Genomic DNA, 144179 nt, shown 5'->3' on the forward strand with positions numbered 1-144179 from the left:
TATAGTTGGGCATTAAATGTTCTTATATCCTATTGTAATTCTTAAATCATTTGACTCTTCAATATACTATGAAGACAAGTTGACCTATTAAATTATTCGAGTCTTTAATATAAGACAAGTTGACCTCTATACATCGGTACTGTCATATATTCTCCGATAGTTATCTTGGCCCAGCTGGCGCGGAAGCGCGCTAGTTTACAAAACAAGCCCTTGCGATCCTACCAAGGATAGCTAAATTCTTCTGCGCGGATAAAAGAGCGACAAATCGAAACAGAAAGTTGAGTCGCTAAAACAGGCGGGGTCATCCTGATTCCGGGTCTCGACAAAGTGGTTTACCCTGCACCGGTTTCAGGTTGGCTTTAAAGGGGCTGGCGCTCGCTAAAGACGAATCAATCTAAACAGTTGGTTGTGTAAACAGCGGTTAGTCTCGGACAAGTCTTCTTTCGCCCCGACCTGGAAACTCTCGTCTCCCCATGAGGGCTGCGTCCCGGCAACGGGGTTAAAGGAGAGTTTCTAACCCAGACCTGTGCAAATTAAGGCCCGCGGGCCTTTGTGCGTCCCTGTCCGGCCCGCATGAGGCCAATCGTAAATGATATTTGATTACTACTTAATTAAAAAAAAAAAAAGTGTCATGCGTGCAATACAACTGTTTTGCTTTTATTTTGAAAGGCGTCGCACTTCCGTGTAGCGTACGTGTATGTGAGCTGTGCGTGAAGGTGAACACTGCGAAGTAATGCTGCCCGAGAAATGTGTGCTGACCCTCAGAAAAGAAAAGTTGACAAGGAGCGCCGTGTTTTCAACAAGACATGGACTGCCAAGTATTTCTTTACAGAAATGAAAGGTAAAGCCTTGTGCTAATTTGTGGTACACAGGTCGCTGTGTTTAAAGAATATAATTTGAGTCGCCACTACACAACCAAACATGAAAAAATACATCTGTCTGATAAACAGCGCGCAACAGAGGCTGATGCATTGCTAGCAAAACTGCAAGCCCAACAAGGACTTTTTATCAAACTTCACACCCAGAGACGCAGCTTTGTCATTTGAGGAAAAGTTAAAGAAGTTAAGAATAAATTATACTGATTAATGATTGTGTTTTTATTTGACCTATACACCACAATTTCACACAGCTTAATATAAATATAAACAGAATATTGTATTCTTCTAATTACCAGTACCAGCTATTTAAAATAAATAATTTAGTGCATTTTACAATGGAAGAAAATTGAGCAGGTTTAAGTTATCGTAGGTGTGGCCCTCTGACACAACTGAGGTTTTTTCATGTGGCCCCTTGTAAAAATTAATTGCCCACCCTTGATCTAAAGAAACATGACGTTACAGTCAGATGACAAAAAACACAAGATATTATATACACCAGCTTAACTACGGAAATTAAGAGAGCAGTTCAGTCTGACTGCATACCCTATCAACATAGGCAGCCGTGTGATTACGCAATCCTCAGACGAGGCTAGACAGGACTTTGGCTCCTCCAAGCGACTCGTCTTCGGTTTTAAAATAACTTTAAACATTCAGCGATTTTGGTTCAAAATGATACAAAATTATTGAAATTAAAAGGAAAATGACTTTATAATAAAAACAATTGAATTTGTTTTTCCCCTTTTCATGATGCAGGGGAGGGATAGCGTCCCTGGTGTGCGTGCGCCCTGTTAACGCACTGCGGTTAAAGAATAAACCAGTTAACCTTCACGCCGTTGTCCGACCTATTCTTGTTATATAAGAACCTGGAAAATAGTAAGGATATAACAGTTGGTCTCACTTTTTTTGCTAGTGCATCATAGTCTGGAGTAAAATTTGTTGTGGCAATTCTTAGGATAGAGCCGAGGTGTTGGTCCGTTAACCTAGATCTGTGACATGTTGATGTTCATGTCGCTGAACGTCAAGTAGCATAGGTCGAGCAAAATTGTCCACTCTTTTTTTAAACACTCGGCACTCAGTGTCCGCCTTTCTTTTCCATGGGCCACTCATTTTAATGGAAGGATTCCAGGGGAAGGTTTGTAGGTGGCTTTAGCGTAAAACGGTATCTGAAAGCTCAGCGCGTGAATTACGACAATGCTGACGTCACAGCCTACACTCTAAATTCTGCACTAATACAAATAGAGCACGGAGTGCGGCGTATCCGTACTACTGAGTACGTACACGCACTTGTGAGTGTGCACCGAGCTTTCTGACACGGGTTCCGGTAATAAATGCGCGGGCGGTTCCCCATCTACTGGGGAAACGCAGTCATTGCAGGGAAAATGACCGACAAAAAAAAAAGTTTAACAATATAATCTATTCAGGGTTGGTGGGCCGGATGAAACAGCCCAGTGGGCCGGATGTGGCCCGCAGGCCGTAGTTTGTCCATACCTAAAGTTTAGGCCAATACATAGTTCCTGTATTTGAATGCAATCACAACATTCTTTTAGTTGCCAATGATTATAATACCAAACCTAAAAATGATAAACTACTCGATTCTTTAGTTAAGAGGATCACTTTTTGGCTTTCTAAATATCCCAATTTAATTCTCTTAATTCGGGGTGACTTTAATGTTAGGATGCGGTCAACGTGGGACTGCACTACATCCTGCACCACCTGGACACCCCAGGAACGTACGCCAGGATCCTGTTTGTGGACTTCAGCTCGGCGTTCAACACCATGGCTCCTGACATCCTCCAACAGAAGCTCATCCAGCTTGCGATGCCTGCCTCCACCTGTCAGTGGATCACCAGGTTCCTGACCAACAGGAGACAGCGTGTGAGGCTGGGGTCCATCACATCCAACACCTGGACCACCAATACTGGCGCCTTCCAGGGGTGCGTCCTCTCCCCACTGCTCTTCTCTCACTACACTAACGATTGCTCCTCAGGCGACTCTTCTGTGAAGCTCCTGAAGTATGCAGATGACACCACTCTCATTGGACTGATCCGGGACGAAGACGACACTGCCTACAGACAGGAGGTGGAGCGGCTGGTCCACTGGTGCAGCCAAAACCACCTGGAGCTGAACCTGCTCAAGACCATGGAGATGACAGTGGACTTCAGGCGAGACCCTTCACCACTTTCACCCCTCACTATCCGCAGGAATACTATTCTCTCAACAGACACCTTCAAGTTCCTGGGATCCACAATCTCTCGGGACCTGAACTGGACCAGCCACATAGACTCTGTCCGGAAGAAGGCCAAGCAGAGGCTGTACTTTCTGAGACAGCTCAGGAAGTTCAACCTGCCACTGGAGCTGCTAAAGACCTTCTATACTGCCATCATCCAGTCTATCCTCTGCACCTCCATCACTGTCTGGTTTGGATCGGCCTCTAAACAAGACAAGCACAGACTGCAACGGACAATCAGGACTGCAGAAAAGATAATTGGAATCAACCTCCCATCTATCCAGGACTTGTACCTGTCCAGGACCAGGAAAAGCAGCCTGTTTGAACTACTCCCCTCCGGACGGCGTTACAGAGCTCTCTACGCAAAACCAGCAGACACAGAGACAGCTTCTTCCCCCAGGCTGTCACTCTGATGAACCCACACCCCTCTTAGAGTCTCAGAGACATTGCTGTGCAATAACATCCTGCTCTCGATGCTTTATTTTGAATTGTCTATATTATGTGTACCGTAATTTTCGGACTATAAGTCGCGTTTTTTTTCATAGTTTGGGTGGGGGGGCCGACTTATATATGTTTTTTTTCACACATTTTTACTTGATCATTAACACATCACTTACTTACAAGTATAGTTGACCACTTCACATGTTATTTTTAGTATAGTTGATCACTTCACATGCTTTTATATCTTGAACATATTCAAAACATAAAAAATAGAGAAAAAATCAAATAAAGCAATTAACACTTTAAAGCGCTATATCCAAGTCCACTGTCTGCTGTATGCACACTTGCTCCATTTTTGCCCCTCTTATATTTATTATGTTATTTGTTTATTTATTATTTATTCATCACTCTTATTTATTCATTGTTTGTGCCTTCTTGTTTTTTTTTTGTGTTGTTTACTTGTATGCATATTGTGTACTATGTCTTGTCACCGTGGGATAGTGGGAACATGTGTCTTGTCATATGAAGAAATCGACAATAAGCAGACTTTGACATTGATGAAACAACCAAATAAACAAAACAAAAAAACTACATCTGAAAAAGAAAAATATTTTCAGACGAAACTAGATGAGGGCGCTCTAAATGGGAAGGGCTTAAGAAAAATGGCACCAAAAAGAAACTCATATTTTGCAGGTAACAAACTTCAAGTTGTAAAATATGCAGCTGAAAACAGTAATCGAGCAGCAGAAAGAAAGTTTGGAGAACCGTGATGTACAAAGCATTACTGTAATTTGAATTTCAAGTGACGTCAAGCGGCTGTTGTTTACATAAAGGACAAACGTACCCACGTACGTACTACCGGCATCATTAGCGGCTTTGTTTCTAAGTGACACGGAGGACGCAGAGATTGAAGAAATTAAGGATTTGGAGTGACATAGAAGGTTTGAAAAACTATTATGGCTTTTACGGACGCCCGGTCCTACTCTACTGAGCTCTCGTTCACCTCCGTGGATCGAAGTCGGGGGCCGGCGCTCGGCCGGGTGGCTGTCTGCAGACGGTGCATGGGGCTCGGACATGGCTTTTACGCCCGCCCGGTCCTATTGTATGGAGCTCTCTTCCACATCGGTGGCTGGAAGTCCACGCCGCCACATGCTTGGAAGTTTGCTTTGTTAAATAAAGAGCCGTTTACCAAACCCACGTCTTTCCTTGTACTTTGTTAACGCTACAATATAGTTATTGTCATGCTGTCATGTGTCGTCCGGATCATTTCCTGTTTTATTGTGATTTTCCTCTCGTTCCAGTCCGTGTGTCCTTCCCCTGTGCGTCCGGTCACGTGAACCCCTGATTCCAAGTGTGTGCACCTGCGTCAATGACCAACTGTCTTCACCTGTGTTCCCCTCCTGTGTCCATATAACCCGCGTCTTTCCTAGTATCCAGTGCCAGTGCGTCTTGCCTTGTCAGAACACTAGCGATCACGAAACCCTCGAGTTCCACGTAGAAGCCTTGTTTGAGCGACTTTGATCACCGATGTTAACTTGGTTACATCGCTACCTTGTTTTTGTATTTCCCTCGGTTTGAGGCGCTTTGATTTCCCCTTTTTCTCCCTCGGTTCGAGGCGCCTTTGTTTTCCCTTTTTTCCCTCCTAGTGAGGCGTTTTTTGTTCGACTGTCAGTGGAGACAATAAAAGCCTTTTTGGACATTGAACTCTCTGCATTCGAGTCCTCTCCCTGCTCTGCGCCTGACAGTTATATAGTAGATCTGTGGAATAACGACGAGGCTGACAAAGGACGAGGAATTTGATCGATGGATTTAATGATTTAAAGTGCACAGATGATTTGATAATATTGCTTATATAATAGTTATTTGAAATATATTTTATATATCGTTATAAGGGCCTGTGGAATATTTTGAAGTGCAAGCGCCATCAGCCGCGCGCACTCATTGTTGACAAAGAACGATCGAAGGATTTAATGAATTGGAGTGACACCGATGGTTTTATAAACGTGTTATTTATATAATAGTTCTCTTTAATAACTCTATATGTTACGTCAGGCACATTCTCAGCTCTTTGTTTGTGTTTGTCACGTTAGCATACGTTTAGCCTGTTGTTGCTATCGTTTAGCCTGTTGTTGCTCGTTCATGACTGTTCTTGGTGTGGGATTTTGTCGAATAAATTGCCCTCCAAAATGCGACTTATACTCCGGAGCGACTTATATGTTTTTATATTTTTGTATTTTTGTTTTTGTATGTTATATGTTTTTTTTCACTTTTTGGGGCATTTCATGGCTGTTGCGACTTATACTCCAGAGCGAGCGACTTAAAGTCCGATAATTACGGTACTATGTGTCCACTCTGCATCCACTCTGCATCCATTGCAGCCTGGTCATCCTAGAAGAGGGATCCTCCCATCTGTGGTCTCTTCTCAAGGTTTCTCATTTCCCCTAGTAGGAGTTTTGAGTTTTTCCTTGCCCTCCTGGGAGTTTAAGATCAGGGGATGTTTGAGGATATTTGTCAATTTTCGCACATGTCCTGAGTGTTGTTCGTCACCTAAATGTTGAACCGAGGCTGAGATGTACCGAAGTCAAATTCCTTGTTTGGCATGCTCAAACATGGCCAATACAAATTCTTGGATCTTCTTGAATCTTGAATCTTAAATGAGACTATGGACAGGTGAACCCCAACATAACATTTTCGAATAAATTTGAGAATGGAGGCAATTTGAATGACTTAGCAAACAAAATTTCCAGAGAAGGTTTCATTTACATTGAGGAACCGCTCTGGTTTTTAAAAAATTGCGTATTGATTAGTGGCTAATTTCAAATACAGTCATCCTTGCTAGATCATGGTTTATCTTTTACTGCCTCGCTGCTTCACGGATTTTTTTTCACAGTGCATTGTGTTATGGCTTCAGATGAAAAAGACACTACATAGCGGAGTCAGGCCACAGAGGTACGTACTGATGATTAAAATTATCATTTTACTGTAGTTTTCTGCAAGAAAGTGTTTTTTTGTTAAACAAATGCTTGGGCCTGAAAACAAGTTGTGTCCTTTGGTTTCAATGTTATACCTGTATAATAATCAAAGTCAAAGTCAAAGTCTCCTTTATTGTCAATTCCTCCGCATGTCAAGACACACAAAGAGATCGAAATTACGTTTCTCACTATCCCAGGGTGACAAGACAGAGTTCACAACGCACATACAAGTAAACAACACAGGAAAAATAACACAAGAAGTCAACATCAATGAACAATAAGCGTGATAGCACGCTAGCCGCTCCCGATGCACAGCAGAGTCCGGTAAGATGACAGTCAACCAGGCCACTGTGAACACGAGCACACAGCAGGCACGCACTGTCCGGTTCGTGGATCCTATCAGACGAACGCAACCCATCTTGTCGCCAACGAACGTACGCCAGGAGAATGGAACGCTGGGCGAGCTGGGTTGGCCGCAAGCCTGGCCCGACGTCTCCGTGCTGGCCCCTCTTCTGCTGCTTCGCAGACCCACTGCCGACGCATCCCAACAATGCTCCAGGACAGAGCAGTCCGAGCTCACGACACAGTCCAACCGGGGGAGGAAGAGCAGGCCAGTCCGGCGTCGCTCCATGACGAAGCAGTCCGAGCGCCCTTAATCTCTCCGCACCAAAGTCCAGAACGCCATAAAATCCACTTCCGCCGATGTTGAGCAGAACATGCCCGCCGCACTAGTAGCACGACGTATCACACGAGACGAACACACACAAAACTGCCGGACAAACACTCAGTAAACACTCACACAACACCGAACGGGACAGAGAGTGGCCGCTGCGTGTGCACGCGCCGCCATCTTGAACCAATGGTAAAAGAAATAAAGGTTTCTACTTCACGGATTTCACCTTGGAATCAACCTCCCATCTATCCAGGATTTGTACCTGTCGGAACGTAACCCCAGCGAAAAACGAGGGATTACTGTAGTCTGCCCAAAGATAGCATTACAGTCGATATTCTCATGCCTCTTACAGATCATAGAGCAATATATATTAACTTGTAACTTTTTACAACCATCCATCCATCCATTTTCTGAACCGCTTAGTCCCCACGGGGGTCGCGGGCGTGCTGGAGCCTATCCCAGCCGTCATCGGGCAGTAGGCGGGGGACACCCTGAACCGGTTGCCAGCCAATCGCAGGGCACACAGAGACAAACAATATTTTACCAAAATATCATCTTATTGGAAACTAAATTATTCACTCTTGTGCCATGCACTCATGAAACGTGAAATTATACGTCTAATAAAGTTTTTTAAGGACAAGGCAAATAAAGAAGGGTCCTATAGTACAAACTGGGAACAGGTAAATTCTTGATACAGTATGGGGCTAGAATGGCGAAGTTAAAGTCAGCAGAAAAAGAAAAGTTAATCTTGAATTGCCACCTGACAAAGTCTCGGAGAAGGACACACTGCAAATTAGAACCCTTCAGTTCAAACCTGACGAGCTTTAGCGCCAAAACGCTGTGGAAAAGATGAATAGAGGAAGGCGAGTAGAATTCCGTGTATTTTATCAGTTTAGAGAAACACACATCGAAATTTAATACCATTCACCAACTGAATATAAATAGCAGTAATTGATGATCCCAAAATTATTCCACTCTCTTCCTTAAAGTTGATGAAAGCGAAAAATGCAGTAGCTTTACTCGATACATACACTGAGTTAGATGTTTTTGGTGACCTCTAATTGGGCGATTTTAGGTTATTTTGTATTTATTTATTTTGTTTGAGTCTCTAGTTTGCTATTTTGTCCTTTTAATTATTATTTTACTTTGTGGATTTATGTATTTTTGTTTTGTTTACCTATTGGTGATACTTTGTCTATTTATTTTTGTTTTGTTTACCTATTGGTGATGTGTGACGTTTGTTGGGTACTGTGTGCCTTGTGCCTTACATTTCGTGTTCTCATTGTTCATGATATGCCATGTTGTTTGTATATTTCTGATTTAGATAAAGAAAAAAAAATGGTACCTGCACCGGCCTTAGAAGGGAGCAGCCTGTTAATTTGGACACAGCACTCGTGTAGTTACGGTAGCAAGCGAGCCAAGATGGCCGATTGGCATTCTGCGCATGCGCGCAATGGATCACCCAGCAGTCGCGAATCGTGTCTTGATAAGTGTCCGTACTTGCGTGTGTGTGATCGTATGAGCATAACCTTTACGATGATTTGGTTCAGTGGATCCATACCTGATGCCATTGATTTGGCTAAACAGAGGAAGTTTGTCTTTGTCATCGTCATTACAGGTGTGTGCTTCTATTTTTGCCAATATGATTGTCCTAGCAATATTTTCAGTGAAATGAGTAGGAGTACATGGCGAGTTAGCGTCCTCCTAATTGAAAATGTGTGCAACAAAAAAAGAAAACCCATTAGATTTCAACTCCAAAGACTATAGTTTGTATTAACGATATTGGTGTCAGCGGACTGTGGTCGAGACAGCCTGCGCCCCCAAAATTGAGGTTAGGATCTTACTTAAACGCTCAGTATCTGTGTAAATTCGGCGTCTAGGCAAAGGACTGCGAACCGTGTATGAACAAAATTGCCTTTGATCCCAAAATGTTTTGTAAAGCAATCCTCCATTTACCATTCAAGGATTTTTGGACAGAAACTTTTAGAGTCAGTTACAAACTTCAAAGTGGGAGAGTTCACAATTGGCTTTAAATGAGCTTGCGTTACAAACACTGTACTGACGACATCGAACCACGGAACGCAACGGCCTTGGCACTCGACATATTAGGAGTTCGACCTAAATTGTCGGAAAATCTTTGCTCAGATCTCGAACAAAGCTCCGGAATCCGTCCCACGCGACTTTTGTAAAAAAACAACAACAACAAAAAAAAAAAAACGTACGGTACAGTTCACCTTGATCTGTGAAAATTGGGGCACATGTGTAACAGTTACGAGAACCAAAGCCATACGTTAAAACTAACAGGAAATCTGCCATTTTTAGTTGATTTTGGAATTGGGCACCATATGGTCTTATAGAGGTTACATTTTATTGAACATCTCCAAGAGATTTTATCTGATTGTTTTCAAACTTTGGGTGTTTTTTCTAACAATGTTTAGGATGAAAAACTACTAAAAGCTTTTATTTTGCCAGACACGGTTGTTGTGGCAATGTGCTGTCCCCCCCCCAAAAAATAAATACAAAAAAATTAAAATTGTTTTTGAAGGTCCGAACCTGGGAAAAAACTCATGAAACTTTATACAAACATCAGACCTGGTATAAAAAGCAATATTTTAGAATTTTTATGTAAAAAATGTCAAAATCAGGCTCCTCCAGAACGTAAGGATGAACTGGTTATTTGAATAAGGTGTGTTTAATGAGGGAAACTTGGAAAACAAGTAGGAATGCGGCCCCCGAGGAAAGGGGTTTGGCACCCCTGAGGCCAAACTATCCTCTAATGCAGGGGTCGGGAACCTTTTTGGCGGACAGAGCCATAAATGCCCATTTCTAAAAAATAATTTACTTTGAGAGTCATACCATTTAAAAAAAAACAAAAGAAACAAAAAAAAAAAAAAACGATAGGCTAAATACAATGCATGCATTTTAATTAAGACCGACCATTTTTTCAGTGTACTAATGTATTCTTTTTAATAACATTTTAATATTGAAGCCTAGAAAAAAACCTCACCATTAATGAAACTTGTGGGGCTACATCGTTTTGCTGATGGCTTTGTAGTCCGGTTGATATGGGGTGAGGTTGAGCTTCATGCAGGCGTCATAATGGCCCAATCGTGAACGGTTCTTGCTGACAGAGGCATGTCTTTTATCCGTTTGAGTATCTTTTCTGTGTCCATGTAGTCGTCAAAAAGTTCATTAGCCACATCAAGCATAAATGTTTTGAAATACTCGCCATCCGTGAAATTGAAAGGTTTTCCGATCCTCACAATTGCTAATGCGCCAGCTGAACTAGCTGAATTAAAGTCACCTTGTCTGATCCATACACGGAGTTGCTGTTGATTACCTTGGACCTTCCTCTGGAGCTCTTCACACGCTTTCTTTCTGCTGTCCTCAGCTGGGTATTTGGTCGTAAATGTAGCATGTCATGTCTCAAAGTGGCGCTTGATATTGGAGCGTTTCTTTGAAGCAATTTTGTCATTGCATATGAGGCACGTAGCAGAGCCTCCTCTCTCTACAAATGCGAATTCTACGGTCCACTCACTCAGAAATGTTCGGTAATCGTCATCTTTTTTTCTCTTTGCCATCTTTCTTGCTTGCCTGGCACACACCAGCTAGCTAGCTGTAATTTTAAATAGAGCGGATGGAATTTTACCTCTCACGAAGGCACCGTATTGTCCAGTAAAAATCACGCTTTTTCTGTCCGACCTGGCGTCACCCTTCTGTACACCGAAGGGCAGCTGGGATTGGCTGATAAGACGCAATCGTGTATTTCAGCGGTAGAAAACAGATGGGACGGATTGCAAACTTGATCATATTTTATATTTTGAAAGCTAATTTAACATTTTGATTTCAGTGGGTCTATTTTTTACTTTGATAATACAGCGAAATTATTCATGACTTCAGTTGTGTAAACAAATGTCAGATTTGTCCGCGAGCCATACACAGTCACCAAAAGAGCCATATCTGGCTTGCGATCCATATCTGGCTCGCGAGCCATTGGTTCCCGACCCCTGCTCTAAAGAATAGTTTGGCCTCTTTGATGCCTCTCTTTAGGTTGGCCCTGGCTTTACTGTATTGGATTTTGTTATTAGACCTGAAGGCGATGTGGAGAAATTGTGGACATTGTTGTTCATCCAGGGTTTCTGGTTTTGGTGGGCCCCAATGTGTTTCTTTACTGTTACTGTGTCGGGGTGGGGGAGTGGGATAGTTTTGTACGCTTGTTTGAGATTGGCATTAACACAGTACAATGTTTTGTTCCCTACTGGTGGCACAGTTTATATATTGGACAAATTTAGGGAGCACAGACTTTAGACACACCTGGCAATCGCTGGCAACTATAAAGACACCATCAGGATGGGTGAGTTGCTGTTTGTTTAGCGTAGTCAGCAGGATGCTAAGCGCTATGCTAACGTTAGCATCTGGTGGTATGTAAACAGAGGTCTAACTACCATCAACTCTCTTGGTAGATCAAAGGGTCTGCAATGAACGGCTTACACTTCTAAGTCAGGAGAGCTGTACGTGCTTATTTATAATCTTGCTGTTATTATTAGGGCTGTCCTGAATTGACTTAGAAATCTCATCAGTTCTCTAGGTTGCGCCTTTACTATATCATTGTAACTATGCGCAAGTCCACCATCATGCAGGTACACTTATGTGGCAGTGAGTACTTTTCTGCCTGGAAGCGATCATTTACACACACGGAGAAGGAGGCGAACATGCCAGGCACTAAAGTCCTTTGTTCTATACCGACAAGCTGCTTTACACGTATACTTGCCTTTAAGACAGAGCTGGTGAGCTGTCCTTGTTTTTTCAAATTTACCAGTTCTAAAAATAAATGTTATCGAGCTGTTTTTGATGCCAAACTATCAAGGTATGTTACTGGTGCCGGTATCCTGTGCAACACTAGAACTTGGCGACTTTAAAATATTTTTTTTGTGGTGCCTGATGTTTGTGAAAAAATGGGTGAGTTTTGGTTCAGGTTTAGTTCGTCACTGTGAGTCTTTACGGAGAATAATAATTTTAAATAAGAAACTTGCGTTCGCTCATCGGGCCCTAAAGTGAAAGCATATTAAAGTCATACCATGATTGCTTTATGCATTTCAAAAAGTTAAAACTGACAGTTTAATTTGTGCAGAGGCTGTTTCAGAAATTAAACTTTGTGCCTAATATATTTGTTATGACTTCCAATAACAATTTCAATATTTTTGTATATATTTATCATAATCCTTAACCGAAGTGAAATGCAAATATCAACGCACTTCATGTACCTGTTTGCCAGTGACTAACGTAAGCAATGAAACTTGATGACCTAACAAATGACTGAATTTTAAAATAAAATAAAGAAAAGCAAAACATGTGATCATTAAACAAAATTCAGATGTAATCCTCAGTGGATCAATAAATATCTTTCAAGTGGGTAAATTGCGCATATTTTGACAACTAACACTGGATGAGGAACATATAACAGATTATGTTTTACAGTAAATTACTCTGCATTACCTGCTCATAGGTAATGATGAGCAGTCAGCAAACCTGATAGCCAGCTGGGAGGATGACAGCGTTGCTGAGACGGCGCAAAAATGCTGTGTGGCCATTAAAATCGACGCCGAGAGGTATTGTATCATGTTCAGCACTTATAAAAATAATTAGTGAATAGTTTCCAATGCATTTTTATTCCCTCCTGATTAGGGATGGGTACCGACGACAGTTCTTTTTGTTGGTATGGATCGATTTGGTTCAGTACTATTAAGCACCGATTCATGTGAAATCAAACAATGTACCGTATTTTTCGGACTAATACGAGTCGCATCAGCCATAAAATGCACCATAAAGGGGAAAAAAGCATACCGTATTGGCCCGAATATGACGACCCCGATTATAAGACGATCCCCTCTTTCAAGACTCAAGTTTGGAAAAATACTTTTTGAACACCAAATTTAATTTGTATACAGAAAATTACATCTGAAAAATGATTATAACAGTATATTGGAGAGAAAAAGCATGTTATTTTGACTCATTCAAATCATGCAAAAACTGTCTAATACATCTTAATAGCCGAACATTTAAAGATGTAAACTAAAATGCAATCACATTTGTAAATGAATGGCTTCTGGTTTTTGAAATGTAAATAAACCAATCTACTGTGATAAAACAACAAAATTGCAATAATGGCATTAACCATCAAAGTGAAGTCTAACTGTAGTCTTGAAACAAATCTGAATAAGGAAAAACATTGCAATAAAATAATGCAAACTGCTACCGCTATTGTTGGGGAGCCTGAGGACTGTTTCGGGGGTTGGCTCGGATGGTTATGTTCTTTTCACCCCTGGGTGTCAGTCAGAACACAGGAAGGAAGACGTGGTTCAGTTTTGATTGCTGTACTGAATTATTGGCAAATAATAATAATAAATAACCATAAATGAAATACTCTCGGCAACACACCAAACATAAGTCATCGATCGAGACAACAAAATACATTTGCTGGCGACCGTTAGTCGCCGTGCCGCTGCGTAATGGCTACTCGTACGATGCGAGGCAAACTTAAGGGAGCGCCCCGGAGGTGTCAATCAAACGGCGCGCACACGAAGCAAACCACGATAGGACAAACTGAACAACAGTGGACAGTAGTAACAATGAAATGTATATACTCACTTTGTGTCAGACGTTCACGATCACAGCAACATACTCGGTCAATACCAGCAACCTTTAACTTACCGCTGCGCACAAGTGAAAATGGGTATAATGTCTAGACCCCGAATATAAGACGACCCCCCAATTTTTCAGTCTTATTTCAATGCAAAACACATCGTCTTATATTCGGACCAGTACGGTATATAAGTCGCACCGGAGTTTAAGTCGCATTTTGAGGGAAATTTATTTGACAAAATCCAACACTAAATACAAACATGAACCAGCAACAACAGGCTAAACGATACGGTATGCTAACGTGACATAACCACAAATGAGGAGCTGAGAACGGGCCTGACGTAACATTAACAGTGATTCAAATAACTATAACATAAAGAACACGTTTATCAAACCATCTGTGTCACTCCAAATCAGTAAATCCAATGATCGAATTTGTCGTCCTTTGTGTAAACAACGCTGTGTGCAGCGCGCTGCTGACGTCGGACTCGTCGTCAGTTGCAGTTCAAATTATTCCACAGGCCCATATAACTAGATATTAACTATATATCAGATAACAATAATATAAACAACAATTTTATCGAACCATCCGTGTTATTCCAAATCATTAAATCCATCGAAATATTCGTCCTTTGTGTCACTTAAAAAAACAAAACAAAACAAAAAAAAAACAGCTGTTGTCTCTAGAACTCCATGCACCGCTGACGTCAGCCTCGTCGTCAGTTGCGGCTCCAATTATTCCACAGATCTACGCATATATTATAGTCACTTCCCGTATGCCGCCGATTGAGGCATGCTGCCGAATGCGGCGCAGACTCCCCGAATGCCGCCGATTGCGGTGCGGACTCCCCGTATACCGGCGATTGCGGCTGGGACTCCCGGGGAGTACAATATAGTCATATACTATATAACTAGACGTGGGTTTGGTAACCGGCTCTTTACTTCACAAAACAAGAGCTCAACATATGAGCCAACACAGCAAGCGATTATGCCCCCCCCATAAGTAGACGTTGCTACTCTAAATAAACTATTTATCAAATAACCATAGCATAAATAACAAGTTTATCGAACCATCTGTATCACTCCAAATTCATAAAATCTCCTGACTTAGGTAGTCGTGAATGGAATTCTTTGTCAATGAGGCTCCAATTATTCCACAGCCATAGTGCGCCCTCATGCGTTTTAAAGTGAAAATAACATGTGAAGTGACCCTAGTGATACTAGTAAGTAATGTGTTAATGATCAAGTAAAAATTTGTGAATAATTACACATATAAGTCGCTCCTGAGTACAAGTCGCCCCCCCCCCCACCCAAGCTATGAAAAAACACGCGACTTATAGTCAGAAAAATATGGTATGTTCCGGTCTGAACCACGTCCGACTGTGTGGCAATAGAAGAGTTTCCATGACACCGTTGAACATAGCAGTGTACCCATGCCAGCATAATGATGTCACCCACTCACACAGGCCTTCACAAACACTAAAATTACCTAGTTTGGAAGCAAGCAAGATTTGCCCGCCACCAAGCCATACAAATACACTTAATGAAGTAGATTGTCGGCATGGTGAAGCCTCACACTTAGCAAGCTTCAGCTGAGCGTCAAGCGGTGGACCCCGCAGTGCCACTAATACGTGCGTAACCACAATCATGTTTTGCATTATGGTAGAAGAAAGAAGGCATCATTCATCAGATTTCAGTTTGAAGCTACCATGAGCCAACACGTCATCAATCAACAATCCGATTTCAGAAATTTTACAAAATGACTTAAGATAAAATAAAGTACACCTTTTTTACCAACTAACATGGACACAACAAACAACTTTTTTTCATTTTGGAACACGAATGTACATCATGAGTAGTCATCTTCAGCCAGTCGTCAGGGAGAGTCACTCATGCAGTCAAGTCATGTATTTTTTTGTGTGGTGTGTGTGTGTGTGTGTGGGGGGGGAGGGGCGTCACAAGTCACGTTTTCAGGACATTGACACCGAAAGAGACATTCGTATTTTCAAGATGGAGCTACACCAGACATGGGCAAACTACGGCCCGCGGGCCACATCCGGCCTACGGGGCCGTTTAATCCGGCCCGCCAAACGTGAATAAATTGTATTATTGAACTTTTTTTGGGGTCATTTTTCCTGCAAGCGCCCACCCGCGCATTTACTCCTGGAAGCCGTGTTGGAAAGCTCGGTGCACACTCACAAGTACGTGTACGTACTAAGTAGTACGGACCCGGCGCACTCCGCGTTCTATTTCCATCCGTGCCGAATTTCAAGTGTGGGCTATGACGTCAGCATTCTCGTAACTCGAGCGCTGAGCTTTCAGATACAATTTTACGTTAATGCCACCCACAAACCTTCCCCTGGAATCCTTCCACTAAAATGAGTGGCCCGAGGAAAAGAAAGGTGGACACTGAGTGCCGAGTGTTTAAAAAAAAAAGAGAGAGGACAATTTGGCTCAACCTACGTGTGTGAGCAGACGTTCCGCCACATGAACGTCAACAACATGTTGTTTGTCTGTTGTGAGCCATGTCTTGTCACCGTGGGATAGGGGGGAACGATATTTCGGTTTCTTTGTGTGTCTTTGGCATGTGGAGAAATTGACAATAAAGCTGACTTTGACTTTGAAAAAAAAAAAAAAAAAAGCCCGTCACAGCTCTCGGTTAACGGACCGACACCTCGGCTCTATCCTAAGAATTACCACAACAAATTTTACTCCAGACCATGATGCACGAGCAAAAAAGGGAGAACAACAATACTATTGCAGAGGGCGTGACTCACCTGTCAAATCTGACAGGTGAGCCACGCCTTCATCCATCAGCTGATAAAGACGCGTCACTATCACATCTGTGACACTCTGATGAAGGCGGAAGAAACCGCCGAAACATGTCAGGTAATGAACTTAAAACAATTTGTTTGATATAAAAGAAACCAGTGAAGTGATTAAAAAAAGGAAAAACAAGATGAACTTAGTACAATTACTACGAAGAAGTTATGGAGAGAACTGCGTCAAGGAATTTCGGCTCGAAAAACTGACGAAAAAACGAGCCCGCTACTGGAACCACCTGAGGTTCAATCTACGCTGCCGAGACGAAGAGGTAACGCCGGCCAGCCTGACCCAATCACGACCAGGAATGCGGATAGGATTATCAGAAGAGTGCGGATGACTCTGGTCAAAGAACGGATACGCTGCACAACCAACAAACTCAACATCAACGATGAACTACAGCGGCTGACGGAACAATTCAAACACCAGTATGCCCTAGACAATAACACAGAAACAACACTACACGGACATTTAGATAATATACACGAACAGGAATTCGCTGCCACAAAAAATCGACACATCGGGAAATTGGACAGACTCACCGCACAAAAGAAAGCACAACCGGACCACACACATATCAACGATAAATGGATTCACAATATGTCACGCCACAAACTCACCCAGGCAGAACGCAGCATACTAGCAAAAGGACTCAACTACGCAATCACACCCAAAAACATATCCGTCTGATTTCATTTTAGCCACGGAGTTAGCGTGTGAAAAAATACATAACCCAGGACAAAAAGCAGCACTACGCAATGAAGTTGCAGGTATTTTAAAAACGGCAAAATCACCACCAGGAAGTAAACGCAATGATCACACAAGCAAAAAATAAAGACATTACAATCCTCCCAGCGGACAAAGGTAGAACAACAGTAATTATGGACACAGACACTTACGAAGAATCAATGCAACAGTTACTACAGGATGACACTTACGAAGTAGTACAAAAAGACCCAACAGAAGACAAGAAAAACAAACTCAAAGCATTACCCAAACCACTACTCATTGAAAATAAAATAAACAGGCATACAATCACTTAATACCCACAGCAAACATCATCCCCCCAATGTCGATGACATTCTAGAAAAAACAAAAACAGGACATACACAACACCTCACAGACCATCTCAACACCATAGACACCACCGGTAACATCAAATTCACCCATGAAGAAGAAACAGACCGATCCATAGCCTTTCTAGACATCAACATACACCACACAGACAACGTAGACATAAAAATAAAAGTACACAGAAAACCCACACACACCGACCAATACCTCCTCTGGACATCAGAACATCCCACTATACATAAACTGTCAGTTGTCAGAACACTATACGAATGCACAACCATAATCACGGATCCGGAGGACATAGCACAGGAAGAACAATACATACAACATGCACTCAAAAAATGTCAGTATCCACAATGGGCAATAACTAAAGGTGCAGAACAGGTAAAAAACAAGATACAAATCACAGGGGAAAAGAAAGAAACAAACACGGAAACAAGTACCCAGCGGAATGGTGATTTTCCCGTTTGTGAGAGGAATTACGGAACGGATCAAAAGAGCCATAAATAAATACAACATAACCACACCTATCAAACCACATACAACACTCCGTCAAATACTGGTCCACCCAAAAGACAGTCAACCCGGAAAACAAATGCAATTCCATATACAAAATTCCATGCAAATCATGCAATAAATCATACATCGGGGAGACGGGGAGGAACTTCATCACAAGAAAAATAGAACATAAGAAGGAGTGTGAGAAGGAGACTGCAACAAGACAAACAAGAGCAATAAAACTACAAGCAGAACAGGAACACTACAAGTCAGCCATAACGGATCACTGTAAAAGAGAAAACCACATCATGGACTGGAAAAAGGCCAGAGTCATCCGCACTGAAGAAAATAAACATCAGCGTTGGATCAGGGAGGCCATTGAGATCCGCAAGCGGGGCCCGAGGACCATCAACAGGGATGAGGGAGCCTGTATGCTCTCTACAACCTGGAACAGCATTCTGGAGAGGTGAATGGACAGCAGAGGGTGTGACTCACCTGTCAAATCTGACAGGTGAGCCACGCCTTCATCCATCAGCTGATAAAGATGCGCCACTATCACATCGGTGACACTCTGATGAAGGCGGAAGAAACTGCCGAAACATGTCAGGTAATGAACCTAAAACAATCTGTTTGATATAAAAGAAACCAGTGAAGTGATTTTAAAAAAAGGCAAAACAAGATGAACTTAGTACAATTAACAATACTATTGATTTCTTTATTACTTTATTTAGAAGTATCCTTTCACTGATTCTTCAAGATGATGTATTTGGTCAGAATGTTTGCCGTTTGATGTGATTTCGCCTCATTAGATAAGCATATCTCATAAATCTGACCTGCAGGTGCTGAAGTGATGGAAACTATTATTCATAACAGTGTCATATTTAATGAGAATCACTGATAGTTTTTTGGTGAAATATTTGTTTAATGCTGTTAATAAATGCATTTGTTTTCAAAAAGCTTTTTTGAATGTCCATGCTTTACTACCGACTAAAAGCACAAAGCTTTTATGCAGTGACCTTTACATGTCATTTCTATTACGTCACACAAACACTATATCCATCTGCTCCTGGTTCGGCCCCCCGATCAAAATTTAGAACCAAATTTGGCCCGCCAGTTATAAAGTTTGCCCACCCCTGAGTTACACTATTAGCATTAAGCTGTAGTAGCATTAAGATTGATTGTACAGTACATAGTAGAAAAAAGTGTTTTCTCCTGGAAAAAGAAAATATCCAATCCAAAGAAACATTTGGAGTGGCAACAGGCTGTGTGAAGTAGAAGTGCAACTAATGCAGGAGATAAATAAGGCATTTATTTTGTTTGGACAAGTGAAATTTTTTTAGATGTTTCCTGCTGACAGTTTCAACTGTCTCCAGTCTTCCTCAGATGCACCAACCCGACACATCAGCAGCATGTCGGATGACGCATCCGAGGAAGACTGGAGACACAGTTGAAACTGTCAGCAGATAACATCTAAAACGTTTTCATTTGTCTAAACAGAAGAACTGCCTTATATAAAATACGAAGACATGAGGAATCTTATCGAAATAATGCAGGAGAACCCAGAACTATAAATTGCTTTGAATCATCTTAATGTTTTTTAAATGGTTTTTGTATTTTATTTTTGAATAATGCACATGACCAAATTAGTTTGCTGATGTGCTTGAACTGTTTTTTCTTTTTTCATCAAGCACACTTTACGAATAAAAATGTGGATTTCAAATCTTCTCATCTTAGTGCAGGGGTGGGCAAACCTTTTGACTCGCGGGCCACATTGGTTTTAAAATTTGACTGAGGGGCCGGGCCAGGTGCATTTGGAGGGAGTGTTTGGGCCGGATATACTAAAGCATTAAATGTAGTGTGTGCAAACCTCATAGCACAGTAAGAACACTACAACCCAATTTATTAACTGTCTTTCAAATGTGAAAAATAGCCCTTATCAATTAATAAATTTGTCTCAAGGAATATGCAAGATATGGCATTTACATACTATTTCGCAGATACTGTGAGGAGGAAATGTAAATAGATCAAAATAACATACGCACTGTGATTTATCAAGATTGCGTCTGTTTTTAATAAGTTTCAATCGAAGGTGCAAAGTAAAAGAAATCAACATTTATTGAAAAATGGAATCACTTTCAACATTCAAAACATATTACACAACGAAATACTACTTGTGTTAAACTCCGCAAAATCATGGATGGATTGTCCTGACCGCGCGCTCTACAAACTCTCCACGGACGCCCTCGCCTTCACGTGCAAACAGTACATGTGTATCGTTGCCAAGCACACAGACATAGGCTGTATTAAATATCCTACCTGCAGCTGAAAATTTAAATTTAAATTAAGAGCGATGTGCGGCGTTAATTAAGCTACTGTACCACTGCTGTGCGTAAACGCGCATTGCTCTTAATTAAAAGACGCACTTCCAAACTTTCCATATGCATTTTTTCATAACACAGCAGAAAAACTCACTATTTCAGTGGGAACAGTGTTGTTGGTTTCCCTTTTTTGCCAGTACATCAAAGTCTGGAGATAGTTTTGTTGTGGCAATTCTCAGGACAGATCTGAGGTGTTGGTCAGTTAACTTGGATCTGTGATGGGCTTTGTTGATTTTCATGACGCTAAACGTCTGCTCACACACGTAGGTCGAGCCAAACAACACCAGCATCTTCTGCGCCGACCTCCGGAGGTTTGGAAACGCGGTCTCTTTAAGTGAAGCGTAAAAGTCATTCAGTTTAAGAGACTTGAACTTCTCCTTTAAGACGGAGTCAGACTGAAGATCGATCAGTTCCAATTGCAGCTCCTGCGGTGCTGATTCGGGGTCTTGTGACAGGGGACAGGACACCAGTTGAAGTGACTTGTCAATTTTTTCAAAATCACAGAACCGACGGCAAAATTCTCTGTGCAGATCGTCCAGTGATTTGCAGTATTTCTTCGCATTTAGAGCGGCCTCTTTCTGCACGCCTAGTGTGGGGAAATGTGCGAAAGATTTGGTTGACATTTGCCTGGAGAATAAAACCAGCTTGGATTTGAAGGCTCTCACATTTGTGTACATGTCGTGCGCAAACTGATCTGTTCCCTGTAGCTTTTCGTTCAGCTCATTCATGTGTGAAAATATGTCCACAGCAAACACAAAGTCACAAAGCCAGTTTGTGTCGCTCAGCTCGGGAAATTCTTCGGAATTCCCCATTAAATTTAAAAATGAGCAAATCTCGTCTTTGAGCTCCCAGACTCGTTGAAACACTTTCCCCAAACTTAACCAGCGGACGCGAGAGTGGTAAAGTAGGTCCTGGTGATCTGCATTAGTTTCTTCCAGGAACGTAATGAACTGACGATGATTAAGTCCCCTTACTCGTATGAAGTTAACAAGTTTTACAACTGGATCCACGACGTGATTAAGATGCAATACAGACTTACACAGAGATTCCTGATGAATGATGCAGTGAAGTAAAATAACATCCTGGTCAGGGTTTTCTTCTTTCACTTTATCCTGGATTCTTTTCAGCAGCCCGATGTTTTTTCCAGTTTAATTTGGCGATCCATCCGTGGTGACATTGGTAAGTTTACTCCAAGGTAGCTTCATTCTCTCGATGACAGCAGACACCTGTTTATATAAGTCCTCTCCTCGCGTTTTCCCTTTCAGTGATTCCATGCTCAAAAGCTCCTCCGTTATCTCAAAACTGTCGTTAATCCCTCGGATAAAAATTAGGAGCTGAGCAGTGTCTTTCATCCAGTGCTAGTGAATATAACTTAAAGGACTCCGCCTTTTTGTTTAACTCGCTGACTATATCTTCGTCAATCAGTTCCACGCGGCGAGTCACTGTCCTGCGTGCTAAACTTATTTTTTCAAACTTGGCTTTGCTCTCCGGACACAAGAGACCTGCTGTCTCTAACATGCACTCTTTCAAAAACTCGGCTTCGGAGAAAGGCTTACTAGCCTTTGCTAATTTGAATGCCAACAAATAACTTGCCTTGGTACTTCACTCTTGAATTGCAGTTTGTCGGTGAAAAAACTTTGACTCTGTAAATTAGCTGCCAACCTCTGAGCAGTAGCCGCCCGTTCTTGTGTTGACTGCTTGCTAGCATAGTTTGCATGCTTTGTGGCAAAGTGACGGCTGATATTGTACTCTTTGAAAACCGCAACAGCTTCTTGGCATATCAGACATACGGCCGTTGATCGGACTTCAGTGAAGAAGTATTTTGATGTCCACTCGTTATTAAACACTCGGCATTCGCTGTCCACTTTCCTTCTCTTTGGTTTGCTCATTTTTACAGAAGGACTTAATGGTGACGTGAAATGAAGTGAAAATTAAAGTGAAATAAAGAGAAATACGCGCCACTCCAACAACGGTCAATGTGTTTTGAGTGCGTCATTATTGGGGAAACGTGGGCATTGCAGGCAAAGGGGAAAAAAAAAGGAGGTTTTTACTATAATTTGGAAGAGTTCGGCGGGCCGGATTAAAAAGCCTAACGGGCCGTATGTGGCTCGCGGGCCGTAGTTTGCCCATACCTGTCTTAATGTATTCAACCGATTGCAACAGATGCACGACAGTTTTGTCACGTCGTAGAATTCAAATCCTACATTTTGGGACCTTTTATAAAATATTAGATAATGCGATTAATTAGTTTAATTATGTACAAATCTTGTAATTAATCAGATACATTTTTAATCACCTGACAGCACTAACAAAAACACTTCAATAAAGTATAAAGCTGACTCGTCTTTGATTTATTAAATTAATCAATTACAAATCATGTACCGTATTTGCCGGTGTATTGGTCGACCTTTTTCGATCCAAAATCGACCGAAAAAAATCGACCTCGACTTATACACCGAGTCATAAAATTTAACTTCGTATTCATCGCTTCAAATGTGATGGTAACCAAGGCCGTTTCTCATGCATCTCATTGTGCGTTGCACTTAGAAAATTTGAACCGTGCGGCGTGCGCGAGTGCGCGGCCCGCTGGAAGTCCAATGAGGCGCCGCGATCTCCTGCGCGGTGCTTATAAAGTGCCGATCCGCTCGGCTTGGAGCTATTTCCGACCTCCCGTTGGTGCCGGGCGGCGTGCGCGAGCTCGCCGGCCGCGATCTCCTGCGCGGTGCTTATAAAGTGCCGATCCGCTCGGCTTGGAGCTATTTCCGACCTCCCGTTGGTGCCGGGCGGCGTGCGCGAGCTCGCCGGCCGCGATCTCCTGCGCGGCGCTTATAAAGTGCCGATCCGCTCGGCTTGGAGCTATTTCCGACCTCCCGTTGGTGCCGGGCGGCGTGCGCGAGCTCGCCGGCCGCGATCTCCTGCGCGGTGCTTATAAAGTGCCGATCCGCTCGGCTTGGAGCTATTTCCGACCTCCCGTTGGTGCCGGGCGGCGTGCGCGAGCGCGCCGGCCGCAATCTCCTGCGCGGTGCTTATAAAGTGCCGATCCGCTCGGCTTGGAGCTATTTCCGGCCTCCCGTTGGTGCCGGGCGGCGTGCGCGAGCTCGCCGGCCGCGATCTCCTCCGCGGTGCTTATAAACAGCCGCATGCGCACGGCCTCCCGGAATTTGAACACATTTCGTCAATAAATTTCGCATAGTGAATTTTGAAGTTTAATATAATGCAACAATTGAGCTCGACTTATACAAAGGATATATCATAAAATCGTAAATTTCCGTCGAATTTTAGGGGGTCGACTTATACACCGAGTCGACATGTACACCGGCAAATACGGTAATAAATTTGGTTAAGTTTTTATTCGCTTCACAGCACTCCTTAAAATGTAAAATTTAATGTGTTATTATTCCACTTATCTACTTTTCTGCCTTTTCCCACAGTGAAACCTGTGTGCAGTTCTCACAGATCTGTATCTTTTTTTCATTGCTCTTCTCCAACCTAGAATCTACATGAACATATAGTATGGTACAATGTTAAGGTAATAAGAAATATAATTTTTGTGCAGTTTGTATGCATAAAACCAGAACATTTAATGTGCTCTGAGCGTATTCTTTAACAATATCCGAATGCAGATCCAGTGGTATGTGTTCCTTCAAGTTTTTTTATTGGGGAGAATGGTGTTCCTTTGGAGGTCATTGCCGGCAGTGTGTCTGCCGAAGAACTACGAATTAGAATTGACCAAGTACAACAGGTAGGAGCCCTGATTTTGGATTGTACATTTTCCTGTCTCACACCTTGTTCCTACAAATGAGTCTGGTCTCAGGCCACTCCTATCATGTCCTTGCCGTCTTCATCTCTTCACATCCGATGATGGAAACGCTATGAAAATAAAATGACAAAATGACAGGCTGATGATTACAGTATGGTTTGGAAAAAATGACAGATTGACAATGATAAATGGGTCCCCAGGTCGCTGATGAATGACTAATAGAAATTTTGTAGATTGCCCACCTCTTCCGATCACGTGATCGGGTCAGGACATCGGTATTATTTTTAATTTATATAGCATCACAGTCATCATACATTTTTTTTGTCTTGCATTTTGATGCAGAAACACTATTACTCAATGTTCACATGAAACTTAAAATTTGTTGTTGCGGCTGAACTGTAATTTTTGTCCATCAACAACAGTCCTTCTTTTCACCTAGGACTATTATTGAGCGAAAAATTAAAAAAATTCAATAAAATGGCGATTTGCTATGAATTCATTAATACACTTGTCGAAATAACAGTTGATAAATCAATGTCTTTTTTCAGATGCATGCGCAAAAAATTGGCACTCGAATGGTGTCGCAAGAGACAGCCACTACTTTGATGACCAGTCCAACACAACCTACCATGGCTGCACTCTCAGCTCCTTTGGTGCCTGTTATACCACCAGAAGAATTGATCAGGCCCTCTGCATTGGACGACATAGACCCTAGAGAGGCAGCAAAAGGTAAGAAAGTCGAGTGTTCGACTTTACTCAAGTTCTGTTTTCACTCTTGCATTCTGTAATACTCATGGGACGGTAACCGGTTTCACGGTATTAGAAAATACCATGATATTAAAAAGCCATGGTCTGATAACTGAGTATTTGCTCTTGACAGAGCTACTTTCTCATCTAAAAGTGCAGCGCTCCCTACCCCGCCTTCCCTGGCTCACTTTGCGACACACTGCCATAAATCAGTTGCACTTAAAAACTGAAAGCTGCTTCAAATGGTGAAGAAACACTATAACCTCCTGCCAAAAGAACATAGTCTGAGGCCAAAGTTTTGTCCTTCAAATAAACTGGAAAGTGTGCTGTGTCCAGTTAACACGCCAACAGGCCGTGAATGAGCCTATGCCAGTGGTTCTTAACCTGGGTTTGATCGAACCCTAGGGGTTCGGTGAGTCGGCTTCAGGGGTTCGGCAAAGCTGGTATGCTATTCCCCCCCCCCCCCCCCCCCCCCCCCGGAATATAGGTCGCATTAGCCATAAAATGTACAATAACGTGAAAAAAAACAGTTGAAAGTTGGAACGGGTTGAATCGGTTGAAAAATGTAGAAATTAGAAGTGAAAAATAAAATTTTGTGAAATTAATTAGGCAATGTTGGGATTGTACCCAATGTGATTTGAATGTGCTAAATGATGCGAATTTCAAACTGGAACGACGTAAATGTGAAATGTTAAATCTGCTCTTAAGAATGAATAGAGAAAAATATGCCGGAATTTTGTGAAAAGGGAAAATTTCGGAATGAAAAAAATGTAAGCAATGGTGTCATGAATATTTGGAAAAAGTTAAAACTGGAACGGAGTGAATCGGTTGAAGTATGTGGAACTACTTAAGAGTCAAAAAAGTGGGGGGAATAAAATTGTCGAATAACAATAGTGTGAAGGCCTTCGCCTTCACACAATAATAATAATAATAAAGTGAATGGTGTAGAATAACATATGTGTGAAGGCCATCGCCTTCACACAATAATGTATTGCGCTTTGCAATGCATTATGGCACAGGTGTCAAACTCAAGCCCCGGGGGCCAGATAGTATGGCTCGCCACATCATTTTATGTGGCCCGCGAAGACAAATTGTGCATCAAATTCGTGTGTCATTACTAGAATTGAAAATTGTCTTCACTTTTAATATCTTTTTTTTTTTAAATATTTGACTAGTTTTTACTCATCTGATTTGAAAACGAGTTATTTGTCAGTTGGTTTTGTAGCTTTTACTGTATTTAATATGAGGTACCCATACATTTATTTGGGTTGACAGTCATAATGGCCCTCCGAAAGAAGCTATGACTACAATGCGGCCCGTGGAAAAAATGAGTTTGACACCCCTGCATTATGGGAACTAATTGGTGAGAGCATATGACAGGCAGTGTTGCTTTGGTCATCGGCATGACATTAACAAAACAAAACAAATCAAGAATGTATGCATGTATCATGCATTAGGATGCATGATTTGATAGCACAAGCATTGGCATTGACAAAAAGTCATCATCATAAAAATCACAGCCACCATTAAATAAATGACTAAATAAATACCGTAATTTCCGGACTATAAGTCGCGGTTTTTTTCATAGTTTGGGTGGGGGGGCGACTTATACTCAGGAGCGACTTGTATATGTTTTTTTTCACAAATTTTTACTTGATCATTAAGACATCACTTACAAGTATAGTTGACCACTTCCCATGTTATTTTTAGTATAGTTGATCACTTCACATGCTTTTATTTCTTTATCTTGAACATATTCAAAACATAAAAAATAGAGAAATCAAATAAAGCAATTAACACTTTAAAGCACCATATCCAAGTCCACTGTCTGCTGTATGTACACTTGCTCCATTTTTGCTCCTCTTATATTTATTATTATTATTTAGTATTATTTGTTTATTTATCATTTATTTAATACTCTTATTTATTCATTGTTAGTGCCTTCTTGGTTTTTTTTGTGTTGCTTGTATGCATATGTGTACTATCTCACCGAGGGATAGTGGAAATGTAATTTCAATCTCTTTGTGTGTCTTAGTATATAAAAAAATATATCGACGATAAAGCAGACTTTGACTTTGATAAAACAACCAAAAAAAATTATATTTTCAGAAGAAACTGGATGAGGGCGCTCTAAATTTTACCGTTGGCCGTGACTCATCAACTGGGTGGGCTTAAGAAAAATGGCACCAAACAGAAACTCATATTTTGCAGGTTACAAACTTCAAGTTGTAAAATATGCAGCTGAAAACAGTAATCGAGCAGCAGAAAGAAAGTTTGGAGAACCGTGATGTACCAATGGATTACTATTTCAAGTGACGTCAGTAGCGCGGCGCGCCGGTTGTTTACATACAAACGTGCCCACACAAGGACTACCGGCATCATTAGCGGTGATCATTTCTAAGTGACACGGAGGACAAAGAGTTTGAAGGAATTAAGGATTTGGAGTGACATAGAAGGTTTGAAAAACTATTATGGCTTTTACGCACGCCCGGTCTCTACCGAGTCGGCCGAGTGGCTGTCCGCGAACGGTGCGCGGGGCTCGGACATGGCCATTACGCACGCCCGGTCTGTCTGGAAGTCCACGCCGCCACACGCTTGGAAGTTTGTTTTGTTTAATAAAGAGCCGTTTACCAAACCTACGTCTATCCTTGTACTTTAACGCTACAATATAGTTATATAGTAGATCTGTGGAATAAAGACGAGGCTGACGTCAGGGCGCACGCGCGGCGATGTTGACAAAGGACGAGGAATTTGATCGATGGATTTAATGGAATTAAAGTGCACGGATGGTTTGATAATATTATTGGCTTGTATTATAGTTATTTAAAATATAGTTTATCTATCGTTATATGAGCCTGTGGAATATTTTGAAGCGCAAGCGCCCTCAGCCGTGCGCACCCATTGTTGACAAAGAACGATCGATGGATTTAATGAATTGGAGTGACACCGATGGTTTTATAAACATGTTATTCATGTAATAGTTGTCCTTAATCACTCTATATGTTACGTCAGGCCCGTTCTCAGCTCTTTGTTTGTGTTTGTCACGTTAGCATACCTATCGTTTAGCCTGTTGTTGCTATTTAATGAATTGGAGTGACACCGATGGTTTTATAAACATGTTATTCATGTAATAGTTGTCCTTAATCACTCTATATGTTACGTCAGGCCCGTTCTCAGCTCTTTGTTTGAGTTTGTCACGTTAGCATACCTATCGTTTAGCCTGTTGTTGCTATTTAATGAATTGGAGTGACACTGATGGTTATATAAACATGTTATTCATGTAATAGTTGTCCTTAATCACTCTATATGTTACGCCAGGCCCGTTCTCAGCTCTTTGTTTGTGTTTGTCACGTTAGCATACCTATCGTTTAGCCTGTTGTTGCTATCGTTTAGCCTGTTGTTGCTCGTTCATGACTGTTTTTGGTGTGGGATTTTGTCGAATAAATTGCCCCCAAAATGCGACTTATACTCCGGAGCGACTTACATGTTTTTTTTTTCACTTTTTGGGGCATTTTATGGCTGGTGCGTCTTATACTCCGGAGCGACTTATAGTCCAGAAAATACGGTAATAGTGTCGGTGCAGCTGAACGTAGCAGTTCGACGCCTAATTATTTTCGTTCTATAACTTTGTATTATACTTGATGAATTTATTTCCAACAGGAGGAACAGGAATACAGTAATCCCTCATTTATCACGGATAATTGGTTCCAAGACCACCCGATAGGTGAAAATCCGCAAAGTAGTGTCACCCTCTCATTTTTAACCAGGGACGTGCGGTCAGAGGAGGCAAGGGTTACGCCTCCACTGCCATCATGAAAAGGGGAAAAACAAATTATATTTTTATTATAAAGTCATCTTCCTTTTAATTTCAATAATTTTGTATCATTTTGAACCAAAATCGCAGAATTTTTATAGTTATTCGCTCGGAGGAGCCAACGTCCTGTCTAGCCTCCACTGAGGATTGCGTAATCACACGGCTGCCTATGTTGACAGGCTATGCAGTTAAACTGAAGATTTGTTAGATTTGTGGAATAATTGGAGCCGCAACTGACGAGTCTGACGTCAGCGGTGCATGTTTCGGAGTCAGCAGCGGTGGTTTTTTTAATTTTGTTTAAAGTGACACAGAGGATGACGATTTTGATGGATTTAATGATTTGGAGTGACGTGGATGGTTTGACCAACTTATTTATGTTATAGTTATTTGATACCGTATTTGCCGGTGTATTAGTCGACCTTTTTCGATCCTAAATCGACCGAAAAAAATCGACCTGGACTTATACACCGAGTCATAAAATTTAACTTCGTATTCATCGCTTCACATGTGATGGTAACCAAGGCCGTGTCTCATGCATCTCATTGTGCGTGGGTGTGCGTCCGTCGGGCTCATCAAACAGCGAGAAACTGAATCATTATAAAGCGTTCGTCGCATTAACACGCATCCTCAGCAACAATTTCAAATATTCTCACCTCAATAACGGACATCGAAAGCCAGGCAGCGACGATGACTGCTAAGGGGAAGTACTGGGTATTGAGCGAATGTGCGAGTCATCGCGCGTCAAGCAACGACAATAACTACCGGTAGGTAAACATTCAATCACCATGTCTAAATGAATGTCGTTGGCACTTAGAAAATATTCGCCAAACTTGGCCAGACTTCCAGGGGAAGAGGCCGAATTTTCACTTGTTCTGGCCGACCGGAGGAACCAGCCGAGGCGGACACTTTACGGTGGGCGGTTGAGTCGTTGGCACTTAGAAAATATTCGCCAAACTTGGCCGGACTTCCAGGGGAAGAGGCCAAATTTTCACTTGTGGTGGCCGACACGGGGAACCAGCCGAGGCGGACACTTTACGGCGGTTGAGTCGTTGGCACTTAAAAAATATTCGCCAAACTTGGCCGGACTTCCAGGGGAAGAGGCCGAATTTTCACTTGTGGTGGCCGACACGGGGAACCAGCCGAGGCGGACACTTTACGGCGGTTGAGTCGTTGGCACTTAGAAAATATTCGCCAAACTTGGCCGGACTTCCAGGGGAAGAGGCCAAATTTTCACTTGTGGTGGCCGACACGGGGAACCAGCCGAGGCGGACACTTTACGGCGGTTGAGTCGTTGGCACTTTGAAAATATTTGCCAAACTTGGCCAGACTTCCAGGGGAAGAGGCCGAATTTTCACTTGTGGTGGCCGACATGGGGAACCAGCCGAGGCGGACACTTTACGGCGGTTGAGTCGTTGGCACTTGGAAAATATTCGCCAAACTTGGCCAGACTTCCAGGGGAAGAGGCCGAATTTTCACTTGTTCTGGCCGACATGGGGAACCAGCTGGGGCGGACTCTTTATGGCGCAAGAGCCGTTGGCACTTAATAAATATTCGCCAAACACTCTCAGGATAGAGAAGACCAAGAAGATGCCCTTTATGACGACAAACTAAACGAAAACGAATGGAACGAGCTTTTCGGAAATAGCGACGATGAAGACGAATTTTGAACTCTATGTACCGGCAATCACTTTATAATTATAATTTGTAGTTTCTTAACTAAAAATAAACCAGTTTCTAAGAGTGTTCATTGTTGTTAGTCTCTCTCGGCGCGTAATATCACAGGGTCATGAAGTAAATAATATTTAAAATGGCGTATAGATCGTTCGCTACAAACTCGCGAATTTGAACACATTTCGTCAATAAATTTCGCATATTTCTGATTGAATTTTGAAGTTTAATATAATGCAACAATTGAGCTCGACTTATACAAAGGATATATCATAAAATCGTAAATTTCCGTCGAATTTTAGGGGGTCGACTTATACACCGAGTCGACTTATACACCGGCAAATATGGTATATAGTTTATAGCAGTGGTCACCAACACGGTGCCCACTGGCACCAGGTCGCCCGTGAGGACCGCATGAGTCGCCCGCAGGACTGTTCTAAAATTAGCTCAAATAGCGGCACTTGTCAGTGAGCTGCATGTATTTATTTTACAGTCAAACCTCGGTTTTCGAACGTCCCGGTTCTCGAACAAATCGCAATTTGAACAAAAAAATTGGGATTTATTTTGTTTAGGTTGTCAAACAAAATTCTGAGGTCGAGCCTCGCGATATGAGCCAGGAGGACCCGAGAAAATCCGACCGCGCGGCCCAGATGCCGACTGACTCAGTTTTATTGTATTTTCGTTACTTTGAGGATTGTATTAACCCCTAATCAGCTCAGTGGCCTAGTAATAGAGTGTCCGCCCTGAGACTGGAAGGTTGTGGGTTCAAACCCCGGCTGGGTCATACCAAAGACTATAAAAATGGGACCCATTGCCTCCCTGCTTGGCACTCAGCATTAAGGGTTGTAATTGGGGGGTTAGATCACCAAATGATTCCTGAGCGCGGCACCGCTGCTGCTCACTGCTCCCCTCTCCCCCAGGGGATGGATCAAAATCACATGGGGATGGGTTAAATGCAAATTAAGCTCCCTGTGCACTGAGGTCCACTTAAATTTTGGAAAGTACATCAGGACTTTAAAAATATTTTCTAAATTTTAGCGACGGCTCTGTCACAATAATGCGACCAGTGCAGTGCAGTTGCACGGTCGGAGACACGCTACTGTTGCGCGTTTGACGGTGCGCTGCAGTTGCACGATCGGACAAAATTAAGCTCCCTGCGCACTTAGGTCCACTTAAATTTTGGAAAGTACATCAGGACTTTTAAAATATTTTCAAAATCAAAGTCAATTTTATTGTCAATTTCTCCACATGCCAAAGACTCACAAAGAAACCGAAATTTCGTTCCCCCCTATCCCACGGTGACAAGACATGGCTCACAACAGACAAACAAGTAAACAAGTATAACAAAAGCGTGCTGAATAAATAATGAATACATAACACAACAATAAATAAATAAATAAGAGGAGCAGAAAAAAAAGGAGCAAGTGCGCGTACAGCAGACATTCCCGAAAATAGCGCAACAGTGCCGCACGCTACGCAGAAGGGGGTAGCGAGTAGAGGGCCCTAACAGCCTGGAGAAAGAAGCTGTTGGCGAGTCTGGTGATGCGGGAGCGCAGGCTCCTGTACCTAGGGCAGAAGGTCAAACAAAGAGTGAGCCGGGTGACTCGCATCTCTGGCAATCGAGGTTGCCTTGCGGGCGAGATGGGAGGTGTAAATGCGACAACAACAATGCGGCCAGTGCGGTGCAGTTGCGTGGTCGGCGACGCGCTAAGGTTGCGCAATCAGACAAAAATGCGCAAATGAAAAAATGCTTAAAAAAGGCATTTTTTTTTTTTTGTCTTGGAACGGATTGAGATGTTTTCCATTATTTGTTATGGGAAAAATAGATTCAGAATTTGGAAGATTCGCTTCTCCAACCGCCTTCTGGAACGGATTGTGGTCTAAAACCGAGGTTTGACTGTGTGTGTGTGTGTGTGTGTGTGTGTGTGTGTGTGTGTGTGTGTGTGTGTGTGTGTGTGTGTGTGTGTGTGTGTGTGTGTGTATATATGTATATACATATGTGTGTGTGTGTGTATATGTATGTATATACGTGTGTGTGTATATGTATGTATATACCGTATTTGCCGGTGTATTGGTCGACCTTTTTCGATCCAGAATCGACCAAAAAAAATCGACCTCGACTTATACACCGAGTCATAAAATTTAACTTCGTATTCATCGCTTCAAATGTGATGGTAACCAAGGCCGTTTCTCATGCATCTCATTGTGCGTTGCACTTAGAAAATTTGAACCGGGCGGCGTGCGCGAGTGCGCGGCCCGCTGGAAGTCGAATGAGGCTCAGCGATCTCCTCCGCGGTGCTTATAAACAGCCGATCCGCTCGGCGGGGGCTATTTTCGGCCACTCGGCGCGTGCGCACAGCCTCCCGGATGTACCGGGCGGCGTGCGCGAGTGCGCGGCCCGCTGGAAGTCAAATGAGGCTCAGCGATCTCCTCCGCGGCGCTTATAAACAGCCGATCCGCTCGGCGGGGCTATTTTCGGCCACTCGGCGCGTGCGCACGGCCTCCCGGATGTGCCGGGCGGCGTGCGCGAGTGCGCGGCCCGCTGGAAGTCGAATGAGGCTCAGCGATCTCCTCCGCGGTGCTTATAAACAGCCGATCCGCTCGGCGGGGGCTATTTTCGGCCACTTGGCGCGTGCGCACGGCCTCCCGGATGTGCCAGGCGGGTGCGCGAGCTCGCCGGCCGCTGGAAGTCGAATGAGGCTCCGCGATCTCCTCCGCGGTGCTTATAAACAGCCGATCCGCTCGGCGGGGGCTATTTTCGGCCACTTGGCGCGTGCGCACGGCCTCCCGGATGTGCCGGGCGGGTGCGCGAGCTCGCCGGCCGCTGGAAGTCGAATGAGGCTCCGCGATCTCCTCCGCGGTGCTTATAAAGTGCCGATCCGCTCGGCTTGGAGCTATTTCCGGCCTCCCGTTGGTGCCGGGCGGCGTGCGCGAGCTCGCCGGCCGCTGGAAGTCGAATGAGGCTCCGCGATCTCCTCCGCGGTGCTTATAAACAGCCGCATGCGCACGGCCTCCCGGAATTTGAACACATTTCGTCAATAAATTTCGCATATTGAATTTTGAAGTTTAATATAATGCAACAATTGAGCTCGACTTATACAAAGGATATATCATAAAATCGTAAATTTCCGTCGAATTTTAGGGGGTCGACTTATACACCGAGTCGACCTGTACACCGGCAAATACGGTATGTATACATGTGTGTATATATATATACAGTGGGGGAAATAAGTATTTGACCCCTTGCTGATTTTGCAGGTTTGCCCACTTACAAAGAATGCAATGATCTACTATTTTAATCATATGTACATTCTAACAGTGAGAGACAGAATCCCCCCAAAAATTCCAGAAATTCACATCATATGAATTTATAAAAATTGATAACCGTCTGATGAGGGAAAACAAGTATTTGAACCCCTGGACAAACAGCATGTTAATATTTTGTAGAAAAGCCATTGTTGGCCAGCACAGATGTCAAACGGTTTTTATAGTTGGTGACAAGCTTTGTGCACATTTCGGCAGGGATGTTGGCCCACTCCTCCCTGCAGACAGCCTCCAAATCATTCAAGTTCCGAGGTTGTCGCCTGGCAACTCGAATTTTAAGCTCCCTCCAAAGATTTTCAATTGGATTCAGGTCTGGAGACTGGATTGTTGATCTGCACAAGACTGGGATGGGCTACAAGAGAATCGGAAAGCAACTTGGAGAGAAAAGAGCAACTGTCGGTGCAGTTATCAGGAAATGGAAGAAGCACCACACCACCGCCAACCTCCCTCGGTCTGGGCCTCCACACAAAATCTCACCTTGTGGGGTCTCCCTGATCATGCGAATGGTGAGGAATCATCCCAAAACCACAAGGGGGGAACTGATGAATCAACTGAAGGCAGCTGGGACCACAGTTGCAAAAGAAACGGTTGGTAACACACTACGCCGTCATGGATTAAAATCCTGCCATGCACGCAAGGTCCCCCTGCTCAAGAAGAAACATGTACAGGGCCGCATGAAGTTTGCCATTCAGCACCTGGACGACTCAGAAGAGGCCTGGAATAAGGTGATGTGGTCAGATGAGACCAAAATAGAACTTTTTGCCCTCAACTCAACTTGTCGTGTTTGGAGGGCAAAGAACACCGAGTACAACCCAAAGAACACCATCCCCACCGTCAAGCATGGTGGTGGCAACATCATGCTTTCGGGGTGCTTTTCAGCCAAGGGGACGGGACAACTCCATCGTATTGAGGGGAGGATGGGCGGGGCCATGTATCGTAGAATTCTGGACCAACATCTCCTTCCCTCAGTGAGAAAGCTGAAGATGGGTCGAGGATGGGTGTTTCAGCACGACAACGATCCTAAGCACACCGCCAAAGCAACAAAAGAGTGGCTGAAGAAGAAGCACATCAAGGTTCTGGAGTGGCCTAGCCAGTCTCCAGACCTGAATCCAATTGAAAATCTTTGGAGGGAGCTTAAAATTCGAGTTGCCAGGCGACAACCTCGGAACCTGAATGATTTGGAGGCTGTCTGCAGGGAGGAGTGGGCCAACATCCCTGCCGAAATGTGCACAAAGCTTGTCACCAACTATAAAAACCGTTTGACATCTGTGCTGGCCAATAATGGCTTTTCTACAAAATATTAACATGCTGTTTGTCCAGGGGTTCAAATACTTGTTTTTCCTCATCAGACGGTTATCAATTTTTATAAACTCATATGATGTGATTTTCTGGAATTTTCTTTGGGATTCCGTCTTTCACTGTTAGAATGTACATATGATTAAAATTATAGATCGTTGCATTCTTTGCAAGTGGGCGAACCTGCAAAATCAGCAAGGGGTCAAATACTTATTTCCCCCACTGTATATATGTATATGTGTGTGTATATATATGCATAATTGTACGTATAATTTTAAACTACTGAATAAAAAAAAGGTAATGAGGTCTTCTAGTGCTAAGGTGACTACACCATGGCTTCTCACCACATATATATATATATAACTTTTTTGTTATGTTAATAGTTCTAAAAATCTATTTACAGTATTGTACCGTTATAAAATTTATTTACAATAAGAGTTCTAAAAACGTATTTACAGTATGTATACTTTACTTATATACACACATCATATTTATGTTTATATTATTTATACATTATTTTCTGTATGTCATTTATACTATTAATACAGTATTTACAAGTTTGAAACTATAATGTTCTAATGATAACATATGCATATATACACACACGTATCATATTTATATTTGTACATTATTTTCTGTATGTCATTTCTACTATTAATATAGTACATGTTTGAAACTATCATTTAATGTTCTAATGATAACATATCACATATCCACGTACAGTGGAGCCTCGGTTTTCGAACGTCCCGGTTCTCGAACAAAACGGTATTTGAACAAAAAATTCGAGATGTTTTTGCTTCTGATGTTGGGCGAAATTTGGTTGTCGAACCTCGCGAGATGAGCCGAGAGGACCCGCATGCCAACTGACTCCGTTCGTTATTACGTTCTCGTTGCTCTGAGGATTGCATCAACTCTAATCATGCCTCCAAAGTAAGCAAGTGGAGCAGTAAAGCCATCCTAAAACACAAAGATGCTCTTAAAGCAATGTGACACTGAGTGCCCGGCGCGCTGCGGTTGCGCGTTCGGACCAAAGTAACCTCCCTGCGCACTGAGGTCCACTTAAATTTTGGAAAGTACATTAGGACTTTAAAAATATTTTCTAAATTTTAGCGACCGCTCTGTCACAATAATGCGACCAGCGCGGTGCAGTTCCGCGGTCGGCGGCGCGCTATGGTTGCGCGTTTGGACAAAATTAAGCTCCCTGCGGACTGATGTCCACTTAAATTTTGGAAAGTACATCAGGACTTTAAAAATATTTTCTAAATTTTAACGACGGCTCTGTCACAATAATGCGATCAGCGCGGTGCAGTTGCGCGGTTGGCGATGCGCTACGGTTGCGCATTCGGCGGTGCGCTGCAGTTGCGCAATCGGACAAAAATGCGCAAATGAAAAAATGCTTGAAAAAGGCGGGTTTTTTTTGGTCTTGGAACAGATTATTTGTAATGGGGAAATATGATTCGGAATTCGAACAATTCACTTCTCGAACAGCCTTCTGGAACGGATTGTGTTTGAAAACCGAGGCTCCACTGTATATGGTTTAATATACATTTATTGATATGCAAAAAATGTTTGTTAAAAATGAGAGGGTGACACTACTTCGTGGATTTTCACCTATCGCGGGTGGTTTTGGAACCAATTATCCCTGATAAACGAGGGATTACTGTATACAAATGTACATATATGTATACACTGCTTTACAAATTATTATACAAAACATTTTTCACAGACTTTTCCAAATTACTTATATGTATTAGTCATTATTTCCCAGTCGATAAGATTACAATTTAAATAATTTTGATCAAACCGCTTAATGATAACAGTATATTTTTACCAAATAAAGCAATCAAAATGCAGTAAAAATGCATGTTCCAAATTATTATGCACAACAGAGCTTCCACTTTTTTTTTTTTATAAAGAACAAAGAATTGTCATTTGTGAAATTATAAGCATTTGCAGGTTATTACAAACTGAAAGGTAACTGAAATCAAACACCATTCAAATCAAAACTTAATTACAGTGGTACCTCTACTTACGAACGCCGATACTGGGGCATTCCAAAGCTCTGGAGCCCGAATAGAGAATGCTCTTGACCCGGCGGACTTCCTTTTGGCCTTTCTTCATCATCATCATCATCATCGGTTTAAAGTCCGTTTTCCAGGCGCCGCTGGGTTGGACTGGGTTCTTGATATGGCTTTCTTCCACCGGGAACGGTCCATGGCCATCTTGTGGTTGATGCTGAGTGCCTTCATGTCGGCTGACACGGTCGTCTGCCAGGTCTTTTTAGGTCGGCCACTGGGTCTTGTTCCCTCTACGTTATACGACATAACTTTCTTCACCCAGTCGTTCTCGTCACTTTCACCTTTGGGGTCACTAAAAGAGCAGTGTTTTGCAATTCATCATTACAGACATACACTTAATATGATAAACAATGTTGCTGCCATATGCAACTTTCTGAAAACTGCTAATGGGACACCTGCATCCAACATCGGTGGTAAGATGTACCAACTCTTCTAAGCAGTTTTTAAAAGCATAATTTTTTACAAGCTTGGAAGTCACATTCAGAAAGAGACTCAAGTCAATTCCGGTCTTAGGCTAGGGTACACTAGTCCCCAGCTAATTGCAAGGCACATGTAGACAATCACTCACAATCACACCCACGGACAGCCTACTTTTTTTTTTTTTTTTTTTTTTAATGTGGGAGGAAGCCGAGCTACCCTGAGGAAACCTGCACAGGCACTGGGAGATTTTTTTTTTTTTTTTTTTTTAATGTGGGAGGAAGCCGAGCTACCCTGAGGAAACCTGCACAGGCACTGGGAGACCTTATCCGTAATCCAAACTTCTGAACTGTGAGGCGATGTGCTAACCGGTGTTCCACCGTGCCGGCTATTTACGGCAAGATTATATATTTTTTGTCACTAACGTCACAGAGGGCAGATGAGATGGCAGACGGACAATATAATGAGAGGGTCACAAATACATTTTTTTGTAGCAATTGTTTAGCATACATGTGCATGTTTGTTGTCACAAAAAAAACTAACACTGTAAAACACTGACTTCCAGAGCTCTGGTATGTCCATTAAGCAAACTTTGTGCATGTTTCTCCATTGCCAATATTGTCTTTTTTTTAAATTAAGGGATGGGAATATATGTAGATTTTTGTCTGACTCAATTATTAAAATAATTGTTAGTTACAGCCCTAATTCTCAGAGAAAATATTTAAGAGGAAGTAGTGGTGGTGGTGGACAGAACTGTAATGGCATGTCAGCCCATGAAAGGGTGACAATGGGATGTACAACTTAAATTTTCTTGTGATCCAGGGCAGGTAACCACAGTGACTACGTCTACTGCATCGTGACAATCGTCTTAGAATGTATCAAGAGGATTGATTCCTTCGCTGTCAGTTCCACCAGCAAAGACTCTAGATCAGTCATGTTCAAGGTCCGGCCCACGGGCCAAATGTGGCCAGCGTCTAAATTTAAACTGGCCTGAAGCATTGTGTCATAAAATCAATAATAAGTGGACCACTGGCACTGTCGCGGGGACCTGCGCACCACAGAGCGAGCCACAGAAATGAAACTCGTCCTAACGGGAACGCTCACGTGAGCCAGGGCTCATGATCGTTTGCGAGTGTGTCTCCTCCGTCCCTTCCCAGTTCATGCGCACATAAGTGTCCGTTTGTAAGATACCGTATTTTCATGTTTATTAGGCGCGGATAAAAGTCTTAGATTTTCTTCAAAGGCGGACGTATTAAAGTGCGCCATGAGAACATTAAAGGGAATTGTTGGTGTGGATTTGCAGTCTGCCCCGCCCTGTGTCTGTGTGTGTTGTTGTAAGGCGGACGTAGTGGAGAACGCCATGAGAACGTTAAAGGGGGAAGTATGGGCGGTGGAATTGTGGGCGTGGATTATATATAAAAAAACGGGTACATGCGTTATGCAAAACATCGTTATGACAACAGTGAAAATGGCTAAGAGACACACTTAACAAGCACAGTTCAAACTGAAGGCCATCAGTTGGATTATGTTTATGTCTTCATTTGTGATAGCCATAGTATTCTTTTGTTCAGACAAGTTGCAAGGTCTTACCTTAGTAGCTTTTCCTGACAGTTTCGGCAGTAACTTCCGCCTTCATCAGAGAGTGAAGGGCATCAGCTACGCGGAGGAGCATGGAAAGCAGCAACGCTAGCAGAAGAAATGAAAATTGAACATTTTCAAGGAGGTCTGTCTTGGTACTTAGATTTCATCTGGTCAACTCACACCAACCACCTTCACAGGTAGACACAGAGCAGGATGTACTTCCTGAGGAGACTACGTTCTTTTAACATCTGCAACAAACTCTTGGAGATGTTCTACCAGTCTGTGGTTGCCAGTGTCCTGTTTTACACCGTGGTGTGCTGGGGCAGCAGCACATCCAAGAAGGACACCTCCAGACTGGACAAACTGGTCAGGCGTGCCGGCTCTCTGATTGGCAAGAAGCTGGACTCACTGGAGACGGTGGCAGAGGCAAGGACACTGAAAAAACTGTTGGACATTATAGACAATGTCAGTCACCCTCTGCACACTGTCATCACTAATCAGAGGAGCCGGATCAGTGGGAGACTGCTCCTCCCCAATTGTAGGACAAGCAGACTGAAGAACTCCTTTGTCCCCCAAGCCATCAAGCTATTCAACTCCTCACTGGGGGGGAGGAGGTGACATGGACATGAACAGGGACATGGAGATGCTTGCAATAACTGTACACATTCACACGTCAATATACAATGTGCAATATTATGGCAACTACTGTGTAGTGTTTTTACCTCCCTCAATTTTCTTGCCTAGTTTATCTTTTTGCCTCTTTTACATTTCATTGCTAACTCTTGCACTGTGTGTATTTTTGCATCTTCTGTATATCTTTATCTCTTGTGTTTTTCCTTGTGTATTTTGTATTTTACTGCTACTGGACACAGAATTTCCCTGAAGGAGTAATCCCAAGGGATTAATAAAGTTGAGTCTAAGTCTAAGTCATGAAACAGTGCCATTTTTCTGTCCGGACCAGGACTACGTTGGCGCAGCAACTAACAGCGGATTATAATGAAAAGCTGGCCATCTTTCGCTCCTACTGCAGCAAACGCATCGCCGACAAACACATCCAGCCCAGCCACATTACCAACATGGACGACGTGCCGCTCACTTTCGACATCCCGGTGAATCACATTGTGGAGAAGAAAGGGACCAAGACGATGGCGATACGCACAACGGGATACGAAAAGTCTTCTTTTACTGTTGTGCTTGGCTGCCATGCTAATGGACAGAAACTGCCACCTATGGTGATTTTTAAGAGAAAGACTTTGCCTAAAGAGAGGTTTCCAGCAGGACTCATCATTAAGGCAAATGAAAAGGGCTGGATGGATGAGGAAATGATGACTGAGTGGCTGAGGGAGGTGTATGTAAGGAGACCAGGTGTTTTTTTTTCCACGCATCACCGTCGCTGTTGATCTGTGACTATGCGTGCCCATTTCACAGCCGATGTGAAAAAACAAGTGAAGCAAATGAACGCCGAGCTTGTTGTCATTCCGCCAGGCACGACAAAACAACTCCAACTGCTGGACATCGGTGTGAACCGGCCGCTCAAAATAAAGCTGCGAGCGACGTGGGAGCGATGGATGACCGATAGAGAGCATAGTTTCACTGAGTGGAAGGCAGCGCCGGGCGAGTTACGCCACAATTTGCGAATGGATTGTGGATGCTTGGGCTAACATGTCTGCTGGCACTGTTGTTCGAGCGTTCGTAAAAGCCGGCATCATATCCGAGGAGCCACACGGAACGGAAAGTAACTCTGACAGTGAAGAAAGTGAACATGGCGTGTCTGTTGGAGATTTAGTGCTGCTGTTCAATTCGGAAACAGAGGACGAGGACTTCGATGGGTTTAATTGATGACCATTACCGGTAATGAAAATGTGAATACCAAACTCAGTTTTGCTACCGCTTCATTTTTAAATACGCACACTTGTATGCTTGCGTGCGTGCGTGCGTGCGTGCGTGCGTGCGTGCGTGCGTGGTGGTGGTGGGTGGGTGGTGGTGGTTAGACGGAAGTGTGGGCGTGGATTTGCAGTGCACCCAGTATGTGTGTGAAGACAGGACAAGCTTGGTTAATTATTACAGGTTACATTCCAACATAATCATAGGACCAAACTAATCTATCAACCCTAACAGCTCCCGCTTCATTTTTAAATACGCACGCTTGTGTGTGTGTGTGTGTGTGTGTTGTTGTTGTTGCCATGAGAACGTTAAAGGGGGAAGTGTGGGGGTGTGTGTTAGTGCAAAAAAAAAAAAAAAAAAACACGGATTACTGGTGAGCTGCCTACTTCGTACTACGCATCCACGCCGCCCACTCACAGTGATTGCAAACAACAAAAAGACTGGATTATTATTTTGTGATAAAGAAGTAATTTGTTGAGTTTGAAGTTGAAATAAAAAAGATAAATTGGAGAATGCTTTAATTTGGATTAAAAACCTGACATGATGCATTTATTTATACAACAATAACAATAATAAAACAAACTTAATACATCTAATAAAAAATTCATTCAACTTTCATAAACTTGTTCATTTGTATTTAATTTATTATTATTTTAATCTTTTTTTATTTAAACCTTTCTGGTAGTGCAATTGACAACAGATTCTTATTTGCAATATCAATCAGACAGCAAAGGATGTATTTACATATTTATTTAGTTCATTTACAATGGTAATGGTTCGAGGAATGTCGGTGTGAATGGTCGGCCCCTATACATTTTCATCTAACCAAATTTGGCCCGCTTTGCAAAAACTTTGGACACCCCTTCTCTAGATAATGCTGATGAGCTTTTCTCAAGGAGGTCATATCCAGCTGCAATTACATTTACATGCTGCATGATTTGCCCACCACTTCAGTGGACACTCATGCATTTTATTGCACGGCTCAGCTTTGTTGTTCATCCTTGTCAGAGTCTGAAGACAGCAGGAGGATGCTCTTCTGTTTCCTCTTCCTCTGTGGATTGAGGGGCAGCAGGTCCTTTTTCTGATCCTCGCAGCATCTCTTCAAGATTCAAGAATTTTTATTCGCCATGTTTGGGCGAGCCAAACAAGGAATTTGACTTCGGTACATTACAGCCTCTGTTCAACATTAAGGTGACTAACAACACTCAGGACGTATGAAAAATGACAAATATTCTCAGACATCCCCTGATCTTAAACTCCCAGGAGGGCAAGGAAAAACTCAAAAGCTCCAACTAGGGAAAATGAGAAACCTTGAAGAGACCACAGATGGGAGGATCTCTCTTCCAGGATGACTAGGCTGCAATGGATGCAGAGAGGACACATAGTACAAATAGTGTAGACAATTCAAAAAAGATGTGGGGAGCAGGTTGTTATTGCACAGCAGTGACTGTGAGACTATAAGAGTGGTGTGAGTTCATCAGACCAACAGCCTGGGGGAAGAAGCTGTCTCAGTGTCTCCTGGTTTTGGCGTACAGAGCTCTATAACGCCGTCCGGAGGGGAGTAGTTCAAACAGACTGCAATCTGGGTGAGAGGGGTCTGTAGAGATGTTACTTGCACGTTTCCTGGTCCTGGACAGGTACAAGTCTTGGATAGATGGGAGGTTGATCTCAGTTATCTTTTCTGCAGTCCTGATTGTCCGTTGCAGTCTGTGCTTGTCTTGTTTGGAGGCCGATCCAAACCAGACAGTGATGGAGGTGCAGAGGACAGACTGGATGATGGCAGTGTAGAAGGTCTTCAGCAGCTCCCGCGGCAGGTTGAACTTCTTGAGCTGTCTCAGGAAGTACAGCCTCTGTTGGGCCTTCTTCCGGACAGAGTCTATGTAGCCGGTCCATTTCAGGTCCCGAAAGATTGTGGTTCCCAGGAACCTGAAGGTGTCTGTGGAGGGAATAGTATTACTGCGGATAGTGAGGGCTGAAAGTGGTGAAGGGTCTCGCCTGAAGTCCACTGTTATCTCCACGGTCTTGAGCGGGTTCAGCTCCAGGTGCTTTTGGCTGCACCAGTGGACCAGCCGCTCCACATCCTGTCTGTACGCAGTCTCATCACTGTCCCGGATCAGTCCCATGAGAGTGGTGCCGTCTGCATACTTCAGGAGCTTTACAGGAGAGTCACCTGAGGAGAAATCGTTGGTGTAGAGAGAGAAGAGCAGTGGGGAGTGGACACACCCCTGAGGGGCGCCAGTATTGGTGGTGCAGGTGTCAGATATGATGCTCCCCAGCCTCACACGCTGTCTCCTGTTGGTCAGGAGGCTGGTGATCCACTGACCGGTGGAGGCAGGCACCGCAAGCTGGATGAGCTTCTGTTGGAGGATGTCAGGAGCGATGGTGTTGAACGCCGAGCTAAAGTCCACAAACAGGATCCTGGCGTATGTTCCTGGGGTGTCCAGGTGGTGGAGGATGTAGTGCAGTCCCATGTTGACCGCATCATCCACCGATCTGTTTGCCCGGTAGGCAAACTGGAGCGGGTCAAGCAGGGGGCCGGTGACAGCCTTCAGTTGGCTCAGCACTAACCTCTCGAAAGATTTCATGACCACAGATGTTAGAGCGACAGGTCTGTAGTCATTCAAATCTGTGATGGTGGGCTTCTTGGCCACTGGAACGATGGTGGAGCTCTTGAAGCACGAGGGCACCTCACACAGCTCCAGGGAACGGTTGAAGATCTGTGCAAAGGTGGGTGCCAGCTGTTCAGCACAGATTTTCAAGCAGGAAGGTGACACGCTGTCTGAGCCCTTCCTGATCTTTTGTCTCCGGAACATCTGGCGCACTTCCTCCTCGCGAATCTGGAGTGCAGGCGCGGCGCGGCCTCTGCAAGAGAGAGAGTAGGTGACAACGGTGATGGAGGTGTTGTCAGAGCGGTTGTGGGGTGTGGTGAGTATGTTGATTTTGCTGTTGTGTGGGAGGACCGATCAAACCTGCAGTAGAACTTGTTTACCTGGTTTGCAAGCCTTGGGCTCTCCACAGGATGGGGGGTTCGTTTCTTGAAGCCCATGATGCTCTGCAGACCTTTCCACACTGTTGAAGGATCAGGATTGGCAGAGAGGTGTCTCTCCAGGCTCTCCCCGTAACACCTCCTGGCTTTCCCGACCTCTCGGTTCACTGTGTTTCTGGTCTGCTTGAACAGGTCCTGGTCGCTGCTCCTGTAGGCATCCTCCTTGACTTTGCGCAGCCTCCTGAGGTTCATTGTCAACCAAGGTTTTTCGTTGTTGTATGTGCAGAAGGACTTAGTGCACACACAGATCCTCACAAAAACTGATGTATGATGTCAGTGTCAGTGAGTTCATGCAGGTCTGAAGTTACAGTTCAAAAACTCCCCAATCGGTGCAGTCAAAGCAGGCTTGGAGGTCCTGCCTTGACTCTACTGTCCACCTCACGGTCCTCACCACAGGCTTAGAAGTTTGTAGTTTCTGTCTGTAGGCCGGGATCAGATGAACTAGACAGTGGTTCGAGAGTCCTAAAGCTGCACGAGCCACAGAGTGGTATGCATCCTTAATTACGGCGTAGCAGTGGTCCAGTGTCTGTGCCCCTCTGGTGGCACACGTTATGTGCTGTCTGTATTTGGGGAGTTCGTGTGCGAGGTTCGCCCTGTTAAGATCATCCAGAACAATGATTAGTGAATTTGGTAGAAGTTTCTCCACATCTGTTACCTGGTCAGCCTGCATCTGCGTGGCATCACTCGCACGTGCGTGTGGTGGAATATAAACAGCCACCATGACGATCGAGGAGAACTCCGTTGGTGAATAGAACGGCCGGCAGTATTTGAAAAGTGTTTCTAGGAGAGGGATGCAAGACTCTTTCAACACCGTGACATCAGTACACCAACGTTCATTAATGTAGAAACAGAGACCACCTCCGTTTGAATTCCCGGAGAGCTCCGCACTGCGATTTGCACGCATTAGCCGAAACCCAGCTAACTCCACGGCGTGGTGGAAGGTGCGTCCGTTAAGCCACGTTTCAACAAAACATAGAGCGGCTGATCTGCTGAAGTCACTGTTCCTTGAATTGAGGAGCAGCAGTTCGTCCATCTTGTTCGCCAGGGAGCGGATATTCGCCAGATGAATTGATGGTAGGGCAGAACGGAACCCTCTTTGCCTCAGCTTCACGAGGGCTCCAGCGCGTTTTCCGCGTCGTCTTTGTCGTGCTAGCTTGTATCGCACCGCCGCCCTGGCTAAAATCTCTGTCAAACAGTGGATCAGAGAGAAAATACCAGAAGAAGACTGTCCGATGTTTAACAGCACTTCTCTGGTAAAAGTTATCTGGGATGGACAGCAAAGGACACAGAAAACACACAAAATAAGACAAAGTAACAGAGAGCGACTCACCGTGGCGGCCATCCGCGGCGCCATCAGTTCAGTCCACCTGTTAAAAGTGGGGAAAATTCATTTGTTGCATAGCACTTTCTAACCAAAGCACTCGTCTCACACACATACCCCAACCCTCTCATTCTTGTGTATGCTCTTCAAATCTGCTGAATCGCAGGTTGAGGGCTATAGCCACCTTCAGCCATCTGTTGTTGATGTTGGCGTGTGTGTATGCCCTTTGAGAAGGTAGTGTTAAACTTTATCAAATAGCCTGGATCTTCATCAGATCCATAACCTGGTTGAGATGAGATGAGTGCAGCGAGTACCACAGACCATGTAACTGTCACGGTCGGGTGGAGCATGGAGCAGGACGACCAAGTGCAGCTTGGACCAGGGTTTATTGAAGCAACTCAAAAGGCAAACTGACATGACTTAACACACAATAACTTGACTGACTGGGACGTGAAACAAGAAGACAGCAGGACATGACGGCATCAAGACAGTACGACAACCCCGAACGACAGCAACCAATGATCCGACAGGGAGTGAGGGGCAGACAGGACTTATATACATGACAGGTAACGAGAGGCAGGTGGGAATAATCACACTGATCATGGGCACACAGGAGGGGAGGGGCGAGCACACAGACAGAAACCAAGACAACAGACACATAGTGGAGCAGTTGGGGACGAGACGTGACAGAACCCCCCCCCCACAAGGGACGGCTCCCGACGTCCCAAAAAAAAAAAAACTAGGGGAACCAAACCGCACTCGGGCGGCGACTTGGGGAGCCGAACCGCACACGGGCGGCAACTTGGGGAACCAAACCGCACCGCACTCGGGCGGCGACTTGGGGAACCGAACCGCACTCGGGCGGCGACTTGGGGAACCGAACCGCACCGCACTCGGGCGGCGACTTGGGGAACCAAACCGCACCCCACTCGGGCGGCGACTTGGGGAACCGAACCGCACCGCACTCGGGCGGCGACTTGGGGAACCGAACCGCACTCGGCGGCGACTTGGGGAACCGAACCGCACTCGGGCGGCGACTCGGGGAACCGAACCGCACTCGGGCGGCGACTTGGGGAACAGACCCGCACTCCGGCAGCGACTTGGGGGACAGAACCGCACTCTGGCAACGACTTGGGGGACAGAACCGCACTCGGGCGGCGACTTCGGGGACAAAACCGCCCTCGGGCGGCGACTGCGGGGACAGAACCGGACTCGGGCGGCGACCTCGGGGACAGAACCGCACTCGGGCGGCAACTTCGGGGAACAGAACTGCGCTCGGCCGGCGACTTCGGGGACAGAACCGCGCTCGGGCGGCGACTTGGGGAACAGAACCGCGCTCGGGCGGCGACTTGGGGAACTGAACCGCGCTCGGGCGGCGTCTTGGGGAACTGAACCGCGCTCGGGCGGCGACTTGGGGAACTGAACCGCGCTCGGGCGGCGACTTGGGGACAGAACCGCAATCGGCGGAAACACAAACATGAACCGCACTCGGGCGGCAACCCAAACATAGAATGCATTCGGATGGCGACTCTGGAAGTCCGTACAGTAATTGGCGGCGATTCTGGAAGTCTGTACCTCGATCGGCGGCAACTCTGACAGTCCGCACCGCGATCGGTGGCATTCGGAAGGCGGGGCTGTGCGCGGCGGCAAGAGCCATCACGCGCCGCAGCAGTGGGAGTGGAGCCAGGGACGATCGCGGGTCCGACGCAGCTGGCTTGGATGTCTGCTGACGTTTGCGGGTCCTGCGACGCTGGGGTGGAGCCCGATGGCGGCCGTGAGTCTGATGACGCCGGGAGGCACTCCAACGCTGGCCGTGGGTCCGGCGTCGCGGCACCAGAGTCCGATCGCGGCCGCAAAGCCGCTGGTGCTAGAAGCACTCCGATGACGGCCGCGGGTTCGGAGTCGCGGGAGCAAGTTCGACGGCAGCTGTGGAGCCCACGGCGATGGAACCTGCTCAGACGTGGATCGGGCGTCGCAGTGGAAGCTGGTGGTGGAGGGGGGTCTAAGCGCTGGTCGTTGTAGTGGTCGGATCATTCTGTCACGGTCGGGTGGAGCATGGAGCAGGACGACCAAGTGCAGCTTGGACCAGGGTTTATTGAAGCAACTCAAAAGGCAAACTGACATGACTTAACAAACAATAACTTGACTGACTGATCGGGACGTGAAACAAAAAGACAGCAGGACATGACGGCATCAAGACCGTACAACAACCCCGAACGACAGCAACCAATGATCCGACAGGGAGTGAGGGGCAGACAGGACTTATATACATGACAGGTAACGAGAGGCAGGTGGGAATAATCACACTGATCATGGGCACACAGGAGGGGAGGGGCGAGCACACAGACAGAAACCAAGACAACAGACACATAGTGGAGCAGTTGGGGACGAGACGTGACAGTAACAGCTCTCACCTCAGAGCAGCTCGGTCACATATCTTCAGTGGAACGAAATATGGCAATAATGAACTCTCATCACTATTGACGTGTATGTTTGTGTGTGAGTGAATGAGACAGTAGTGAAGGGATAGGGAGAGAGAGGTGAGTGTAAGAAGGGGTAGAGAATGGGAGGTGAGGTGTGTGAAAGAGCGATACAGAGAGATATGAGAGGGAAGGAGAGGTGAGTGCGTTTGTGTCTGTCGTGTGTGGTCTGCGTGTGTGTGCGCATGTGTATGTGTCCCCTCCCTTTGAAACAAGCGTCATCAAACACGATGGACAGGTAAATGAGAAAGAAAAGTGCGTGACACATCTTTTGTCTGGATTTTTCTTCGTATTTCAACTAATAATTTTAATTCACGTACAGCCTTTTATTCTTATATCTGCCATGTCTTTTCAATCATTGCAGCTGCGTGTTGCCAGTCAGCTGTGACCACTGCAGCGAGTGAATATCCACATCCTACAAATGTATCTTTTATCAGTGAAGCAAATCCAGATATGAAAAGGTAACAGCAAACCTCCAAACTGGCTTTTAATTACCTTTACCTCAAAATTTTAATGATGTTTTTTCTGGATTTAACATGATCCGGGATATCAGGCATCGGAGAAAGACAACGTTGGAGAATGAGGTAAGGAAAAGATCTTAGGGAACACTGATGCACTGGACTCTATGAATGTGTAAAAAAAAAAAAAAAACATCTATATACCGTATTTTCCGGACTATAAGTCGCAGTTTTTTTTTTTTTCATAGTTTGGCCGGGAGTGCGACTTCAACTCAGGAGCGACTTGTATGTGAAATTATTAACACATTATTACTTGATCAATAACACATTGCTTACTAACTAGTATATCACTTCACATGTTATTTTCACACTAAACCGCATGAGTGCGCTCTAGTAGGCCTGTGGAATAATTGGAACTGCAACTGACGATGAGTCTGACGTCAACAACATAGAAGACGAAGCGCCGCATGTTCAGCGGAGTTGTTTATCAGTGACACAGAGGACGAAGATTTCGATGGATTTAATGATTTATGTAGAGCAGGGATCACCAACACGTTGCCCGCGGGCACCAGCTCGCCCGTGAGGACCACATGAATGCCCGCAGGACTGTTCTAAAATTAAGCTCAAATAGCGGCACTTGTCAGTGAGCTGCCTCTATTTATTTTACAGTCAAACCTCGGTTTTTGAACGTCCTGGTTCTCGAACAAATCGAAATTTTAACAAGAAATTCGCGATTTTTTGCTCCTGTTGTCGAACCTCGCGAGATGAGCCGGGAGGACCCGAGAAAACCCGACCGCGCGGCCCAGATGCTGATTGACTCCGTTGTTATTGTATTTTTGTTACTTTGAGGATTGTGTTTAACCCCTAATCATGCCTCCAAAGAAAGCAAGTGGGAGCAGTAAAGCCATCCCAAAACACAGACACGCTCTTAAAGCAATGCGACAGTGAGCGCCCGGCACCCTGCTGTTGCGTGATTGGACCAAATTAAGCTCCATGCGCAGTGAGGTCCACTTAAATTTTGGAAAGTACATCAGGACTTTAAAAATATTTTCTAAATTGTAGCGACGGCTCTGTCACAATAATGCGACCAGTGCGGTGCGGTTGCACGGTCGGCGACGCGCTACTGTTGCGCGTTTGGCAGTGCGCTGCAGTTGCGCGATCAGACAAATATGCGCAAATGAAAAAATGCTTAAAAAAGGCGGGGGTTTTTTTTTCTCTTGAAACGGATTAAAAATGTTTCCATTCGTTGTAATGGGAAAAATAGATTCGGAAATCGACCGATTCGCTTCTCGAACCGCCTTCTGGAAGGGATTGTGGTCAAAAACCAAGGTTTGACTGTATTTTTGCTATTATTGTTAAAATCACACGTGAACTGGAAATGACAATAATAACACAGTGAAAGCCAAATTGAGCAAATTGGCTATTTCAGAAGTTTGTGTCAAACTGGTAGCCCTTTGCCTTAATCAGTACCCCGGAAGTAGCTCTCAGTTTAAGAAAGGTTGGTGACCCCTGATATAGAGTGACACGGATGGTTCTATAAACTTATGTTATAGTTATTTAAATAACTCTTAATATGTCACGTCAGGCATGTTCTCAGTTCCTCGTTTGTGTTTATCTAACGTTAGCGTACCGTACCGTTCAGCCTGTTGTTGCATATTCATGTCCTTTCCTGGTGTCTGATTTTGTCAAATTTCCCCCAAAAAGGCGACTCATACTCCAGTGCGACTTATGCAAGTTTGGGCACCCCTGATTATTTTCAAGATTTTTCTTTATAAATCATTGGTTGTTCGGATCAGCAATTTCAGTTAAATATATCGTATAGCAGACAAACAGTGAAATTTGAGAAGTGAAATGAAGTTAATAGGATTTGCAGAAAATGTGCCATCATTACTTAAACAAAAGTGGGCAGGTGCATAAATTTGGGCACCCCAACAGAAAAATGACATCAATATTTAGTAGAGCCTCCTTATGCAGAAATAACAGCCTCTGAACACTTCTTATAGCTTCCAGTGAGAGTCTGGATTCTGGTTGAAGGTATTTTTGACCATTCCTCTTGTGAATTGACGACAATACTTTCGTTGCGTTGTTGGAGGATGCAACGCATACAGAAAGCATTCATTACGCAGTTGGTGTGACATAAGAATTACTTGGAAGAGTGTGTAGGCCTTCATGATTTTAAAACACGAAGTTTGTGAATCTTTGCGAAACATTGTTCCCCAAGAAAACCGTGCTATGTTTAAGTGTCTAAAGATGCACGAAAACACATGCAACACACATCAGACTCAACGTTTTTAAGTTCACAGAGTGATAAAAAGAGGGAAAAAAATCTCAGTGGCACCCCCTAAAAATGTTTAACAGCAGCGTGTGTTTTTGTGTTTCTATGAAATTTTGGTTGTATATGTATAGTCTCCTAAAGCCGTGTGCTAAACCTAACAAGAAGACGACCATTTTGAGTTCATTTTAAAATTGAGTGTAGCTTCGACTTTAAAATCCCCTCTCTCATACCCACATCATCCAATCTTAAAAAGTCTAAGCCTGAAGACATCTATGAACTTATTATTCATTGCAGTGAATTACATTTGTGACATTAATAATGTAATATGTTCATTCTTTTTTTGTTATATCTCTGTTTTGCAGGACTGTGTGGATAGAGCAGCCCTTCATTCCAAAACCCTGGAGCACAAGGCTCAGCAAATAACCCTACAGGCCAAACAGACAGAGCTTGAAGCTGTAAAGGGTACTTTTGTGAAGCCAAGGAGGTAAATCTGACATTATTGTCTCAAAACATCACATTTAGAGTGTGATGACACTTAAGGACCACAGCTATTTTTTAGGATTAGTGTTATTCCAGCACTACAAAACGCACCTGATCAAAAGCCGCAACAGCTAAATTTAGAAGACAAAAAGGAAAACGTCTAATTTTTCTTTCATTCAATGCCAAAACAATGTACAAATAAACATGTACAGGTGCATAGTAATTTTATTCAATGCCAAAACTCTGTACAAATGTACAAAGAAACATGTACATCTGCATAGTGATTCACTGTCCACTAGCATTGTGAATATAAGCACTGTACAGCCGGGAAATTTGAAAGTTCATGCCATGAACATTAATTATCGTAATTTCTGGACTATAAACCTAGAACTTTTGCACAAGCTTTGAACCCTGTGGCTTATAGTCTGGTGGGGCTTATCTATCGATTTTTCATGATTTTTATGGTATTGTAAAAGATTTGTTATGGTAATACAGGTAATAGAAATTAGGTCATTTCAGGCGCGGCTTATTGTCCGGAAATTATGGTACATGTTTTATGTACATCAAGACAGTGGACTACATCTGCTCATGCATCAGCATACACTAGGGGCATGTTTTTGTGACGTGCGACCCAGTCGCTCACACCTCGGTTCCAGTGTTGCGCGATTCTGTAAAAAACATCATTGTCTACCATTCTGTAAGGGCAAAGGTCCTTGCAAATAAATTTGGCAAAGGAGGTTGTGATACAGTCAAACCTCGGTTTTCGAACGTCCCGGTTCTCGAACAAATCGGAATTCGAACGAAAAATTTTAGATTTTTTTTTTTGCTTCGGTTGTGGAACAAAAATTCGGAGGTCGAACCTCGCGAGATGAGCAGAGAGGACCCGAGAAAACCCGACCGTGCGGCCCGGATGCCGACTGACTCCGTTCGTTGTTATTGTATTTTCGTTACTTTGAGGATTGTATTAACCCCTAATCATGCCTCCAAAGAAAGCAAGTGGGAGCAGTAAAGCCATCCTAAAACACATAGACGCTCTTAAAGCAATGCGACAGTAAGCGCCCGGCTCGCTGCGGTTGTGTGATCGGACCAAATTAAGCTCCCTGCGCACTGAGGTCCACTTAAATTTTTGAAAGTACATCAGGACTTTAAAAATACTTTTCAGCGACAGCTCTGTCACAATAATGCGACCAGCGCGGTGCAGTTGCGCGGTCAGCGGCGCGCTGCAATTGCGCGATTGGACAAAAATGCGCAAATGAAAAAAATGCTCATAAAAGGCGGGTTTTTTTTTTGTCTTGGAACGGATTGAAATTTTTTCCATTATTTGTAATGAGAAAAATAGATTTGGAATCCGAACGATTCGCTTTTCGAACCGTCTTCTGGAACGGATTGTGGTCGAAAACCAAGGTTTGACTGTACTCTGTACCCTCCGCGACCCAAGAGGGAACATCTCAACAGTAGTGAGTCAACTGACTTGATTTGCCTTTATTATCACCTGTGTGTAGCTCACCGTTATTGCGAACAAAGGGATTTTGTAGATAGTCTTTGTAGGGTTGCTTTGTAAAACAATTCTTGCAGATTAAGACTGTATTCAGACTTGACTGTTTGGTCCACTTTAAAAGGACCAGGGTTCGATTCGAACGCTGGTCCGGACCTTTAATGCAGGTGTGAATACATGCAAACGAATCCTGGTGCGGATTAAAGAAACGGACCGAGACCTACTTTTTCAAGTGGTCTCGGTTCGCTTCCAAACGAACTCTGGTGCGATTCGCTTCAGGTGTGAATGCAAACAGCGTAGATCTGAAATGTATGTACTTTTCTTCAATAATTAATTTTACGTTTGTGCATCATTAGTACCACCACAAGGCTTCAGTTTCGCCTCCCAGATGGGTCATCCTTCACCAACCAGTTTTCCTCACAGAACAAACTTCAGGAAGTTAATCAGTTTGTGATACAGGTCAGTAAAATGAGTAAACCTGTTATTGCATAGGTTCTGGTCCTCAGTCATAGTTTTGACGACACAATAACTTGGTTAGCTCCATCTTTTTGGTATCTTGCTTTTTTTAGTTGATCCTTTGGGACCTAAATTGATTAAAAATGCTCTGCTGTAATATATTTTGTGTGAAGGCGAAGTCTGTTATTCTAAACCACAGGTGTCAAACTCCAGTCCTTGGGGGCCGCATTCCTACATGTTTTCCAAGTTTCCCTCGTTAAACACCCCTGATTCAATTATCAGGCTCCTGCAGAACGTGAGGATGAACTGATCATTTGAACCAGATGTGTTTAACGAGGGAAACTTGGAAAACATGTAGGAATGCGGCCCCGAGGACTGGAGTTCAACACCCATTTTCTACACCATTAACTTTGTATTTTTAGTATTATATTTTAGTGTTTAGTATTATACCGTATTTTCCGCACCATAAGGCGCACCTAGAAGCCTTTAATTTTCTCCCAAAAAACTAAGGTGCGCCTTTTAATAAGGTGTGCCTTTTGTGTGGAACAAATTCCAAAATCTGTACAGTTGTTTTGCGTGGCTTCCGTGTTATATGAAGACCCGATAAACCAATCAGAGTACATTACGTTTTACATAAATCGGGGCAAAGAAACAATCAGAGGACTGTACTAGCACGTAGAGTACGTATCTCCGCCGCCATTGATAAATAAATACTATCAGTTGTGCAAATCTGTGAAGTTGTTTTGAGAGGCTTTGAGTAACATGTAGACCCGAAGAACCAATCAAAGGACGGTAAACCAATCAGAGGACTGTACGTAACACGTTGAGTACGTACCTCCGCCACCATTGTACATTATTAGTAGTAGTACCGTAATTTCCGGACTATAAGTCGCGGTTTTTTTTCATAGTTTGGGTGGGGGGGCGACTTATACTCAGGAGCAACTTATATGTTTTTTTTTTCACAAATTTTTACTTGATCATTAAGACATCACTTACAAGTATAGTTGACCACTTCCCATGTTATTTTTAGTATAGTTGATCACTTCACATGCTTTTATTTCTTTATCTTGAACATATTCAAAACATAAAAAATAGAGAAAACATCAAATAAAGCAATTAACACTTTAAAGCACCATATCCAAGTCCACTGTCTGCTGTATGTACACTTGCTCCATTTTTGCTCCTCTTATATTTATTATTATTTATTATTTGTTTATTTATCATTTATTCAATACTTTTATTTATTCATTGTTAGTGCCTTCTTGTTTTTTTTTGTGTTGCTTGTATGCATATGTGTACTATCTCACCGAGGGATAGTGGAAATGTAATTTCAATCTCTTTGTGTGTCTTAGTATATAAAAAAATATATCGACGATAAAGCAGACTTTGACTTTGATAAAACAACCCAAAAAAATTATATTTTCAGACGAAACTGGATGAGGGCGCTCTAAATTTTACCGTTGGCCGTTACTCATCAACTGGGTGGGCTTAAGAAAAATGGCACCAAAAAGAAACTCATATTTTGCAGGTTACAAACTTCAAGTTGTAAAATATGCAGCTGAAAACAGTAATCGAGCAGCAGAAAGAAAGTTTGGAGAACCGTGATGTACCAATGGATTACTATTTCAAGTGACGTCAGTAGCGCGGCGCGCCGGTTGTTTACATACAAACGTGCCCACACAAGGACTACCGGCATCATTAGCGGTGATCATTTCTAAGTGACACGGAGGACAAAGAGTTTGAAGAAATTAAGGATTTGGAGTGACATAGAAGGTTTGAAAAACTATTATGGCTTTTACGCACGCCCGGTCTCTACCGAGTCGGCCGAGTGGCTGTCCGCGAACGGTGCGCGGGGCTCGGACATGGCCATTACGCACGCCCGGTCTGTCTGGAAGTCCACGCCGCCACACGCTTGGAAGTTTGTTTTGTTTAATAAAGAGCCGTTTACCAAACCTACGTCTATCCTTGTACTTTGTTAACGCTACAATATAGTTGTATAGTAGATCTGTGGAATAAAGACGAGGCTGACGTCAGGGCGCACGCGCGGCGATGTTGACAAAGGACGAGGAATTTGATCGATGGATTTAATGGAATTAAAGTGCACGGATGGTTTGATAATATTATTGGCTTGTATTATAGTTATTTAAAATATAGTTTATCTATCGTTATATGAGCCTGTGGAATATTTTGAAGCGCAAGCGCCCTCAGCCGTGCGCACCCATTGTTGACAAAGAACGATCGATGGATTTAATGAATTGGAGTGACACCGATGGTTTTATAAACATGTTATTCATGTAATAGTTGTCCTTAATCACTCTATATGTTACGTCAGGCCCGTTCTCAGCTCTTTGTTTGAGTTTGTCACGTTAGCATACCTATCGTTTAGCCTGTTGTTGCTATTTAATGAATTGGAGTGACACTGATGGTTTTATAAACATGTTATTCATGTAATAGTTGTCCTTAATCACTCTATATGTTACGTCAGGCCCGTTCTCAGCTCTTTGTTTGTGTTTGTCACGTTAGCATACCTATCGTTTAGCCTGTTGTTGCTATCGTTTAGCCTGTTGTTGCTCGTTCATGACTGTTTTTGGTGTGGGATTTTGTCGAATAAATTGCCCCCAAAATGCGACTTATACTCCGGAGCGACTTATATATGTTTTTTTTCACTTTTTGGGGCATTTTATGGCTGGTGCGACTTATACTCCGGAGCGACTTATAGTCCGGAAAATACGGTACTAGTAGTGTGAAGGCTTATGGTTTTTTACACCATTCACTTGATTAGTGTGAATGCAAAGGCGAATGTCCTACACCAGTGCTTCTCAATCATTTTCTGTGATGCCCCCCCTCGGGAGAAGACAACATTTCGCGCCGCCCCATGTTATTAACATTAAAGAAAACAAAAAATAAATAAAAAAAGATCAACCTACAATAAAGAATAACTTTATTAATTACATTGTTTCTTAGTCTGTAACAGAATAGATTCAAAGTGCATCACTTTTCCTGAAATTAAAAAAATAATTATTCAAACTATAAACATTCTTGACCAACTGCCATTTTATGCTGAAAAAATACAATAAAATAATAATAAACATACATATTATATTAAATAACAGCAATAAATAATATTCAATTCAAAGTAATCAGCAACATTAACTCAGGAGCACAATATATAAAACATTTTAACCTATAAAACAAAAATGAATAAAACAATTTGTGCTGTTTGTTTAATCAAAATGAGGCAACATGACGGAGGCCATATCCACGGCTGCAGGTAGTATCAGCTCTTCTGCAATGGTGTGTTGTTGTTTTGTTGCACTGAGCAATTTGGTACGCTGCTTTATATGATGCTAACAGTGCTTGCTGACTGACTGAAGTAGCATTCTTAAAGTGTGAAGGCGAAGTTATTGTATGTGATTCTACACCTTTAACTTTATTAGTGTGAAGGTGAAATGTGGCGGCAATCTTGGAGTGACCCAGAAGTGCCCCAAAATGAACACGAAGTGAACCGGAAGTGCCCCATCACAAACGGGAAGTGACCTAAAATGAACAGGACGTTTTTCATTATTTGGATGACCATTTACAATTAATTGGTGAGCAATTTGTTTTGGATTTACTGCTGCTATTCTTTGAGGTGGTTTATTCTCATAGTTTTAGTTTTTTGCTCATATTTTCCCTTGGAGGTCTCAGGTGGGAAGCCACTCAAATGATTCATTTGGGGGTTTATAAACAGAGATGATGGTCAGGTGTTTTGTCTTTAACTTGATTATTTCAATGGGGCCAGCTTCAATTCTTGCTGTGCTCAAAACTGATGATTTGTCCCCAACAAATATGGCACTTCCATGTTTGGTTAGCGATGTTAATAGCCAAGTGCATTCCTAGTACAGAGGCCTGTTTGTTCATCCTATGTGTCTCTTGCAGACACAAGACATCTTGCTGAAGATCTGAAAGGATCTTTGCTTTGTTATTGCTAAAGTCTTCAATATTTAAACTAATTATATTCATGTTATCAGAGGGCCAAGGGTTTATCCTTTTACCACCCACAAGATCGCAATTGGTTGGACTGTATTGGCATGTAATGTTAGGATTGGTCTCCTTACGGATTAACAGGGTCATGACGAGAACGTTCCTAACTTGACCCTAGACTGAAATCTAGAAAGAGTTTTGTTACTGAGGAGGAACTTCTACCCCATATATCAGGACAAAAGTATAGACTGGACCAATAGAAGGAATATGAACAAAGGAATACCCCCAATGGTGCTGTTCAAGACCCCACCGAAGAAATTGCTGATGGGGCACATCTCCCTAGACGCAGCTGGTGTGCTCTTAATAGGGCAAGATCAGGAGTATGTAGGACAGGCGATAATATGGTCAGATGGGGTCTGGGGACGGATCAGTCATGTGAGTGTGGAGAGGGCACCCAGACCATCGTGCATATCTTCTGAGCGTGCCCCTTATCATGCAGCCTGAACAATGCTGACTTGCTGAATGTGAACCAGAACACCCTAGAATGGTTGGTGATTTGGCGCGACAAGCTATGATGAACAGGAAGAGCCCCAACATGAAGAGGAAGAGAACCAAAAGTGCCCTAATTTTAACAGGAAGTAAACCGGAAGTGCCCCAAATCAAACCAGAAGTGCCCCATACAAATAGGAAGTGACCTAAATTGAACCGGAAGTGCACCAAAGAAACCGGAAGTGACCTCGACAAAAACGGAAGTGGCTACAAAAAACGGAAGTGTCCCAAATACACTGGAAGTGACCTCACATGAAACAGAAGTGCCCCCAAACAAACCGGAAGTAGCCCGAATAAACCCGAAGTGACCAAATTTGAACCTGAAGTGACCTCAAATCTAGAAGTGTCCGGAAAAAAACGGAGGTGACCTCAATTGAACCAGAAGTGCCCCCAAACGAGCTGAAAGTGCCGCAAATTTTGTTTTTCCCTTCTACTTTCACCATTTTTCAACCGATTCAACCTGTTCCAACTTTTAACAGTACATCTAATGCCTACCTATTCCACAACTTCCCACTTACCAAAAATTAAACATTTTCAACTTTAAAATTCACGCCAAATTTTACAAAATGTTGTTTTTTTGCTTCTAGTTCCAACATTTGACCGATTCAACCTGTTCCAACTTCATACTGTAGCATACCCCAAGTATATTTTCAGCTTCTTTGCCTTCACACGCAATTTCTGGAGAAATTCTAGTTATTATATTTCATTCCTCGCACTTTTTTGACGTGCTCCACATAATTCATCCGATTCACTTCATTCCACTTTTGACGTATTCCAAATATTCATGTGATGAGCGTTTGCGTATTTCTCATTCCAAAAATTCCTTTCTAATTTCTACATTTTCCAACCGATTCAACCCGTTTCAACTTTCAACTGTTCATCTTTTGCCTACCTACTCCAAAACTTCCCACTTACCAAAAATTAAAAATTTTCAATTTGAAAATTATTAGAGAACTCTCCAAAGAGCCTTATATTTTATGCACATGAAACTTTGACTGGTTCATCTAAAGAAATTTAGAATCAGCTTTATTGGCCAAGTTTATGCATGCCAAACAAAGAATTTAACTCCGGTTGATCTTAGCCTCTGTATAACATTTAAGTGACTAACAACATTCAAGTTACTAACAACATTTAAGTGGCAGGATGTTATTGCCCAGTGATGTCTCTGAGACTGTATGAGTGGTGTGAGTTCATCAGAGCGACAGCCTGGGGGAAGAAGCTGTGTCTGTCTGCTGGTTTTGGCGTACAGCGCTCTATAACGCTGTCGCGAGGAAAGTAGTTCAAACAGACTGCAACCTGGGTGAGAAGGGTCTGTAGAGATGTTACTTGCACGTTTCCTGGTCCTGGACAGGCACAAGTCTTGGATAGATGGGAGGTTGGATAGATTAAACATAGACAAAGTTTTTCATTTTGTCAAATTCTGCTGCCGTTGAAACACACTATTTGACATGAAAGCAAAAATTTTTCTGATTGTCTAAAAATACACAAAAACTTTCATAATGTTTCCTCTTCAGAAAATGTTGAAATATGTGGCGTTTCTTTGCTAGGACTGAATGGACGACAAGCCATTTTGCTTTCAAGCTCTGTTCATGCAGATAAATTTTGTATGAGGGATTATCATTTACCTTATATGTGTGTATTATTAACCAAAACTAAACAAAAAGTCATTTATTTTATATGCGTCAAAGTAACTCACAAAAAAGTTTCAGTTGACAAAACACCCAACTGGGGAACGAAAAAGCCGATTTTGGAGGGGAAAAAAAATCCTTGACTTTACCAGAGATTTAAGTTTCAAGACAAGTCATAAAACACATATCAGGCCTGCAAAAAACATCTTTAGAGGTTTATTGTGACATTTAAAACAAAATCAAATTCCATTGTGCCAGTACCCCAACATGCCAGTCCCCAAAGTGGACCTGGCTGCCCTTTGTTGCTGGTCGCAGCTCTATTTTTTTGTTTTTCAATTATATGATTTTATTAGTTTGTCTATGCTATATGATGTTTCAGTTGCCTTTACTGTGCTCTCAAATATTTTCTTGTGCCACTCTTTACTATCATAAGCGTATTGCTTCTTTGATATTCTCTGAGAAACATCCTGCATGAGGAAATATTTTGACATGAAATTACATTTGCAGCCTTCCCTGTGGTTTGATATGCACAAACTTAATATCCTTTGTTGTGTAATTTTAATATGCCACTAGTGTCTTTAGTAAATATGTAGCTAAAGATTTTTGTCTGCATTGTTTCTTAGGAAGTTGGAAACCGCAATAGCAACTTTTCCATGGCCACCATGTTTCCGAGAAGGGAATTCACCAGTGAAGACCTTAATAAGACTCTATTGGAGCTGGGACTTTCTCCAAGTTCATCCATTGTACTTCTGCCTGTGAGTAGACTGGTGATTTTTTTCACCAGAATGATGCGAAATGTTGAATATGATAGTGAACACGCGTAATTATATGGTAATTTTGTTTAAAGGGATGGTAAAGCGAGACCAACATTGGCACTTCTGTGATAGAACTATGAAAAAATGATGTCAATGGTAGAATTCACCCCTGTAAAAAAAACTCAGAAAAAAGTTATCGATATTTTGGAACTGAAGTGAGGTACACTTACTAGGACTGGGTATTGCGGCCAATTTCCTAAATCGATTCATTTTCGATTCTGTAGGTTCTAAATCGATTGTGATTTGATTCAATTCGATTATGGTCGAATCGATTCAATCTGCTCTTAAATAATGAAAATAGCTCACCTATACACATGACTTTAATTTTTCTCGTCAGGTTTCAGGTGCAAACTTGAATTAAACTTGACAGATCACATTAACTGTAAAAATAGATTTGTCATTCGGAAAAGTGCAAGTCAGTGTACATTAACAGATTGCATAAAGGCATTGTGTCAGTGCAAAATAATATCAATAAAACTAAAAGTAAAATTTACCTCTCAAGGCAAATCCTGTTAATTTCGTAATTTGACAGTTCACACTTTGACTGGCCCGTGGAGACTGATGGTAACGTTACTACGTCCCGCAGTTTCTTTTGTTTTGCCCCGGGCGGCTTGTTGTCAGAAGCCAACGTACTAGTGCGGTAACTTGTCAAGTGGCTTCGGAGGTTTGTACTATTTCTACAATAACTGAGCTCCACATATCTTGCACACCACCTTGAATCTATACAGCTCGTTGTCCTTTGTTTTTTTAAATGCGAAATTGATCCAAATGTCAGACTTGAGCTGGGACGACTTGCAGAGCAGTGTTTTACCTGCCTCCACTGTTTTATGAATTAACGCTTGAACGTCTTCACGTATGATGTCACGAGACTGTTGCGGTCCTGTGGCAGAAAAATAAAAATAAAGTGCGCATCATGGGTGTCCTATGAAGATTCAAGATTCAAGAGTTTTTTATTCGCCATGTTTGAGCGTGCCAAACAAGGAATTTGACTTCGGTAAATCACAGCCTCTGTTCAACATTTAGGTGACTAACAACAACACTCAGGACATGTGAAAAATGGAAGATATTCTCAAACATCCCCTGATCTTAAACTCCCAAGAGGGCAAGGAAAAACGCAAAACTCCAGCTAGGGGAAGTGAGAAACCTTGAGAAGAGACCACAGATGGGAGGGTCCCTCTTCTAGGATGACCAGGCTGCAATGGATGCAGAGAGGACACATAGTACAAATAGTGTAGACAATTCAAAAAAGATGTTATTGCATAGTAATGACTCTGAGACTCTAAGAGTGGTGTGAGTTCATCAGAGCAACAGCCTGGGGGAAGAAGCTGTCTCTGTGTCTGTTGGTTTTAGTGTACAGAGCTCTATAACGCCGTCCGGAGGGGAGTAGTTCAAACAGACTGCAATCTGGGTGAGAGGGGTCTGTAGAGATGTTACTTGCACGTTTCCTGGTCCTGGACAGGTACAAGTCTTGGATAGATGGGAGGTTGATCTCAATTATCTTTTCTGCAGTCCTTATTGTCCGTTGCAGTCTGTGCTTGTCTTGTTTGGAAGCCGATCCAAACCAGACAGTGATGGAGGTGCAGAGGACAGACTGGATGATGGCAGTGTAGAAGGTCTTCAGCAGCTCCCGCGGCAGGTTGAACTTCTTGAGCTGTCTCAGGAAGTACAGCCTCTGCTGGGCCTTCTTCCGGACAGAGTCTATGTGGCCGATCCATTTCAGGTCCCGAGAGATTGTGGTTCCCAGGAACTTGAAGGTGTCTGATGAGAGAATAGTATTCCTGCAGATAGTGAGGGGTGAAAGTGGTGAAGGGTCTCGCCTGAAGTCCACTGTCATCTCCACGGTCTTGAGCGGGTTCAGCTCCAGGTGCCTTTGGCTGCACCAGTGGACCAGCCGCTCCACCTCCTGTCTGTACGCAGTCTCATCACCGTCCCGGATCAGTCCGATGAGAGTGGTGTCGTCTGCATACTTCAGGAGCTTCACAAGAGAGTCACATGAGGAGAAATCGTTGGTGTAGAGAGAGAAGAGCAGTGGGGAGAGGATGCACCCCTGGAAGGCGCCATTATTGGTGGTCCAGGTGTCTGATGTGATGCTCCCCAGGCTCACACGCTGTCTCCTGTTGGTCAGGAAGTTGGTGATCCACTGACATGTGGAGGCAGGCACCGCGAGCTAGATGAGCTTCTGTTGGAGGATGTCAGGAGCGATGGTGTTGAACACCGAACTAAAGTCCACAAACAGCATCCTGGCGTACGTTCCTGGGGTGTCCAGGTGGTGCCAGATGTAGTGCAGTCCCATGTTGACCGCATCATCCACCGACCTGTTTGCCCGGTAGGCAAACTGGAGGGGGTCAAGCAGGGGGCCCGTGACATCCTTCAGGTGGTTCAGCACTAACCTCTCGAAAGATTTCATGACCACAGATGTCAGAGTGACAGGTCTATAATCATTCAAACCTCTGATGGCGGGCTTCTTGGCCACTGCAACGATGGTGGAGCTCTTGAAGCACGAGGGCACCTCACACAGCTCCAGGGAACGGTTGACAATTCGTGCAATGGTGGATGCCAGCTGCTCAGCACCGACTTTCAAGCAGGAAGGTGAGACGCCGTCTGGGCCCGGTGCCTTCCTGATCTTTTGTCTCCGGAACATCTGGCGCACTTCCGCCTCGCGGATCTGGAGTGCACCTCCGTGAGTCGTCACCTTATCGTGGTGGAGGGGATGCGTGCCCCTATGATCCTAGGAGCCATGTTGTCGGGGGCTTCATGCCCCTGGTAGGGTCACCCATGGCAAACGGGTCCTAGGTGAGGGGTCAGACAAAGCACGGCTCACCCAAGCCCCTTATGACGAAAAACACAAATGGACTTTGTTTTCCCTGGCCCGGACGCGGGTCACCGGGGCCTCCCTCTGGAGCCAGGCCTGGAGGCGGGGCTCGAAGGCGAGCGTCTGGTGGCCGGGCCTTCGCCCATGGGGCCCGGCCGGGCATAGCCCGAAATGGAAACGTGGGTCCCCCTTCCCATGGGCTCACCACCTGTGGGAGGGGCCGAAGGGGTCGGGTGCAATGTGAGCTGGGCGGCAGCCAAAGGCAGGGACCTTGGCGGTCTGATCCCCGGCTGCAGAAGCTGGCTCTTGGGACATGGAATGTCACCTCTCTGGCTGGAAAGGAGCCCGAGCTGGTGTGCGAGGCAGAAAAATTCCGACTAGATATAGTCGGACTAGCCTCCACGCACAGTTTGGTTTCCGGTACAAGCCCTCTCGAGAGGGGCTGGACTCTCTTCCACTCTGGAGTTGTCCACGGTGAGAGGCGTCGAGCAGGTGTGGGTATACTTATTGCCCCCCGGCTGGGCGCCTGCACATTGGGGTTCACCCCGGTGAACGAGAGGGTAGCCTCCCTCCGCCTTCAGGTGGGGGGACGGGTCCTGACTGTTGTTTGTGTCTATGCACCAAACGGCAGCTCAGAGTACCCACCCTTCTTGGGGTCCCTGGAGGAAGTGCTGGAGAGTGCTCCTTCTGGGGACTCCATCGTTCTACTGGGTGACTTCAATGCTCACGTGGGCAATGACAGCGAGACCTGGAGGGGCGTGATTGGGAGGAACGCCCCCCCCCCGATCTGAACCCTAGCGGTGTTCTATTGTTGGACTTCTGTGCTCGACACGGATTTTCAATAATGAACACCATGTTCAAGCATAAGGGTGACCATGTGTGCACTTGGCACCAGGACACCCTAGGCCGCAGTTCGATGATCGACTTTGTAGTCGTGTCGTCAGATTTGCGGCCGCATGTTTTGGACACTCGGGTGAAGAGAGGGGTGGAGCTGTCAACTGATCACCACCTGGTGGTGGGTTGGCTCTGATGGTGGGGGAAGATGCCGGTCCGACCTGGCAGACCCAAACGCTCTGTGAGGGTCTGCTGGGAACGTCTGGCAGAATCTCCTGTCAGGAAGAGCTTCAACTCCCACCTACGGCAGAGCTTTTCCCACGTCCCGGGGGAAGCGGGGGACATTGAGTCTGAGTGGACCATGTTCCGCGCCTCCATTGTCGAGGCGGCCGACCGGAGATGTGGCCGTAAGGTCGTTGGTGCCTGTCTTGGCGGCAATCCCCGAACCCGTCGGTGGACACCGGCGGTGAGGGATGCCGTCAAGCTGAAGAAGGAGTCCTATCGGGCCGTTTTGGCCTGCGGGACTCCGGAGGCAGCTGACAGGTACCGGATGGCCAAGCGGAACGCGGCTTCGGCGGTTGCTGAGGCAAAAACCCGGGCGTGGGAGGAGTTTGGGGAGGCCATGGAGAATGACTTTCGGACAGCTTCGAGGAAATTCTGGTCCACCATCCGGCGTCTCAGGAGGGGAAAGCAGTGCAACGTCAACACTGTGTTTACAGTGGGGATGGCGTGCTGCTGACCTCGACTCGGGACGTCGTGAGTCGGTGGGGAGAATACTGGTGGGGAGAATACTTTGAAGACCTCCTCAATTCCACCTACACGCTTTCCATTGAGGAAGCAGGGCCTGGAGACTCTGAGGCGGATTCTCCAATCTCTGGGGTCGAAGTCACTGAGGTAGTTAAAAAACTCCTCGGTGGCAAGGCCCCGGGGGTGGATGAGATCCGCCCGGAGTTCTTAAAGGCTCTGGATGTTGTGGGGCTGTCATGGCTGACACGCCTCTACAGCGTTGCGTGGACATCGGGGACAGTGCCTCTGGATTGGCAGACTGGGGTGGTGGTTCCCCTCTTTAAGAAGGGGGACCGGAGGGTGTGTTCCAATTACAGGGGAATCATACTCCTCAGCCTCCATGGTAAGGTCTATTCAGGGGTGCTGGAGAGGAGGGTCCGTCGGAAGGTCGAACCTCGGATTCAGGAGGAGCAGTGTGGCTTTCGTCCTGGCTGTGGAACAGTGGACCAGCTCTACACCCTCGGCAGGATCCTCGAGGGTGCATGGGAGTTCGCCCAACCAGTCCACATGTGTTTTGTGGACTTGGAGAAGGCGTTCGACCGTGTCCCTCGGGGGGTTCTGTGGAGGGTGCTTCGGGAGTACGGGGTGCCGAGCCAACTGATAAGGGCGGTTTGGTCCCTGTATCACCGATGCCAGAGTCTGGTCCGCATTTTCGGCAGTAAGTCTGATTCGTTCCCATTGGACTCCGCCAAGGCTGCCCTTTGTCACCGATTCTGTTCATAATTTTTATGGACAGAATTTCTAGGCGCAGCCGAGGCGTTGAGGGGGTCCGGTTTGGGGACCTCAGCATCGCGTCTCTGCTTTTTGCAGATGACATGGTGCTGTTGGCTTCTTCAGGCCGTGATCTCCAGCTCTCGCTGGAACGGTTCGCAGCCGAGTGTGAAGCGGTCGGGATGAGGGTCAGCACCTCCAAATCCGAGTCCATGGTCCTCGATCGGAAAAGGGTGGAATGCCCTCTCCGGATCGGGGATGAGATCCTGCCCCAAGTGGAGGAGTTCAAGTATCTTGGAGTCTTGTTCACGAGTGAGGGGAGGATGGAGCGTGAGATCGACAGGCGGATCGGTGCAGCGTCGGCAGTAATGCGGACCCTGTACCGGTCCGTTGTGGTGAAGAGAGAGCTGAGCCAAAAGGCAAAGCTCTCAAATTACCGGTCGATTTACGCTTCTACCCTCACCTATGGTCACGAGCTATGGGTCGTGACCGAAAGAATGAGATCTCGGATACAAGCAGCCGAAATGAGTTTTCTCCGCAGGATGTCCGGGCTCTCCCTTAGAGATAGGGTGAGAAGCTCGGTCATCCGGGAGAGACTCGGAGTAGAGTCGCTACTCCTCCACGCTGAGAGGAGCCAGATGAGGTGGCTCGGGCATCTTATCAGGATGCCTCCTGGACGCCTCCCTGGGGAGGTGTTCCGGGCATGTCCCACCGGTAGGAGACCCCGGGGACGACCCAGGACGCGCTGGAGAGGCTATGTCTCTCAGCTGACCTGGGAACGCCTTGGGATCCCCCAGGATGAGCTGGACGAAGTGGCTGGGGAGAGGGAAGTCTGGGAGTAAAGCTGCTGCCCCCGCGACCCGACCCCGGATAAGCGGAAGAAGATGGATGGATGGATGGATGGATGGATGGATGGATCTGGAGTGCGGGCGTGGCCTCTGCAAGAGAGCGAGTAGTTGACAACGGTGATGGAGGTGTGGACAGAGCGGTTGTGGGGGGAGGTTAGTATGTAGATTGTGCTGCAGGAGGTCCTGTTGTGTGGGAGGACCGATCAAACCTGCAGTAGAACCTGTTTAGCTGGTTTGCAAGCCTTGGGCTCTCCACACTTCTCGTTTCTTGAAGCCCGTGATGCTCTGCAGACCTTTCCACACTGTTGTAGGATCAGGATTGGCAAAGAAGTGTCTCTCCAGGCTCTCCCCGTAACACCTCCTGGCTTTCCCGACCTCTCGGTTCAGTGTGTTTCTGGGCTGCATGAACAGGTCCCGGTCGCCACTCCTGTAGGCTTCCTCCTTGACTTTGCGCAGCCTCCTGAGGTTTGGTGTGAACCAATGTTTGTCGTTGTTGTACGTGCAGAAGGTCTTAGTCTGCACACACAGATCCTCACAAAAACGGATGTATGATGTGACAGTGTCAGTGAGTTCATGCGGGTCTGAAATTGCAGCTTCAAAAACTCCCCAATCGGTGCAGTCAAAGCAGGCTTGAAGGTCCTGCCTTGACTCCACTGTCCATTTCCTCACAGTCCTCACCACAGGCTTAGAAGTTTTTAGTTTCTGCCTGTAGGCCAGGATCAGATGAACTAGACAGTGGTTCGAGAGTCCTAAAGCTGCATGAGCCACAGAGTGGTATGCTTTTTTTATTACGGTGTAGAAGTGGTCCAGTGTCTGTGCCTCTCTGGTGGGACACGTATGTGCTGTCTGTATTTGGGGAGTTTAGATTAGTCACTACTGTTTTTCCTTATTCAGATTTGTTTCAAGACTACAGTTAGTTAGACTTCACTTTGATGGTTAATGCAGTTATTGCAATTTTGTTGTTTTATCAAGTAGATTGCTTTATTTATTTTTCAAAAACCAGAAGCCATTCATTTACAAATGTGATTGCACTTTAGCTTCCATATTTAAATGCTCAGATATTAAGATGTGATAGTTTTTGCAGGATTTGAATGCAAAATATGCTTTTTCTCTCGAATATATTGTTATAATCATTTGTTTCAGATGTATTGTAATTAATTTTCTGTATAAAAATTAAATTTGGGTTTCAAAAAGTCTTTTTTCAAACGAGTCAAAAAGTCTATTTTCAAACTTGAGTCTTGAAAAAGAGGGGATCGTCTTATAATCGGGGCCGTCTTATATTTGGGCCAATACGGTATATCATCGCCTCCTGATGATGGCAATCTTTCCAACAAGACGACCTCTGGCCAGGTCGAGCCTCCTGACTGAGCAGCAACCCGGCTGACATTTTTGTGTTTGTAAATTTCCATTTTTAGAAACTAGGTTTCATTTCCTGTCACTCGCATTCAACAGTAGACTCAGGGTGCACTCAAAGACCACTCACACAATCGGAAAACTCATTGCAAACTTGATGATGTTGAGACCCCCCCCCCACACACACACACACTCTTGGGCCCCACTTAGGCCACTAGGCCCCAGCTCAGTGGCCTAGTGGTAGAGTGTCCTCCACCACTAGGCCCCAGCTCAGTGGCCTAGTGGTAGAGTGTCCTCCCTGAGACTGGAAGGTTGTGGGTTCAAACCCCAGCCGGGTCTTACCAAAGACTATAAAAATGGGACCCATTGCCTCCCTGCTTGGCACTCAGCATTAAGGGTTGGAATTGGGGGGTTAAATCACCAAATGATTCCCAAGCGCGGCACCGCTGCTGCTCACTGCTCCCCTCTCCCCTAGGGGATGGATCAAAATCACACAGGGATGGGTTAAATGCAGAAGACAAATTTCACCACACCCAGATGTCAAGTCAAGTCAAGTTTATTTGTATAGCCCTAAATCACAAACAGTCCCAAAGGGCTTCACATAGACAAAAATTGACAATTATTCTCAAAGCATCCCCTGATCTTAAGCTCCCAAAAGGGCAAGGAAAAACTCGAAAAATGAGAAACCTTGAGAAGGGACCAGGATCACCAGGTTGTAATGGATGCAGAGAGGGCACAAGTAATACATATTTGATGTGTGTGTGATGACGATCATTGGGACTTTAACTTACATAAATCTCCAAATTTACAAAATCTACAAAACACAAGCTGCACTGGAATCACCTTTTAAATAGTCAAATATATGTTCGCCCAACATTTTCGAGCTCAAACCGATCACAGAAAAAGTACTTTCTATTCTAACAAATTGTGCATCGAAAATCTCAACAGAATTAAATAAACTAGATATGAAAACGATAAATACCATAACAAAAACTATAAACGGGCCGCTCTCACAAATCCGCACTTGTTTTAATTAAGTGATCCGACCCTCCGTTTTTAAGGGTTAGATTCTAACCAGGGGTGGGCAATTAATTTTTACAAGGGGCCACATGAAAAACATGAGTTGTGTCAGAGGGCCACACCTACGATAACTTAAACCTGCTCAATTTTCTTCCATTGTGAAATTGTGGTATATAGGTCAAATAAAAAAACAATCATTAATCAGTACAATTTATTCTTAACTTTAACTTTTCCTCAAATGACAAGGCCGCTGCATCTCTGGGTGTGAAGTTTGATAAAAAGTCCTTGTTGGGCTTGCAGTTTTGCTAGCAATGCATCAGCCTCTGATGCGCCCTGTTTATCAGACAGATGTATTTTTTCTCACGCTTGGTCGTGTAGTGCCGACTCAAATTATATTCTTTAAACACAGCGACCTGTGTACCACAAATCAGGCACACGACTTTACCTTTCATTTCTGTAAAGAAATACTTGGCAGTCCATGTCTTGTTGAAAACACGGCGCTCCTTGTCAACTTTTCTTTTCTGAGGGTCAGCACACATTTCTCGGGCAGCATTACTTCGCAGTGTTCACCTTCACGCACAGCTCACATACACATACGCTACATGGAAGTGCGACGCCTTTCAAAATAAAAGTAAAACAGTTGTATTGCACGCATGACTTTTTTTTTTTAATTAGTAATCAAATGTCATTTACGATTGGCCTCATGCGGGCCGGACAGGGACGCACAAAGGGCCGGATGTGGCCCGCGGGCCATAATTTGCACAGGTCTGGGTTAGAAACTCTCCTTTAACCCCGTTGCCGGGACGCAGCCCTCATGGGGAGACGAGAGTTTCCAGGTCGGGGCGAAAGAAGACTCGTCCGAGACTAACCGCTGTTTACACAACCAACTGTTTAGATTGATTCGTCTTTAGCGAGCGCCACCCCCTTTAAAGCCAACCTGAAACCGGTGCAGGGTAAACTACTTTGTCGAGACCCGGAATCAGGATGACCCCGCCTGTTTTAGCGACTCAACTTTCTGTTTCGATTTGTCGCTCTTTTATCCGCGCAGAAGAATTTAGCTATCCTTGGTAGGATCGCAAGGGCTTGTTTTGTAAACTAGCGCGCTTACGCGCCAGCTGGGCCAAGATAACTCTCGGAGAATATATGACAGTACCGATGCATAGAGGTCAACTTGTCTTATATTGAAGACTCGAATAATTTAATAGGTCAACTTGTCTTCATAGTATATTGAAGAGTCAAATGATTTAAGAATTACAATAGGATATAAGAACATTTAACGCCCAACTATAAAGCATATCTAATAATGACTTCAAATTTCCACGCTAACAGATTTTATATTCGATATGATTCTCATGTAATTGATTTTCCTAATAATTTAGTATAAAGCTAAACACAGCCTTTGCCACTGAATTAACTAAATAAATGAATTATAAATCATCCAACCCTGCTCGATTTATTAAGATATGAAACAGGACGGATATAGCTTAAATAATTAACTGACAATAAATCCACAATTTAACCAGTCTACTCATGGTTCAATTCTTCAGCAGTTAATTATTTGGCCCGTTTTAAATTACACAGGGATGAGAATTTTTGGCAGATCTGCGGATTTCCGTGTTTTTTCCGTCAAAAGTATTTTCATGAATCCATCCATCCATCTTCTTCCGCTTATCCGGGGTTGGGTCACGGGGGCCGCAGCTTTAGGAGGGACTCCCAGACTTCCCTCTCCCCGGCCACTTCATCCAGCTCATCCCGGGGGATCCCAAGGTGTTCCCAGGCCAGCGGAGAGACATAGTCTCTCCAGCGCGTCCTGGGTCGTCCCCGGGGTCTCCTACCGGTGGGACTTGTCCGGAACACCTCCCCAGGGAGGCGTCCAGGAGGCATCCTGATGAGATGCCCGAGCCACCTCATCTGGCTCCTCTCAATGTGGAGGAGCAGCGGCTCTACTGAGAGTCTCTCCTGGTTGACCGAGCTTCTCACCTTATCTCTAAGGGAGAGGCCGGACAACCTGCGGAGAAAACTCATTTCGGCTGCTTGTATCCTGGATCTCGTTCTTTCGGTCACGACCCATAGCTCGTGACCATAGGTGAGGGTAGGAGCATAGGTCGACCAGTAAATTGAGAGCTTTACCTTTTGGCTCAGCTATCTCTTTACCACGATGGACCAGTACAGAGTCCGCATTACTGCCGACGCTGCACCGATCCGCCTGTCAATCTCGCGCTCCATCCTGCCCTCACTCGTGAACAAGACCCCAAGATACTTGAACTCCTCCACTTCGGGCAGGATCTCATCCCCTTTCCATAGAGGGCATTCCACCCTTTTCCGACCGAGGACCATGGACTCGGATTTGGAGGTGCTGACCCTCATCCCGACCGCTTAACACTCGGCTGTGAACCGCTCCAGTGAGAGCTGGAGATCGCGGCTTGAAGAAGCCAACAGCACCACGTCGTTTGCAAAAAGCAGAGACGCCATGCTGAGGTCCCCAAACCGGACACCCTCAATGCCTCGGCTGCGCCTGGAAATTCTGTCCATAAAAATTATGAACAGAATCGGTGACAAAGGGCAGCCTTGGCGGAGTCCAACCCTCACTGAGAACAAATCAGACTTACTGCCGGAGATGCGGACCAAACTCTGGTATCGGTGATACAGGAACCGAACTGCCCTTATCAGTTGGCTCGGCACCCCGTACTCCCGAAGCACCCTCCAACTCCCGAGGGACACAGTCGAATGCCTTCTCCAGTCCACGAAACACATGTGGACTGGTTGGGCGAACTCCCATGCCCCCTTGAGGATCGTGCCGAGGGTGTAGAGCTGGTCCACTGTTCCACGGCCAGGACGAAAGCCACACTGCTCCTCCTGAATTCGAGGTTCGACCTCCCGATGGACCCTCCTCTCCAGCACCCCTGAATGAACCTTACCAGGGAGGCTGAGGTGTGATTTCCCCTGTAATTGGAACACACCCTCCGGTCCCCCTTCTTAAAGAGAGGAACCACCACCCCAGTCTGCCAATCCAGAGGCACCGTCCCCAATGTCCACGCAATGTTGTAGAGGCGTGTCAGCCATGACAGCCCCACAACATCCAGAGCCTTTAAGAACTCCGGGCGGATCTCATCCACCCCCAGGGCTTTGCCACCTAGAAGTTTTTTAACTACCTCAGTGACTTTGACCCAAGAGATTGGAGAGTCCGCCTCAGAGTCTCCAGGCCCTGCTTCCACAATGGAAGGCGAGTCGGTTGAATTGAGAAGGTCTTCGAAGTATGCTCCCCATCGACTCACAATGTCCCGAGTCGAGGTCAGCAGCTTGCCATCTCCACTGTAAACATTGTTGACGGTGCACTGCTTCCCCCTCCTGAGACGCCGGATGGTGGACCAGAATTTCTTCGGAGCTGTCTGGAAGTTATTCTCCATGGCCTTGCCAAAGTCCTCCCACGCCCGGGTTTTTGCCTCAGCAACCGCCGAAATCGAGTTCCGCTTGGCCATCCGGTACCTGTCAGCTGCCTCCGGAGTGCTGCAGGCCAAAACGGCCCGATAGAAGTCCTTCTTCAGCTTGACGGCATCCCTTACCGGCGGGTTCAGGGATTGCCGCCACAACAGGCACCAACGACCTTACGGCCACAGCTCCGGTCGGCTTTCTCAATAATGGAGGCGCGGAACATGGTCCACTCGGACTCAATGTCCCCCGCCTTCCCCGGGACTTGGGAAAAGCTCTGCCAGAGGTGGGAGTTGAAGCTCTTCCTGACAGGGGATTCTGCCAGACGTTCCCAGCAGACCCTCACAGAGCGATTGAGTCTGCCAGGTCGGACCGGCATCTTCCCCCACCATCGGAGCCAACCCACCACCAGCTGGTGATCAGTTGACAGCTCCGCCCCTCTCTTCACCCAAGTGTCCAAAACATGCGGCCACAAATCCGATGACACGACTACAAAATCGATCATCGAACTGCGGCCTAGGGTGTCCTGGTGCCAAGTGCACACATGGACACCCTTATGTTTGAACATGGTGTTCATTATTGACAATCCGTGACGAGCAAAGAAGTCCAACAATAGAACACCGCTAGGGTTCAGATCGGGGGGGGGCGTTCCTCCCAATCACGCCCTACCGGGTGTCACTGTCATTGCCCACGTGAGCATTAAAGTCACCCAGTAGAACAATGGAGTCCCCAGCACTCCTTCCAAGAACTCCAAAAAGGGTGGGTACTCTGCACTGCTGTTTGGTGCATAGACACAAACAACAGTCAGGTCCTGTCCCCCCACCCGAAGGCGGAGGGAGGCTACCCTCTCGTTCACCTGGTTGAACCCCAATGTGCAGGCCCCCAGCTGGGGGGCAATAAGTATACCCACACCTGCTCGACGCCTCTCACCGTGGGCAACTCCAGAGTGAAAGAGAGTCCGTCTCCTCTCGAGAGGGTTTGTCCCCAAACCCAAACTGTGTGTGGAGGCAAGTTCGACTGTGTCGAGTCGGAACTTTTCTTTCTCGCACACCAGCTCGGGCTCCTTTCCAGCCAGAGAGGTGACATTCCATGTCCCAAGAGCCAGCTTCTGCAGCCGGGGATCCGACTGCCAAGGTCCCTGCCTTTGGCCGCTGCCCACCTCACAATGCACCCGACCCCTTTGGCCCCTCCCACAGGTGGTGAGCCCATGGAAAGGGGGACCCACATTACCTATTCGGGCTGTGCCCAGCCGGGCCCCATGGGTAATGGCCCGGCCACCAGAAGCTCGCCTTCGAGCCCCACCTCCAGGCCTGGCTCCACAGGGGGGCCCTGGTGACCCGCATCCGAGCGAGGGAAATCTGAGTCCATATGTCTTTTTCGTCATAAGGGGCTTTTTGAGCCGTGCTTTGTCTGGCCCCTCACCTAGGACCCTTTTGCTATGGGTGACCCTACCAGGGGCATGAAGCCCCAGACAACATGGCTCGTAGGATCATTGGGACACGCAAACCCCTGCACCACGGTAAGGTGACGACTCACTGAATTTAGTAGCTGAATTTAGTTCAACAAATTAGCTTCTAAAACTAAGCCGAATATGTTTCAACTAGCTGAATTCAATTCAACAAACTAGTTTATAAAACTAGGCCAAATATGTTTCAAATAATTAGCTGAATTTAATCAACAAATTCGCAAATTTGTGGTTGATTCAATTCTTCAGTTGTTTTGTAAAAACCTGTGTGCCTGAGTTAAACTCAAAACAACCTTCAGAGATTAATTAAATAGCCAATGAAACTAATTATAATTTAACACTAAATTTTGGATAGAAAATTCAAAGTCCTAGTGACCAATCCTAATAAATACAAAATAGTCAGTCTTGAATTAAATGATAATGACACGGATTGATTGCTTATTCTGTTAGAATAAAGCGGTTTATCAAGTTGCTTCAATTCCAAAATCCCAATTTAGAAAGAAATAGGTTCGGCCCAGAGGAGACAATGAACACCCAAATTTTGCTGTCTTCCCGTCTTGCCACAGAAGATTTTCCCCTCAAACCTATTCTCTCTAGGAAGTTTATAAAAATCCAATTCTTAGAGTAAATCCAAGTTAATCCAAGCGTGCAATCTTGCGTCTAACAAGAACAACTTTTGGAAAGCGTCCAATTACCGTAGTTTCCGGACTATAAGCCGCACCGGACTATAAACCGCACCAGCTAAAATTCAGGGATATTTTAGGTTTTTTTTCTTACATAAGCCGCACCGGACTATAAGCCGTACGTGCACATGAGTTTTTTACAAAGAAAGACAGTAACCAGAAAGCCATAAAAATCCATAAATACGCCGCGCCGCCATTTAAGCCTCAGGGTTCAAAGTAACCTTCTAAATAAAATGCATTAAAAGTTCACATTCATTACAACTTGTTTTTGGTGAGCAAAATGTCAGAAGAATTGAATTTAAATGCTGATTGATTGGGTTTTAATACAATGCAGATGGTCCAAACAGCGCCACTGCTTTGTGCAATCTCTGAGTCACATGGCAGAGTAAGAGAAAGGGTTTAGAGCCCTTTGACGCAGGTCACCTAGCATGCATTCCTACTAAAGCTCATAATGGTCACAAGCAACACAGCCAGAATAAGCAGCAGCCATAGAAGTGTTTCAAAATAGTATTTTTGTTGTTGTTTTTTCTTCAAGATACCGCACAACAGTGGTCCACAGCCTTTTTACGAGTGTATAAAAGTGATCAAGTCATCACAAAAATCACGAAAAAAATCTTACATAAGCCGCACCTGACTATAAGCCGCAGGGTTAAAAATTTTGGAAAAAAGTCGCGGCTTACAGTCCGGAAAGTACGGTACTCGAACGCCCACACTCTCCTCAACAAGCTCTCCGAGGGAAGGGCCCGAGCTGGCCCTCTTATAGACTATCGGCCCATTACCTCACTGGCATTACCTCACCAGCACGTGAGGTGGCCTCCCTTCTAAGTCAGCTGGAAACTCCTGCTGGCCTGAGTGATCTTCAATCAGGACCGCTGACTGGTGGGCTTTTTAGGCTCCATACTGCGAAAGACTTAGTTTTCGTGACTGTTACTTCCCTTTTTCCCCAGTTATTCCACCAACATGTCAAACACAATCTCTCCGTGTAACCTTTCTCCTATATTCCATTAATGAAAACACCTTTCTAACTTAAATACATGCATTTCAAGAATATAACTTCAATAATGCATAAATGTAAATCATCATTGGTTTCAAATGATATCGTTTTGATTTAAAAATTGTATTTAACTCTTGACAAATCATCACTGTTGAATAACATACTAATTTAACATTCTTGACAAATCATCACTCATTGAACATACTGATTTAACATTTTTGATAAATCATCACTTGTTGAATACCATACTGATTTAACATTTTGATAAAGAATCACTTGTTGAATAACATACTGATTTACCATTTTGACAAATCATCACTTGTTGAATAACAATATTTCTTATCACACACAACCTATGGTTGTGGGCATCCCTAGTTTAAAATCTGATATTGCAAGCTTTTACTGAATACATTTTAGCTAAGCAAAGAAATAAAACAATAGATCTGAACTTGTGTATCCATGACACTCAGCAAAGGCCCTGTCAAAGTTTGGCACCATCTAATGGTAGAATTTTGTAATTGCAATAAAGCCAATTCCCTGGGAACAATCCAATCAGTACACATACACTACCGTTCAAAAGTTTGGGGTCACCCAAACAATTTTGTGTTTTCCATGAAAAGTCACACTTATTCACCACCAAACGTTGTGAAATGAATAGAAAATAGAGTCAAGACATTGACAAGGTTGGAAATAATGATTTGTATTTGAAATAAGATTTTTTTTACATCAAACTTTGCTTTCGTCAAAGAATCCTCCATTTGCAGCAATTACGGCATTGCAGACCTTTGGCATTCTAGCTGTTAATTTGTTGAGGTAATCTGGAGAAATTGCACCCCACGCTTCCAGAAGCAGCTCCCACAAGTTGGATTGGTTGGATGGGCACTTCTTGCGTACCATACGGTCAAGCTGCTCCCACAACAGCTCAATGGGGTTCAGATCTGGAGCGTCACATTTGTGGGGTCAATTAAACGCTCAAAATGGCCAGAAAAAGAGAACGTTCATCTGAAACTCGACAGTCTATTCTTGTTCTTAGAAATGAAGGCCATTCCATGCGAGAAATTGCTAAGAAATTGAAGATTTCCTACAACGGTGTGTACTACTCCCTTCAGAGGACAGCACAAACAGGCTCTAACCAAAGTCGAAAAAGAAGTGGGAGGCCGCGTTGCACAACTGAGCAAGAAGATAAGTACATTAGAGTCTCTAGTTTGAGAAACAGACGCCTCATAGGTCCCCAACTGGCATCTTCATTAACTAGTACCCGCAAAACACCAGTGTCAACATCTACAGTGAAGAGGCGGCTGCGGGATTCTGGGCTTCAGGGCAGAGTGGCAAAGAAAAAGCCATATCTGAGACTGGCCAACAAAAGAAAAAGATTAAGATGGGCAAAAGAACACAGACATTGGACAGAGGAAGACTGGAAAAAAGTGTTGTGGACGGATGAATCCAAGTTTGAGGTGTTTGGATCACAAAGAAGAACGTTTGTGAAATGCAGAACAAATGAAAAGATGCTGGAAAAATGCCTGACGCCATCTGTTAAGCATGGAGGAGGTAATGTGATGGTCTGGGGTTGCTTTGGTGCTGGTAAGGTGGGAGATTTGTACAGGGTAAAAGGGATTCTGAATCAGGAAGGCTATCACTCCATTTTGCAACGCCATGCCATAGCCAGTGGACAGCGTTTGATTGGAGCCAATTTCATCCTACAACAGGACAATGACCCCAAACACACCTCCAAATTGTGCGAGAACTATTTAGAGCAGAAGCAGGCAGCTGGTATTCTATCGGTAATGGAGTGGCCAGCGCAGTCACCAGATCTGAACCCCATTGAGCTGTTGTGGGAGCAGCTTGACCGTATGGTACGCAAGAAGTGCCCATCCAACCAATCCAACTTGTGGGAGCTGCTTCTGGAAGCGTGGGATGCAATTTCTCCAGATTACCTCAACAAATTAACAGCTAGAATGCCAAAGGTCTGCAATGCCGTAATTGCTGCAAATGGAGGATTCTTTGACAAAAGCAAAATTTGATGTAAAAAAAATCTTATTTCAAATACAAATCATTATTTCTAACCTTGTCAATGTCTTGACTCTATTTTCTATTCATTTCACAATGTTTGGTGGTGAATAAGTGTGACTTTTCATGGAAAACACAAAATTGTTTGGGTGATCCCAAACTTTCGAACGGTAGTGTATGTTGCACCATCTATTGCCCCTCTTGGTCACACAACCTGACAACACATATGCAACTTATTGGAGTATTTCCCGAAAAGATGAACATAGCGAAAATCCTCCCCATTTATAAACAAGGAAATTGACATGAATTAAATAACTATCGTCCCATCTTGATACTCCCACAGTGCTCCAAAATCATAAAGAAACTGTAAAACTAAAGGTTGGAAAATTGCATTGAAGATAACAACATACTGTGTGACAATCAATATGGCTTTCTCAAAAAGAAATCTACTACCCATGCTTTCACAGATTTCACCAAAAACATAAGAGGCCTTGGACAATAGTCTGCATAGTATTGGAATATTTTTGGACCTAAAGAAAGCTTTCCACACCATCGATCATAACATACTGTTAGGAAAACTAGATATGTAATACTGGACAAATTATTACAATGGATAAAAAGCTATCTTAAAAACAGGCAACAGTTTGTACAAATTGGGAGTTCCCGATTACCTTGTCTGAAAATCACTTGTGGGGTCCTACAAGGGTTGGTCCTAAGACCTAAATTGCTTATACTTTACATAAATAACATAATAAATGTATGTGATGAACTCAAACTAGTAATGCTCGATGATGTGTGTGTATATATATCGAAGTTGCCATCGATTCGATAGCAACTTCGATATATATGTATGTATATATATATATATATATATATATATATATATATATATATATATATATATATATATATATATATATATATTGACTCCCTGAGCCACACTACCAGGATCTACAGCTCTGACATCGGAATGTCATTCGGACTTGAGAAATGTGGCAGCATGGTGACTAAAAGAGGAAAGGTAATCCACACAGAGGGGGTCTCACTCCCAGAAGGAACAATAGCAGACATTGAGGACAGCTACAAACACCTTGGAATTTCACAGGCAAATGGCAACCTTGACAAGGAAACAAGGAAAGCAGCCACAGCCAAATACCTCCATCGAGTAAGGCAAGTCCTAAGAAGTCAGCTCAACGGCAAGAACAAGTCCCTAGCCATTAACAGCTATGCCCTACCAGTAATCAGATACCCTGCAGGAATCATACGGTGGCCAAAGGAAGATATACAGACCACAGAAATCAAGACACGGAAGCTCCTAACCATGCATGGAGGGTTCCATCCCAAGTCCAGCACCCTGAGACTGTACACTAGCCGTAAAGAAGGAGGCCGAGGACTAGCGAGCGTGAGAGCCACTATCCAAGATGAAACATCCAAGATCCATAAGTACATCAGGGATAAGGCCCCAACGGATCACGTGCTCAGTGAATGTCTCAGACAATGGGCATCAAAGGAAGATGAGGTGCTGGAGACAGAATGGTAATGGCGAACCAAACGGACATTGTGGTGGTGGACAAAGAGCAGAGGAAAGCCGTTGTGGTTGACATAGCCATCCCAAATGATGGTAACATTAAAAAAAAGGAACATGAGAAACCTGAGAAATATCAAGGGCTCAGAGAAGAGCTGGAGAAGGCCTGGAGAGTGAAGACCTCAGTGGTACCTGTGGTCATTGGAGCACTAGGGGCAGTAACGCCCAAACTGGAGGAGTGGCTGAAACAGATCCCAGGAAAAACATCTGACATCTCAGTCCAGAAAAGTGCAGTACTAGGAACAGCAAAGATACTGCGTAGAACCCTCAAGCTCCCAGGCCTCTGGTAGAGGACCCGAGCTTGAAGGGAAAAAGAGACCACCCACGGGGGTGAGGAAAAGATTTTATATATATATACATATATATATATATATATATATATATATATATATATATAAAATACTATAATATATATATATATATATATAAAACATATATATATATATATGAAAAGCTTTTCCTCACCCCCCGTGGGTGGTCTCTTTTTCCCTTCAAGCTCGGGTCCTGTTTCAGCCACTCCTCCAGTTTGGGGGTTACTGCCCCTAGTGCTCCAATGACCACAGGTACCACTGAAGTCTTAACTCTCCAGGTCTTCTCCAGCTCTTCTCTGAGCCCTTGATATTTCTCAAGTTTCTCATGTTCCTTTTTCCTAATGTTACCATCATTTGGGATATATATATATACACTACCGTTCAAAAGTTTGGGGTCACCCAAACAATTTTGTGTTTTCCATGAAAAGTCACACTTATTCACCACCAAACGTTGTGAAATGAATAGAAAATAGAGTCAAGACATTGACAAGGTTAGAAATAATGATTTGTATTTGAAATAAGATTTTTTTTACATCAAATTTTGCTTTCGTCAAAGAATCCTCCATTTGCAGCAATTACGGCATTGCAGACCTTTGGCATTCTAGCTGTTAATTTGTTGAGGTAATCTGGAGAAATTGCATCCCACGCTTCCAGAAGCAGCTCCCACAAGTTGGATTGGTTGGATGGGCATTTCTTGCGTACCATACGGTCAAGCTGCTCCCACAACAGCTCAATGGGGTTCAGATCTGGTGACTGCGCTGGCCACTCCATTACCGATAGAATACCAGCTGCCTGCTTCTGCTCTAAATAGTTCTCGCACAATTTGAAGGTGTGTTTGGGGTCATTGTCCTGTTGTAGGATGAAATTGGCTCCAATCAAACGCTGTCCACTGGCTATGGCATGGCGTTGCAAAATGGAGTGATAGCCTTCCTGATTCAGAATCCCTTTTACCCTGTACAAATCTCCCACCTTACCAGCACCAAAGCAACCCCAGACCATCACATTACCTCCTCCATGCTTAACAGATGGCGTCAGGCATTTTTCCAGCATCTTTTCATTTGTTCTGCGTTTCACAAACGTTCTTCTTTGTGATCCAAACACCTCAAACTTGGATTCATCCGTCCACAACACTTTTTTCCAGTCTTCCTCTGTCCAATGTCTGTGTTCTTTTGCCCATCTTAATCTTTTTCTTTTGTTGGCCAGTCTCAGATATGGCCTTTTCTTTGCCACTCTGCCCTGAAGCCCAGAATCCCGCAGCCGCCTCTTCACTGTAGATGTTGACACTGGTATTTTGCGGGTACTAGTTAATGAAGATGCCAGTTGGGGACCTATGAGGCGTCTGTTTCTCAAACTAGAGACTCTAATGTACTTATCTTCTTGCTCAGTTGTGCAACGCGGCCTCCCACTTCTTTTTCGACTTTGGTTAGAGCCTGTTTGTGCTGTCCTCTGAAGGGACTAGTACACACTGTTGTAGGAAATCTTCAATTTCTTAGCAATTTCTCGCATGGAATGGCTTTCATTTCTAAGAACAAGAATAGACTGTCGAGTTTCAGATGAAAGTTCTCTTTTTCTGGCCATTTTGAGCGTTTAATTGACCCCACAAATGTGACGCTCCAGATCTGAACCCCATTGAGCTGTTGTGGGAGCAGCTTGACCGTATGGTACGCAAGAAGTGCCCATCCAACCAATCCAACTTGTGGGAGCTGCTTCTGGAAGCGTGGTGTGCAATTTCTCCAGATTACCTCAACAAATTAACAGCTAGAATACCAAAGGTCTGCAATGCCGTAATTGCTGCAAATGGAGGATTCTTTGACGAAAGCCAAGTTTGATGTAAAAAAAATCTTATTTCAAATACAAATCATTATTTCTAACCTTGTCAATGTCTTGACTCTATTTTCTATTCATTTCACAACGTTTGGTGGTGAATAAGTGTGACTTTTCATGGAAAACACAAAATTGTTTGGGTGACCCCAAACTTTTGAACGGTAGGGTATATATATATATATAATCTGTGTATATATGTATATACATGTGTGTGTATATATGTATATATATGTGTGTGTGTATATATATATATATATATATATATGTGTATATATGTATATATATGTGTGTGAGTATATATGTATATATATGTGTGTGTATATATGTATATATATATATATATATATAAGGAAAATATTTACACACATTGGTTGATACTGTAAACATTGAATTGTCAAACTTTTAAATCTGGTTCCATACCAACAGGCTGTCATTAAAACTCACAGAAACAAAATTCATATCATTTGATAAAAAAACCCACAAATAAGTACCGTATTGGCCTGAATATAAGACGAACCTGATTATAAGACGACCCCCTCTTTTTCAAGACTCAAGTTTGAAAAAAGAGTTTTTGAACACCAATTTTGAATTTTATACAGAAAATAATTACATTACAATCAGAATCAGAAAACCTTTATTGTCATTCTACATAGTACAATGAAATTGGAGACCTCCATCCAGTGCATGAGGTAGATACGACTAACATAGTCAAGTAATCGACTAGTAGAAAAGTAGATGAATAATCAGAAACAGTAGTGCGGACAAAGTGCAGTAGTAGTGCAGGAGGAAAGTGTCATCAGTGTCGGCTGGAGTTGAGGGCGGCTATGGCTTGGGGAAAGAAACTGTTTTTGAGTCTGGTTGTCCTGGTCTTCATTTGCCTGTAGCGTCTTCCAGAGGGCAACAGGTCAAACAGGGCGGAGCCAGGGTGGGACCTGTCCGCTGAGATGGCCTTAGCCCTGCTGAGGCAGCGGGTAGTGTAGATGTCCGTAAGGGAGGGGAGAGGGCGGCCGATGATCCTCTGGGCTGCCTTCACCACTCTCTGCAGCTTCTCCCTGTCAGCGGCGGTGGAGCTGTCGAACCATACTACGATGCAGTAGGTCAGTAGACTCTCGATGGAAGATCGGTAGAAGGTCAGCAACAGGTCGGTGTTGAGGTTGTACCTCCTGAGGACTCTCAGGAAGTGTAACCGCTGCTGAGCCTTCTTGACGATGGTGGTGATGTTCTCTGACCAGGAGATCCGGTCAGAGATGTGGACGCCCAGGTACTTGGTGCTGTGGACCCTCTCCACCTGCTCGCCGTTGATGAAGAGGGGAGTTGGCTCAGGGCTGTGTCTTCTGAAGTCTATGATGAGCTCGTTGGTCTTCTTGGTGTTCAGAGCGAGATTGTTCTCAGAGCACCAGTCGACCAGCTCCAGGACCTCCTCTCTGTAGGCTACCTCATCGCCATTGGAGATGAGACCGACCACAGTGGTATCGTCGGCGAACTTGACAATCCGGTTGTGGTTGTGAGCCGGTCTACAATCATGAGTGTAGAGGCAGAAGAGGAGGGGGCTCAACACACAGCCCTGTGGGGAGCCGATGCTCAACGTACGGGTGGAGGAGAGGCGGGAGCCAACTCTCACAGCCTGGAGTCGGTTGGTCAGAAAGTCATTAATCCAGGCACATGTGAGAGAGGGGAGTCCAAGAGTGTCCAGCTTTGTGGTGAGTCTGTCCGGGAGGATGGTGTTGAATGCCGAACTGTAATCCACAAAGAGCATCCGGACATAGCTCTGCTGCTGCTCCAGGTGGTTCACCGCACAATGGAGGACAACGGCGATGGCGTCCTCTGTGGATCTGTTGGTCCGGTATGCAAACTGGTGGGGGTCGAGGTGTGGGGGAAGATAATCCTTGATGTGCTGAAGAACCAGCCTCTCAAAGCACTTCATGATCACCGGAGTGAGGGCCACTGGTCGGTAATCATTCAGGCTAGAGATGGCGGACTTCTTCGGCACTGGGATGAAGGTTGAGGTTTTCAGGCAGGGCGGGACGGTTGCTAGGGCCAGGGAGCGGTTGAAGATCGTGGTGAAGGTGGGGACGAGCTCCTCAGTGCATGCCCTCAGCACCTTGCCGGGGACCCCATCCGGGCCTGCGGCCTTTCTGGGATTCACTGTAAGGAGCACCTTTCTGACCTTGTGCTCCTGAACAGTGAGTGGAGTGATGTCAGAGCTGGGTGGGGGAGGGGGCAGGGCAGGGACAGGGGAGTGCTGCTGGGATGTTCCAAACCGAGCAAAGAAGCTGTTTAGCTCCTCTGCCAGCTGTGCGCCTTGGTCTTCGACTTGAGCGGCACTGCCCCTGAAGTTGGTGATCTCCTGGATGCCCTGCCACACCTTGCGGCCGTTGTTGCTGGACAGGTGGGACTCGATGCGTTGTCTGTGGTCCGCTTTCGCCCGTTTGACTCCTCTCCTCAGCTCAGCTCTGGCAGCGCTGTACAGAGATCTGTCTCCTGACCTGAAGGCGGTGTCGCGGGCTCTGAGGAGAGAGCGGACCTGGCTGCACATCCAGGGTTTCTGGTTAGGGAAGACCCGGATGGTTTTGGTCACAGTCACATTGCTGGCGCAGAACTGGATGTAGCCCAGAACTGTGTCTGTGTGTGTCCCCAGCTCCTGGTGGTCGAATAGGTCCCAGTCTGTCCGTTGAAAACAGTCTTTGAGTTTGTGGAGTGCATCCTCAGGCCAGGAGGTGATGGTCCTTAAGGTGGGTCTGAGTTTGCGTCTGAGGGGGGTGTAGGCAGGGAAGAGCAGTAGGGACAGATGGTCTGATTGGCCGAGGTGGGGGAGGGGGATAGCTCTGTATGCATGTTTGATGTTGGTGTAGACATGGTCCAGGGTGTTCTCACCCCGTGAAGCACACTTTACGTGCTGGTGGAAATTCGGCAGTACAGTCTTTAAGTTGGCCTTGTTAAAATCCCCCGCTACAATGTGGAAGCCATCAGGGTGAGCCCGTTGTTGTTCACTCACAGCTCTCAGCAGGAGCGAGAGTGCCGTGCTTACGTCAGCGTCGGGTGGAATGTAAACAGCAATGACGATAACAACAGCTAGCTCCCTCGGGAGGAAAAAAGGCCGGCACCTGACTGCCATGTACTCGAGGTCCGGACAGCAGTGGCTGCCTACGATGGTCGCATTGTTGCACCAGTTTTCGTGCACATACATACAAAGCCCCCAACCTCTGCGTTTACCGGAGTCCAATGTTCTGTCCGCGCTTAGCAGGGAGCGGCTTGCTAGCTGCATGCTAGCATCGGGGATATCCGGGCGCAGCCAGGTTTCGGTTATAATAATCACACAACAGTCCCAGACGTAGTGGTTTCCCGTGAGCTGTAGATCCAGGTCATCCATTTTATGCAGCAGGGATCTGTCGTTGGAGAGAAACAGGCTCGGGAGAGGCGGCTTGTGCGGTTGTTTACGTAGCCTTAGCATTAGGCCAGACCGACGGCCTCGCTTTTGCTTCCTCTCTCTTCTTCGCCTGCGTCGCCTCCCAGACCCGACAACAATCCACGGAGACCCCGGCGGTCTCGCAATCTCGTCTGGGATGTTGTGCTTGCGGTGAAAGTCACTTGAAATAGGTATCCGTGCTTGGTATCCAATGTCCGTGAGCGAGTGGAAAGTGTACTTGGGATTCCCAGTACACAGTGTGCCAAAGAGTGAAAATAAAAAAATATAGGCAAGGAAAAAAGAGCACTGGCGTGGAGAGCCGTAAGCCGCTGCGTCCGTGCGCGCCGCCATCTTGGAATCTGAAACAATATATTATATGTTATAACAATATATTTGAAAGAAAAAGTACGTTATTTTGCCTCATTCAAATCATGCAAAAACTGTCTATCACATCTTAATATCTGAACACTTAAATATGTAAACTAAAGTCCAATCACATTTGTAAATGAATGGCTTCTGGGTTTCGAAATGTAAATAAACCAATCTATTGTGATAAAACAAAATTCCAATAACTGCATTAACCATCAAAGTGAAGTCTAACTGTAACTGTAGTCTTGAAACAAATCTGAATAAGGAAAAGCATTTCAATGAAATAATGCAAACTGGTTTAAACTTGAGAGTAGCTGAGATCTGTCATGTCAGAACATTACTCCTCACAAATATCCTCTGCCTCGCTGTGCTCAGTGTCACTGTCCACGTACGCGCACACCCTCCTGTCGAACTCTTGAAAGCGGCTGCTCTGAGGACCACAGAAAGCTTTTCTCTGATTGTGAGCGTTTTTTAGGTGATCTTTTTGAGCTCTCCATCTACGGAGATGGAGAGCTCAAAAAGATCGAAAGAATATTACACTCTGTGACACCATATTTCGCAGCCGCTTTGCAATTCTTTGAAGACTGCCTCATTTATCACCATCATCTTGAAGTTTGCATCATAACTTCTCCTCAGCTGCCGGTTAACCTGGCCTATCTTCGACCCACTTTTCTCCAGATTGTCACGACGTTTCTCCATTTTCCGTTATCTCTTCTCTTATTTTCTTCTCTTTTCTTTCTTACCACAATTTTTTTATTTTTCTTCTTCGTGCTACCGCTTTTTTTATTTTTATTCTTCGTGACAGGGGTTCGCTTTGGCCTGGGGCGTTAAGTTCAGCATTCGCTTTAAAGATATATGGCGCTATCTAGTGTTGTGAATGGGTATATGTCTATACCCCGAATGTAAGACGACCCCCACTTTTTCAGTCTTATTTCAATGCAAAAAACACCATCTTTATGTATATTCGGGCCAATACAGTAAATAAAATTAATTATCCAAAAAAACCTCTTCAAGGCTGTTGTCCAACACGGATAACAAAATGCTAAAACAATGTTGTGAAATGTCAAACTGCTGAGTGTGTAACATATTACATATTACTCTAGTCAACCTCCATTTTGTATACCGTATTTTTTGGACTTTAAGTCGCGTTTTTTTTCATAGTTTGGGTGGGGGTCAAATTGTACTCAGGAGCGACATATATGAAATTATTCACAAATTCTCAAAATTCAAAAATCTGATGTAGTGAAGCCACGATAAATGAACCGCGATGTTGCAAGGGATTACTGTAATTTGAACTACAACTGACATCAGCAGCGCGGCGCATACGCGACGGTGTATACATAAAAGATAAATGATTCGATCACGGGATTCAATGAGTTGGAGTGACAGATTATTTGATAAAATTGTTGTTTATAATTATATGGGCCTGTGGAATAATTTGAACTGCAACCGCTGTCAGCGGCACAGCGCACACATTGTTGACATAAAGGACAATCTATGGATTTAATGATTTGGAGTGACACAGATGGTTTGATAAGGATAACTGTCAATGGTTCGTCAGGCCCGTTCTCAGCTCTTTGTTTGTGTTTATGTCACGTTAGCATACCGTATCGTTTAGCCTGTTGTTGCTCGTTCATGTCTGTTCTTGGTGTTGTATTTCGTTGAATAAATGCGACTTATACTCCGGCGCGACTAATGTGTTTTTTCACTTTATTGTGCATTTTATGGCTAATGCGACGTATATCCGGAGTGACTTTTAGGCCGAAAAATACGGTAGGTATTTCTGTATTCAAATCAAATATTATACTGGTCAAATTTCTGTTCTGTTTTCAACTTTTTATTCAAACTTCCAGTTAATTTGTAACAGCTGCATGCAAATCATGTCATACTGGACAAATCTTTTTTTTTTCTTGTTTTTATTTCCTCACTTTCAAATAGTAGAATTATTTCCGTAATTCCCTTCAAAAAGTAAAACTTGTATGCTGTATACTTTTCTTCCACACAGACTGATGTCTTTGTGTATGTAAAAGTTTGGGCACCCCTGATCTTTTTCAAGATTTTCCTTTATAAATCATTGGTTGTTCGGATCAGCATTTCAATTAAATATAAATAGCAGACAAACACAGTGATATTTGAGAAGTGAAATGAAGTTTACAGAAAGTGTGCAATCGTTAGTTGAACAAAAGTAGTCAGGTGCATAAATTTGGGCACCCCAAGAGACATCTATAATTCGTAGATCCTACTTTTACAGAAATAACAGCCTCTAAACACTTCCTATAGCTTCCAATGAGAGTCTGGGATCTGGTTGACGGTATTTTTGACCATTCGTCTAGACAAATATCTCAAGTTCAGTCAGGTTTGATGGTTTCCGAGCATGGACAGCCCGCTTTAAATCACACCACAGATTTTCAATAATATTCAGGTTTGGCAACTGAGATGGCCATTTCAGAACGTTGTACTTGTTGCTTTGCATGAATGCCTTAGTAGAATTCATGCAGTGTTTGAGGTCATTGTCTTCTTGAGGTATCCAGCCCCTGTGCAACTTCAACTTTGTCACTGATTCTTGAACATTGTTTGCAAGAATCTGCTTATACTGACTTGATCCATGCGAGCTTCAACTTTAACATGATTGCCAGTACCTGCACTGGGCACACAGCCCTACAGCATGATGGAACCACCACCAAATTTGACTGTGGGTAGCAAGTGTTTGTTGCTCAAACCTTTGCGTATTTTGTATATTTCAAGTGTTTATTCGTTTTAGTTTTTATTATTATAACTAACAGCTAATGAAAACTCCAAATTAATTATCTCAAAATTAGAATATTTTGAAAAGGGTCCATGTAGAAGACATCTAGTGCCACACTAATCCGCTGATTAACTCAAAAAATCTGCAAAGGCCTTTAAATGGTCTCTGTGTTGTTCTGAAGGCTACACAATCATGGGGAAGACGTCTGACTTGACAGTTGTCCAAAAGACGACCATTGACCTCTTGCACAAGGAGGGCAAGACACAAAAGGTGATTGCTAGAGGCTGGCTGTTTGCAGAGCTCTGTATCCAAGCACATTGATAGACAGGTGAAGGGACGGAAGAAATGTGGTAGAAAAAGTGTACAAGCTATAGGGATAACCGCACCCTGGAGAGAATTGTGAAATAAAACCCATTCAAGAATGTGGGGGAGATTAATAAAGAGTGGACTGCAGCTGGAGTCAGTGCTTCACGAACCACCACAAAGAGACGCATGAAAGACATGAATTTCAGCTGTCGCATTCCTTGTATCCATCCACTCTTGATCAACAAACCGCATAAAAAGCGTCTCGCCGGGGCTGAGGACAAAAAGGACTGGACTGCTGCTAAGTGGTCCAAAGTTATGTTCTTTGATGAAAGTAAATTTTACATTCCCTTTGGAAAACAAGGTCACAGAGTCTGGAGTAAAAGCGTAGAAGCACAGAATCCACGTTGCATGAAGTCCAGTGTAAAGTCTCCACCGTCAGTAATGGTGTGAGGTGCCTTGTCATCTGCCGGTGTTGGCCCACTCTGTTTTCTGAGGTCCAAGGTCAATGCAGCCGTCTACCAGGAGGTTTTAGAGCACTTGCTTCCTGCTGCTGACCAACTTTATGGAGATGCAGATTTCACTTTCCAACAGGACTTGACACCTGCACACAGTGCCAAAACCACCAGTACCTGGTTTAAGGACCATGGTATCACTGTCCTTGATTGGCCAGCAAGCTCGCCTGACCTTAACCCCTGGAATAATGACACATCTCAGAGCTGTGTTCTGGGAAATGTGGTTAAAGAGGCCGAAAGCACTGAATGTTCGGCGCTTCTCCACCGGATGTAGCTTAGTTCTATTCCTTTTTTTAAAAAAACTTTAAATCAGTATTAAAGTTAGTATTTTAGCGTATAGTATTTTAATGTGGTTTTTGCTACTCTTCAGCAACTTTCGGCAACATTTTGCCATCAGCAACAGCAAGCCATTCTATGCCTACCTGTCCTCCTGCATTTTCGGCTGGTTCCAGTCCTCTACTCTGCTCCGAAGCCTAGGATCACCCCCAAGTTCCAACAGGATCCTGTTCGGCTCTTCACAGCATTACTTGCAGGCTAAAGCGACCGAGCCACAGTTGCCAGGACCACAACAAACCTCGACAACCAGCGGGCTGCCTGCTAGCAGCCCCCAGCAACGCATCCCGGCTAGCCTCGCTAACGGCTAACAGTTAACAAGTTCTGTACTCCTCCGACCAGCAAAATGTGGAAATATTCCATCCCCGCTTACTGGAGTTGAGAAGTCACAAAATTCCAGCCTGTGTTTCAGTTATCAAAAAACATTTCTCCCATCCACGATATATCTACAGAAGCAACCGATCACAACATACCATTCATCTGTTCAGCTGATCTGTTTCACGTCATCAGAGCTCTGTCGCATGTATTGTTTATACCAACGGAAACACCATGAGTGCACCACAAACAAAGCAGCAGCATGGAAAACGTGGAGTGGATTTCCGTGTCCTCATTCCACTTCAGAGATTCACCACATTACCAACAGTCAAAATAGAGCATTTTAACACCCAGTCACTCACACTTAAAGCACCACACATCAATGAACACATTCTGGACAAGGGCTTAGACGTGATGTGTTTTTGTGAAACCTGGCACCAGCCTGAGGTTTATTCCAGCCTGAATATAGCCTGCCCACCTAGATATAGCTATACTCAGAAAGCCCGCAGTACTGGTCGGGTGGGAGACAGCTTAATAACACCCCTTCCCCTCCTCTCACCAACCTTTGAATGCCTTGCTGTTAAATGTAAATCACCTTTTCCTTTGACACTAATACTCATCTACCGTCCACCCAAACTCGAACCAAAGTCAGTCTTCATCTCAGAAATATATGACCTTCTCACATCACTCTGCACTTCTTCAAATGTCGTAATTCTCTGTGACATAAATATTCACGTAGATGACCCTTCCTGCCCGTTTGCCCGTGAATTCATGCAACTTCTCGACTGCCTCAACATCTCACATGTCCATGTCCCTACTCATAGGAAGGGCCACACACTGGACTTGGTCATCACTGACACCACCACCCCGGTCAGCAACCCAGTTGCCTATGACATGGGAGTGTCCGACCACAAAGTCATTTCCATGGCTCTGCAACATCAACTTCTCCAGTCTTCCCATAAAGGCACATCAATCAATGTCACTATCATCTGGTGAAGTGGTTCCTAGAAGCACAAAGCGTGGGTTGCTCGTCGAAAAACCTCTTTGCTAACAGACGTGAGAAAAAGCGGAGTACTCCATTCTAGCAAAACGTCAGAGATTCTATCACCCCCATCCAGTCAGGATGAAAGATTACAACCAAGCGTTTCACTGCCAGACACACAATCTACATTACTACAGTACTTCCAATAATACTGACACAATCATGAAGAGAGAATCAATAGAAAACAGAAATTTGAACAGTATAACATGATCTGAATACAGCAATAACAGATAAATTGGAGTTTGAATATGAGTTGAATTCAGCAATGATTTAAATACAGCAATAACAAACTGGAAGTTTTCATAACAATTTATATAAATTTGTTTTGAATACAGCATTGCCAATTTGATTTAGTTATAACATGTTTTAACAGTTTGATTTGAATACAACAATGACAGTTCAATAAATTTCAAGAGTTATTAGTCAAGTGTGTTATTTCAGTTCCTGTTTAAGTTTCACCATCTGACACACTGCATTTGTGCTGGTGCTGCCATCGTGAATGGAGAGGTCAGCCAGTATGTGTTCTCACCACCATGCTCAAATGCACCTGAACTTCAGATATATTGTTAAGAATCCTACTAGGATTGGCGATCAAAAAACCGGCAGTTACTTAGTCGGAAAGGCACCAAGTACTTTGAATAGCAAATAAAGCCGAAGCAGTAGGAGCATCGCCCCACACTGGCGCACTGTCCGTCATCTTGGCGTTCACATCAGTCACCAGTGATACAGGACTCAGTCGACAATAATAATGGGTGAAAACCCATTTCTGTCAATTCTGAGTTCCTTAGTCTTACATCATTCGTCAGCAGAACGACTGTCCATCACTGACAAATTGACAGACTGACAAAAGGCTCACCTCTGTCCAAAATGTATGCTCAGGGCAGCTGAATGTTTTTGTGTGCCGCACTTTTCATTTTTTTCTCAAATGCTCTATTATATGAAATCCCAATAAAACAAATTTCTGTTTCTGTTGTTTTTTTACAATATGAATGTTTAAAAACAAATATTGCATTATATCCTTCTTACAGCGTGGCAGGCCTGCTTGCACTATTGTCCCATCCACTGGTGGAGGTATGTGGGCTTTCCTGAGCACACTCTTCTATCCTGTTCTCACTGTATGGCGATTCGTCACCTCCTTCACGTTTCAAACCCCACCACAAGAACCATCAAGAAGCTCTTTTGCCCTGTCTCAGTCTTACATCAACCCAGCAATGCACTCTAATAAACCAAAAAGGTGAGTGACAGTCTCTGCTCCTCTTTGTATTATACACTGTGTAAACTGTATATTGTCATAAAATATATAATATACAGAAAATTACCAAAAAAATATCTCAGAAAATTTGAATATTGTGATAAAGTTCTTCATTTTCTGTAATGCAATTAAAAAAACAAAAATGTCATGCATTCTGAATTCATTACTAATCAACTGAAATATTGCAAGCCTTTTATTATTTTAGTATTGCTGATTATGGCATACAGCTTAAGAAAACACAAATATCCTATCTCAATCGTCTAACTCGAAATATCTGCAAGGGTTTCCTGAGCCTTGAAAAACACTCAGCTTGGTTCAGTAAACTAAATCACAAGTATAAGGAAGACTGCTGATCTGACTGCTGTCCAGAGGAACATCATTGACACCCTCCATCAGGAGGGTAAGACACAAAAAGAAATTTCTCAAAGAGCAAGCTGTTCACAGAGTGCAGTTTCAAAGCATATCCACAAAAAGTCTGTTGGAAGGGGGAAATGTGGCAGGAAACACTGCACAACCAAGAGAGATGACCGCAGCCTTAACAGCATTGTGAAGAAGAGTCGCTTCCAGAATTTGCGGGAGCTTCAAAGACAGTGGACTGAAGCTGGAGTCCAGGTATCAAAAACCACTGTTCACAGACTTGTCCGGGAAATGGCCTACAATAGCCGTATTTCCATGGTCACGCCACTTCTGAAGCATCTGACTTGGGCTATGAAAAAGAAGCACTGGACAGTTGCAGAGTGGTCCAAAGTCCTCTTTTCAGACGAAAGCAAGTTTTGTATTTCATTTGGAAGCTAAGGCGCCAGAGTCTGGAGAAAGGCTGGAGAGGAGCAAAATCCAAGTTGCTTGAAATCCAGTGTGAAATTCCCACAGTCAGCGATGGTTTGGGGAGCCATGTCAGCTGCTGGTGTTGGTCTACTGTTTCATCAAGTCCAGAGTAAATGCAGATTTTAGAGCACTACATGCTTTTGTCTGCCGAAAAGCTCTATGGAGATGATGATTTCATTTTCCAGCATGATCTGGCACCTGCCCACAGTGCCAAAACCACCAGTAAATGGTGTACTGACCATGGCATTACTGTCCTCGATTGGCCTGCCAATTCCCCTGACCTGAACCCCATAGAGAATTTGTGGGGTATTGTGAAGAAGAAGCTGAAAGACACCAGACCCAACAATGCAAATGAGCTAAAGGCCGGTATTGAAGCATCCTGGGCATCCATAACACCTCAGCAATACCACAGGCTGATTGCTTCCATGCCACGCCGCATTGATGCAGTAATCCATGCAAAAGGATTCCCAACCAAGTACTGAGTGCATTAATGGACATTTTCAAATGTTTGATTTTGTTTTGCTGTTATAAATCTTTTTTTTACTTGGTCTGAGGAAATATTCTAATATTTTAAGATAGGATTTTTGAGTTTTCTTAAACTGTAAGCCATAATCAGCAATATTAAAACAATAAAAGGCTTGCAATATTTCAGTTGATTTGTAATGAATCCAGAATTTGACATTTTTGTTTTTTAATTGCATTACAGAAAATAAAGAACTTTATCACAATATTCAAATTTTCTGAGACAGTCCTGTACAGTCGTATGCAAAAGTTTGGGCACCCCTGATCATTTTCAAGATTTTCCTTTATAATTCATTGGTTGTTTAGATCAGCAATTATAGTTAAATATATCATATAGCAGACAAAAACAGTGATATTTGAGAAGTGAAATCAAATATATATGATTTACAGAAAGTGTGCAATCATAACCTAAACAAAAGTAGGCAGGTGCATAAATTTGGGCACCCCAACAGAAAAATCCCATGTCCAATGAGAGTCTGGATTCTGGTTGTAGGTACTTTTTACCATTCTTCTTGACAAAATATCTCCAGTTTAGTCATGTTTGATGGTTTCCAAGCACGGACAGCCCGCTTTAAATCACAATATAGATTTTCAATAATATTCAGGTCTGGGGACTGAGATGGCCATTCCAGAATGTTGAACTTGTTCCTTAACATGAATGCCCTTGGGAGGACCCGAGAAAACCCGACCGCGCGGCCCGGATGCCAACTGACTTCGTCGTTATTGTATTTTTGTTACTTTGAGGATTATATGACCCCTAATCATGCCTCCAAAGAAAGCACGTGGGAGCAGTAAAGTCATCCTAAAACACAGACGCTCTTAAAGCAATGCGACAGTGAGCACCCGGCGCGCTGCAGTTGCGCGATCAGACTAAATTAAGCTCCCTGCGCACTGAGGTCCACTTAAATTTTGGAAAGTACATTAGGACTTTAAAAATATTTTCTAAATTTTAGCGACGGCTCTGTCACAATAATGCGACCAGCGCGGTGCAGTTGCGCGGTCGGCGAAGCGCAGTGGTTGCGCGTTCGGCGGTGCACTGCAGTTGCGCAATCGGACAAAATTAAGCTCCCTGCGCACTTAGACCCACTTAAATTTTGGAAAGTACATCAGGACTTTAAAAATATTTTCTAAATTTCAGCGACAGCTCTGTCACAATAATGCGACCAGCGCGGTGCAGTTGTGCGGTGGGCGACGCACTGCGGTTGCGCGTTCGGCGTTGTGCCGCAGTTGCACGATCGGACAAATATGCGCAAACTACTTAAAAAAGGCGTGGTTTTTTTGTCTTGAAACGGATTTTTTTTTTCCCATTATTTGTAATGGGAAAAATCGATTCAGAATTCGACCGATTCGCTTCTCGAACCGCCTTCTGGAACGAGTTGTGGTCAAAAACCATGCCCGAGCCACCTCACCTGGCTCCTCTCAACGTGGAGGAGCAGCGACTCTACTCCGAGTCTCTCCCGGATGACCGAGCTTCTCACCCTATCTTTAAGGGAGAGCCCGGACATACTGCGGAGGAAACTCATTTCGGCCGCTTGTATCCGGGATCTCGTTCTTTTGGTCACGACCCATAGCTCGTGCCCATAAGTGAGGGTAGGCGCGTAGATCGACCGGTAAATTGAGAGCTTTGCCTTTTAGCTCAGCTCTCTCTTTACCACGACAGATTGGTACAGAGTCCGCATTACTGCCGACGCTGCATCGATCCGCCTGTTGATCTCGCGCTCCATCCTCCCCTCACTCGTGAAGATGACCCCAAGATACTTGAACTCCTCCACTTGGGGCAGGATCTCATCCCTGATCCGGAGAGGGCATTCCACCCTTTTCCAACCGAGGACCGTGGACTCGGATTTGGAGATGCTGACCCTCATCCCGACCGCTTCACACTCGACTGCGAACCGCTCCAGTGAGAGCTGGGGATCACAGCTTGAAGAAGCCAACAGCACCACGTTGAGGTCCCCAAACCGGACACCCTCAACGCCTCGGCTGCGCCTAGAGATTCTGTCCATAAAGGTTCTGAACAGAATCGGTGACAAAGGGCAGCCTTGGCGGAGTCCAACCCTCACTGGGAACGAATCTGACTTAATGCCGGAAATGCAGACCAAACTCTGGCATCGGTGATACAGGGACCGAACCGCCCTTATCAGTTGGCTCGGCACCCCGTACTCCCGAAGCACCCTCCAACTCCCGAGGGACACGGTCAAATGCCTTCTCCAGTCCACGAAACACATGTGGACTGGTTGGGCGAACTCCCATGCCCCCTTGAGGATCGTGCCGAGGGTGTAGAGCTGGTCCACTGTTCCACGCCCAGGACGAAAGCCACACTGCTCCTCCTGAATTCGAGGTTCGACCTCCCGATGGACCCTCCTCTCCAGCACCCCTGAATGAACCTTACCAGGGAGGCTGAGGTGTGATTTCCCCTGTAATTGGAACACACCCTCCGGTCCCCCTTCTTAAAGAGAGGAACCACCACCCCAGTCTGCCAATCCAGAGGCACCTTCCCCAATGTCCACGCAATGTTGTAGAGGCGTGTCAGCCATGACAGTCCCACAACATCCAGAGCCTTTAAGAACTCCGGGCGGATCTCATCCACCCCCAGGGCTTTGCCACCTAGAAGTTTTTTAACTACCTCAGTGACTTTGACCCAAGAGATTGGAGAGTCCGCCTCAGAGTCTCCAGGCCCTGCTTCCACAATGGAAGGCGAGTCGGTTGAATTGAGATGGTCTTCGAAGTATTCTCCCCATCGACTCACAATGTCCCGAGTCGAGGTCAGCAGCTTGCCATCTCCACTGTAAACATTGTTGACGGTGCACTGCTTCCCCCTCCTGAGACGCCGGATGGTGTACCAGAATTTCTTCGGAGCTGTCTGGAAGTTATTCTCCATGGCCTTGCCAAAGTCCTCCCACGCCCGGGTTTTTGCCTCAGCAACCGCCGAAACCGAGTTCCGCTTGGCCATCCGGTACCTGTCAGCTGCCTCCGGAGTGCTGCTGGCCAAAACGGCCCGATAGAACGCCTTCTTCAGCTTGACGGCATCCCTTACCGGCGGGTTCAGGGATTGCCGCCACAACAGGCACCAACGACCTTACGGCCACAGCTCCGGTCGGCTGCCTCAACAATGGAGGCGCGGAACATGGTCCACTCGGACTCAATGTCCCCCGCCTCACCCGGGATGTGGGAAAAGTTCTGCCGGAGGTGGGAGTTGAAGCTCTACCTGACAGAGGAATCTGCCAAACGTTCCCAGCAGACCCTCACAGAGCGTTTGGGTCTGCCAGGTCGGACCGGCATCTTCCCCCACCATCGGCGCCAACCCACCACCAGGTGGTGATCAGTTGACAGCTCCGCCCCTCTCTTTACCAGAGTGTCCAGAACATGCGGCCGCAAATCCGATGACACGACTAGAAAGTCGATCATCGAACTGCGGCCTAGGATGTCTTGGCGCCAAGTACACACATGGACACCCTTATGCTTGAACATGGTGTTCATTATTGACACATTATTATCCGTGTCGAACACAGAATTCCAATAATAGAACACCGCTCGGGTTCAGATCGTGGGGCTGGTCCTCCCAATCACGCCCTTCCAGGTCTCACTGTTATTGCCCACGTGAGCATTGAAGTCACCCAGTAGAACAATGGAGTCCCCGGAAGGAGCGCTCTCCAGCACATCCTCCAGGGACTCCAAGAAGGGTGGGTACTCTGAGCTGCCGTATGGTGCATAGACACAAACAACAGTCAGGACCCGTCCCCCCACCCGAAGGCGGAGGGAGGCTACCCTCTCGTTCCCCGGGGTGAACCCCAATGTGCAGGCGCCTAGCTGGGGGGCAATAACTATACCCACACTTGCTCAACGCCTCTCACCGTAGGCAACTCCAGAGTGAAAGAGAGTCCAGCCCCTCTCGAGAGGGCTTGTACCGGAACCCACATTCTGTGTGGAGGCAAGTTCGACTATATCTAGTCGGAACTTTTCTGCCTCGCACATCAGCTCGGGCTCCTTTCCAGCCAGAGAGGTGACATTCCATGTCCCAAGAGCCAGCTTCTGCAGCCGGGGATCAGACTGCCAAGGTCCCTGCCACCCGACCCCTTTGGCCCCTCCCACAGGTGATGAGCCCATGGAAAGGGGGACCCACGTTTCCTATTCGGGCTGTTCCCAGCCGGGCCCCATAGGCGATGGCCCGGCCACTAGAAGCTCGCCTTCGAGCCCCACCTCCAGGCCTGGCTCCAGAGGGGGGCCCCGGTGACCCGCGTCAGTGTGAGGGAAATCTGAGTCCATATGTCTTTTTTGTCATAAGGTGCTTTTTGAGCCGTGCTTTGTCTGGCCCCTCACCTAGGACCCTTTTGCCATGGGTGACCCTACCAGGGGCATAAAGCCCCAGACAACATGGCTTCTAGAATCATTGGGACACGCAAACCCCTCCACCATGGTATGGTGACGACTCTCGGAGGGGTCTCACTAGACCGCCAAATGGAAAACCAGAATGACCATATCAGCAAAGGTTTATACGGTCCACGTGAGGGTAAAGAGAGGAGTGGATGTGGCTTCGGACCATCACCTTGTGGCGGCCCAACTGCAACTGAAGTTAAAGAAAAGCCGGATGACAGCGCAACCAACCAGACACAAGTACAACACAGCTCTTTTAAAGCATAACAACAAACTGCAAGAGTTTTTTAAGTGACCCTCAGTAACAAGTTTAAAGTGCTTCAAGACTTGTGGAAGGAGAAGATGGTACCCTTGAGAGCAAGTGGCACGCGATAAAAGCAGTGTCAGCGACATGCAAGGAAGTGCTCGGCCTGAAGAAACACCAGCACAAGGAGTGGATTTTGGTTGATAGTTTAGGAAAGATAAAGGAAAAAAAAACATAAGAAGACAGCCATAAACAATAGTCGCACGTTGGCAGAGAAAGCCAAGGCACATGCATAGTATACAGAAGCTAACAAGCAAGCAAACAAAAGCATGAGGACAGAGAAAAAAAGGTATATAGATGACCTGGCAACATCAGCAGAGGAAGCAGCAAGAAAGAATATTATGAAAGAACTGTATGATACTACCAAGAAGCTAGCAGGGAAGTACAGTAGGCCCAGAAGACCAGTGAAAGACAAGAATAGACCGTCAATTATGGGAGAGGAAAGGCAAAGGAACAGATGGATAAGAGCACTTTGGGGAACTCTTCATCAGGCTAATAATTGGTTCCAAGACCACCTGCGATAGGTGAAAATCCGCGATGTAGAGAAAATATATTGTTAAAATATCCATAAAATACTTTTATGAACCTTTATTGTATTTTATTGTATTTTGAAACACTGTATATTGTACTTTAAATGTTTTTTGTATTATTATGCACTTTAGTAAACAATTTAAAGTAAACTGATTTTCATAAACAATTATAAATAGGAAAATAAAGAAAATAAATAAGAGCGAATATTCCGCACAAGACTTTTTTGAACCTTTATTGTAGTTTTATACACTTTGTTGTTTTTTAAACACTTTTTGTGTTTTTAAACACTTTTGTAAGATGTTTAAAGTCAAATTGACTTGCAGAAACGTTCTTATTTAGTTAAATAAATAAATAAGAACATAAATATGAATAAATATATTGTTACAATAGCCACACAAAACTTTTATGAACCTTTTTTGAAGTGTAAATGTGTCTGACTCTTCTCTGCTCTTGCGTGCTGGCCGACTGAGGCGGCCCAGCGCAAGCGCATCCATACAAGAGTTTTATAATTTTATTTTTATACACTATTGTACTTTTAAATACGTTATTGTCTTTTAAACACTTTTAAAAGTGTCACGGCTCCTCTCTGCTCTTGCGTGCTGACTGACTGACGCACCCCGCGGCCCAGCAGGAGCGCATCCGCACAAGACTTTTCTTTTTTTACACTTCATTATATTTTTAAACATTTAAACATTTTAAAGACTAAATGTGTCACGGCCACATATTTCTCAGAAGCACGCCCTGCGCTTAGTGCTCATATCCGGCCGCTGTCCCAAATCCTGGACGGTAGTGCTTTTTTGCTACGTGCACGGTTACACTCACTATCGTTGTCCCAAATGTTTCTGCACGCCGGTGCATTTTTCCTTCGTGCGTGACTGTGTCATGTCTCTGTTCTCACCCTGCTGGCCTGTGGCATCACGCACCTTCCATGCTAAACTTCTGAGGCGCGCGTCGCCAATACGGAACTGCTAATCGTCAGTCCTCACAGTTTTGTCTGTTAAACACGCATGCCTGCCATCTGATTCTCGTTTGCCTGACCTGCTGTGTTACGACATGCCTGCACGACGCGAGCTCGCGGACCGGCTTGTCATTTTAAAGTGTAAATGTGCAACGGCTCCGCTCTGCTTTTGCTGTGCTGACCAGCTGTCCCGTCCCCGCTGCCTTGCGCCAGGGCATCCGCACAAGACTTTTTTAATTTTATGACGGGCAAACAGGGCAATCCGATCGGGAGTGAGAAGCAGACACGCAGTTTTACTTAACTTGGCGATCGAGGAGCGGAGACATGATGGTGTGTGTGTAATGAAGTGCAAGGCTGAAGTGCTGCTTATACGTTGACACAGACGGAGTGAATAAAGTGCGGGAGGCTACGATAAAGTGTAGTTAGAACTGCTAAGCCAATCGGCTGCAAGGACACAGATCAACATGTTCCCATTGGCCATTAGTGTCATATGGTCAGACAAAGCCCTGCGCTCCGTGACGCTGCAAAAAGCCGCAACCATCGGGGAGTCGCTGATAGTGTATGGGTGCACTTGCCTATTTTGTTGCCTGGTTTGTGTGCTTTATTGCATGACTTTTTTGTGTGTGTGTGTGTGTGTGTGTGTGTGTGTGTGTGTGTGTGTGTGTGTGTGTGTGTGTGTGTGTGTGTGTGTGTGTGTGTGTGTGTGTGTGTGTGTGTGTGTGTGTGTGCGTGCGTGCGCGCGGCAGACTTAAAAAAATAACGGTGCACATAACGGTGCACCAAATCTATCTGCAATATTTAAAAAAAAAAAAAATCACGATGGAGCGAGGCCACGACAGGTGAACCGCGAAGTCGCGAAGGATTACTGTATAGCGACGTCTGCCTGCGCAAGATTCAGAGACTATCAGCAACAACAAACTTTGGAAGAGACCAAACCGGCTACCTGTGGAAGAGGAAATAAAGAAACTGCGCTTAGGGATGGATTGGAAACACCCTCCGAAAGCCAGCAAACAATATTACGAGACAAGTCTTTAAATGGAACCCACAATAAAAATTAAACAGAGGCCGACAAACACCTGGCTCAGAGACCGAGAGGCAGACCTAGAGGACCTTCTTGCTGTGGGTCAGCAGCATTAACCACAGTCCCCTTACAAAAAATGTATTAAAGTATCTGGGTGAGAGCCACCCTGCCACCTCTGTCGTTGTGCTAAGTCAGTTTTTTTTTCTTTTGTCTTCTCAGAGAATCGCTTTCCAAGCCTTCTATAAACAGTCCCAAGAACTTCAAGAAAGATGGTAATATCTGCCAGCTCAGGGCTCAAGAGGATAGTGAGGACGATAACAACACTTGGAATGGAAACTCTACCCAGCAAATGTAGCTCTGTAAAAGTAGCTTTTTTCTGTCTGTTCCAATATCGCTGTCGCAACTGTTCGATCCCAGTTTAGTAATAGATAATAATAATAATATATACAATAATATAAATAATTGCTCACCTGTTGGAATGTTGTCAAAGGGATTATTTGAAAATGTAAACACTATCAGAGATTTATAGAAATAAAGTGTTGCATAATTTGCTGAATTATCTGTTTCCTATTGATCATGAGAAATCAACAACATAACCAGTGTCTTCACATACATGAACGTCATTAATTGCGTGCGTGTGTGCGTGCGTGTGTGCGTGCGTGCGTGCGTGCCTGCGTGCGTGCCTGCGTGCGTGCCTGCCTGCGTGCCTGCGTGCGTGCACATATACATACACAGTGGAGCCTCGGTTTTCGAACGTCCCGGTTCTCGAACAAATCAGTATTCGAACAATGCAGCATTTTACTCAGGAGTTAATTGCTGATCAGCTGCAGGTGAGTCCACTCCAGAAACCACCCCACCCAGCCTAAAACTGCAGCATTTGACAATCGGAGCCACAGGACATGGGGTCACCAAAATGAAAAAAAGGAGCAACCCTGACAGAATAGACACAAAAACAAAAGTAACTCTGCATAAACATTATGATGTGGTTTGGAAATGTTGCCAGGACATGTGACAATCTTTTTGTTTCAATACTTTGTGTGTGCGTCCATGTTTTTCTGATGAGTTTCTTATAGACATAGAAAATTCACTTTTTTTAGCGTTTAAATACATTTAATTGTGCACTTGGAGTCTCCAGGATTGTAGAAAAGTAATCTAATCCCTCCAGGTGCTGCAGTGATACTTTAATAATCTGGGGGATACTATATACTCCGTTCAATTTTATCCATTTTCTGTGGTGAATTTTTGTCTTATTATGTCAGTCTTTGGGGTGGGACTACTAAACAAGGTAATGGATGTGGCAAAATGGTTTTGCAAATCCGCCATCTTTATTACACAGAGAGACTTTTGTAGTCCAAACATCTCAAGGATGTTGAAATGGAGAGATCAAAATGTTCCGATTTTTGATGCATTAATTCACACAACTGATAACACCGTCCCCAACATCAGAACCTCAAAGAAGTGCTTGGTTAAATTTCAGTTTTCATGACAAAATTCTTACATCTGTGGGCAAAATGTTTCAGAAATCTCGTCAGTATAGAAGATAATTTTCATTAAGGATTCAAGCTCCTTTGATCCATGGAAACGACAGACATAGCGGTAAACTCGAGATAAAACTATTTCACTTTCATATTATTGCGTGTCTGTTATGCCTTCATTTCTATAGCATTAGCATCAGTCTTTCTGCTGATTTTAGCGCTGTACGCCCTATGTTTTCACTTCTTTTGGATGTATAATGAGCACCACATTTTCCAGACTAAAAACCAGTTTTTTTCATAGTTTAGTATGGTTCATAGTTTCATAGTTTTTCATGCGACTTACACTCAGGAGCGACTTATGTGTGAAATTATTAACACATGTCAAACGCACCTCTCGGATTAAGGTGCCCCCGGCTTCCCAGTAACGGGTTTGTTTTAGCCGGGTTCGGAGATTCGTCCGTAATCTAACCACCCGAGTTAAATTAACTCCTCTGGAATCAATCTAATTTCTGTACGACGCCAATCCCTCTCAAGTCACCCGAAGCTCGTGCCGAGTAACTCAATTCGAGGCAGGACTTCGAAGTGACCGCATCGTATTGATGGCTCCCCGCTAATGTTTGAAGTTCTTATTCGTTACGGATATTTTTTAGATGTCTTTGTTAAGACCTCAGGGATTCGTTTGTATAGCGCACCCAAGCACTAGTTTCGCCGAAGTAAATGTTGATATGGGTCCGTTCCACTTGGTCGCTCATGCAGCGAGCCGACCAACTTTTTTATTCGAAAGAGAATCGAATTAATAAAAGTGTGACAATAATAGCATTTAAGAAGAAAATTAATGCCCTTTATATGATTAATTCTAACTTCGTATACGCAGATCTAGCTCTTAAACGTCGGAGTTCTTCACCCCTCTTAATTGCTTTAAAAAGAATAACAACTTATTCTAAACCGGATAAAAATGTCGTGCTCTGTTTAGATTTGCCCAATAATTAATTTGGAAGGCAAGTCTATTTTTTGATCGTGTCCCGTTTAACTTTTGACGCGGCCCGACAATTTTAGGAACTGGGCCGCACCCGACGGACAATCGAAATACTTTTATTCTCCTCCAACTCCAATGATTTATTTTAACCGTCGTCGTTATTTTATTTAGAAGAAGTAAATTTCCAACAATTCACTTTTAACAAAATCCACTCCTCCCTTAAATATTTACGAAAGTTATTTAATTCTCCAACTTCCTCGGAGTTACTTTTTCCGCGACCCGTCAAAAAGGGGAAGCGGGCCTGAGCCTTTCAAATAGTTAAATAACTTTCCGTTCTACACAAAACCAATAATCTGATTTAAACACTTCCTTTAATTTATTCAGACGAAACAACTTTCGAACGGATCGAAATTCACTCGTGGCTCAGATAACTACGGAAGTTATTTAAGTCTCTAACTTGTTCGGAGTTCCTTTTTACGCGGCCCGTCTAAAAGGGGAAGCGGGCCTGAGCCTTCGGTTGCATATTTAGTACAAATCCGCGCACAACGAAGTAAGTAATATACAAAACACATTTATTGTAGAAACATGGAATAGAATTACAAATCTCAATTACTCCAGAAACTGAACAATTTCACTCACTGATACCCGTGTTAATAAAATCATTCAATCCCAGAACAATTCGATTGCAAAAGACAGTTCATAAAAAAGGGAAGAGGTAAATACCAGTTGCGTGCTATTTTTGGTGGAAGCAAAGTCGAGTGATCAGTTCGATCTTGCTTCTAAAATCCAAATTAGAGAAACAGGCTGGCCACGAGGAAGCCGGCGGCCCGATGACTATTCCCCCCTCTCGCTAAAATACATAAAAACGGTCATCCTCACCAATTTCTCGTTTAAAGTTGTCCAGTCCAATTTTTAGGAGTAAATCCAAGTTAATTCAACCTCTGTGTGCGGCCATGCGCACGAAGGCTGGGATTGTTCCGTGGTCCGTTGCCATATGTTATTTGAATTACTTCTTGGCTTGACTCGGGTCAGCCGATAACGGCTTCAGCTGTTCAACTCCTTGGATACCTTTCTTCTTTAGTCGTACTGTGTTTCTATCCAAAACTTCACTAACGATGTCCGAGCCGTCGTACTTGGCCTTCACTGCCGTGTTGCTGTTCAGGTCCCTCAACTTGATCCACACCTTCTGTCCAACGCTGAACCGACACTTCTCTTTATTCTGGGACGAGCCGTCTTGGGTTCTGCCCACTTCTTGTGACACAAAGAGTCGTTGGTTCAGTTCTTCGGACGGGGAGGGCCGGCTGCTTCTGCTCCTCCCGTTCAGGTCCGCAACCAAATCAAGCAGTTTAGTACTCCACTCTTTTCCGTTAGCATTTTTTCCCAACCAGGTTTTGACCAGACCAATAGTTCTTTCTGCCACCCCATTTGCTTGTGGTGTATAAGGAGGCGAATAGACTCTGACTATTCCCCACCTACGACACCATTCGTCCACCTGGGTGTTTTTGAAATGTGTTCCATTGTCTGTTCTCAACTCTTTTGGGATTCCTAGCCACATGCACCCATCTTCCAGTGTCTTGATCACACTGTTTGCATTGGCTTTTCTCACTGCTTTCAGCCCGACGTGTCCTGACATCGAGTCTACCAGCACAACCAGGTATTTCTCACCCTTTGCGCCACTTATTCCCATGGGGCCAGCCACGTCCATACAAACCGAGCCCCACGGCACAGTACTCCTAATCGTCAATCCATCCGTGCGTCGTCCTCTTCGCCCTGCGTTGTATTTGTTGCACGGATTACAATCCCGCAGGACCGCACGAATCGTCCGGTCAGGGACCCAGAGTTCCAGCATCTCTAACTTTTTTCGCGTAGGCAGTGGACCCGCGTGGCCTAGTGCTTCATGCACTGCCGACACGACTTGCCTCACGCTCTCATCTGGGACCACTTTTCCGCGAGGGGTCTTGTCCCATTTTTCTGCTCCTACAACTATTCTTCTTCTTTCCTGGACGTATCGATCAACTTCGAAAACTCCATTTTGCTTCAGAATAAAACCCCAGTGGGCATTCTGCTCTCCTTCCTTTTTTGACCCATCGGTGTATAGAGTCCATTCGTAGGGCTTCTCTTCATCCATACTCTTTTTGAGTATCGGCTTCTTTGTGGAGGTTGTAATTGGTCCAATTTCCAAGTCGGGGTCCAGTAGGATGTCTTCCCATCTGCCCCATCGAATGTTGGTCGCTTTAGTGCTCTCGATTGTAGTCTTTCTTAGAAAACGATGCACGTTACTTCCGGTCTGGACTTTGATACCCTGTCCTTGGGCCAGGTCTTTTAAATTACTCCAGTACCTTGCCAACACTGCAAGTTCTTTCTCCTCCTGGGGGAATTTTTTCTCGACGCTGGACAGGGTGTAGGTCCACAAGGCCACCGAACCGGCACCTTCGTTGCTGACCGACACCATTGCATCATTTTCTTCGCACTGCACCTTTGCGACCAGTCTTACTGTCAAACTTCGTGGCTCAAGCCGCACGGCTTCTCGGACGGCCTGTTTCAAATTATTCAAGTTCTGATTGTCACTGTCTGACCACTGCCACTTAGTTGGTTTTTGGCCCTCCGGAGTTTTCTTCAAGCGGCCGTACAGTGGCCTTGCATGCTTCTGATAGTGAGGAACATGATCCCGCACATAATTGCACAGTCCAAGTATTCGCTGCAACTCTGTTTCTGATCTCGGGGGCGAGATCTGTTCGATTTTCTGTCGAAATCCTTCTGATATTCCTAAGTTCTCAGTCACTTGGAATCCCAAGTAATCCACTTGGAATCGGGCTAGTTGGCATTTCTTGAGATTCAGCTTGAGACCGGCAGCGGAGACTCGTTCCACCACTTTCTGCAGCAAGTCCAAATGTTCCTCCTCTTCGTCATTTGAAACAAACACATCATCGATGTACACCGTAACATCCAAACCACTCAGAACTTGTAAAACCGCTGATTGAAACACATTTGGGGAGTTTTTGTATCCTTGTGGCAATCTTTGCCACACGTATGATTTCCCTTTGTGCGTGAATGCTGTTTTTTCTTGTGATGTTTTGGCCAGTCGTAGTGAAAAGAACCCATTTGCTAAATCAATGCATGATTTGTATTTCTTCACTCTTAGAGTCTTTAGGGATGCCTGGGGATTTATGAGGCTCGCTCGATTAGCCACCGTCCGGCGGTTAAGAGCTTTAAAGTTTATAACTGGCCTCCATCCTCCCCCAGACGCCTCTGGTTTTTTCACTGCCTGAATTGGGCTGTTGGTCACTGGATTTGATTCTTCCCGAATGATGCCAAGCTGTAGAAGTTCCTTCACGATTGTTTCCATTTCAGCCACTGCCTCGGGATTCAAGGGATATTGTCTCACCGGTGGATGCACTCCTCCTTCAATTGTGTGGCTGTATTTTGATCCAAGGTCACCACAGTCGTTCTTAAAATGCGCCACAGCTGCCTTCTCCATTATAGCGGTCAGTTTCTGCTTCCCATCTGGAGACAGGTCGCTGTTTTGGACCAATTGGATCCGGACGGAATCCACATCCACAGGTTTGTACCATTCATTCAGTGGCATGGTTTTAGTTGGACCCACTCGGACTGTTTTTGCTTTGATGTTTTCCAATCTTGCTTTTACTGGCTGACGCTGATGTGCTGGTTTTGTCAGATCTTCGGCGTCTCTCAATGTCAGTAAATTGTGGGGCCCTTTCACCCAAACAATTCTTTTCCAGACTCCAATCGGCATGCTGGTCACTGATCCATCTGCCATCATAACAGTTAGGTGTCCTATCACTTTCAAGGCTTTGCGGGTCATCGACACCTCGGCTCCGGTATCTACTAAATACGGAGCTCCATCAATATCAGTGTAGAGATTGTCTCCCTCTCTGTACACGCCCGACAGGGTGACCCGCGCCTCCTTTTTACTTATTTTCTGGGCCCAGCAGGGGCCGCAGCCTTGCGAGCCTCCGCCAGGGCCTTTCTTTCTTCTGGTGACATTTTGTCATACACATCTTTTGCCACATAACCAGTTGAATTCACTTTACCATAAAGTGGTTTGGGATTATCTTGGGTGTTTTGTCTCTGATTTTCATTAGATTTTTGCCCCTTATAAATTGGTCGTGGTGGTGGTTTCCGACCTGCTTGTGTATCTTCTGTGCGAGTGCGAGTGCTGCCCGATGGATTCGGCTTTTGTCTCTCCATGTAGTGTTTTGTTACTCTGTCCCATTTCTTTATGGATTCTTCGATTCGTGCCAGAGTTGCCTCCGCACCCAGCTTCACAAAAGTGGTGTCCTTGTCCTCGGTAACTGCTCTCAATACTCGCACGTATCTGTTCGGGCTTATCACTTGCTTCAACTTATGCCACACATTCAGCAAGGTGAGACCCCGCTTTAATGCTTCTTTAGCTCTGGTTATATGTGCATCTTCGTCATCTTCTTCATCATCCACCCACCTCTGGTAGGCTTCCTGGGCTGTCTCATCCCTTCCAATGGGCTCGGCTGTAATATATTGCAGCCACAACTTCTTTGACAACTCTCCGCCCGGACTATCTTTGATTACCGGCCAGGTTGCCAATAAATATTCTTTGACGCTTTCCTTTTGGTACTTTACGCGTACCATTCCTTTTAGAGTTTTAAAGGCTCGTGTCTCTCTTTCCAGGTCATTTCCGGGCATCCCTGTATTTTCCAGATAAGTCGCTCCCAGTTGCGTGGTGCTCGGCTGAGCTTGTTGGGTGAAGTTTCCAATTATGTTGGTTTGTGTGGACATTGCGGGATTAACAGTGTGTGTGTCCAAATCTTCACCCGCTCTCAGTTCTGCTTGAGCGGCATCATACACACCCTGCTTCATCCTCCGCAACAATACGTCATACATTACGGTCACAAAGCCTTCCCTAAAATTTTTTGTCAAATCTGTGTAATTTACTAGGGTGTGGTAGGCTGGTGTGTTTAACACATTCATTGCCTCCCTGTAAGTTAGTTTCACCGGGATATCTATATTTCTTTCTATTTTTTCCCACCAGGCTGGTGGGAAAGGGTATTCTTTCTGTCTGACTTCTGGGATGTAAGTTTTCCTTCCATCCTTGGTTTCCACCCATCCTAATTGAACTTCCCTTGCCAGCCTTTCCGAAGCCCGGAAGATGCTTAGCACTGGCTGTTGCTTCTTGGCTCCTTTCCGGGTTGCTCCTAGCACAACTCTCGGTGGGGGGTCATTAAGATCAGGAGGGACCACTGCCGACATCACCGAAGCCTGATTTTCCTCTTCGGAGACCACGTCATCACTTGAGGTGGCCGCCTCCCTGTCTTCTCCCTCTTCATCATTATCACCCTCTTCCTCGTTGGATGTATGAGCATGTTCAGTGGCCCCAACTTCGGTGTTCCTTGATTCTATTTGTTGACGTGGGCCCTGAACTGTGGAGGGTCTAATTTTGGGAGTAGACGTCAGGCGTGCTCGGTAAGAGGTACCAGCCACTTCTCGGTTTGATTTTAAAACCACTCTCCTCTCCCTTTCAATTCTTCTCCCTCTTTCCTGAGGTGGTTTCCTTGGAGCCGGGACCTCGGTTGGTGCCGGATCCGGCCCCCCTGGTTTGGTTATCTCTGGGTTGATTTCGTTGGCCACGGTCTCGTCCTCATCCCCTGTTGTTGGGGATGGTGTCCTTGACCGTACGGTCCTCACTTGCAATACTGGCGTAGAACTTGAGGCTGCCACTTTTTCCTCTTCTGTTCGAATTGCTTTGACCGATGGATGGGGCAGGACTGTCACCTTCTGTTGTGTTTGCTGTTCCATTTTCTGCTCTTTCCGAGCCACCAGTAGCGCTTGGTCATATGTGGCTTCCAGAGCTACTAATTCCCTCTCTCTTCTTTGAGAGGCTGATATTGTCAACACAAACTCCAGCCCTTCCACTGCTGTGATCGGGGTGGCTATCTGCAGCTTATAAGCCCCTGCAATTGCTGTTTCTGCAATTTTCCATGACATCCGTCCAGATCTGACGCCATTCACTTCCGTAACTATTCTTCTGGCTCCTCTTTCGATGGCAGCATCCACCGCTTTCGCCAGAATTCTTGTCATCATCTTCAGATAGTCCTGCTGGTCCAGGTCTGCCCTCCACTTTTGCACGACGGCATGTATTATCATGTGGTATTTTGATCTTCCCCCACTTGTGAAGATGAAAGTAAGATCCTCCGGGTCATGCTCCATTTGTCGTCTTGCATCCTGTAGGTCCTCAGTATATTTTTCACCGGCCATCAATCTCAGTCGTGAATCAAAGGTCTGGTTCCATGCACGGAATTTGTCGTTGGTGAAAACAATGAGGGCGTCTCCTGTCAGTGACCAAATATCTCCGACAAACTGGCACATCAACACTCCATTACCCACAATCACTTTCTTGGTTGATTCTTCCGGCAAAGACGGTATGGGGTCTTTTCTAAAGAGGAGATTAAGCTTCGGTGCAAGGGCGCCTCCGCGCCTGGTGTCCTTGGCCTCCCACACCTCCTCTGTGTCCTTGCTAGTGCCCAGTCCTTCTTCTCCGTTAGGCACTTCCTCTTCTTCTTCACTGGAGAATACCGGTTGATCAGTCTTTTTCTCCAAAATACTTCTCATCTTCGCCAGGTGCTGCAGGCACTCGTAATAGCGAGGCACTCCCTTCACTTCTCCAGGTAATGGGGTTGCAAGCTCGCTCTCGATGCCAGCTTCGTTGGTCAGCATTTTCACTATTGAGTCCAAATCTGTACTTGTGCTTATTAATTTTCTCATATTACATTCCTCCACCATTTTTGCCCCCCATTCACACCAGTCAGGTGCTTCTCTTCGAGTGTAGCCCCTTTCAGGGTGGGCTGACACTATTATTGATAGTCCATCTTCTCCTGGATGCTCGGCAAAAAATCTTCCATCCCTTTTGATGGCTTCTTTCATCCGCGTCGAGAGGCATCCCGCCTCTATCGACGGGTTTGATCCCACTATGTACTCAGTCCATTTCTGAGGCCACTTCTCTAAGCCTCCTCCATACAATATTACACATGCTGGTTCTTCATGTCGTCTTGGAGAGTCTGGATTAGACCCCTCCTTTCCGGTTCCTTTCATAGGATTTCCAGGTTCGGGATCCGATCTCCTTCCACCGCTAGCCATCTTTTCAATGAATAGCAGTTTCTCTAGTTGTAGGGTCGAGCTGTCTCCTTTCGAAGCCTTTCCGTGTGCACTCGGAACAGGGTCGATTCAGCTCTTAGTTACTCAGCGGCGCCCTTTGCGTCGCCTCTACTCAGAACACCAATATGAGAACTTTTGCCTCGCTTATTGATGCTCTCAACGGCGGGATGCACTTCTTTTTCTTTTTCTTTTTTCCCCACCAGGTTTTCTACTGACAGGAAATTCTAACAAGGGTACACTCAAGAGCAAATTGTAATTCAAACGTTATTGTAGCGAACAGGAAATGACGACTAATCATCAGTCCTAAACCACTCAGCCCTACAATTCTTGGGAACCTGTAAGTCACAGAGGGTCGCCAACAGTTAAAAATCATGAACCATACAAGCCTTAGAAGAATCGTCTTGGCCGTTTACTACTCCTGGTGAGCTTCAATTGTAGTCCTCAACAAGCGGAAAAAGGGAAAGGGCGGAAAGAAGAAAAATCCTTTCGTGAGTTCAGCGGACAAAAATCTGTAATCCTCTGATGCGTCCGGGAACAAAAATCCTTGTAATCCACACAGGTGTCCGGGAACAAGAAAATTTGTAATCCACACAGGTGTCCGGGAACAAAAAAAAAAAAGTTTGTAATCCACACAGGTGTCCGGGAACAAAAAATTTGTAATCCACACAGGTGTCCGGGAACAAAAAAAATTGTAATCCACACAGGTGTCCGGGAACAAAAAAATTTGTAAACCACACAGGTGTCCGGGAACAAAAAATTTGTAATCCACACAGGTGTCTGGAAACAAAAAAATTTGCAATCCACACAGGTGTCCGGGAACAAAAAATTTGTAATCCACACAGGTGTCTGGGAACAAAAAAATTTGTAATCCACACAGGTGTTCGGGAACAAAAAATTTGTAATCCACACAGGTGTCCGGGAACAAAAAAATTTGTAAACCACACAGGTGTCCGGGAACAAAAAATTTGTAATCCACACAGGTGTCCAGAAACAAAAAAATCTGTAATCCACACAAGTGTCCGGGAACAAAAAAATTGTAATCCACACAGGTGTCCGGAAACAAAAAAATCTGTAATCCACACAAGTGTCCGGGAACAAAAAATTTGTAATCCACACAGGTGTCCGGGAACAAAAAAATTTGTAATCCACACAGGTGTCCGGGAACAAAAAAAAAATAAATTTGTAATCCACACAATGTGTCCGGGAACAACAAAATCTTGCAAGGGAGAAATGAAGGTTTATTATAAAGTTAAATTGAGCAAGGAAAAGGAAGAGGGGAGACAAGTCTTCTCCTTTTATCTTTCAAAATAAAAAGGCCTCTCTTCAGTCGGTCTCCTAATTGGTTGCCTTCTCTTTGGCCTTGGTTTTGGCATGAAATCTAAAACACTTGCAGGCTCCTCATCGACTGGTTCATCTTCTGTATTTATACCCAATATCCGTGCCCATGTACCGGCCCCTCTTTCTCTTGCAAGTTCTGCCGCATACTCTGCGTACACTACAAACATTACTTTCAGCACCCCATACAAGTACAAGCTGTGAAGGATCTCCTCCTTACTCATGCTTAAAGTAATGTGCTGAGGGGTGACGGTCACCGTTTACCATGACACAATACAGTTCTAATCCTCCCGTGCTATCGAGGTTCTTTTCTAGGAAACTCTATTCCTTAAAGAGACTGTACTTATGTCACTCAAGGCCGTTCTGACATTTATTTGTATCAGTGAGTGGAATTAAGACAGTTTCTGGGAAGAAAAAACTGAAAAACTCCACACAGGTTCGTTTTGGAGCTATGATAAAAAAACAAAAAAACAAATGTTCTTCTATTGTCTTATTTTTATTTTATTTTTTTCTAAACTTTTAATCACAACCCCCCTCCTACTCGTTGGGCGCCAAAATGTCAAATGCACCTCTCGGATTAAGGTGCCCCCGGCTTCCCAGTAACGGGTTTGTTTTAGCCGGGTTCGGAGATTCGTCCGTAATCTAACCACCCGAGTTAAATTAACTCCTCCGGAATCAATCTAATTTCTGTACGACTCAAGTCACCCGAAGCTCGTGCCGAGTAACTCAATTCGAGGCAGGACTTCGAAGTGACCGCATCGTATTGATGGCTCCCCGCTAATGTTTGAAGTTCTTATTCGTTACGGATATTTTTTAGATGTCTTTGTTAAGACCTCAGGGATTCGTTTGTATAGCGCACCCAAGCACTAGTTTCGCCGAAGTAAATGTTGATATGGGTCCGTTCCACTTGGTCGCTCATGCAGCGAGCCGACCAACTTTTTTATTCGAAAGAGAATCGAATTAATAAAAGTGTGACAATAATAGCATTTAAGAAGAAAATTAATGCCCTTTATATGATTAATTCTAACTTCGTATACGCAGATCTAGCTCTTAAACGTCGGAGTTCTTCACCCCTCTTAATTGCTTTAAAAAGAATAACAACTTATTCTAAACCGGATAAAAATGTCGTGCTCTGTTTAGATTTGCCCAATAATTAATTTGGAAGGCAAGTCTATTTTTTGATCGTGTCCCGTTTAACTTTTGACGCGGCCCGACAATTTTAGGAACTGGGCCGCGCCCGACGGACAATCGAAATACTTTTATTCTCCTCCAACTCCAATGATTTATTTTAACCGTCGTCGTTATTTTATTTAGAAGAAGTAAATTTCCAACAATTCACTTTTAACGAAATCCACTCCTCCCTTAAATATTTACGAAAGTTATTTAATTCTCCAACTTCCTCGGAGTTACTTTTTCCGCGACCCGTCAAAAAGGGGAAGCGGGCCTGAGCCTTTCAAATAGTTAAATAACTTTCCGTTCTACACAAAACCAATAATCTGATTTAAACACTTCCTTTAATTTATTCAGACGAAACAACTTTCGAACGGATCGAAATTCACTCGTGGCTCAGATAACTACGGAAGTTATTTAAGTCTCTAACTTGTTCGGAGTTCCTTTTTACGCGGCCCGTCTAAAAGGGGAAGCGGGCCTGAGCCTTCGGTTGCATATTTAGTACAAATCCGCGCACAACGAAGTAAGTAATATACAAAACACATTTATTGTAGAAACATGGAATAGAATTACAAATCTCAATTACTCCAGAAACTGAACAATTTCACTCACTGATACCCGTGTTAATAAAATCATTCAATCCCAGAACAATTCGATTGCAAAACACAGTTCATAAAAAAGGGAAGAGGTAAATACCAGTTGCGTGCTATTTTTGGTGGAAGCAAAGTCGAGTGATCAGTTCGATCTTGCTTCTAAAATCCAAATTAGAGAAACAGGCTGGCCACGAGGAAGCCGGCGGCCCGATGACTATTCCCCCCTCTCGCTAAAATACATAAAAACGGTCATCCTCACCAATTTCTCGTTTAAAGTTGTCCAGTCCAATTTTTAGGAGTAAATCCAAGTTAATTTCAGTCCAGTGATCCTGCGTCTCACACAAAGATCTTTGGGACTTTGGAAAAAATCTTGAAACTCCTCCGGGCCTCTTCACGTATGAGAGCTCTTTTGGGGGGAAAAGCCCTGAAGCTGCTCCTGCAGGACCTTTTATAGACCTCTCCGTCCCCCCCCTCCCCTTTCTTTTCTCCGGTACTTTCCCTATAGGGTAAGACTGCCCAGTTTTCCCACGCCTATAGAAGGGACTGGCCAGCTTTCTCACGCCTATAGAGGGAACTGGCCAGTTTTCCCACGCCCATAGAGGGAACTGGCCAGCCTCCCCACGCTTTGTTATCTGTGGCCTTCAGCCGCTGTTTCCGCTCTGACCACGCAGTACTTTCCACCAAATGCACAGCTAGTGGTAAAACCTTTCACTTCCCCTTTTCACCCTTGACCTACTTTCTTAAACAATTTATGTCACGCCACTATTCTCAGTGACGGGTCTCTTGATCGAATTGACAAATATCCATCCATCCATCCATCCATCTTCTTCCGCTTATCCGGGGTCGGGTCGCGGGGGCAGCAGCTTTAGGAGGGACTCCCAGACTTCCCTCTCCCCAGCCACTTCATCCAGCTCATCCCGGGGATCCCAAGGCGTTCGCAGGCCAGCTGAGAGACATAGTCTCTCCAGCGCTTCCTGGGTCGTCCCCGGGGTCTCCTACCGGTGGGACATGCCCGGAACACCTCCCCAGGGAGGCGTCCAGAAGGCATCCTGATAAGATGCCCGAGCCACCTCATCTGGCTCCTCTCAACGTGGAGTCCGAGTCTCTCCCGGATGACCGAGCTTCTCACCCTATCTCTAAGGGAGAGCCCTGACATCCTGCGGAGAAAACTCATTTCGGCCGCTTGTATCCGAGATCTCGTTCTTTCGGTCACGACCCATAGCTCGTGACCATAGGTGAGGGTAGGAGCGTAAATCGACCGGTAAATTGAGAGCTTTGCCTTTTGGCTCAGCTCTCTCTTCACCACAACGGACCGGTACAGGGTCCGCATTACTGCCGACGCTGCACCGATCCGCCTGTCGATCTCACGCTCCATCCTCCCCTCACTCGTGAACAAGACTCCAAGATACTTGAACTCCTCCACTTGGGGCAGGATCTCATCCCCGATCCGGAGAGGGCATTCCACCCTTTTCCGATCGAGGACCATGGACTCGGATTTGGAGGTGCTGACCCTCATCCCGACCGCTTCACACTCGGATGCGAACCGTTCCAGCGAGAGCTGGAGATCACGGCCTGAAGAAGCCAACAGCACCACGTCATCTGCAAAAAGCAGGGACGCGATGCTGAGGTCCTCAAACCGGACCCCCTCAACGCCTCGGCTGCGCCTAGAAATTCTGTCCATAAAAATTATGAACAGAATCGGTGACAAAGGGCAGCCTTGGCGGAGTCCAACCCTCACTGGGAACGAATCCGACTTACTGCCGGAAATGCGGACCAGACTCTGGCATCGGTGATACAGGGACCGAACCGCCCTTATCAGTTGGCTCGGCACCCCGTACTCCCGAAGCACCCTCCACAGAACCTCCCGAGGGACACGGTCGAACGCCTTCTCCAAGTCCACAAAACACATGTGGACTGGTTGGGCGAACTCCCATGCACCCTCGAGGATCCTGCCGAGGGTGTAGAGCTGGTCCACTGTTCCACGGCCAGGACGAAAGCCACACTGCTCCTCCTGAATCCGAGGTTCGACCTCCCGACGGACCCTCCTCTCCAGCACCCCTGAATAGACCTTACCAGGGAGGCTGAGGAGTGTGATTCCCCTGTAATTGGAACACACCCTCCGGTCCCCCTTCTTAAAGAGGGGAACCACCACCCCAGTCTGCCAATCCAGAGGCACTGTCCCCGATGTCCACGCAACGTTGTAGAGGCGTGTCAGCCATGACAGCCCCACAACATCCAGAGCCTTTAGGAACTCTGGGCGGATCTCATCCACCACCGGGGCCTTGCCACCGAGGAGTTTTTTAACTACCTCAGTGACTTCGACCCCAGAGATTGGAGAATCCGCCTCAGAGTCTCCAGGCCCTGCTTCCTCAATGGAAGGCGTGTAGGTGGAATTGAGGAGGTCTTCGAAGTATTCTCCCCACCGACTCACGACGTCCCGCGTCGAGGTCAGCAGCACGCCATCCCCACTGTAAACGGTGTTGACGTTGCACTGCTTCCCCCTCCTGAGACGCCGGATGGTGGACCAGAATTTCCTCGAAGCCGTCCGAAAGTCATTCTCCATGGCCTCACCGAACTCCTCCCACGCCCGGGTTTTTGGCTCAGCAACCGCCGAAGCCGCGTTCCGCTTGGCCATCCGGTACCTGTCAGCTGCCTCCGGAGTCCCGCAGGCCAAAACGGCCCGATAGGACTCCTTCTTCAGCTTGACGGCATCCCTTACCGCCGGTGTCCACCAGCGGGTTCGGGGATTGCCGCCACGACAGGCACCAACGACCTTACGGCCACAGCTCCGGTCGGCCGCCTCAACAATGGAGGCGCGGAACATGGTCCACTCAGACTCAATGTCCCCCGCCTCCCCCGGGACGTGGGAAAAGCTCTGCCGGAGGTGGGAGTTGAAACTCTTCCTGACAGGAGATTCTGCCAGACGTTCCCAGCAGACCCTCACAGAGCGTTTGGGTCTGCCAGGTCGGACCGGCATCTTCCCCCACCATCGGAGCCAACCCACCACCAGGTGGTGATCAGTTGACAGCTCCGCCCCTCTCTTCACCCGAGTGTCCAAAACATGCGACCGCAAATCCAATGACACGACTACAAAGTCGATCATCGAACTGCGGCCTAGGGTGTCCTGGTGCCAAGTGCACACATGGACACCCTTATGCTTGAACATGGTGTTCATTATTGAAAATCCATGTCGAGCACAGAAGTCCAACAATAGAACACCGCTCGGGTTCAGATCGGGGGGGCCGTTCCTCCCAATCACGCCCTTCCAGGTCTCACTGTCATTGCCCACGTGAGCATTGAAGTCACCCAGTAGAACGATAGAGTCCCCAGAAGGAGCGCTCTCCATTACTTCCTCCAGGGACCCCAAGAAGGGTGGGTACTCTGAGCTGCTGTTTGGTGCATAGACACAAACAACAGTCAGGACCCGTCCCCCCACCCGAAGGCGGAGGGAGGCTACCCTCTCGTTCACCGGGGTGAACCCCAATGTGCAGGCGCCCAGCCGGGGGGCAATAAGTATACCCACACCTGCTCGACGCCTCTCACCGTGGGCAACTCCAGAGTGGAAGAGAGTCCAGCCCCTCTCGAGAGGGCTTATACCGGAAGCCAAACTGTGTGTGGAGGCTAGTCCGACTATATCTAGTCGGAATCTTTCTGCCTCGCACACCAGCTCGGGCTCCTTTCCAGCCAGAGAGGTGACATTCCATGTCCCAAGAGCCAGCTTCTGCAGCCGGGGATCAGACCGCCAAGGTCCCCGCCTTTGGCTGCCGCCCAGCTCACATTGCACCCGACCCCTTCGGCCCCTCCCACAGGTGGTGAGCCCATGGGAAGGGGGACCCACGTTTCCATTTCGGGCTATGCCCGGCCGGGCCCCATGGGCGAAGGCCCGGCCACCAGACGCTCGCCTTCGAGCCCCGCCTCCAGGCCTGGCTCCAGAGGGAGGCCCCGGTGACCCGCGTCCGGGCGAGGGAAAACTAAGTCCATTTATATCACTCATCATAAGGGGCTTGGGTGAGCCGTGCTTTGTCTGACCCCTCACCTAGGACCCGTTTGCCATGGGTGACCCTACCAGGGGCATGAAGCCCCCGACAACATGGCTCCTAGGATCATAGGGGCACGCAAACCCCTCCACCACGATAAGGTGACGACTCGCGGAGGGGAGAATCATATAAATATTAAATAAAATCGGTCCGAGTACCGATCCCTGTGGGACACCACACGTAACATTATAGAGCTCAGAGGACGTATTGCCATGGACCGTGCGTCCTGTCTGATAGATAGGAATTGAAGCAGCTGAGTGGTGACCCTGAGATACCAACACAACTTTTAAGACGCCCTAATAAAATATCGAAGTCTACAGTGTCAAAGGCAGCACTAAGATCGAGTAGTAACAATACAGACGACATATTTGAATCCATAGCTATGAGGAGATCATTAGTCACTTTAGCAAGTGCTGTCTCTGTGGAATGATTAGCTCTAAAACCAGACTGAAAAGAGTCATATCGATTATTAGCGACCATGTAATCAATAAGCTGCTGCGCTACTACTTTTTCAAGAAGTTTTGCTATGAATGGGAGGTTTGAAACTGACCTATAATTACTGAGACAGTCCGGGTCAAGATTTGCTCGCTTAAGTAGCGATTTAATAATGGCGGTTTTAAAGGCTGTTGGCACTATCCCAGAGGAAACAAACAGATTGATTATATTTAAGATGGACGGTCCTAAAATTGGAAATAATTCTTTAAGTAGTTTGGCTGGAAGCGGGTCGAGTAAACATGTTGTTTGTTTAGCCGCACTAACCAATTTTGTAAGCATTTCAAGGGACACGCTTTTAAAATTTGAGAGGGTTATTGCATGATCCCCAGCGCTAGTAACCGGCGGAGCGATTGGAATGGTATTCTTGAGCTCGTCCCTAATGGACTCAATCTTTTGAGCAAAAAATTTCATAAACTCGTCAGCTGAGTGGAAGGAGCTATCGGGGGTCGGCTGGCGCAGAGTTAGCTTTGCCACTGTATCAAATAGGTATTTAGGATTGTTTTTATTGAGATTAATGACTTGCGAAAAATAAGGAGTTTTGCTAAAATAAGCGCATCTTTATATATCAGGAGGCTGTCCTTCCATACCTGATGGAAAACCTCAAGTTTGGTTAAACGCCATCTGCGCTCATGCTTTCTACATAATTGTTTAAGCGTACGTGTTTCATCTGCGAACCACGGAGTTGGCCATCTACGGCGAGTTTTCAGACGTAGCGGTGCCACAGAGTCGATGGCTTTTAATAATGTCGCATTGAATTCATTTGTAAGATTATTAATAGAGCCGCTGTATGCGGGAAACATGGCGGTTGCCGGTGACAGTAACTCAGATAGCGCAGTTGCAGTCGTGGAGTTAAAATTACGGCTGCCAAAATTCTGATTGCTCTCTTGTCTTTGACAAGGAACTAAAATTTCAAATTTTATTAAGAAATGATCAGACAGAACAGTAGTGTATGGCAGTACTGCTATATTTGAGGTTGCTAGTCCCCGGGATAATACCACATCTAAGGTATTTCCATTCTTATGCATTGCTGCCTGTACGGCTTGCGTAAAACCAAACATGTGAGTGAGTCGAATGAGACCGCACCAAAACGGCTTGCTCTGAGCTGCTCCTCAGAACAGGGGTAAAAGAGAGGCCTGTGATGCTATGATGATAAGCAAGTCAGACAAAAGCTTTGCTGTTCCATTTTATTTGGACCAAAACTGAATGAGTAAAATGTAAAACGGAAGGATTTATAACCATGATGTGTCAGCTGTAATGCTCGCCATGCTAATAATAATTATCAGGAGGCTGCATTCTAAGTTTTACTATTTAATGTAGTATGTTACAAAGACTGAGACACGGCCATGGAGCTTTTTCTGCAAGATTGCGGAGAAATGTCTAACCCCCATCATCCAGGATTCCTACTTTTGTACTCTTGGCCGTCCACCGACAAAGGGGTGACTCTGCCATGTCTCTGTGATATTGTGTAACCTTGCAGTCCTAACGGAAATCAGTCAAGTCAAGATTATTTATATAGCCCTAAATCACAAGCAGTCTCAAAGGACTTCACATATACAAAACAAATTGACAATTATTTAATTAAACAAACTCCAGCCGAATCGGCCACTACAGTTTTATTAAAGGCCATATCATAGAAATGTGTCTTTAAACGTGTCTTAAATGTTTCTACTGAGGTAGCAGTTCTACTATCCTTTGGTAGGACATTCCAAAGCTCTGGAGCCCGAATAGAAAATGCTCTAGACCAGATATGGGCAAACTACGGCCCGCGGGCCACATCCGGCTCACGGGGCTGTTTTATCCGGCCCGCCAAACCTGAATAAATTGTATTATTAAACTTTTTTTTTTGGGTCATTTTCCTATGTTTCCCCAATAGATGGGGAAGTGCCCACTTGGAAAAAAGGGAGACCAACAATACTATTGATTTCTTTATTACTTTATTTAGATGTATTCTTTCACTGATTCTTCAAGGTGATTGGTCAAAATGTTTGCTGTTTGATGTGATTTTGCCTCATTAGATAAACATATTTCATAAATCTGACCTGCAGGCGCTGAAGTGATGGAAACTATTATTCATAATAACAGTGTCGTATATAATGAGAATCACTGATAGTAGTTTTTGGGTGAAATATTTTTTTAATGCCGTCAAGGTTGAGATTCTTCTGTGGATCCACGAATTTCCTTGTTTTTTCCGTCGGGAGTATCATTTTCGTGAATTGTGTAGATCCATTGAGAAAATTGTTTTTATATATGGGGGGCAGCAGTATTGCGACAACCGCCTTATTTGCGGCAGCATTTTGGCACTACTTTCGTCACATCATTTACCTACTCATTTGCCTAATTAGCAAAAGTTTTAGCCTGCATGGCGAAAGTTTGGAGTTATGGAGGTCGCAGCGCTTCGAACATTAAGGAGCACATCAAAACAAAAAAACACAAAGGTACATTTTTACTTTTACAAGCATGTGGGTAATATGATGTTACACGTAAGCTAATGCTAGGCTATTGTCATGATATCGTTAAAGAATAAATCTTCAATGATAGACAGACAGACAGACGACATATATATATATATATATATAGAGAGAGAGAGAGAGAGAGAGAGAGAGAGATGTTAACAGAAAATTAACAGTTTTCATCAAAAGGAAAAGCTCCAGATTGATGGTGCCATTTTGATGTATTATATTCACCTTGGTAGCCCACCAAGCAGGAATATTTTTTGAACAAAACTGTTGAAATTGAGTGATATAATTAATGGATTTGGGGTTGCTATACTGCCAAAATCCAGGAGTTTCCAGGGAGCTTTGCCCCTGGCCCCCTGCGGCCCCCATTGGGGTAGCCTGTGCCCCCTCCCCACTGGGGGGTCGAAGGGCATGCGGGCCCCGGACCCCGGCTACTTTTCAGTGTTTTTTTTTCATTTGCCATTCTCATCCCTGTGCTGTTAATAAATGCATTTGTTTTCAAAAAGCATTTTTTGAATATCCATGCTTTACTACCTACTAAAAGTACAAACCTTTTATGCAATGACCTTTACATGTCATTTCTATTACTTCACACAAACACTACATCCATCTGCTCCTGGTTCGGCCCCCCGGTCTAAATTTAGAACCAAATTCAGCCCGCCAGTAAAAAAGTTTGCCCACCCCAGCTCTAGACCCTGCAGACATTTTTTTGGTCCTCGGGGTCACTAAAAGACTAGCGTTTTGCGAGCAGAGATTGTTAGAGCGGTGCTCACTCTAACTTATTTTGCAAGAACCACACGGGAGACAGTATGCCTTTTGAACACTTGCAAGTGGAGAGCTCGTTCGTCACTGTGCATACAGCGATGATCGAACGAAGTCTGACTTTGGATTATTGCAAGAGAGTATTTATTGAGAGAAAGCAGGGTGGGGGTTGTTAGAGATTTGCTCACTCCAATTTATTTTGCAAGAACCACACGGTAGACAAGCAAGTTCTTTTAGACACCTGCAGGTGGAGAGATCACTCGCTACAGGAATGAAATCTGGAGCCTCTCCCAACTGCAAAGGCATATTTATTAAGAGAAACAGAGTGGGGGTAATAGTAGGTTGAACAGGAAGGCCTTGTGCTCTAGTCAAAACATATCAGGGGATGTTTTACGACCTTGTGGAGGATGGGACAAGGTAGGTTATTTATTACCGGTTGCATTCCAACATAATCATACGATAAGGATAATCTGAAAAACCCTAACATCTCCCTCCTGTTTTATCATATGATTATGCCACCCCAAACAACAAAGACAAGTAAAAAACATATATGCATGTATAATGAAGAAAGATGAATAGTAAAAATAAAAAACAACAAACAATGATAGCAACACTTTCCAGTGAAGATGAGGCATTACCTCAATACCCCAAGATCAAACTTATTGTGTAAGAAAAAAACCTGCCGGCCAGATGTTATTAGCAGGAAAATTCTTACACGGTCCCTTTGCCTAAGACGACCAGAATGCTATCAATAAAAAACAAAAACACAGAAACAGTACATCATTGTATCCATCACTTGCGAAGCATTTTTGATGGTCAAATCATCAAGTTTCTGTAAAACATGCTCAACAGAACAGCATCTACGCAATCCACGTCTCATTATCATTATCACGTCTGTCACGTCTAAGAAGTTGTACATGTGCTCGTGTTTTCGTCAGCTGATGATGTTCTAGTCTGTAGGTGAGGTCTGTCACACACACTGGCGCACACACTCGTGTCCAGTTGGCAGGCAGCATCGGACAACTCTTGTGACCACAAAACCATGATCCGTACTGAACAGGCACGTGCACCCATAGGATGCAGGTGAGGCAGTGCCTCTGAACTTCTGGATGAAGTAGGTCCCGTCCGATGGTGCAGCCATGTTGGTAGTAGATGTTAGGGTTTTCCAGGTTATCTTTATCATAGGATTATGTTGGAATGCAACAGGTAATAAATACCTTACCTTGTCCTCCTTATCACAAGATCGTAAAACATCCCCTGAGATGTTTAGACTAGAGGACAAGGGCTTTCTATTCAGCCCACTCATACCCCCACTCTGTTCCTCCTAATAAATATGCCCTTGCAGGAAGGAGACCTTTCAGACTTCATTCGATAATCGCTGTTCAGACAGCGACGAATGGACTCTCCACCTGCAGGTGTCTAAAAGAACTTGCCTTGTCTCTTGTGGTTCTTGCAAAATAAGTTGGAGTGAGCAAATCTCTAACATTTTGGTGCCGTGACCCGGATCCTCATACCCACCATCTGACCGGCGAAGGAGGACGTGCTGCATTGTCGACAAGCCAGCGTCCATTAGGAGGACCTGGAAAAGAAAGTCCTGGGAAGAGAATTCTTCGCTGGGCCAGCATCTTAGGTCTGCCTTCGTCTGACAGAGGTGGATTGACGGGATCCGGCGGTGCAACGAACCAGGGGACAAGTAAGTTAAAGCGCTAAAGATACGGCTTTGGTTTGTCCGGGCTATGAGATACGGCTTTGGTTTGTCCGAGCTATGAGATACGGCTTTGGTTTGTCCGAGCTATGAGATTCGGCTTTGGTTTGTCCGAGCTATGAGATTCGGCTTTGGTTTATCCGAGCTATGAGATACGGCTTTGGTTTGTCCGAGCCATGAGGCCTAAAAAAGCGCTGGAGTTAGTGTGATTGAGTGTGTGACTGGTAGGATAAAATGACTAAAAAGCAGTTCTAGCGTTGATCCATGGCAAAAAAAAAAAAAAAAAAAAAAAAAAAAAAAAAAAAACAGGCTAGTAATTTGTTGAAAGGTCAATTTAAACCTGCATTGAGGATCCTCAAAGAAAAAAAAAATTAATTAAAAAAAAATTGTAAAACCTTAAGCTACTAAAATTAAGATGGGAAATAAGAACGGTAAATCTCTTGCTCTGCTCTTCTTTAAAACGAGAAGTTCATGGCAAGTAGATTTCTTAATTGTATGCAATACATGCTGAAGTGGAAGAAAATGTATGGAGTACAAGGAAATTTGAAATGTGGAAGAAGTGGATTGTGCTAAAATGTGGTTGAAAGCTTCACAAGAAAGAAGAGAACAAATCCAAAAGACAAAAGATAGAAAGTTGAAAAGTGATGAGGCCGCCATTCAATTGAGATTTGAAAAAGAATTCAGGGTGCATAGTGGCATCCCATTCAATGATACAGCTGAGAGTGCTTATCAACAACAGCTTAAAAATGCGCTCCTCACTAATTTCCGCCCTGAAATAGGCAACTGGGTGAGGAAACATTTGGTGGAAGTGGATGTTGCAAGTGTGACAACAACTATGCAATGGGCCAGACATGCTGAAAAAGTGATCAAAAAAGGCAAAAGTTCTGATGTATTTCATCTAGATAATGATGATGATGAACTAGATGAAGATACAACAGTCTTCTTCCAAGGGTCCCAGCAGGTTAGAGGGAGAGGTAGAGGCCAACAAGGTCGCAGGCCGCCATATAATTCAAAACCCCCACGAGATTCTGACAACTGTTGGAACTGTGGGAGACGAGGACACTTCGCACGAGAGTGTCGTTTTGCAAAACAATATCAATCAAAGGGTGGAGGAAGGAGCAGAGAAAAAGCCAAATTTTTAGCATGACAAGCTTCCTCCTCTTTGACCGCTTATGCTCATACAGAGAAAGAAAGAATAGATGCCCATATGACAGCAAAACATGTCATTGTCAGATTATTAGAATTTTTTTTGATTATTAGAAGTCCTGTCCATCCAAGAAGTATGACAATGCTGTTTGTATGCCCAAATTACAAATGACTAGAGCTCAAATTGTGTTACACTGAAGTTAAAATATGCAAATCAAGTGGTAAAGGAATGCAACTTGCTTCTAGAAGATAAATAAATAAAATTAGAATGTGCTGTCCTCGTGTGCATGGGAGGGACCAGCTCATGATCGACCACAGGAAATGGCCAGCCTGTGACGAATCATTGTTGCTGAGACCTACCTTTTGCATGCGAGAGCTGTGCATGTGTGTGCGTATAAGTTAAAATGATGAACATTGGCTAAAGTTTTAGTATAAAAAAAAAAAATTGCTAGACTGTGGTCTATCCAATTTGCACCGCAGAACAGAAATGATTTTGAAAGATAAAAATGAGAGGAAAAAGAGAAATCTGTTTGCAAGCAGAAACTAATCCACACTAGTGCATGTTAAGTGTCGAGCCCACATGAAAAATTCGAAGAAGAAAAAATGACAGAACATGCTTTCAAGAATTGGAAGAAGCTAAATTGTGAATTTAAGATTTTGCAATGCTACATTTAATAGGAATAATTGATTGGTTGTGTTATAAGATTATACAAAATTCTAAATGCAAGCTAAATCTGAGAGATTGAGTTCTTCAAATTTAAAAACAAAGAAAAAAAAAAAAATTCAGATTAATTTGCCAATTGTTTGTTTTAGTTAAGTTTTTTTTGAATTGGTGGATTGTTCTACCAGGAAACCTGAGTTGGAAATGATATATGAATGTTGTGTGGTGAGCTTGGATGAATTGGGACCAATGTGATAGAAAGACTCCTTTTTGGAGACTGCGTGTGAGATGCAAATGAACATTGATGAATGATAGCCTGAATGAAAAGAAATTACAGGTTGAATGGTTGAAGTTGTTGGTGACTACTACAGAAAATTAGTAGAGCGACTTTGATGAAAGAGTGATTTTGAGCAGGTTGAATGTTAGAAAGAAACACATAGCTTTTGGATTGATAATTAACTAGAAAAAAAAAACTGGAGAACCAGTAACACATGTAGAAGATGTGTGAACTGAGAAATTGAGAAGCGTTTTGGAAAGAAAGTCAAATTAAATAATGATGGAATCGTATGTAGTAAAGAACGCATTCTCCCAAAAAGTTTGTCAAGGTGTGAGGCATGGGCGTTGCCAAGCCTCAGAAGGGGGGGAGTGAGTAGGACTAGGACAGATAGTGGAAGATAGTAATAATACAACACTTTATGACAATGAATTTTCGAATACATTTGGTGTTATATTGTGGTAAATCTTTTGTTCTGGTGTAGATAGTTTAGCAACACGAGAGATTTAGAGGTTCAAAAGAAAGACAGTTAAAAGAAAACATTTTTGATTTGGACAATTGCAGGCTAACAGGAACATGAGAAAGATAAGAACTACGAGGTGGGATCCAATTTCATTGGGGAGATTGAGAATTCACAGCACCATACTCTAAATCACATTTTTGAGCAAGCATGACAATAACATGTGAGAGGTCAAGACATACAGATCAGGGCTTGATGTGGAAAGCAGACCTCGATGAGTTGATCTTCAATAATGATACAGAAGACAACATACTGTCCGATTAAATTGGAACTATAGATAAAATGTAGCTCAAAAATAGGATGAGTTGCAGGATTTACGATATAAAAACGAGACCGCTGTTATTAGAAGAATTTGAAGTTTGGTAAACAAACATTACCAGCAAATTGATGGAAGCAGCTACATTTGGAGATAGTCTTACAAGTGTTCAAACCAGCCTGTCATTCTCAGTGTCAGGGCCCCTGAAACCCAAGCCGAGTCTTCGCCTGCAGCCGTGAACAACCACAAAATGGTGCCTGGCTCTGAAGCACCTTTGACCTTTGGCGAAGGACAAGAAAAGACTGCTGTTGTGCACCTTTGACCTTTGGCGAAGGACAAGAAAAGACTGCTGTTGTGCTTGGAGGAGGACAAGTACACTCCGGAGGAAATACAACATCCTCGGGGACGAGAAAAGACAGTGGAAAGCGGAGGAACTCACAATGATGAAAATTGACTCATTTGAACAATGGACTCATTCAAGAGTGATGGATGGGGTCACTCTGAAGCAACAACAAAAGAACACCAACTTGATAGGGTGAAGTGCGGCAAAAAGATATGGACTTGGAGTGTCTGACAACCAAATCGCACTCCTTGCTACGGCGTTCCCAAATTTGGTGAAGCTTGGTTCAAAGTGGAAGGGAGGTTCATTGTGCACTGAGTTTGACAGAACTGAGGAGATTTGATAAATAAATAATTAAAAATTTGAAAAATACGTAGGGGTACAGATTATAATCAGAGATTGAACGGATTTGGATAAAACAAATAGGCTAAAACGGTAGGAAACAAGAGCAAGATCTTATATTTTGGCTCATCAAGCTTAAGACGTAGAGGTCGAGTTCTATAAATTTTAGAACAGGACATTTGGCAGTCAGGAGGAAGCTAGGTTGCTCAATGTACCTACTCAATACAATAGTAAGTTTTTTTGCACCACAGTGGAGGTTGGATGGTCAGAAAGTTAGGTACGTTCAATTTTTGACATTCACACAGTCATGCATAGGAGTCACAAGGCGACAGTTAACAAGACAATGACTGCAATAGGGGCCACCTACGACTGCACCGACATGAAAAAGTAGAAGTGAGAGAGCAGAGTATGGGATTATATGCTAAAACGTCTGCTATACATTTACCAATAGGAGATTCTATCAAGAGAAGCTACATGAGAGATGGATTAGAATCTCTTTGTCTGCGTGGGTGCGTGTGTATGTGTGTGTGTGTGTGTGTGTGTTCACACCCTGTGTGGGTGCGAGCGTGTGAGGACAAAGAAGGCATGGGTAAGACAATCTCTTTTAAACCAGGAGGCAATAAATGGGAACGCCCCTGTCATAAATAGTTTTTGGTTAAAGGGAATCATTAGGAAGTGTTCAAACTCTTCCCGCAAACATTCCTATTTGCCAGTTAAATGGGCACTACAATTGACTACGAGAGTTGCAAACAACAGATGAAGAGCAGTCCTTGGCAGATTATATGATCAGGACGCTCAAACTGTGTCAAAGACAAATTTACTGCCGCTTGATCTTTCCTCCTCACAGGTCGACAACCCCATCAATCCAGGAGACTGGGTCTACATCGAGGTCATCAAAGGAAAGAACTGGGCCAGCCACGACGGGAGGGACCATTCCAAGTCTTGCTGACTACACATGTTGCACCCAAGGTTGCAGGACCCACAAATGCATTAACGACGACTGCTCTCCAGGAGGAAACTGGATGGGAGCTTTGGACATCACCGCTGTGTGCCAGGATGAGGGAGCCGTTTTCAAGGTGTAAGGGCTCTACTACCAACATGGCTGCACCATCGGACGGGACCTACTTCATTCAGAAGTTCAGAGGCACTGCCTCACCTGCATCCTATGAGTGCACGTGCCTGTTCAGTACGGATCATGGTTTTGTGGTCACGAGAGTTGTCCGATGCTGCCTGCCAACTGGACACGAGTGTGTGCGCCAGTGTGTGTGACAGACCTCACCTACAGACTAGAACATCAGCAGCTGACGAAAATGCGAGCACATATACAACTTCTTAGACGTGACAGATGTGATAATGATAATGAGACGTGGATTGCGTAGATGCTGTTCTGTTGAGCATGTATTACGGAAACTTGTTGATTTGACCATCAAATATGCTTCGCAAGTAATGGATACGCTGATGTACTGTTTCTTTGTTTTTCTTTTTGTTTTTATTGATAGCATTCTGGTCGCCTTAAGGCAAAGGGACCGTGTAAGAATTTTCCTGCTAATAACGTCTGGCCAGCAGGTTTTTCGCTTGCACAATAAGTTTGATCTGGGGTATTAAGGTAATGCCTCATCTTCACTGGAAAAGTGTTGCTATCATTGTTTGTTGTTTTTATTTTTCCTATTCTTCTTTCTTCATTATACATATATATGTGTTTTTTTCTTACTTGTCTTTGTTGTTTGGGGTAGCATAATCATATGATAAAACAGGAGGGAGATGTTAGGGTTTTCCAGGTTATCTTTATCATAGGATTATGTTGGAATGCAACAGGTAATAAATACCTTACCTTGTCCTCCTTATCACAAGATCGTAAAACATCCCCTGAGATGTTTAGACTAGAGGACAAGGGCTTTCTATTCAGCCCACTCATACCCCCACTCTGTTCCTCCTAATAAATATGCCCTTGCAGGAAGGAGACCTTTCAGACTTCATTCGATAATCGCTGTTCAGACAGCGACGAATGGACTCTCCACCTGCAGGTGTCTAAAAGAACTTGCCTTGTCTCTTGTGGTTCTTGCAAAATAAGTTGGAGTGAGCAAATCTCTAACAGTAGAGCCCTTACACCTTGAAAACGGCTCTCTCATCCTGGCACACAGCGGTGATGTCCAAAGCTCCCATCCAGTTTCCTCCTGGAGAGCAGTCGTCGTTAATGCATTTGTGGGTCCTGCAACCTTGGATACAACATGTGTAGTCAGCAAGACTTGGAATGGTCCCTCCCGTCGTGGCTGGCCCAGTTCCTTCTTTTGATGACCTCGATGTAGACCCAGTCTCCTGGATTGATGGGGTTGTCGACCTGTGAGGAGGAAAGATCAAGCGGCAGTAAATTTGTCTTTGACACAGTTTGAGCGTCCTGATCATATAATCTGCCAAGGACTGCTCTTCATCTGTTGCTTGCAACTCTCGTAGTCAATTGTAGTGCCCATTTAACTGGCAAATAGGAATGTTTGCGGGAAGAGTTTGAACACTTCCTAATGATTCCCTTTAACCAAAAACTATTTATGACAGGGGCGTTCCCATTTATTGCCTCCTGGTGTAAAAGAGATTTGTCTTATCCATGCCTTCTTTCTCCTCACACGCTCGCACCCACACAGGGTGTGAACACACACACACACACACACACACATCTGCACGCACACATACACAAAACGGCATACAAAGTTCAGACGAACGACAACAATTTTACAGAGATTACTCACAAACAGAACACACAGACAAAGAGATTCTAATCCATCTCTCATGTAGCTTCTTTTGATAGAATCTCCTATCGGTAACTGTATAGCAGACGTTTTAGCATATAATCCCATACTCTGCTCTCTCGCTTCTACTTTTTCATGTCGGTGCAGTCGTAGGTGGCCCCTATTGCAGTCATTGTCTTGTTAACTGTCGCCGTGTGGCTCCTATGCATGATTGTGTGAATGTCAAAAATTGAACGTACCTAACTTTCTGACCATCCAACCTCCACTGTGGTGCAAAAAAAAAACTTACTATTGTATTGAGTAGGTACATTGAGGAACCTAGCTTCCTCCTGACTGCCAAATGTCCTGTTCTAAAATTTATATAACTCGACCTCTACGTCTTAAGCTTGATGAGCCAAAATATAAGATCTTGCTCTTGTTTCCTACCGTTTTAGCCTATTTGTTTTATCCAAATCCGTTCAATCTCTGATTATAATCTGTAGCCCTACGTATTTTTCAAATTTTTATTTATTTATTTATCAAATCTCCTCAGTTCTGTCAAACTCAGTGCACAATGAACCTCCCTTCCACTTTGAACCAAGCTCCACCAAATTTGGTAACGCCAAGGAGTGCGATTTGGTTGTCGGACACTCCAAGTCCATTTCTTTTTGCCGCACTTCACCCTCTCACGTTGGTGTTCTTTGGCTGTTGCTTCAGAGCGACCCCATCCATCACTCTTGAATGAGTCCATTGTTCAAATGAGTCAATTTTCATCATTGTGAGTTCCTCCGCTTTTCACTGTCTTTTCTCGTCCCCGAGGATGTTGTCTGTCCTCCGGAGTGTACTTGTCCTCCTCCAAGCACAACAGCAGTCTTTTCTTGTCCTTCGCCAAAGGTCAAAGGTGCTTCAGAGCCAGGCACCATTTTGTGGTTGTTCACGGCTGCAGGCGAAGTCTCGGATTGGGTTTCAGGGACTCTGACACTGAGAATGACAGGCTGGGACGTCAAACTTGTAAGACTATCTCCAAATGTAGCTGCTTCCATCAATTTGCTGGTAACATTTATTTACCAAACTTCAAATTCTCCTAATAACAGCGGTCTCGTTTTTATATCGTAAATCCTGCAACTCATCCTATTTTTGAGCTACATTTTATCTATAGTTCCAATTTAATCGGACAGTATGTTGTCTTCAGTATCATTATTGAAAATCAACTCATCGAGGTCTGCTTTCCACATCAAGCCCTGATCTGTATGTCTTGACCTCTCACATGTTATTGTCATGCTTGCTCAAAAATGTGACTTAGAGTATGGTGCTGTGAATTCTCAATCTCCCCAATGAAATTGGATCTCCCACCTCGTAGTTCTTATCGTTCTCATGATCCTGTTAGCCTGCAATTGTCCAAATCAAAAATGTTTTCTTTTAACTGTCTTTCTTTTGAACCTCTAAATCTCTCGTGTTGCTAACCTATCTACACAAGAACAAAAAATTTACCACAATATAACACCAAATGTATTCGAAAATTCATTGTCATAAAGTGTTGTATTATTACTATCTTCCACTATCTGTCCTACTCACTCCCCCCCTTCTGAGGCTTGGCAACGCCCATGCCACACACCTTGACAAACTTTTTGGGAGAATGCGTTCTTTACTACACACGATTCCATCATCATTTAATTTGACTTTCTTTCCAAAACGCTTCTCAATTTCTCAGTTCACACATCTTCTACATGTGTTACTGGTTCTCCAGTTTTTTCTCTAGTTAATTATCAATCCAAAAGCTACGTGTTTCTTTCTAACATTCAACCTGCTCTAAATCATTCTTTCATCAAAGTCGCTCTACTAATTTTCCATAGTAGTCGCCAACAACTTCAACCATTCAACCTGTAATTTCTTTTCATTCAGGCTATCATTCATCAATGTTCATTTGCATCTCACACGCAGTCTCCAAAAAGGAGTCTTTCTATCACATTGGTCCCAATTCATCCAAGCTCACCACACAACATTCATATATCATTTTCAACTCAGGTTTCCTGGTAGAACAATCCACCAATTCAAAAAAACTTAACTATAACAACCAACTGGCAAATTAATCTGAATTTTTTCTTTGTTTTTTAAATTTGAAGAACTCAATCTCTCAGATTTAGCTTGCATTTAGAATTTTGTATAATCTTATAACACAACCAATCAATTATTCCTATTAAATGTAGCATTGCAAAATCTTAAATTCACAATTTAGCTTCTTCCAATTCCTGAAAGCATGTTCTGTCTTTTTTTTTTTTTTTTTGAATTTCTCATGTGGGCTCGACACTTAACATGCACTAGTGTGGATTAGTTTCTGCTTGCAAACAGATTTCTCTCTTTTTCCTCTCATTTTTATCTTTCAAAATCATTTCTGTTCTGCGGTGCAAATTGGATAGACCACAGTCTAGCAAAATTTTTTTTTTATACTAAAACTTTAGCCAATGTTCATCATTTTAACATATACGCACACACATGCACAGCTCTCGCATGCAAAAGGTAGTTTCCAGCACCAATGATTCGTCACAGGCTGGCCATTTCCTGTGGTCGATCATGAGCTGGTCCCTCCCATGCACACGAGGACAGCACATTCTAATTTTATTTATTTATCTTCTAGAAGCAAGTTGCATTCCTTTACCACTTGATTTGCATATTTTAACTTCAGTGTAACACAATTTGAGCTCTAGTCATTTGTAATTTGGGCATACAAACAGCATTGTCATACTTCTTGGATGGACAGGACTTCTAATAATCTAAAAAAAAATTCTAATAATCTGACAATGACATGTTTTGCTGTCATATGGGCATCTATTCTTTCTTTCTCTGTATGAGCATAAGCGGTCAAAGAGGAGGAAGCTTGTCATGCTAAAAATATGGCTTTTCCTCTGCTCCTTCCTCCACCCTTTGATTGATATTGTTTTGCAAAACGACACTCTCGTGCGAAGTGTCCTCGTCTCCCACAGTTCCAACAGTTGTCAGAATCTCGTGGGGGTTTTGAATTATATGGCGGCCTGCGACCTTGTTGGCCTCTACCTCTTCCTCCGCCTTGCTGGGACCCTTGGAAGAAGACTGTTGTATCTTCATCTAGTTCATCATCATCATTATCTAGATGAAATACATCAGAACTTTTGCCTTTTTTGATCACTTTTTCAGCATGTCTGGCCCATTGCATAGTTGTTGTCACACTTGCAACATCCACTTCCACCAAATGTTTCCTCACCCAGTTGCCTATTTCAGGGCGGAAATTAGTGAGGAGCGCATTTTTAAGCTGTTGTTGATAAGCACTCTCAGCTGTATCATTGAATGGGATGCCACTATGCACCCTGAATTCTTTTTCAAATCTCAATTGAATGGCGGCCTCATCACTTTTCAACTTTCTATCTTTTGTCTTTTGGATTTGTTCTCTTCTTTCTTGTGAAGCTTTCAACCACATTTTAGCACAATCCAATTCACTCGCTTTTCTTTTTCAGTCCATTTTTCTTTCTATCCACACTCTCTTCTAAAACATCAACTACTATCTTCCACACTTCAACTCTCAACTTCCCTTCTACTCCATACTTTTTCTTCCACTTCGGCATATATTGCATACAATTAAGAAATCTACTCGCCATGTACTTCTCATCTCCGTCAAGAGGTAGAGATTTACCGTTTTTATTTCCCATCTTAATTCTAGTAGTTTTAGGTTTTACAATCTCTGTCTCAAAAATATTATTATTATTATTATTACTATTATTACTTATTTATTTCTTTGAGGATCCTCAATGCAGGTTTAAATTGACCTTTCAACAAATTACTAGCCTGTATTATTGCCGTGGATCAACACTAGAACTGCTTTTTAGTCAATTTATCCTACCAGTCACACACTCAATCACACTAACTCCAGTGCTTTTTTTTTAGGCCTGATGGCTCGGACAAACCAAAGCCGTATCTCATAGCTCGGACAAACCAAAGCCGTATCTCATGGCTCGGATAAACCAAAGCCGTATCTCATAGCTCGGATAAACCAAAGCCGTATCTCATAGCTCGGACAAACCAAAGCCGTATCTCATAGCTCGGACAAACCAAAGCCGTATCTCATAGCTCGGACAAACCAAAGCCGTATCTTTAGCGCTTACTTAACTTACTTGTCCCCTGGTTCGTTGCACCGCCGGATCCCGTCAATCCACCTCTGTCAGACGAAGGCAGACCTAAGATGCTGGCCCAGCGAACAATTCTCTTCCCAGGACTTTCTTTTCCAGGTCCTCCTAATGGACGCTGGCTTGTCGACAATGCAGCACGTCCTCCTTCGCCGGTCAGATGGTGGGTATGAGGATCCGGGTCACGGCACCAAAATGTTAGAGATTTGCTCACTCCAACTTATTTTGCAAGAACCACACGGTAGACAAGCAAGTTCTTTTAGACACCTGCAGGTGGAGAGATCACTCGCTACAGGAATGAAATCTGGAGCCTCTCCCAACTGCAAAGGCATATTTATTAAGAGAAACAGAGTGGGGGTAATAGTAGGTTGAACAGGAAGGCCTTGTGCTCTAGTCAAAACATATCAGGGGATGTTTTACGACCTTGTGGAGGATGGGACAAGGTAGGTTATTTATTACCGGTTGCATTCCAACATAATCATACGATAAGGATAATCTGAAAAACCCTAACAGGGGTGAGAGTGGTCAGGATGGGGGTGAACCCCTGGCCTCTGGTCAAATCATAGCAGAGGGTGTTTTACGATGTTGTGTAAACAGAACAACTTTGATTGCTTCCTCTGCATCTGGTCAAACAGTTAAAAGGATCTTAGCACTTTGTTCTACTACTTTGTTAAGACAGGACATGTTTGGTTAATTATTACAGGTTACATTCCAACATAATCATAGGATCAAACTAATCTATCCCTAACAGAGGTTACGAGACGAAACGTAAGGAACAACTAGGTCGACAAGATATGAAGGCGCTAAGCCATGCAATGATTTATAGGTTAATAGAAGAACCTAGCTAGCTCATCGCAGTTAGCAAGCCGCTTGGGGCTAATGCAGCCCGCATCTGTGTCGGCCACACCTACAGTTATCACACTATTCTGCTCTAGCTGGCGGACACGTCCCTCTAGCAGGGACAACCTCTCTAAGAGAAGGGTGCAGTTGGTGCACGAAGCCGTACAAACCTCTTGATCCGCAGCCATACTTACGTGTCCAATGATCTACGGTAAACAGTAGACAAACAGCCACGAAGCCTCCTTCGAGAGCCGAACAGTGACGTGGTCTAAATGGCAGGGATTGGCGGTCCGCGACTTTCAACAAAAGTAAACTCCCAAAAGTGGAGTAAAAAATGTAAAAAGCAAAGAAAAACTCAAACTCAAAAGTTATGCCGTTATCTTGCTGTGACCTTTCTTTTGCTTTCGCTGGCTTTCCCTTCTCTATGACACTTTTGCACATACGTAGGAGTTGATCTCAGTTAAGACTGCAAGGTCATTATCACACAGACTAAGCAGAGTCGCGCCATTGCAAGAGGGCGGCCAAGAGTAGTATAAGAATAGGGACTTTGGAGTTGTGGGTTAGAACTTCCGCAATCTTGCAGAGAAGGCTTCTCAAGTGTATCGATCTTTCTGGCATACATTAAATAGTTAAACTGAAAAGGCAGCCTTCTGGTGATTACTGTTAGCATAGCGAGTGTGGAAAATAGGGTCCAAAGGTCCCTGTTAGCTGCACAACAGATATGCTTATACTTCATCGATTAAAGTACACAAGCATGCAATCATATCACATCTACAGATTAATCAAATAAAGAAAACATATATAATCAAGTTATTGAATAATTTTTAACACAAGTATATTCAAGCCACATCAAGGCAAGTCAAGTTTATTTGTATAGCCCTAAATCACAAGAAAGTCTCAAAAGGGCTTCACATGTACAAAAAATTGACAATTATTCTCAAACATCCACTGATCTTAAACTCCCAGGAGGGCAAAGAAAAACTATAAAAAACCTATCAGGGAAAAAATGAGAAACTTTGAGAAGGGACCACAGATGGGAGGATCCCCCTTCCAGGATGACCAGGCTGTAATAGATGGAGAGAGGGCACATGGAATACATAATATAAAAAATCAAAGAAAAAGTGGATATCCAATTCAAAGCTGCAGGAGGTGCCCTCAATTTTCCTGGCAGTGTTTTTGAAAGTGGTAATCCGCCGCAGTTCCCTCATCCTGATTGTCGATGAGAAATCCAGACAGCCGTTATCAGTTTTGGTTGTCACCTAAGGGGAGGGGGGACGAAAACGCAAACTCCAGCCGAATCAGCCACCACAGGTTAATTAAAGGCCATGGCATAAAATGTGTCTTTAATCGTGTCTTAAATGTTTCTACTGAGGTAGCAGTTCTGAAATCTATCGGTAGGGCATTCCAAAACTCTGAGGCCCGAATAGAAAATGCGCTGGACCAGGGGTGTCAAACTTATTTTTGTCACGGGCCGCATCGTAGTCATAGTTTCCTTCGGTGGGGCATTATGACTGTCAATCCAAATAAATGTATGTAGACCCTCATATATTCAGTATAAGCTTCAAAACACACTAATGACTAGTTTTCAAATCAGAGATTAGTACAGACTATTCAAATATTTTAAAAATATGTTTTTAAAAGTGAAGACAATTTGCGATTTTTGAATTGATACATGAATTCGATGCGCAATTTGTCTTCGCGGGCTACATAAAATTGTGTGGCGGGCCGTATCTGGCCCCCGGGCCTTGAGTTTCACATCCGTGCTCTAGACCCTGCAAACTTCTTTTTGGCCCTAAAAGACTAGCGTTTAGCCAGCGGAGGTTACGGGACGGAACGGAAGGAACAACTAAGTCAACGAGATACGAAGGCGCTAGGCCATGCAGTGATTTATAGGTTAAAAGAAGAACCTTGACGTCGCATCATAAATGGACCGGGAGCCAATGTAAGTTGGCTAATATTGGGGTAATGTGATCAAATGTTCTCACCCGTGTGAGCAGTCTCGCCGCAGCATTTTGTACTAACTGTAAACTTTTAATACTGGAATTAGGAAGACCAGAGAATAATGCGTTACAGTATTACGTATTAAACGCATTTATAATAGTTTCCGCATCAATAGTTGAAAGAATCGGACAATTCTTAGCAATATTACGGAGGTGAAAAAACGCAGTTTTAGTTATGTTAATGTGTTTTTGAAAACAGAGCGTTTGGTCAAATATAACCCTGAGATTAGTTACAGTATCACTATGAGTGATAGTACATTTATCCATTTGTAGAGTGGTTTCCTTAAATAAGTGATGATAATGAGCTGGACCAATTATCAACATCTCAGTTTTATCTGGGTTAAGACGTAGGAAATTGAGAGACATCCATTGCTTGATCTCCGCAAGGCACGCCTAGACATTACAACAGTCCCGCAGATTTGTCATCGATAACGGCATGTATAATTGGGTGTCATCCGCGTAACATTGAAAACTTGTGTTATATTTACGGATTATGTCCCCAAATGGAATCATATAAATACTAAATAGTAGTAGTGGTCCAAGTACCGAGCCCTACGGGACACCACACGTAACGTTATTGAGCTCAGAGGTCATGTTGCCATGGACCACTCGGTGGGTCCTGTCAGATAGATAGAAATTGAAGCAGCGAAGTGCTGACCCTGTGTTGGGTCTAAATACGATTAGACATTAAATCACTCGCTGGAATGAAGAGGAGAAGACAACCAGAACAGGTTTACTCGCGAGGAGAACGATAGAGAAAGCAATCTCAGTTACAACCTCCATCAGTTCTGAGTCCTTACTCTACGTGCCCCTCTTTTTAATGTTATGGTTGCCCTGGTTACAGAGGCGTTGCTACACTAAAGGGAGGGGGGATTGTGTCTGTAGCAACGCTGATTAGCAAAAGAATGTAGTGTGGTGTGAATTAGCACTTCGCTGTTGGCTAATGACCCCGCGCAGAGGCCGTCCCCAGCTGTCTTCCCTCACAGTTGGCTGACTCGTTCTCGACTATGGTCAAATACCCTGAAGCACGTTGATTGCCGCTTTGCTGTGGAACAAATGCAACTAGACCTTTGCTAACTTTATCTACTTGGTAATTAACACATAATAATAATAAGTAAGTTGTCCTAAACATTTCAACACACATTAAGCAAACGTGAGGTAACCGGTATGCAGTTCCTAAACAAACATTGAGTAAATATGGGATAACTTTTATGCAACTACTTCTAACTGTATGTAACCTTTAACAAAGAAAAACAGGTCTGATAAACTACAAGCTATGAACCAAACCTACCGCTAAATAAAAGGAATGAAGTTCCTGTGAATCGAACAAAGAACATGTCACCTATGCAAATAAGCCCTGCTCATTGTTCGTGAAGGCCTCTTACGGGAACCAAAACACACAGACAACATAAGGACAGGAAGGATACAAATGGCTGACAGGGATCAAAAGACATCCCTATCACTAAAAAGGAAGAACCTAGATAAAAGGAAAGATAAACTCGTAAAGGCGAGGCCTCCAGGTCTGGCAGGCCAAAGCTTCACTTAAAATTATTCCAACATTCCTCCCTGTTTATCACATATTAGCTCAATGTTTACATCACCAAGAACAACCACTTCACTCGATTTTCAGTTGTCGGATCACAGGTATGAGCACAAATATGTTTACACTAAAAAGGATAAATGTTGCATCATCATCATTCGGAAACACACAGATCTGGGAAAAAGTCTGTAAACTCAAGTGCAAAAATTTCATCTTCATCGTTATCATCAACATGCTGGCGTTCAGACATTAGGCATACCCGGGCCATCTTGTCTCCCATGGGCGATATTGCTGCAGTGATGAGACGATTAAACGGAGCACGCAGACATGGAATACAACAACATCCACACAAGGTGAGTATAGCAGTAAATACTGCAACTGATATTATAATTGAGGACACAAGTGCTTTATACTTCCCAAAGGCATGCATCCAGTTGTCCCACATTGATGTGTCCACGCCAGAGTGCTCTTTCATCCTCGTGTTGAGGGATCGCAGGCCTGCAATGGCCTTTGTCAGGCTCCCATCAGGGGCGGTGTTGTTGGGGATAAAGGTACAGCACTGTTCTCCGAACATTGCACAGACCCCTCCTTTCTCAGACAACAACATATCAAGAGCAATGCGATTCTGGAAGGCCATTAGGGAAGTCGTGGCTAGCTGTTCATGCACTGCCTCAAGCTCTGCTTGTGTCCAATTGCCCAATTTTTGCAGGTTGTAATGGATGTAATTTATACTGTCTACGTTTTTGTTTATCGTACACCACCAACAAATGGAAGACTCCCATCTTGCTGCAATTTGGTCAATTAATTCTTATTAATCAGGAACTCCTCTGGGGACTCTAATTGCATCAATTAAAGTCAGATCATCGTCGCCTCTCAAATTTAAAGACATTTTGGTTTTTACCAGCTTTTCCCCAGATCTTGGCGTGTCGATACATATACAATTTTGCTTGACTACATTCTCTAGAAGCAGTGGTTTCTTTTCTTTTCCTCAACGGATATTATATAGAACGCTCTGTTGCACATTTCACAATCAGTAGACGTGACAGATTTCACACAATCTTTGGTCAATGGTAATGGTACAACAAAGAATCGGTCGCAAACCCATACACATGACATATTCAATTTGTTCTTTTTTTTTCTTTCTTTTTCTCTCTGGTTTGCAGCTTGTTTTGCCATTAGCAATCAATCGTTTCTTTTACCAGTTACTCTTATAGGTAGTTACCTGAAACCAATTATCAAACATTCATTTTAGAGATATTAATTTCATTCTTTAACTTCTACAGCTGTTGTTGCCGAAGTATTATTTCGTTACATAACATTTTTGCCACTGTTAAGGCATTCAGTGTTAACTTTGAAGCCAATTCAATCCATTTGGAGAATGCATCTATTATGACCAGGCATTATAACCCTGTGGATTGAGTTTAGCACATGGTAAACAAGCTCTACATTTTTTTTTTATAAATGTTTTGAATATGAATCAAATCCATATGTTGAATAAAGCCGACTGAACTGCCCTTTCATCCCCCCTGTTGAGCCATGTGTCAAGTCAACATCACGTAACAACTTCATGGCTCAATATTGCTGCCCATATGTATCGGTTCATTTGTACGGGCAGAAAATATTGCTGCCCATTTGCATCGGAAGTTTTTCTTTCATAAAGTGACAAACCAATCCACCAATCGGAAAAAAATCAACAAAATAACTGCCAGTGAATTAATATAATAGTTAATTGTTGTTGTTTCTTAACTTTAACTAGCTCAATCGCTCTCTTATTCTCAAATTTTAAATTTAACTTTGAAATGTCGTTATTACATAATTTTTCTTCATCCAATTCCAGAAAGCAAGTTCTTTCCATCTCTCAAATTTTGTTTCATCAAGGCTAGGCATTAATGCAGTGTGGACCAGTTTCTGCCCATAAACAAATTGCTTACTTTTCTTTACTTCCTATTTTTTCAAAATTGATTTTGTTTTGCGGTGCAAATCAGATAGACTACAGTCTAATAAATTATTTTGTGCACCTGCGTATATTAGCCAATTTCATCCTTTTAACACATAACACTGACAGCACACAGACAACACAAAAACAGCAGAGACACAGATCACAAACAATACCAACAAACAACGCTGCGCAAACGTCATCCTCTATTTTGACGTTTTGGTTATACCTTTTTTTTTTCTCATCAGTGCCTTTTATCCTTCATGGTAATGTTGTCACATCTTCCTTAAGCATCACCCTGCTTCAAACATTCTCTGAGAAACTCACACTTTCCCTGCCTCGCCCACAGCCATAGCACCCCCCGTGCGAGGGGGGGACGCGGCATCAATGTTGATTGGTCACAGGCTGGCCATTTCCTGCAACAATCATGATGCCGGCCCACCGCCCACACGAGCATAGCACAGGCCTATGCGCACAGCCCCGACCCGCGACTACGCGCGAGCGCAGGCACGCTTATCAGTCTCACCCTCTCAAAGGGCAGGCCAACTTTGCTGTTGCCCCCTTTCATCATGTTCACATACAACATCTTTCACTGTCTTCTACACAACATTTGCTGTCTCTTATTTTCGTCCTATCAAGCCACCGTTCTAGTCACTTTCTGCCACACACGTCTTATTTTCTCTACTGCCACACACTGCTCATCTTAGGTTCTCCAACCAACTTAAGCACACCATCATCCACTTCTCAATTATTTTGATGGACAATTGTGCGCCATGTGGCCCTTTTCTCCACAATTCCAACATTCACGTTCACTATAAGGTACAAATCCTCTCCCGTGGCCCTTGGAGCCTCCTCTATTAGTGGCTCCTCGCCCCCTCTGACCTTTCCACCCTCTGCCTGTATCTTGGTAGAAAGTGTCACTGTCCTCATCTCCTTCTTTTTTCATCTTTCTAGGGTCTCTCTTTGTTTTCTCTTTCATGGCGCCTCTAAGTTCTATCAATTTGGTTGTTTTTAGTTGTCCCTCAAATTTATATTTCTTAACCCATTTATCGAGTTTTTTAAGTCGGTCGGGATCCTGCCTTTCAATTATTTTCCAATCTTTACATTTAAGATTATCTCGGATATTATTTTTACTCTTCCCGTTCCCCATTTTAATCAATTTGGTCCCAACTGTAAAACCATAGGGGTTTCTAAAGTCGGGTGTTTCCAGTGGGATAACGAAAAGATCCTGTGGTGATTCTCACTTCTACCAGCGTTCTGGTGGAGAATCCTTGCCTATTGCGTCCACAGAACCACGTTCTGTGTTCCCCACTGCTTTAATATGGAATACTGTATCTAGTGATACGTATTCCCATTCACACTCGCAATCACTCAGTATTACGGAATTTTCGGCATCACGTGGACTTCCGCTGACCTTTTTAGACAGATTTCTCCGTCGGACACCTTTGTCCTTTTATTTAACCGGTTTGTTACATCTGCGTTGTGTAACTTTTATTTACACGGACCTTTCCGTTTTGGTACCTTTAGAACGAACCTTTCCGTTCTGTATTTAACCGGTTTGTTACATCTTCGTTGTGTAACTTTTATTTAAACGGACCTTTCCGTTTTGGTACCTTTAGAACGGACCTTTCCGTTCTGTCCTAGGACTTTTATAGGGCACAACGAGCCCTTGGCCGCTCATTTCTTTTATAAAAAAAACAAACTCACCCTCTGGTTCTCTTCACCTCTGCACCTCGGACTGCCTTCAACCCTTAGATCCCAGCTGACGAGCAGACAGCCAGCCCTTGAAAAGGATGTAGGACCCCACCTAGGGAGGTCCTGCCGCGCGCGGTCTTTCTGGATCTCTGCTCCCGTTTGCTGGAATCCTCAGGTGTGTTGGCATCCGGCTCGAAGGACCAATTAAATGTTGGGTCTAAATACGATTAGACATTAAATCACTCGCTGGAATGAAGAGGAGAAGACAACCAGAACAGGTTTACTCGCGAGGAGAACGATAGAGAAAGCAATCTCAGTTACAACCTCCATCAGTTCTGAGTCCTTACTCCACGTGCCCCTCTTTTTAATGTTATGATTGCCCTGGTTACAGAGGCGTTGCTACACTAAAGGGAGGGGGGATTGTGTCTGTAGCAACGCTGATTAGCAAAAGAATGTAGTGTGGTGTGAATTAGCACTTCGCTGATGGCTCGTGACCCCCCGCAGAGGCCGTCCCCAGCTGTCTTCCCTCACAGTTGGCTGACTCGTTCTCGACTATGGTCAAATACCCTGAAGCACGTTGATTGCTGCTTTGCTGTGGAACAAATGCAACTAGACCTTTGCTAACTTTATCTACTTGGTAATTAACACATAATAATAATAATAAGTAACTTGTCCTAAACATTTCAACACACATTAAGCAAACGTGAGGTAACCGGTATGCAGTTCCTTAAACAAACATTGAGTAAATATGGGATAACTTTTATGCAACTACTTCTAACTGTATGTAACCTTTAACAAAGAAAAACAGGTCTGATAAACTACAAGCTATGAACCAAACCTACCGCTAAATAAAAGGAATGAAGTTCCTGTGAATCGAACAAAGAACATGTCACCTATGCAAATAAGCCCTGCTCATTGTTAGTGAAGGCCTCTTACGGGAACCAAAACACACAGACAACATAAGGACAGGAAGGATACACATGGCTGACAGGGATCAAAAGACATCCCTATCACTAAAAAGGAAGAACCTAGATAAAAGGAAAGATAAACTCGTAAAGGCGAGGCCTCCAGGTCTGGCAGGCCAAAGCTTCACTTAAAATTATTCCAACACCCTGAAATACCAACACAGGGTTTAAGGCGCTCTAATAAAATATTGAAGTCTACAGTCAAAGTCAAAGTCAGCTTTATTGTCAATTTCTCCACATGCCAGAGACACACAAAGAAACCGAAATTTCGTTCCCCCCTATCCCACGGTGACAAGACATGGCTCACAACAGACAAACGAGTAAACAAGTATAACAAAAGTGTGCTGAATAAATAATGAATAAATAACACAACAATAAATAAATAAATAAGAGGAGCAGAAAAAAAAGGAGCAAGTGCGCGTACAGCTCACCCTCTCCACCACAGCACCGTCAATGATCAGCGGCAGGTGTGTTGTGTGACCCTTCCGGAAGTCAACAATGATTTCCTTGGTCTTATTGACGTTCAGCAGGAGGTTGTTGTTCCTGCACCACGTGGTCAGAAGGTCAACTTCCGACCTGTACCGAGTCTCGTCGCCATTCGTGATGAGACCCACCAGAGTCGTGTCGTCAGCAAACTTCACTATGCGGTTGTCGCTGTAGGTCGCACTGCAGTCATGCGTCAGCAGGGTGAAGAGCAATGGACTGAGCACGCAGCCCTGGGGGGCCCCCGTGCTCAGCGTGATGCTGGCGGAGATTTTGTCGCCAACACGCACCACCTGAGGCCTCTGACAGAGGAAGTCCAGTATCCAGTTGCAGAGGGAGGTACTGAGGCCCAGCTCGTCAAGCTTGCGGATGAGTCGCTGCGGCACAATGGTGTTGAAGGCAGAGCTGAAGTCCACAAACAGCAACCTCACATATGAGTCCTTTCTCTCCAGGTGGGTGAGGGCCGAGTGGAGGGCAGAGCAGATGGCATCCTCAGAGGACCGCTTGGCACGGTACGCAAACTGGAAAGGGTCAATGGTGGGGGGGAGAATGGACTTGATGTGCTCCATGACCAGCCGCTCAAAGCACTTCATGATGATGGGCGTCAGTGCCACAGGGCGGTAGTCATTGAAGCAGGACGGTGCAGGTTTCTTCGGCACAGGAACGATGGTGGCAGCCTTGAAACACGAGGGGACGATGGCCTGCTGCAGGGAAACGTTAAAAATGTCCGTGAAGACACCCGACAGCTCCCCAGCGCAGTCCTTCAGCGCTCGACCCGGGATGTTGTCAGGGCCCGCCGCCTTACGGGTGTCAATAGCGGCAAGCGCCCTCCTCACACCGTCGGCAGAGAGGCGCAGGGGCTGCTCGTTGGGGGGGGGGGAGTGGACTTCAGCGGGCAAGTGCTGTTCTGGGCGTCGAAGCGAGCAAAGAAGCGGTTTAGATCGTTCAGCAGACGGACGTCACCCTCACAGCTCCTCGGCGCGGGCTTGTAGTCCGTGATGGTCTGAATGCCCCGCCAAAGGCTACGTGCGTCCTTGCTGTCCTTGAAGTGGGTGGAGACCTTGCACGAGAACGCCTTCTTCGCTTCTTTGATGCCTCGGGACAGGTCGGCCCTCGCTGTCCTCAAGCCAGCCTCATCCCCCGCTCTGAAAGCCTTGTCCCTGGCCCTCAACAGTCTGAGGACAGCCCCCGTCAGCCACGGCTTCCAGTTCGCGCGAGTGACGACGGATTTCGAGCAAGTCACATCATCGATGCACTTCGTGTGTGTAACAGAGTCAGTATACTCCTCTATGTCCGTCCAATCGTTGTAGGTGGCTGCCTGCTTAAACAAGTCCCAGTCAGTGGTGTCGAAGCAGTCACGAAGTGCATCGGAGGCACCCTCAGGCCACACTCGAACCTGCCTCCGAACCGGCCTGGATGCCTTTACCAATTGTCTGCATGCGGGCAAAAGCAAAACGGTGAGATGGTCAGAAAGCCCCAGATGGGGGAGGGGGGTGGCTTTGAAAGCTCCCTTTTGCGCCGAGTAGACTAGGTCCAGGAAGCTGTCTCCACGTGTCGGAAAGGGAACATGCTGGTGAAGCCTCGGGAAAACAGACTTCAGGTTGGCATGATTGAAGTCTCCAGCGAAGATGGTGAAACCGTCAGGGTGCGCTGTTTGCTGTTCACTGACAGCCTGGTACAGTTCACCAAGCGCCGCGATCCTGTCTCCTTCGATGTTGGAAGACGGGATGTATACCGCGACTAGCAGAATCGCGGTAAATTCCCTCGGCAGATAAAAAGGACGGCACTTAATGATCACAAACTCCACAAGCGGCGAGCAGTGCTTACATACCACCACAGAGTCCCGGCACCATTCTTCTCGGATGTAGACAGTCTCGAAGGCAGTACTAAAATTGAGTAATAATGATACACATTACTTACTATGTAATATAGTATAGTATAGTTGATCACTTCACGTGTTATTTTCACTTTAACCCGCATGAGTGCGCACTAGGCCTTTGGAATAATTGGAGCCGCAACTGACAATAAGTCTGACCTCAGCGCTGCATGTACTTCCAGAGTCACCAGCAGCGTTGTGACACGGAGAACGAAGATTTCGATGGATTTAATGATTTGGAGTGACACAGATGGTTCGATAAAATTGTTGTCATAATTATTTGATATATACATTGCTCAAAAAAATTAAAGGAACAGATTTTTAGGGTATGGCATGAATTCAATTAGAATTTTCTGATAAGTTTTTTGTCAGGTAGGTGGCAGAAGGTGTTGTTAATCAGTTTCAGCTGCATTGGTGTTGATGGAATTAACAACAGGTGCACTAGAGGGGCAACAACGAGATGGTCCCCAAAACAGGACTGGTTTTGCAGGTGGAGGCCATTTCAAGTTCCTCCCTCTTGATCTTTTTTAACTGTTTTTCCACAAGTGTTGGCTTTAGCTAGTCATTATCACAACTGGGCGCATGAGGCGATTTCTTAACCCTCCTGAAGTTGCGCAGATTGTCCAACTCCTTCAGGATGGCACATCCATGCGTGCTGTTGCAAA

General features: G+C 44.5%; 1 protein-coding gene, 1 long non-coding RNA gene and 1 pseudogene across 4 annotated transcripts; 1 reads left to right on the plus strand and 2 right to left on the minus strand.

Moving 5' to 3' along the window:
* The first annotated feature begins 8639 nt into the window (after positions 1-8639).
* On the plus strand, positions 8640-100172 carry ubxn4 (UBX domain protein 4). 3 transcript variants are annotated; one of them, XM_049727698.1, is made up of 12 exons: positions 8643-8809; positions 12698-12800; positions 24038-24066; positions 24230-24348; positions 24915-25095; positions 48387-48483; positions 48561-48606; positions 51118-51239; positions 53087-53189; positions 59950-60081; positions 90861-91066; positions 99836-100172. In XM_049727698.1, exons 1-12 carry the CDS (start codon positions 8710-8712, stop codon positions 99969-99971), a joined length of 1374 nt encoding a protein of 457 aa, XP_049583655.1. In that variant the 5' UTR covers positions 8643-8709; the 3' UTR covers positions 99972-100172. The 3 variants fall into 3 exon arrangements, with proteins under 3 accessions (XP_049583657.1, XP_049583655.1, XP_049583656.1); XM_049727699.1 differs by having other exon boundaries at positions 48576-48606; XM_049727700.1 differs by lacking the exon at positions 90861-91066 and having other exon boundaries at positions 8640-8809.
* On the minus strand, positions 20705-21811 carry LOC137840545 (general transcription factor II-I repeat domain-containing protein 2A-like; annotated as a pseudogene).
* A 23325-nt stretch (positions 100173-123497) lies between the features above and the next one.
* On the minus strand, positions 123498-127397 carry LOC137840494 (uncharacterized). Its single transcript, XR_011087173.1, has 2 exons — positions 124940-127397; positions 123498-124895 (listed from the first exon to the last, which is right to left on the minus strand). It is a non-coding gene; the product is annotated as an uncharacterized lncRNA (long non-coding RNA).
* Between the last annotated feature and the right edge of the window lie 16782 nt (positions 127398-144179).

Source organism: Syngnathus scovelli, chromosome 8 (genome assembly GCF_024217435.2).
Source record: "Syngnathus scovelli strain Florida chromosome 8, RoL_Ssco_1.2, whole genome shotgun sequence".
Lineage (NCBI taxonomy): Eukaryota > Metazoa > Chordata > Actinopteri > Syngnathiformes > Syngnathidae > Syngnathus > Syngnathus scovelli.

What these genes read in the sequence shown, in the direction of transcription:
- ubxn4 (XM_049727698.1), top strand. Translation starts at nt 8,710, where the DNA reads ATGAGCATAACCTTTACGATGATTTGGTTCAGTGGATCCATACCTGAT. An exon ending in TGTGCAGTTCTCACAGATCT is followed by an intron (nt 24,067 to 24,229) that starts GTATCTTTTTTT and finishes ATCCGAATGCAG; the next exon opens with ATCCAGTGGTATGTGTTCCT. An exon ending in TTAATCAGTTTGTGATACAG is followed by an intron (nt 53,190 to 59,949) that starts GTCAGTAAAATG and finishes ATTGTTTCTTAG; the next exon opens with GAAGTTGGAAACCGCAATAG.